The 131,551-nt window shown below is 39.2% G+C and overlaps 5 protein-coding genes and 3 pseudogenes across 5 annotated transcripts; 4 read left to right on the top strand and 4 right to left on the bottom strand.

Moving 5' to 3' along the window:
• Positions 1 to 12,190: 12,190 nt before the first annotated feature.
• LOC148351062 (microtubule nucleation factor SSNA1-like) lies at positions 12,191 to 19,295 on the top strand. The gene is made up of 3 exons (XM_088320049.1): positions 12,191 to 12,713; positions 15,251 to 15,450; positions 19,070 to 19,295. Exons 1-3 carry the CDS (start codon positions 12,515 to 12,517, stop codon positions 19,160 to 19,162), a joined length of 492 nt encoding a protein of 163 aa, XP_088176175.1. The 5' UTR covers positions 12,191 to 12,514; the 3' UTR covers positions 19,163 to 19,295.
• Positions 19,296 to 21,718: 2,423 nt separating this feature from the next.
• Positions 21,719 to 21,876, bottom strand: LOC148351061 (U2 spliceosomal RNA; annotated as a pseudogene).
• Positions 21,877 to 23,294: 1,418 nt separating this feature from the next.
• LOC148351060 (microtubule nucleation factor SSNA1-like) lies at positions 23,295 to 28,378 on the top strand. The gene is made up of 3 exons (XM_088319805.1): positions 23,295 to 23,514; positions 25,747 to 25,946; positions 28,242 to 28,378. The coding sequence occupies exons 1-3, from the start codon at positions 23,463 to 23,465 to the stop codon at positions 28,332 to 28,334; spliced, it is 345 nt and encodes a 114-aa protein (XP_088175931.1). The 5' UTR covers positions 23,295 to 23,462; the 3' UTR covers positions 28,335 to 28,378.
• A 3,738-nt stretch (positions 28,379 to 32,116) lies between these two features.
• On the top strand, positions 32,117 to 32,259 carry LOC148351059 (U2 spliceosomal RNA; annotated as a pseudogene).
• Positions 32,260 to 35,070: 2,811 nt separating this feature from the next.
• LOC148351058 (U2 spliceosomal RNA) lies at positions 35,071 to 35,160 on the bottom strand (annotated as a pseudogene).
• A 4,913-nt stretch (positions 35,161 to 40,073) lies between these two features.
• On the bottom strand, positions 40,074 to 95,190 carry tprn (taperin). The gene is made up of 4 exons (XM_088356174.1): positions 93,061 to 95,190; positions 56,920 to 57,121; positions 50,198 to 50,322; positions 40,074 to 48,801 (listed from the first exon to the last, which is right to left on the bottom strand). Exons 1-4 carry the CDS (start codon positions 95,008 to 95,010, stop codon positions 48,739 to 48,741), a joined length of 2,340 nt encoding a protein of 779 aa, XP_088212300.1. The 5' UTR covers positions 95,011 to 95,190; the 3' UTR covers positions 40,074 to 48,738.
• A 7,950-nt stretch (positions 95,191 to 103,140) lies between these two features.
• tmem203 (transmembrane protein 203) lies at positions 103,141 to 106,596 on the bottom strand. Its single transcript, XM_088355996.1, has 2 exons — positions 106,476 to 106,596; positions 103,141 to 105,326 (listed from the first exon to the last, which is right to left on the bottom strand). The coding sequence occupies exon 2, from the start codon at positions 105,177 to 105,179 to the stop codon at positions 104,763 to 104,765; it is 417 nt and encodes a 138-aa protein (XP_088212122.1). The 5' UTR covers positions 105,180 to 105,326; positions 106,476 to 106,596; the 3' UTR covers positions 103,141 to 104,762.
• Positions 106,597 to 108,301: 1,705 nt separating this feature from the next.
• On the top strand, positions 108,302 to 121,658 carry alad (aminolevulinate dehydratase). The gene is made up of 12 exons (XM_088319888.1): positions 108,302 to 108,420; positions 109,465 to 109,590; positions 110,372 to 110,422; positions 111,350 to 111,446; positions 113,541 to 113,676; positions 115,129 to 115,212; positions 115,420 to 115,508; positions 115,631 to 115,686; positions 115,758 to 115,845; positions 117,753 to 117,839; positions 119,565 to 119,694; positions 121,242 to 121,658. The coding sequence occupies exons 2-12, from the start codon at positions 109,472 to 109,474 to the stop codon at positions 121,298 to 121,300; spliced, it is 996 nt and encodes a 331-aa protein (XP_088176014.1). The 5' UTR covers positions 108,302 to 108,420; positions 109,465 to 109,471; the 3' UTR covers positions 121,301 to 121,658.
• Positions 121,659 to 131,551: the final 9,893 nt, after the last annotated feature.

Here is a 131,551-nt window from a genome sequence, read left to right as displayed (position 1 = left end):
TATTTTTCTTCAGTCTGAATTTTAACCAACATTATCCTTTTTATTATATATGAGAAAATAGAAATAAGAACAATAATGAGTATAAAAACGTAAACAATTTACCTGCAATTGAAAGGAGTCGCAACATTAGCTTCTCTGCTGGCTTTGATCTCTTTGATCTCTATAAGGGGAATTAACATTCTAGCACAACAGAAACAAAACGAAAATAAATCCAAACAGCTTGACAACATCCATCACATTACTGTGCATTTTAAGAGATTTGTCAGCTGGGGTTATAATGTTTAAAATTAACTTTTTTTGTGGACCACCAAAAGATGTGTCTTACCGTTAGCAGCTCTCTCTGTAGACTGCCAACAAACCCCGCTTCCCGGTCACATGTGAGAAGCCAAAACCAAACCTTACCCCATACCAGCAGGTGGCACTGTTGGACTCATCATTGCAGGGCACTTACCAAAAACTATACACATATTTCAGCAGGAATTTCAATAAAACAAAAGTTATTATTACACCCGTTACACACACACACATATATACTGGACTGTCTCAGAAAATTAGAATATTGTGATAAAGTTCTTTATTTTCAGTAATGCAATTAAAAAAACAAAAATGTCATACATTCTGGATTCATTACACATCAACTGAACTATTTCAAGCCTTTTATTATTTGAATATTGCTGATTTTGGCTTACAGCTGAAAAAAACTCAAAAATCCTATCTCAAAATATTAGAATACTTCCTCAGACCAAGTAAAAAATAATTTTATAACCGCAAAACTAAATCAAACATTTGAAAATGTCCATTGATGCACTCAGTACTTGGTTGGGAATCCTTTTGCACGGATTACTGCATCAATCCGGCGTGGCATGGAGGCAATCAGCCTGTGGCATTGCTGAGGTGTTATTGATGCCCAGGGTGCTTTGATAGCGGCCTTCAGCTCATTTGCATTTGTAGGTCTGGTGTCTTTCATCTTCTTCTTAACTATACCCCACAAATTCTTGATGGGGTTCAGGTCAGGGGAATTAGCAGGCCAATCAAGGACAGTGATGCCATGGTCAGTGCACCAGTTACTGGTGGTTTTGGCACTGTGGGCAGGTGCCAGATCATGCTGGAAAATGAAATCCTCATCTCCATAGAGCTTTTCAGCAGATGGAAGCATGTAGTGCTCTAATATCTCTTGGTACACAGTTGCATTTACTCTGGACTTGATGAAACACAGTGGACCAACACCATTGCTGACTGTGGGAACTTCACACTGGATTTCAAGCAACTTGGATTTTGCTCCTCTCCAGCCTTTCTCCAGACTCTGGCGCCTTGACTTCCAAATGAAATGCAAAACTTGCTTTCGTCTGAAAAGAGGACTTTGGACCACTCTGCAACTGTCCAGTGCTTCTTCTCCATAGCCCAAGTCAGACGCTTCTTCCGTTGTCTTGAGTTCAGTAGTGGCTTATGCTGACTATTTTTTTGCACTATGATGACTTTGCACCAAATGCAATATTGCACAACCCTTACGATACCAACGGTATCACGACAACACTGTATGTAACATCCCACATGCCGACATTTCTTGTGTAAATACCATGTAAATTATAACTATAGCCCTATCCCCCTTGTTTTATAACCTTATCTTCTCTGTTCCTTTATCTTCTTGGCTCATACCTCACTGTGAATGTATAAAACTGGAGTGTCATGCCCAATTTCGTTGTCACAATATGTTAACCCATTTTGTAACAATGACAATAAAGGTATATTCTATTCTTGACCATGGGAATACGGCTATTGTAGCCCATTTCCCGGACACGTCTGTGAACTGTGGCTTTTGATACCTGGACTCCAGCTTCAGCCCACTGTCTTTGAAGCTCCCCCAAATTCTGGAAGCGGCTCTTCTTCACAATTTTGTTAAGGCTGCGGTCATCTCTCTTGGTTGTGCAGCGTTTCCGGCCACATTTTTCCCTTCCAACAGACTTTTTGTGGATATGCTTTGAAACTGCACTCTGTGAACAGCCTGCTCTTTGAGAAATTTCTTTTTGTGTCTTACCCTCCTGATGGAGGGTATCAATGATGGTCCTCTGGACAGCAGTCAGATCAGTAGTCTTCCCCATACTTGTGATTTAGTTTACTGAACCAAGCTGAGTGTTTTTAAGGCTCAGGAAACCTTGCAAGGTGTTTCGAGTTAATTAGATGATTCAGGTGATTAGTTGAATAGCCTACTTGTATACTTTTTCATGATATTCTAATATTTTGAGATAGGATTTTTGAGTTTTCTTAAGCTGTAAGCCAAATTCAGCAATATTAAAATAATAAAAGGCTTGAAATAGTTGATGTGTAATGAATCCAGAATGTATGACATTTTTGTTTTTTTAATTGCATTACAGAAAATAAAGAACTTTATCACAATATTCTAATTTTCTGAGACAGTCCAGTATATATATATATATATATATATATATATATATATATATATATATATATATATATATATATATATATGTAACCGCGTTGTACGTGTCCCACCAAAGATCCACATTCACGCTGGACTGGATGATGAGGTTTTTATTATTACAGTTCTGCAAATGGATGAGTCACAACATTAGCTTTTTCTGCTGGGTCTGATCTCTTTGATCTCTTTGTAGTACTCTGGTAAAACTGACAAAACCCCGCCTCCTGGTCACATGTTAGAAGCCAAAACCAAACCCCACCCCATACCAGCAGATGGCACTGTTGGACTCAGCATTGCAGGACATTTACCAAAAACTATATACATATTTTTGCAGGAATTTCAATAAAATAAAAGTTATTATTACACCCGTTACATACACCCCCCTGAAATTCTGCTAAATATGGGAGTGCTACACTAAACAGAAAAAAAATCACATGCCAAAAAGGCAAATACTGATGAAAAAGAGGACACGAAAACTGGTACAGTATTACAAGGAACAAACTGAAGTGCATGTCAGTTCTAAAACTCTCCCAAAAAAGGAGTGTGAAAAGAAAGGAGGCGATCAAACTCCTAACTAAGCACAGACTCAAAGATGCCTGTTACATCTCTGAAATATCAAACATTGTTCTTGTAGTTGTAAGTGCTCACATAGGCACAATTCTTGTTTCTTACTCAAGCTTTGTTACTCAAACTGAAAGTGCATCTCTACTGAACTTAAACTAGGAACTTGCAGATATTGCGGACAGAGGATTGTCACCTACCACATGGTCATTCATCTGACAAATAAGACGACTAGGAGGCCTGATGGACTGGCGGACCCTAAGACCATAACGGTTAGGTTGAGCACAAATAACCTGAGCTTGAAGGTCTGGGGCAGTCAAGTCTAAACAGTCAGTATCAGGGGAGTCTGCGTCCAGATGGTCAGTGTTCAATGGGGTCTCGTCTGGGAAACCCATACCCAAAGGGATCATGTTTTCAGAGCACTGTGATGGGCTTTCCGTATTGTCACTTGAAGTATGGTCAACATCTTGTTCGGGGATGTGCTGACTTCCTCGACTGGATGTATCAACACTGCGAGAGTCGGACTGGGCATCAGATCTGCTGTCTAGTGAGTTATCCTCTACCTCTGGATGAACTTGCTCTTCACCTGCCTGTATCACCCAGTTTACTGTACGGACATCACTGTCTTCAACCGCGTCAGGTAAATCAGGGCATACATCACTTCCATGCATAGCAGCGTCAGACTCTGAGTGTTCAGATTCGCTGGCCAGATCATCCTCACAGGGCAAGAAGCTAACAGAGAGCAGCAAATTCCTGTGAACTACCTTCTCTTTGCCCGTCAGACAATCCTTGACTCTGTAGACATTGAGATCAGGCTTGACTGATATGACTTCATACGGGGTTGACTCCCACTTATCTGCAACTTTGCGTTTCCCCGGGACACCTCTGTTGGCGATCAACACCCGGTCTCCCACGACGAGAGGTGATCCTTTGGCCCTACGGTTGTACAGCTTGGCATGACGAGTCTGTTCTCTGAGAGTATTCCTCTGTACAATTTGAGCAGCTTCATGTAGATCTTTCTTCAGATGGCGTACAAAGTCAGAGTAGCTGACAACAGCATCATTGGTATTAGCATGTTGAAACATGACATCGACAGGGAGACGAGGGATCCTACCAAACACTAGGTAAAACGGTGCAAACCCTGTTGTCTCATGCTCTGTGCAGTTATAGCAGAATGTGAGCTGCTGCAGCATTTGTGGCCACTTTGCTTTGGGCTGAGGGGGAAGGGTTCTGATCATATCTCCCAATGTTCGGTTGAATCGTTCTGCGATACCATTTCCCATGGGGTGGTACGGAGTGGTATGGGATTTCTGCACCCCTGCCATCTCTAGAAGCTCTTTGATCAGTTTGCTCTCAAAATTAGCTCCCTGATCAGAGTGGATACGCCGTGGGAAACCATAGACAAGGAAGAAATCCTGCCACAGACGGCGAGCAACTTGTTTGGCGGTTTGATTTCTGCAAGGGAAGGCGTGCGCCATCTTGGAGAAATGATCAGTTACGACCAGGACATCTACAGACTTGTTCTCTTGCTCAGCAGTCCAAAAGTCTATACAGACCAACTCCATAGGCTCAGAGGTGACTATGTTCTTGAGTGGTGCACGGTTGTGTGGTTCCGGTGTTTTCCCTACTACACAGCGCTGACAGGATTTGACATAATTCACAACATCACGTTCCATGCCATTCCAGAAGAATCGTTGCCTCACCAGAGACAAAGTACGGTTCTGGCCTTGGTGACCTGCTGAGTCATGTAAACCTTGAAGGACTTTCTGTTTCAATGAATCAGGCACCACAAACTGGAAGATTTTCTTGGCCATGTGAGGATCTTTCCTTATTTTGTAGAGCATGCCATTCTGTATGGTGAGTCTGCTCCAATGCTTCAGTAGTTTCATCACACTAGGCGACTCGACAGCTCTCTCACGCCTGGTAGGTCTCTTGTGTCTATGCACAAAGTACATGGTTCTGCTTATTGTGTTGTCCTGTTCTTGTAAACCAACAAGCTGACTCTGTGGGAGTGCCGTTGACTGATCTCCCTTCTGCAGAAGATTGAAGTTGGCATCTGTTCCCATCACTTGACCCACGCCACCAGTGGACTGAGCACTGAAGACAGCAGCAACCTCTTCTGATGTCACAGAACCATTGGAGCCTGATGGAATTGCCCTTTTTACTGACTCGTCTGATGTCCCAGCACTCTCGTCTACAACAGCGTGACAATTGTTGGATACTCTGAACACCTCTTGCACAGTACTGTTGTTCACCCTGTTGACTTGGTCCAAGAGCGAAGTATAGGGCTCGGTAACAAGGCGATGACCCACACATGACCGTACAAATGGCTCACGGCTCAGAGCGTCGGCTACGATGTTCTTTGGTCCGGGAATGTACTTCAGGTCAAAATTGTATGCAGCTAGCTTCGCTACCCACCGCTGTTCACACGCATCAAGTCTTGGTTTGGTCAAAATGTATGTAAGTGGGTTATTGTCGGTCCACGTGGTAAAGTGTCTTCCTTTCAACCAATGGCTGAATTTATCACATACCGCCCATTTCAAGGCAAGAAATTCGAGCCTGTGTGCAGGGTAGTTGAGCTGGGAGCGAGAGAGCGTCTTACTTGCAAAGGCGACTGGTCTGGCTACTTTTCCACCAGGTGGCAGCTGTGACAGGACTGCTCCAATCCCATCAAAGGATGCGTCGACAGCCAGGATAAACGGCGCATCAAAATCTGGGTGGGCCAGAGTGACACCTGTCACGAGGTCGTGCTTCAGTGTTTCAAAGGCGTTCTGGCATGCATCGGACCAATCTGCAGGCGTCAGCTTCACTTGACCTTTCTTGCGGGCTCTCTTGCGCTTATGCTTGTCACCAGATTCAGATGTGAGCCTGAACAGAGGTTTTGCCTTCGCAGAACATGCTTCAATGAAGCTTTGGAAATACATCACCATGCCTAGAAAAGATCTGATTTTACTAGGGCATGGCGTCTTGCCATCCGACTCCATTAGATCAGCGACTTGTACGTCATTTATCGCTCTCACTTTCTCGGGGTCAGTCCGAATTCCATCCTCACTGATGACATGCCCAAGAAATTTCACAGTCCGTCTGAGGAAAAAACACTTTTTGGGTGCGAGCTTGAGGTTGTGTTCCTTAAGGCGAGTAAACACCATCTGCAGGCGTTGGAGTGCAACTTCCTCTGTGGGGGCAAACACCATCAGATCGTCGAGGTAACATAATAGGCTCATGAAATTCTGATCACCAAATATTGACATCATCATCCTCATAAATGTTGCTGGGCTGTTGCAAAGTCCCTGAGGGAGCCGGTTGTACTCGTGAAGGCCGAATGGTGAGGAGAATGCCGTGTACTTTTTGTCGTCAGGGTGCAAGGGGACATTGTAGTAGCCTGACGTCAGATCCATCGTGGAGAAAAAGGCATTTCCCCCAAGTGCGGCCAAAGCATCAGCTTGATGCGGTAGTGGGTAGGCATTCTTTATGGTTCTTGCATTAAGCCTTCTGAAATCAGTACATACCCTTAGTTCTCCATTCCGCTTCCATATGAGAACAAGCGCAGATGCATAGTCGCTAGTCGACTTCTGAATAATTCCTTTCTCTTCCATCTCGTTCAGAGTCGTCCTCAGTTTTTCATACTGACTTGGTGGTATACGTCTGTAGGGTAGACGGAACGGCTTATCATCAACAAGGTGGATACGATGTACAAACTCTTTGGCCTCTCCACAGTCCATCTTATGGCGAGAAAAGATTGACTCGAATTGTTCGATGATATGAAGGAGCTTGTCTTTACACTGCAGCGAAACCTCACATGACTTCAGGTCACTGTCTTGCAGTCCCAGAGCTTCCAATGCACGCATCATGTCCTCTTCTGACCTGGGTCGGACCTCTTTGCTCTGGACACTCTGCACGTTGCACTTGACCTCCTCTGCATTGGGCAGGTCTTCCGCTGCGATACAAGGAGACACATCTGCAATTTTCCTGTTTCTTCTCAGCACCACAACTCTGTCCGTGGGATTAAAGACTTTAACAGGCACCCATCCATCTCCCCAGAGTGGAGTAACAACTCGTCCGACAAGGACTTGTCTGGGCGCAGCCTTAGATTGGGTTGGCTCAACGACCACTGTGCTGCCCGCTGATGCCCCGGCCAACTCAGGTAACTTGCCCCAAATAACGTACTCGGTCCGTGGATTCAGCGTCACGCAACTCTTGATCTTTACTGTCCCTACCTTGTCTGGAATGCAATCACCTCTCCATCTCTCTGTGTTGGAAAGCATTGACAGGAATTGACTGTGGTTATCGGACAGACCGTTGTCAGGAGTGGAAACTAATCTCCAATAGCCATCAGTACTTTTCAATTGAGTCAAAATATATTTGATGGCATTGCTGCCAAGGATCATCTGTTCTGTCTGGCCTGGCACCACCATTACTGGTATTATCATTTGGCACCCGTAAACTGTGACGTGAATGTCGTACATATCTCTGGGAGAAACTTGGTGTCCACCGCAGCCTACAATGACATAATCATCGGCCGTGTAACTCATCATATCAGGGAATTGCTGCAGGAGGTACTTAGCTGTGTCCTCACTTACTGTACAAGCCATCGACCCGCTGTCCAACAGCGCTCTGAAAGTGGGGCCTTCTTGCACAAGTACAGGTGTGTAAAACAGTTCGTCAGTCTCCGCTATTCTCTGAAACCCCTGAAAGATCAGCTTCTTCGATGGAGGTATCTTGTTGCTATACAACTCATAAATTGATTTATTGTCTTGCATGTCAGGCTTCACATTAGTGGTGGGAGGTATACTCAGTTGATCTGCACTGTTCTCCCCTAAGCGCAGATCAGTTAGTTTCCCTGAGGCAGCGGGACAACTTTCGTCACTGGACAATCACGTCGAGAATGCCCTGGGGCATGGCAGTGAAAGCAAAGGTTTTTGTCTCGGCAATGAGAGAGAGCACTGTGTTCGACTTCTTTGCAAATGAAACATGGCTTGGCAGTGAAACCATTTATTCTGGCTCCAGGTCGCCTGGTTGGAGCTCCCCCTCTCTCTTGAAACTGGTTCGAGGTAACACGTATCAGAACTTTCTCCAACATACTAATAACGTCCGTTAGAGAGACATACTGTGGATTCGAAGTCTGAGGTGGCTCGTGCACGAGGGTTGGACCATGGTTCACCTCAGCTTTGTGTACGGCAATTTCCGCTCTATTCGCAGGTTGTTGTAGGGAATCTGCTTTGTAGCTCTTCTCAGCGTGGTATTCATTCAGCACCTCTAGTACCTCACATGCTGAACACTTTTCGATGGTTTTTGATCTGTAAGTGAGTGCCAGTTCCTTGCATGGGCAGTTCCTAATAAACATGCGAGTAACCTCTATTTCAGGGTTGTCAAATGTTTTGCCCTGCTCTCTCAAGCACTCAGAGGCAAGGTCAGCTGCTCTGTTTAGTCTCAGCCAGTAGTCATAGGGGTCTTCCTGGTCTTTGGGCAAAGTTGAATAAAAGTCAGCTAAAGGGACAGCAGAGTACTTGGTACAGCTAAAGTATTTCCTGAGAAGACTATAAATCATGTCAGGGCGGGTATAGACGTCTATATTACTGTTTCTAATGCTAAACCTAACTACATCTTTAGCTTTTCCTCTCAAATGTATAAGGATTTCCTCTGCTTGCTCTTCAAGTCTCACATCACTCCTTTTTATAAATGTCCTCATTAGATCTTCCCACTCATGTATTGTTATTGAGTCTGAGCCATCCCCAATAAATGACGGCGGTTCCTTAACCTTTCTCTGCGTAACCACCTGACTCAATCTGTTTGCTACATCTTGTGTGGCAGCAGCGTTAGGAGCTACTATATTATGTGACTGTATATTTGAGAATATGCTATCAGCCAATTTATGTCCTATCTCCTGAATAATATTTGTCATGTGATCAGCTAAACCCTCAGAAATTTCACTCGTGGAATTTGGCGTAGATGTGGGTCTGACCTGAGGTGAAGGTAGGCTAGCATGTTGGTCAGCTGCATTATGGGTGCTCACACTGGAACTTGCCTCTACTCTATGTGTAGCACCACCTGGGGTAGAATTATTATCAGAGGGGATGGGGGTAAACATGCCCCTGCCCCTGCCAAAGTGAATAGGTGTGTCAAATTGTGGAGCTAACACATTGCTCTGATTAAACATGTTTCAAAGATTAACAGAAAAAAATGTAAATAAGTCAAAATCACAAAATAAATCAGCAGCCTTCGTATCACTGTGACACTGCACTGTAATGAGCTAAACAATATCGCTCATGTAACTAAAATTTCAAATACTGTGAGCTCATGTGGCAGGTAGGACAGTCCTCGGTTCAGCGAGTTTGATAGAAGTCACGGGTCACGGCACCAATGTAACCGCGTTGTACGTGTTCCACCAAAGATCCACATTCACGCTGGACTGGATGATGAGGTTTTTATTATTACAGTTCTGCAAATGGATGAGTCACAACATTAGCTTTTTCTGCTGGGTCTGATCTCTTTGATCTCTTTGTAGTACTCTGGTAAAACTGACAAAACCCCGCCTCCTGGTCACATGTTAGAAGCCAAAACCAAACCCCACCCCATACCAGCAGATGGCACTGTTGGACTCAGCATTGCAGGACATTTACCAAAAACTACACACATATTTTAGCAGGAATTTCAATAAAATAAAAGTTATTATTACACCCGTTACATATATATATATATATATATATATATATATATATATATATATATATATATATATATATATATATATATATATATATATATATATATATATATAATTATAAGATAAGAAGATAATCCTTTATTTGTCCAACAATGGGGACATTTCTTTTGTTACAGCAGTAAGACAGTGAATAATGAATAACATCCAAGAGATAAGATCCAGAGATAGCAGGTTCGATTTCCGGCTCCTCCGTGTTACATGTCGAAGTGTCCTTGGGTAAGACACTGAACCCCTAAATACCCCCAATAAGCAGGTTTGCGCCTTACATGGCTGCACGGCCGCTATTGGGAAATGTGAAGCACACTGTAAAGCGCTTTGGGAAGTCTTGACTTGAAAAGCGCTATATAAATGCAGATCATTTCATTTTCATGATTTTCTTTTCAGTCGATCTTGTGATGTGATGTTTCTTGTAATATGATTGAAAAGAAAAACGAGAAAATACAAAAAAAAAATGCTTATCATCCAACAGGCCAAATATGGCCCACATGTGTGACATGAGTGATTTATTAAATACTCTATTCTACATTGAATCCAAAGAACAAGCCCAATGTACAGGCAATATGAACAGTACAAACAAGTATTTAGAAGTATTGAAAATAAAAGATAAAAACCAGAATATTTCCAATGGTAGGTGTGCAAAATAGTTAAAGTAAAGTGGCCAGTTATGTGTAAATATGCAAAGTCATGGAGGGTGTGCAGTCTATCGGGACCACTCGTTATATAGTCTCACGGCTGCAGGAAGGAAGGACCTGCGGAACCGCTCCTTCACACACTTGGGGTCAAGCAGCCTGTCACTAAAGGAGCTCTCCAGAGCAGATATGGTGTCCTGCAGGGGATGAGAGATGTTCCTAATCATGGATGACAGCTTTAGCCATCATCCTCCTCTCCTATACCACCTCCAGTGAGTCGAGGGTACATCCCAGGACAGAGCTGGCCTTCCTAATCAGACTGTCCAGTCTTTTCCTGTCAGCCGTCGAAATGCTGTTCCACCAGCAGGCCACTTTGTAGAAGATGGTTGATGCCACCACGGTTTCATAAAAGTTCTTCAGGAGTGCCCCCTGCACTCCAAAAGACCTCAGCCTCCCAAGCAGATAGTCTGCTATGCCTTTTTTTGTACAGAGCAGTTGTGTTATGAGTCCAGTCCAGTTTATCATTCACATAAACGCCCAGGTACTTGTAGACTGGGAGGTCGCTGGTTCGCGCCTCGGCCGAGTCATACCTAAGACTTATAACATTGGTAAAATGGCGGCGCCCTCTGTTGGCTGCGGCTGCATCGGCGCGCTACAACGGTTCAGGTGTATCGACATTTCGTTCTTACAAAGAATGACAATACAAAGGAAATTATTATTATTATTATTATTAGTATGTCACCCTCTCGATATCCGTTTGTTCACCATTATTGGGGGTGTAGTCTTTGTTTGCGGAAGTCCACCACCAGGTTTTCCCCCCGTTGATCTGGAGGCAGTTTCGCTGGCACCAGTCCACAAATTCCATCTGTAATGTATCAGACAATTGTCGAGTCGTCAGAGAACTTCTGCAGGCAACAGGTGGGTGTGTAATATGAAAAGTCGTCAGTGTAGAGGGTGAAGAGGAACAAGGCCAGCACCGTTTCCTGCGGGGCCCCCGTACTGCAGACCACTGTGTCAGACACACAGTCCCGGGTCCTCACATTCTGTGGACGGTTGGTAAGGTAGTCCTGAATCCAGTCTGCTGTGTTCTCCAACTTGTCCCCCAGAAATGCAGGCTGTATAGCGTTGAAAGCGCTGGAGAAATAAAAAAAACATGACCCTGACAGTATATCCAGGTTTCACCAGGTGAGAGAGAGCTCGGTGTTGGAGGAAGATAACGGCATCATCCACCCCAATGCCAGGCTGGTAAGCAAACTGGAGTGGATCCAGTGATGGTTCCACCAGGGGGCAGAGATGGTGTTTCTATTCTGAACTCCCTCTGTAAATTTGAACTCCCTTTGTAAACACTTTACAGCAAAGCTGAAAAGAAACTTTCAGTGGCATTTCATGTTAATGACAATAAATATAAAATCTTGAATCTTTAATTTGAAAAAGCGGTAGTTTTTATGAGTATAAAAAATGCAGGTGTATATGATAGTTCATATTTCTTGATTTTTTTTTTTTAACAAATATTGTTTAAAATAATTATTTTACCACAAGGAGACAGTAAATTATAAACCATGCCCCTTTAAAAACTAAAAGCATATCATTAGCAAAACAATTAACAAACACATGATATATATGTCACCTTTATTTATTTTTTGAATGTTTTTTTACTATGCCATTAAAAAAATGTAAACATAAAAACAATTAAAAAAAAATGTTTACAGTCCAAAATAAATTACATTGACGTTGTTTTCTGTCTTGCTCGGCATCACGTCGATATTGTAGTAACCATTCCAAGTCAATAGGTGACGAAAATGTATACATGTAGCGTTTAACCGGCATTACAGAAATAAAAGAAATAGAAACCCGAAAGTCAGGGAGGAAATTAAGAAAGGATTGGAGGAAGAAGGAATAATAGAAATGTCAATGGAATGATTGCTGGACTCGAACAGTAGCCCTCAACGGAGGATTATTTTACATTTTCTGAGTAGTGCAGGGCTGTTTGACAGGATTTTAGCAGGGGAATGGTGACCAGGATGAGGCGATAGGGAGCGGTAATGCACCACAGAGATAGATACCTACGGTCGTTTTTACCCAACAAGAAGAAGAAACCCGGAAGCGCCAGTTTAAAGAAAGGGGGAAAATTCTGTACGCTAAATGAAATAACTTCTGCAGTGCATGCCTTTTTTCTTTCTTTCTTTATTTTTTAATTTTATTCCGTATCTGTTTGAAGAAAATTCTAAGTGTTGGGAAAAACTCCGTTTTATGCTTAAATTCGTTTGTAAGTTCAACAGAAACTTAATATTGTTTGTCAAGCCGACCAACATGACCCAGCAAGCTGCTGCTCTGCAGACTTACAACAATGAACTCGTCAAGTGTAAGTTGTTGATTTATTAATTTGATAATAATAAATGTTTTGGAGCGTTCGGTGGTGCATGGCCGTTTACAGTATTTTATTTTTAGCCCGCCATTACTTCATAACATCAAGATGCGTTGGAACTGTCTGGAATAAATCAGAATGTGGTTCACATATGCGCGTGCTTTTGTAAATTAAATTATAAAAAGTTTTTTCCGTGTAACACCATATGGTTTTAAGACTTACTTTCAAGACCTGCTTACCGAAAGGCATCGAAGGATGCAAGAGCATCACTCGTTTTGACGTTTCCCAGCTCTATGTTTGATTCAAAAATTATTTTGTTTTCATGAAATCTCATTTTACACGTGCGTTTCTCTAAATGCCTTCAAAATTATGATAAAGCAATTTCATTTGATGGCCGCACATCATATTCCATCCATCCATATCTGCACCGCTTATCCTCAGTAGGGTCGCTGGGGTGCTGGAGCCCATCCCAGCTGTCTTCGAGTAGTGGGCAGGGGAGACCCTGACCTGGTTGCCAGCCAGTCGCAGGACAGAGGGAGACTGACTACTCACTCACTCATTCACACCTAGGGACACCTGTGGTCCAGCCAATTAACCTGACATGCATGTTTTTGGAAACTGGGGTGTCCGGAGGAAACCCACTCAAGCACGGGGAGAACATGCAAACTCCACACAGGAAGGTTCGATCTCATGACCTCAGAACTGTGCCGCACACACGCTAACCACTGTGCCGCTGTGCTGCCCTACATCATATTGTATTGTGATTTTTTTTTTTCTCAAAACACATAATACAAAAATAAACAAATGTCACATATTGCATTCTTTTCTCATTAAGAGTTAATTAGGTTCTATCTCAGGGTCCCCAAACTTTTTCCTGTAGGGGTCACTTCACTTTCCCCTTTCCCTTCTCCGATTAGGGTCGGTTTGTATTAAAAAAAAGTATGGCGATTGCAGGAGCGCCTCAATTTAAATATGTTCTGTTTTCCAGGAAGACACAATAATGAATAATGCTCTCTGGATTATTCTTAGAACAAAAGTCTAAAAAGTAATGTCACCAACTATGGTATAAAAGATAACCTAAAAACACTGGGTCTTTTTTGTCACAGAAAAAAAGTCCATGGAACATATTTTTTTCTGTCTTAACAGGTGAAAGATCAGCTTATTTGTCAGGGCACTAGAACATCAGTGGTATAGATGACTTGTGAAAAGGCAGTACATTTTATCTCACTACCACACTATTTTTAGTCATGGTACCAGAGACAATTATTAATTTAGTTGTGTGTTTCACATGTTTGAATGACAATACATTCTATTATATTCTTTTATTCTTTTTTAAGGATTGTAACATGTGAAACACACAACAAAATTAACATTTGTTTTTAGTTTCATGACTAGAGATAGGGCAGTACGGCAGCACAGTGGTTAGCGCGTCCGCGGCACAGTTCTGAGGTCATGAGATCGAACCTTCCTGTGTGGAGTTTGCATATTCTCCCCGTGCTTGTGTGGGTTTCCTCCGGACACCCCGGTTTCCTCCCACATTCCAAAAACATGCATTTTAGGTCATTTCGCTGGTCCAAATTGTCCCTAAGTGTGAATGAGCAATGAGTTGTCTGTCTCTGTGTGCCCTGCGACTGGCTGGCAACCAGTTCAGGGTGTCCCCTGCCCACTGCCCGAAGATGACTGGGATGGGCTCAAGCACCCCCTATGACCCTACTGAGGATAAGCGGTGCAGATAATTGATGGATGGATGGACTTGAGATAGTGTGATAACAAGAGATAAAACCCATCGCCTTTTCATATGTCATTTATATCACTTGTAGTCCAGTAGTAAGAGTTTGGTTCTCTCATTGGCGCAACTCGGGTTCAAAATCTAAGAAAACGTAACCAGACTAAATGCTACTTTTCGAGGGAAATAAAAAATAAAAAATTAAAATGCGCATCAAAATACTCTGGTATTGTTCAGGGGGCAGGACCAAATGTAGAGACGGGCATTAGTTTTGGGACCACTGATATAACCCTTTAAAACATGTTGACAAAAATGCACACTTGGTTCAAGGCTTTCTAGTTTGGAAGACGAAAAATTAAAAAAAAAAAAAAAAAAAAACCTTCAAATTTATTATCCAAAGAATTGATATAAAATATGAATTCTTCAATTTAATAAAAATAAATTTAGATTAGAAACATATAAAAAGGTATACATGTAAAAAGAAAAAATACAGAAACACATTTCCAAATTAAAAAGTGTACATAAAAACAGGTTAAAAAAAATTATAATAAAATCAATCAGTAAAATAACATGCGTTTTCATTGCATTTTATTATTGTTATTAGCGACACTTAGCAGGGATTAATAAACACTTAAGATGCCGCATTCTGTTGGAAAAATGCAGGCGGGTCAGGCAACCAATGTCAAAAATGGAATTAATAAGTGACTATTTTTAGTGTTGATTTTTGTTGAAACTGTGGACTTATCGTTGCAGCTTTGCCTTATAGTCCTGAAGGTACGATAGTCATATTTTCTTTCCTCTATCAAAGGTTTTGATGACCTGTGTTCCAAGAGGGACGAGTTGAGCTGCCAAATCAAGCTGGAGGAAGAAGAAAAGGCTCGACTGCAATATGAAATCCGCAACCTCTCGGACAAGCTCAGCAGAGTAAATGAGAGCCTGGCACAAAAACTCTCCGCACACGCCACCATCGACCGCACCATCACCGAGACTGAGGCTGCTTACACTAAGGTGTTTGTCCTGATTACGTTTTTTCTTCTTATTCTGCCGTTTTTTTTCTGTGTTATTTTTTTCCAAAGAGTATTGATTGGCTGACCTCAAGTGAAACAAGCCTTTGGTGATCTCAAGAAATGATCAGCTGGGCATTGCACTTTGAAGCCAATTGTAGACCAGCACTTTTTTCACTCAAGTATTCGGTAATCCCCCTTGATAGTCAAAAACCGTGAAGTGGAAAACAAAATTTTGTATAGTGAATTCAAACTGAGTTTGGCTCTGGGCTCTGATCCAGACTTTCTGTTCTGAGGCGTGTCGGATCAGTAGGAGAATGTCTACTCAAAATGTTTAGCTTTGTTTTTCAGTATTCTGTTTTAGCCTAAATTAGTAACGTGTCCTAAATATTAAAATGGATATTTTCTAAACACAACACATTTATTCACAAACAATAGGAAAACATATTTTCGTGCTTTGCATTGAATGTGTTAAATTGTTTATTTTAACAGTTAAGTGAATGCTGCTTTACACCTGAACCAACTCATCAGGGTCTACTAACTTAACACTGCCCTACAGCCACTAGAAGGTAGCACTTGGTTTGCATTTATTTAAAAGAATCATAACTTTTGTTAGAAGTGAGCTAAATACTCTTTTGACATACTCAGAAACTGAAGGCGGGCCAGATTAATTAAAAAAATGGGAAAAAACTCATAAGACCTAGTGTGAGACTTAAAAAAAAAATATATATATATTTCCATTGTGACTTAGTGATGAATACATCTAATTGATGTAAATGTATTATCAACAAATACGTTTAGAGAATAGTCTTAACATTTGATATCCATGTCGTAATTGACCTATTTTGTGCCTAACTGTTCCAAGGACCTATTCCAGTTTTGTCTTACAAGAAAGCTTCTTTATAAACACAATCGAAAGCTGCACAGAAGTATTTCAACAAAATTAAGGAGAAGTGTGAAGATGTTTTTTTATTATTGTTTGTGGTGGGATCTGGATGTGATACCAGGTGAGTGAGTGTGATGGGTCTGATGGATCTCTGTGCTGTGTGTCCTTAAACTGGCCTCCCAAGAAGACACACAGACGTCTGCAACTTGACCATGACTGCTGTTTTGAATACAATATGCCCATCTGAGTGACACTGACGTAGAAACGTGGACTCTGTTGAAACGGCAGGCACCACTAAGATCTAGCCTAAACGTCAAGATGCCATCTTGTTCGACAGCCCCGCTGAATATTTGACCACACTCAAGCACGCCTTGATCAAGCTGATATGGTCTGAGCTGCAGAAAAAGCTACGGAAGTGAAGGTTTGGGCACAGGCTCTCACTTGGTCTCGTCAGACCCTTGTCGCTCGTTCACGCTACACGTCCAATCCCATTTCAGGATAAATTATTTATGAGGGCGGCAGTGGCTCAGGAGGTAGCACGCTCGTCTTTGGATCCAGAGATAGCAGGTTCGATTTCCGGCTCCTCCGTGTTACATGTCGAAGTGTCCTTGGGTAAGACACTGAACCCCTAAATACCCCCAATAAGCAGGTTTGCGCCTTACATGGCTGCACGGCCGCTATTGGGAAATGTGAAGCACACTGTAAAGCGCTTTGGGAAGTCTTGACTTGAAAAGCGCTATATAAATGCAGATCATTTCATTTTCATGATTTTCTTTTCAGTCGATCTTGTGATGTGATGTTTCTTGTAATATGATTGAAAAGAAAAACGAGAAAATACAAAAAAAAAATGCTTATCATCCAACAGGCCAAATATGGCCCACATGTGTGACATGAGTGATTTATTAAATACTCTATTCTACATTGAATCCAAAGAACAAGCCCAATGTACAGGCTCAAGCATTTGTTAAACAAAGAAAATTACTGAACTTTATAAACGTTTTGTTTTTACAAATAACTTCGGGACTGTCAAATTATAATAAATAAATAATATTATAATAATAAAAAATAATCATGTTTCATTATTGCACTATAAATCCCCAAAAAGGGGTGTAAAGTTATTTCAGCACACTATCTAATTTTTTACTTGGGGTGATATTTTGTCACCATCATGTCAATGTTTTTAGAAAACAAAAAATGTGGTATAAAATACCTTTAGCAAACTCGAGCACCGTGGTTCTCAAATAGTGGGGCGCTGTCACCCCCACTCCCCCCCTCGCCCAGAGGCTCTTTCAAAAGTGTGACTTTGGGGCTTTCGAAGCTATTGGCCCCTATGAACTTTGACCTTTTTTGGGGATGGACTGTTGAGGGTGATGAACTGTGCTGCTTTTACGCCAAACATAACGTCTTGCATTGTCGCCAAAAAGTTCGATTTTGGTCTCATCTGACCAGAGCATCTTCTTCCACATGGTTGGTGTGTCTCCCAGGTGGCTTGTGGCAAACTTTAAACGACACTTTTTATGGATATCTTTAAGAAATGGCTTCCTTCTTGCCACTCTTCCGTAAAGGCCAGATTTGTGCGGTATACGACTGATTGTTGTCCTGTGGACAGATTCTCCCACCTCAGCTGTAGACCTCTGCAGTTCATCCAGAGTGATCATGGGCCTCTTGGCTGCATCCCTGATCAGTTCTCTCCTTGTATGAGCTGAAAGTTTAGGGGGACGGCCCGATCTTGGTAGATTTGCAGTGGTCTGATACTCCTTCCATTTCAATATTATTGCTTGCTCAGTGCTCCTTGGGATGTTTAACGCTTGGGATATCTTTTTGTCTACAAACCCAGCCTTAAACTTCTCCACGATCGTATCTCGGACCTGCTTGGTGTGTTCTTCATGATGCTCTCTGCACTTTAAACAGACCTCTGAGACTATCACAGTGCAGGTGCATTTATACAGGGACTTGATTACACACAGGTGGATTCCATTTATCATCGTTAGTCATTTAGATCAACATTGAATCATTCAGAGCTCCTCACTGAACTTCTGGACAGAGTTTGGTGCACTGAAGGTAAAGAGGCTGAATAATTTTGCGCACCCACTTTTTCGTTTATTTGTCAAAAAAGTTTAAAATATCCAAAAAGTGTGTTCTACATCATGATTGTGTCCCACTTATTGTTGATGCTTCACAAGAAATTACAGTTTTGTATTTTGATATTTAAAGTCTGAAATGTGGCAAAGGGTCACAAAGTTCAAGGGGGGCCAAATAGTTTTGCAAGCCACTGTATATATTTTTTTGTCCAAGAATGAAGTGCAGAGATAGAGGATTTCTTGTTTCTTTTGGGAGCATTACATACAATAACCGAGAAGCACTGCTTTATTATGGTAGGGAAGTCTAACTTTGACAGGGATCAAAAGCATCTTTCTCTGTGTTTTTGTGGGTCTAGAGCGTTTTGTTGTCATGGCTTTTAGAGACACTCAAATTGAAAACGATTTGCGCATACATAATGAACATTCGTCAAGCCCACAGGTATGACTTCGACCTGAACGTAATTTCAAGCACGGGCAGAAAATGGGTGGGGTGACTGTTTAGCCAATTGGAATGAGGAACATGCTGCACGCTGAAAATCCATGAAAAATAACTGATACAGCAAGGGATTACTGTAACAGGATAAAGGCTGACCTACATTGCTGATATGGATCTCTTTAAAAGGTTTCCTTATAATTTTCTTTGTCTCCTCCCACAGATCTTGGAGAGTTCACAGTCCTTATTAAGTGTCCTGAAGCAGCAAACGGGAAACTTCAATAAACTGTCAGAGCTTCAAAGAAAAGAGCATTGATTGGCAGTCGAAGGAGTTTGTCAAAGATTCAAAATGGACTGTTTTAGTTTTTGCACAATTGAATAATAAATATTGCCAGATAATGCCCATCTTTCATTACTTTTTGAAATAAACTGTTCTGTGAATATTTTAATCAAGCGTTTTTCATCATATTCAAAATATTTTCTTCGCTAATGCCATTTTCTGGCTGAAATCATTAATTCAACCCCATTTTGTTGTGGTGCAAAAACATGCTATTCTTACTTGCACTCAAATAAACTTCCTTTTCCGACTTTTTTTTTTGTAGGCATTTGGTCTGTACTGTATTTCAAACCGTCCTTGACAGACCTTCACCATTTTCATCATAGAATGAAAGAAAATCACTTCATCCCCCCGCCTCTTTTTCTCCACTATAATGCGCTCCAGGGCGGTAATACTGAGGGTAAAGGTAAGATAAAAACCTATAGGCGCTGTGGAGAAAATACATAAAAGCTCTTTGAACTCAGTTGAGCATTGTTAATACATACTTAACAGAGAAAATATTTAATTTTGAACGTTTTGAGGACATTGCAAAACTACGCACCCCACCTTCTAAGCCTACCCTGTCCTGAGTTTTTAAAATGCTATAATTTTTGGGGATGCTTGGGTTGAATTTGGGGGTGCTTGAAAGCCTTCAAAAACCGGGCTGGTTACATCAGCAGTGTGAACAAAACAGTAGATTGATAGATACTTTATTCATCCCCGCAGGGAAATTCACATTCACAATAAAGCAAAAGGAATACAATATACAAATACCCAATGTGACGTGCTAATAACCACTGTAGCGTGTTGTGTAGAGTATTTAAATAGTGCAACATAAAATACACACTGCAATAAAAGTACGGTAATATGCAATGTAGGGGGTGTGGTTTAATGTGGGCCTTTACTCCGCCAGGTGGAGTTAAAGAGCCTCATGGCACGAGGAAGAAAAGATCTCTTCAGTCTGTCCGTGGTACAAGACAGTGACAGCAGTCTGTCGCTGAAGCTGTTCTTCTGTCTGGATATAATGCTGTGTAGTGGATGTGATGAATAGCAGACACAAAACAAGTCGTTACCAGCTCAGGAGGTAGCGCAGGTTCAATTCCTGGCTCCTCGGTGTTATATGTCGAAGTGTCCTTGGGCAAGAAACTGAATCCCTAATGCCCCCAATAAGCAGGTCGGCGCCTTGCATTGCTGCACGGACGCTATGGGTGTGTGAGTGTGTGTGAATGGGTAAGTGTGAAGCACATTGTAAAGTGCTTTGGGAGGTAATTGACTTGAAAAGCGCTATATAAATGCAAACCATTTAGCTCCCAAGATGGACTGTAAGACCATGAGAACCAGGCACGCGTCGGGAGTCAGGGTTGACCCATATCAATTCCCCACTTTAGTCCTCACAAATGAAATAGGAAATTTCACTTCCAAAAGACTGCTTATAGAGCTGGATCTTTCGTGAACGCCAAGTCAATGAGTTAGACTGGAGCTGAAGGCCTTTGTGTAAAATGCACGGCCTGCCACTTGTTTAAATGCGCGTATTTGGTTGTGTGTCACCAAGAGTGAATGGTAGGCACTGCATGGGGAAGGGGTGTGTCCTCTAAAGGAACAACGGAATCAACTCGGCAAATGTGAGCACAGACATTACGGTAAAACTGTGCCCTTTTAATTTTTTTAAACTATTTTTTGCAATACATAATGCCTCGGCTGGAGGCTAAAATATGTCCTGGATATTATGAAGGAAGACATTTTTGAGTGGTTTGAAGACAAAAGACAAAATGCAGATGAAGTGTCTTTAGGTTAAGTGTATTTGCAGGCTTTCGCAATTGCATAAGTCAATAAATATAAACACTTCACTGCTTCCACAGGTCAGTGTACAAGTTTTCTTCTGTTTATTTTATAATTGTGCCAATTTTTTAGCATCTTGGGGGATCGGCCTAAATGGACTACATATATCCCGTAATTTGCAACTAGATGGTTACTTTCAGAGTAACATGCTACTTTATGGTGTAACGCAATTACATTTTAAATGAAGTAATTCCGTCTTTGTATTTGTTGTGATCGTAATCGAACGGTAATGCACACCGTATACAAATCACTTTTGAGCAGGTAACATGTTTAATTTGCCTTTTTCAATTCAAATCGCTCGCATTGAAACTGTTATTCACTCTACCATAAAGCTTGTTTCAGCATAATAAGCTTTACGGTAGAGTGCATAACAGTTCTTAAAAATGATTTATATATGGTGTGCTTTACCGTTCGATTACATTCACAACAAATACAAAGATGGAATGGTTTAAGTTGTATTACATTCCCAACAAATGCAAGACAAAGTGTTTTTTGTTATATGTTCGCCATTACATTCCCGAAAAGTGAGATAAAACGAGGTAAAAGTGGTTATAGTAGCGAGGGGATGCAAATCTCGGCATAACACCGGTGGGGGGTTTTGTAGAGGTTTATTGTTCTATATTCTTTATCAATTATACATTATCGGTCAAATCATAATACACTACAAAGCCAAGAGGCTGAGTCAAGGTCCTAGCCACAGGGCCAAGCAGCGATCAGTGCGAATGCATCGTTCCCGGTGGTACTGCAAAACCGGGCCGATGCGTGGAGTGGACAGAGCAAGCTCTTATTCCATCTCCCAATTGCAAAAAATCAACTGATTTTTGTTTGAACAATTGTATTGACACTTTTAACAGCAAATAAACAATGTGAGGTTTGAACATTTTTTCTCGACACTTTTAACAGCAATCAAGCATATTCACAATTATGTTATATCATTTTCGAACAATATGGCGTTTGAACAATTTTTGTCGACATTTTTAACAGCAATTAAACACATTCACAATTCCATTGTATCATATTACAACAATGAGGTTTTATCGACACTTTTAACAGCAATTAAATACATTCACAATTTCATTATAGCATATTCTAACAATATGAGGTTTGAACAATTTTTATTGACACTTTTAACAGCAGTTAACCAATGCGTAAAGGGCAATATTATCTCCCCTGCCAGGTAATAGAGGGCTCCGTGCTTTGTGCTAAAAATAGTAACACGGCTTCGTGCCGCCATCTTGGAAGTCTGTCGATTACAAGCGGTGATAGCGAGAGGAGCAAAAATTTACTCAGTTTGTCTATTTATTTACTCAACTAGCTTCGTTTGTGTAAGGATTTTGTCCATCAACACTATGGAAAACTACGTGGAGAGTTTAGACAAGCAAGCACGCGAGCGGTACGCTGCGAAGTTGCATTTTATTGGAAAATTGGATCCCTACAAAATTAAAAACAAGGACTGGAAGTCTGATCCCGATTTGTTGCCGTGTGTGACTTACATCGAACTTGTTAACTATCTTATTTTCCACCCAAGTCCCTTTTGTGAACTGAAAGATTTTCAAAATTACAAAAGTATGGAAGCCTACAACAGATTTGTGTCTGGTTGGGTTCGGGATGTGTCTGTGCACACAAGCGAAGGTGATGAAAACAAGATTGTGAGCTGATGAGCCTTGGTGAGGCGAAACATGTTCATAATACAACCATTGCAGTGAGTGTGTAAATCGGTTTAACGCCGCTTTCAAGATTATTTCATTTATTTACAGTGTGCTAGTTTATTGCAGGAGGAAAGTCCACACCACCAATGTGGTCTGTGATGTGGCGAAACATCACAACACCAACAGTATTTAAACAGCAACACCTACAGTATTTAACCTAGCCATACTTGAATGGTGTCGACAGATGTACATGAAGTACACATGTCCCATAACCTTTTTAAAATGTATTTCTACATCATAAATAATTCAATTTACCTGTCAGAAAGTGGTCAGAACAAACACGAACACAGTCAAGCTTTGGCAAATTCGACCGGTTGATAGCTGCCAGCCACATTCGTCTTCGCCGTTCACTTTTCTCCTGAGCTTCAATCCCCTGATCGTAAACACACTTCGGAAGTCTAAAGAAGCCCTTCCCACCCTTTTCCCCTCGGCTACAACAGCCAACAATAACGCACGTATTCGGCATTATAATGTAGAATCTAACTGGTTCGCTGAACAATAACAATGAAGTGAAAAGCTTTGTGGACTTCCAAAATGGGCGCCAGCAATGCATTGTGGGTAATCTTGGGACCTCGAAGCACTCTATAGGTCAGCTGATTTTTGCAACCAGTTGCCAATTGTAAAGGCAACCTCCATGCAAGCAACACCTTGACGTACTCTCTGATTTATGTCATCAAAGAGTTCAAATTTGGTGACGTCAGCGTCACCAACTGCACGTTTGACTGATTTTCCCTCAATTGTCGTAAGCGAAGATGAGCCAGCAAGCTGCCGCCTTGCAGAATTACAATAATGAACTCGTTAATTGTAAGTACTCACCGTTTTATTTGTTTACCTCTTCGGTGCTGTTTGATTTTGATCGATATGAATACCACAGAGCGCAAATTCTGGAAAAACTGCGTGCAAGACTGAATAAAAACATGAGGTACGGTAACAAATTATTATTGAATGGCATCTCATTGTAAAGTTGCAGAGAATTGGATGACATGTTGTTGCAAGTTTCTTGTTTACTTTTCCCGAAAAATGTATTTCTGAGTGTTTTTGAATGAATCGCAAAACTCCTGAATCTGCGTGGGGTTCACTAAAAATAAAAGCTCGTAATCATACCAAGATAACCAAGAAACGTCTAACATCATTTACACTAGTTAGACGCTACAAAATGAGGTGGAATGAGCTAATAATGACACATTTTGGAAGGGCTGAAAACGTCACAAAAAATGGTCGTTGAAAGGGAAGTCGTCAAATAATTATATACAGTGCCTTGCAAAACCATTGACAGCCCCTACCCCCGCCATTTTTTCAAATAGTTGCCATATTTCAGGCTTCAAACTTAATGATAAACGTATTGATCGAAGTGGCAAGTCATTTTGTGTGTGTCCCTATAAGTTTTTCATCTTTAAACGGGAATATTTGCCCATTCTTCCTTACAAAACAGCTCAAGTTACTCAAAGTTTGGTGGTGATCGTTTGCACACAGCATTTTTTCAGATCTTGCCATCAAACCACCTAATGCAATTCTAACATCTTTATATTTTTAGTTTCAAATCATTACATCATAGATGTTGCTTCTTGTTTAGGGTTGTTGTCCTGTTTTAAGGTGAACCTGCGCCCTGTTCTAAAGTCGTTGGCAGAATTCAAAAGATTTTCCTGCCATTTCAACCTGTATTTCGAAGTAAACCCGAGGCTTAACTTTTGCAACGAAGCAAACCCGAAGCTTCACTTCAGCGCCGAAATGCGCAGCTTCTGGTTTACTTCGGGCCGAGTCCCTCAAATCAAGTGCGCAATTTGGCCAAGAGCAGCAAAATTAAACTAAACGAAACCAAAAAGAAAATCAGATTCTGATTCAGATTACAAGCTGCAAATAATGAAATAGTGAGCCAAAAACCGATGGTTCGCGCGTGTTCAGGCACAGTTCTGATGTCATGAGTTTGAACCTCCTGTGTAGAGTTTGCATGTTCTCCCCATGTTTGCGTGGGTTTCCTCCGGGCAATCCGGTTTCCTCCCACATTCCAAGAACATGCATGTAAGGTTAATTGGCCGGTCCCAATTGTCCCAAGGTGTGAATGAGCGAGTGAGTTGTCTGTCTCTATGTGCCCTGCGACTGGTTGGCAACCAGTTCAGGGTGTCCCCTGCCCACTGCCCGAAGATAGCTGGAATGGACTCCAGTACCCTGGTGCGACCCTACTGAAGATAAGCGGTGCAGATAATTGATGGATGAGCCAAAAAGCAGTAAGAAAGTTTGTGAAGCTTGTAAGCTATTAACAGACGGAAATGGTGTCTGGCGTGAGGGACTTACAGGTGGAAAGAGGAAGCTGCTCATCTTTTACCCCAACACTGAAGATGAAAATGTCTTTGGAATTCGTGATTTGGAGTTAAACTGACAGGATGGTAAACAGAGTTATCTGAATAATATAACTTTGGCGCTGAAGTGCGCATTTCAAAGTAAAAGTATTGTTACTTCAGAAAATATTACTCTAGTAGAAGTAAAAAGCAGGCATCTAAATTATTACATGAGTAAAGTAAGTGCATGCAGAAGGAAAAATACTTTCACTAGGCTCTGTATGATTGAATTTAAATGAGAATGCAGTTAATTTGTCATTAAAAGAACTTTGTGTATTATTTGACCACTAGATGTTGCTTTATGGTAGAGTGCTACAGAACAAGAGGAAGAATACAAACTAAACAGACCGAAAGTTGCCAAATAGCACCATTTTAGTTCTTTTTTTTTTTTTTGCAAAGCTTTTTTGAGGCTTGTAGATACCTGTAGCAGCAAGATGGCAGACAATTATGGTGAGGCTCATGTTACGTCAAATAAATGCAAATACATATTTTTTTCAAAAGGCATGCCTATATGTCAATTTATTTTTGCTTATAATTTAGATCAATGTTGTTTTTCTTCTAGGGAAATACATTTTTTTTACCACTAGGAGTCTTCTTAATACACATTGTCTCTTTAAAATGAAGCATTAGTACTTGAAGTTGTTTTTTGTTTTGCGCTGCAGAATTATGCCGTTCAAAACGGTTTTGCATCCCCTTTCAGGTATCGAAGACCTGTGTGCCAAGCGGGAGGAACTCAACCGTCAAATCAAGCTGGAGGAAGAAGAGAAGGAACGACTGCAGCATGACATTCGTGTCTTCTCCGGAAAGCTTGGTAAAGTTAATGAAAGCCTGGCCCAACGAATGGCGGCGAGAGCCACTTTTGACCGCACCATCGCAGAGACCGAGGCTGCTTACACCAAGGTGTGTGTTAACACCAGTATTGGGCGCGTTCCTGAAAAACTGCTGTTGCGCTCACTAGTTAGTTAATTTTAGAAGTAATTCAGAGTTCCCCAGTTTACTAAAACAAAAAGTGACACGTTTTTCTGAAAGTAACTATCCAGTTACAAGTTACCATATATACTCGCTTAGAAGCTGACCCCCAGCTTCGTTACAGCTTTGAAATAGCTGAAATAGAGGAAAACAAGTACACCAACCTGTGGAAGTAGTGAAGCCTTCATATTTCTTCCCGTTTTCCTCAGGGGTTGCATTCTAAAAAGGTATTTTGATACTTAAAATCCATGAAGTAGAACCCTTTATTTCTGAAATATTATTACGCGTTGAAACCAAAGAAACGTACAGTACTTTATAAATGTTTTTTAAACAAATAACTTTTGTACTGTCAAATAACAATTTTGAAAATAATCTTGCTGAATGAAGATTCAGGGTTTGTTCACCTTTGTCGTGGCTAAATTCAAGAACTTTTAAAGACTTTGAAAGCCAATTTACCAATTTCTACCGCATAACTAAGAAAATAAAACCAGTGTGAATCATGTCAAGTTGTGTTTATTTGTATAGCCCTTAATCACAAGGAGTCTCAAAGGGCTGCACAGACCACAGATTATTGCAAACCACAGACTATTATTACACCATCCCCGGATCTAAAACCTACATGAGGGCAAGGAAAAACTCAAAAACGTCAACGTAAAGAAAATGAAAAAAACTTGAAGGGACCGCACATGAGGTAATCCCCCTTCCGGGATGACCAGGCTGCAATGGATGTTGCAATAACAAATAATAAAAAAGATATTGTCAACATAAAATAAAGGTTATTCATATGCTATAGAATAGAAATGTGTTTTAAGCTTAGATTTACAGTTCCACTGAGGTTGCACATCGAATCTCGAAGGGGAAAATGGTAAATGAAGAGCATCATATGTTTTGCAGAGCCACAAATATATCTGCGCTTGAGATTGGCAACCTTTAATCTTCCGTGTGCAAGACATAAGATTTTCAGATCTTGTTTGAATTGCGAATATATTGTGGATCTAAATGACACGCGTGTAAATCATTTTGAGACAAATTTATCCCCATACAAGTGTTGGGTAACATGATGGTTGGTTGTAGCATGCACCTGTCCTCTTGAGCGCCACCTTGTAGAGGGCAATGACGCTTTATGGGACAGTGACATACAAACTAATGCCAGCTGCTTTTAATCACAAGGAAAGAGAGGCAATGGCAAAGCCACCAAAGAGCAGCGTTGGCGTCATTTTTAAGCAGACAAGACACATTTGGCATTTACACGTACTTTGCCCAAAATTCAAGCCCGTTTCAATCCTTGAAAAAACACTAAAATGCAACAATTTTCAAGGATTTCAAGCATCGGTATGAAATTAATAATACAAATAAATTGTTGTGTTTAAACTAGTAGGGGCACAAAATGTAATGTAAGTAATGTAAGGGAAATTAGTGCGGAAAACTTAGAATGATTTAAGAAGCATGATTTTCAAATCCAAGACCGATTTGATTAACTCTTGTGAATGAATTGCAGTGATGTCACACGACAGATTTGTGTACCTCAAGTGCCTTCCCGGATTATTAGCACACAATAATACTTCAACTTTATTGTCAAATATCTTGTAGGCACAACATACAGGACAGATGAAATTTTATTTTTCCCGCGTGTAAACATGAAAATAAGACACAATACAAATAACAAATAGCAGCAAGCTAAAAAATGAAAAAAATGCATAAAAAATATGTAGGTGTAAGGTTTAGACTTAGAGCTCCACCAGCTCCATCTCTCTATCTCTCTCTATCACTATCACTATCACCAGCTTGGTGGCCTAGATGGTAGGGTGCCCGCTCTGAGACTGGGAGGTCGCTGGTTCATTGGTAAGACTTACAACATTGGTACTCATTGCCTCACTGCTTGGCGCTCAGCATTAAGGGTTGGAATTTGGGGGTTTGGTCACCTAATGACTAAAATGGCTGCACCCTGTTTGGCTGCGGCTGCATCAGTTTATCTGTACGGGTCAGGTGTATCGACATTTCGTTCTGTGTGCATTTTTACAAAGAATGACAATAAAAGTAAATTCTATTCTTCATTCGTCTTCTAGAGTAGACAAATAAAAGCCGGAATCTAAAAAGCAGGGTTAGGAGGGGGTCGGGAATGAAGAGGGTTAAGATTTTTGACAACTTGATGGAAGAAGCTGTCCTTGAGTTTTGGCTCTGAGTAGATTAGTGTGATTGTTGTCATTTTCTTTTCTTATTCCGCAGATTTTGGAGAGCTCCCAATCTCTGCTGAGTGCCCTAAAACACGAAGCTGGAAACCTCAGCAAAGCCTCTGAGCCTCGCAAGAAAGAACACTAGAGCGAAGGATGTGATTATTAAAGTATATTTTTTACGAAAAAATATGTTCATGGTTGTCATTTATTGTGATTTATACAAATGGTCAGAAATGTTTTTAACATATTAGTCACTGTCATCCAGTGTTGGGCGCGTTACTGAAAAAATAAAGGAAATAGTTATTTTATTTAAAAAGTAATTCAGATACCCACTGGTTATTGACTCCAAAAAGTAGCGTGTTGCTCTGGAAGTAACTTTAAAGTTAAGCTTCAATGCAAATATATACATTATATTCTATCTCCTAAAATTGCTTTAAAATAGCCACATCATAAAATAAATAGAAGAAAAGTGTGCACCAACCTGTGGAAGCAGTGAAGCTTTCATATTTCTTGACTTGTGCAATCTTAAGACCTTGCAAATGAACACTTAGCCGAGAGAATCCACATCTATTTTGTATCTGGGCTTAAAAGCACTTCAATATCTCCTCCATTCCCGGTTACTGTCCAAGACTGTTTTTCCCTCTAGGCATGGTAAAGTGCAACAATTATTTTACAAATAAAAATAACAAAATTCTGAACACTTTTACTGTAAATTCTGTATTCATGATTACCCCATTGATTACTTTAGTTTGTTGTTCCTTTAAGCCACAGGTGTCAAACAGGCGGCCCGTGGGCCAGTTTAGGCCCGCTAAAAGATTGATTCCGGCCCGCGAGACAACACTCAGAGAAGCACAAGAGAAAAACAAGCAGCGGGTTAAAATATGTCAACTTGATGTTGCCAAAAAAAGGTGCCTCGAACAAAGACACTGTACTTGTATTTCTCTCTCGCTCTTATTTATATATGTATATATATAAATAATATCTCCCTCTTTTTCACCCCTTTTCTCCCACTCTCTGTCTCTGTCACTCTCTGTGTCTCTCATTTTCTCTTCCTCTGTTGCTCTTTGTCTCGTTCTGTCTTTTTAACTTCTTTTGCACTAACTTCCTTTTTTCCTTTTCTCTTCTTTTCCTCTCTTCCTACTCTTCGTGCTTTCTTTTCTCTTTTCTCTCCTTCTGTCTTTCAGTTTCTCTTTGGATTACTTTCTTCCGCTCCCTTTCTTTCCCCCTCTCACGGCTTCTCTTTTTATCTTTTTTCTCATGCTCTCTCCCTTTCTTTGTTCCGCCTTCTCTCCTTTTCCCTCCTTCTTTCTCTTATTTCTTTATCTCTCTTTTTCTTTCTCTTCAATCTACTAGTACGGCCCCTAACAGAATGTTTGTTCTATCGTGTGGCCCCCGAGTTAAAATGAGTTTGACACCCCTGCTCTAAGCCAATGGTTCCCAAACTTTTGCAGGCTGGCGCCCCCTTGGCTCCCCAGTGTATTACTAATGAGCACGGTGGGTGTGGCATAGTGTGGTGCTTGCAAACTTTGAATCGCGTTTATTGGCTTGTGCAATTATTAATACTTGCCTCTGATTGGTCGACACTTTTGAAACTCGAACAGTAACAATTGTGGTTGGCCAAAAGTCCATCACTCACTACAAAACCTTGAAAAAAACTCAATGTTTAAAAGTCTGAATTGGACTCCAGACTGCCGCCCCTCCGCCACCTCATTATTCTTCCTCATACTAACTTTGAGATAACCCAACCATAATTGTATTTAGTTGTATTTCGTATGAAAATGTAAATACCCTTAAAAGATGATCTCTTATCGGATCAAAGGATGTATGTGACACAGATGTGGAAAGTAGAAGCAAGAAGAGAAAGGACCCATCTGAGCATCCCGGGCAGAGGACTGGAGGATGCTGCTTGGGATGGTAGGAAGAAATCCCACTAGAGAAGACAGAGTTATGCCCCTGCACAATAGTATTGTCCTTTACACATTGGTTAACTGCTGTTAAAAGTGTCGATAAAAATTGTTCAAACCTCATATTGTTAGAATATGATATAATGAAATTATGAATGTATTTAATTGCTGTTAAGTGTCGATAAAACATATTGTTGTAATATGATATAATGAAATTGTGAATGTGTTTAATTGCTGTTAAAAATGTCGACAAAAAATGTTCAAACGTCATTGTTAGAAAATGATATAATGAAATTGTGAATATGCTTAATTGCTGTTAAAAGTGTTGAGAAAAATTGTTCAAACCTCACATTGTTTATTTGCTTTTAAAAGTGTCAATAAAATTGTTCAAACCAAAAAAAAAAACCTAAATAAACACAGGACACTATTCTTGTTAATGTGCATTCAAAAAGTAGCTAAAGAATGAAATAAAGCACAAAGAAGTGATGACAGTATAAGTGTACAATTTCAATAATGAGAGATAGTCAAGTTAAAAAAACATAATGAATTGTCACCTAAACTCCGCTCCCAATTACTTAATTGTAAGCCCGCTTGAAAGGAAAAAGAAGGGTTGGTGTCTAAAACCATCAATGGCATCAAATTTAGAACAGCTTTTGACGCCTTTAGTTTTCATTGGACTCCCTAACAGGTTAACAGGGTTGGGTAGGGTTACTTTAACTTGATTACTTTCAATTACTTTTGGATTACTCCAATACCAAATATGCTAATAAAAGACAAAATAAACTAAATATGAATACAATTATGACTCACAACACGTGGTAAGCTTTCTCTTCTGGCTTTGATCTCCGGCAAAACTAACATAAAATGCGACAGAAACAAAATGAAAATAAATCCAAACAGCTTGCCAAAATCATTTTTGCTGTTCCATGTATTCTGTTACTCCCCAAGCCTGCACAAAATTTAGTAATTTTATTCATATTTAGTTTCTTTTGTCTTTTATTAGCATATTTGGTATTTGAGTATTCCAAAAGTAATTGAAAGTAATCAAGTTAAATAATAATAATAATAATAATTTCCTTGTATTGTCATTCTGTGTAACAATGTACACAGAACGAAATGTCGATTGCACCTGACCCGATGCAGCCGCAGCCAAGAGAGGGCGCCGCCGACCACTTTTTAAGTCTTAGGAATGACTCGGCCGGGGCGCGAACCCGAACATCCCAGTCTCAAAGCGGGCGCCTTACCATCTAGGCTACTGAGCTGGTAAAGTAACCCTACGCAACCCTGTCTGAGGTTAATGACAAAATATTGTGATGAACATATTAGATGGTGCCACTAAATCATTTATTCAACCTACTTAAATGGAAAAGTGACATTTAAAGCCTAAGCTAAAGTCAATGGTACTAAATTCCGGACAAATTTTTGACGCCTTTTTGTCGTTCATGGTAAAGAATGATCAAAAAAATTAATTCACTCCCAATAACGACTAGAGATGGCAAAAATCTGTCCTAAATCGAGTGCCATTGACAGATTTGGACATCAAGCCCTCTAGTTAAGCAAGCTGGCAATGATGTAACTGGTCTGGAAGTCAATGACTCTTACTCATTCGCTAGCAATGACGAATAAATACTTCAAAGATCCTTCCTAAATTTAGTGCCATTGACGGATTTAGACATCAAACGTCCATTCAAGTTGGCTGGCTATGAAGAAACTGGGCTGGAAGTCAATGATTTAAGTGAGGTTTAGTTTTCTTCTCTATTCATCCATTTTCTTTTATTTACTCAGTTACTACCAATGACGACTAAATACGTCAAAATGACGTTCTAAATTTAGTGCCATTGATGATTGATGATTTGGACATCAAACCTCCATTTAAGAAGGCTGGCTATGAGGCTATGAAGGAACTGAGCTGAAAGTCAATGACTTAAGCAAAGTTTAGTTTGGTTGACAATTCATTTGTCCTTTCTGCCAAAACACATAGCTTTGATGCTAGGTCCTTAGCTTGGCCGTATAGTTCATCATAATTGAGCCTTGGCCTTTTGCTTTGATGCTAGGTCCTTAGCTTGGCCTTTGATTTTTGCATTCCGGAGATGGAATGAGAGCTTGTTCTGTCCACTCCACGCATCGGCCCGGTATTGCAGTACCTCCGGGAACGGTGCATTCGCAATGATCGCAGCAAAGCTTTAGGCTAGGACCTTACCTTGGCCTTTTGGCTGAGAGTAAGTGTCCCGGCTCCTAGGCTTTGTAGCGTATTATGAACTGACCGATAACGGATAATGGATAATGAATAACGAAGATAGATCAATAACCCTTAAAAAACCCCAAAACCCCCCTCTTTCTTTAATTCACACATTTGCTACCAACGACGACTAAAGATGTCAAAAATCTGTCCTAAATTTTAGTGCCATTGACGGATTTAGACGTCAAACCTCCATTTAAGTAGGCTGATTATGAAAAAACTGGTCTGATGGTGTGACATCTTGACTGTAAACTAATTAAAACTGCGCCCTTTATATGCTGGACCGTACGGTCCACTCCAAAGTAGCTTCAGCTATGCATGCACGAACACCCAACATTGAATTTGCCAGGTTTGGGGCTTCATTAGTGCAACTAGAATTGGAGAGTTGCATTTCATTACGGTAAACACAAACTCAAGGATGTACCGTAAAAAACTGTAGCAGAGAATGATCCCCCCCTCCAAAAACTGGGTCACATGTTCCAGCCTGACATGACCCAAATACACTTATAAGATGACCAAGGCTTTTTTAAAGGGGCTAAGGATAAAGGGATAAACTGACCAAGCATGTCTTCAGATCTATATCCAATCGAACATCTTTGGGGCATCCTCAAGCGGAAAGTGGGGAAGCACAAGATCTTGAATATCCACCAGCTCAGTCACGTTGTAATAGAAGAGCATTCCAGTGGCAATTTGTGAGGCTCTGGGGAAATCCATGGGAAGGAGGATTAAAGTGGTTCTTCAAAATTATGGTGGCCACACTAAATATTGAACTTTAGGAACTTATACTTAAGGGTGTACTACAGGGCAAACCGCTCCACTGACGACGCCATAAACACAGCACTTCACACCGTGCTGAAACACCTGGATCACCGGGGGAGCTACGCCAGAATGCTCTTCCTGGACTTCAGCTCAGCCTTCAACACCATTATCCCGGGGATCCTGGTGGAGAAACTTGCACACCTAGGACTCTCTCCCTCCATCTGCCACTGGATAATGGACTTCCTCTCCAACCGCCCACAGTCGGTGAAACTTGGTACCCACGTCTCTCCCACCCTAACACTGAACACTGGCACCCCCCAAGGTTGTGCACTGAGCCCCCTGCTTTTCACCCTCTACAGCTCCGACTGCTCACCGACCCACCCCACAAACACTATCATTAAGTTCGCTGACGATACCACCTTGATCGGCCTCATCTCTGAAGGGGACGAGGCGGCATACAGGGATGAGGTTGAGTATCTTTCAACGTGGTGTTCGGAAAACCACCTCATATTGAACACCACAAAAACAAAAGAACTGATTCTGGATTTCAGAAGGAATGGCAGGAATCCAGCACCACTCATCATAAAGGGAGACTGTGTAGAGAGAGTCCACTCGTTCAAATTCCTGGGCGTGCACATCTCCGACGACCTCTCCTGGTCTGCAAACACCAGAGCGGTGGTAGGGAAGGCCCAGCAGCGACTGCACTTCCTGAGATTGCTCAGGAAAAATAACCTAAAACAGCAGCTGCAGGTGTCCTTCTACAAAGCCACAGTGGAGAGCATCCTAACATACTGCATCACGGTGTGGTATGCTGGGTGGACAGCAGCAGACAGGAAAAATCTCCAGAGGATCATCAAAACAGCCCAGAGAATCGTCGGCTGCTCTCTGCCCAGTCTGGAGGACATTGCCTGCTCTCGCTACCTTAGCAGAGCAGAAAACATCATCAAGGACTTTTCTCACCCCGGCCACCATCTCTTCGACCTGCTGCCTTCCGGCAAGCGCTACAGGTCACACAAAGCAAAAACGAACAGACTCAGAGACAGTTTCTTCCCCACAGCCATTACCACCCTAAACAGACACCGCACAAAAAACTGAAAACTGTTGCAAAAAACTACCTCACACGTATGTAAATGGTACTCACGTACATGCTGTCTGCACTATGCTTGTTCACTGCTCAAACAGACACCGCCCAAAAAAACTGAAAACTCGTGCCAACACTACCTCATACGAATATAATGTTACTCATGTCTTGTTCTTGCACATGCCGACTGCACTACGTTTAATGCTCAAATTGCACAATGTCTGACCATTTCCTGTTTCTGCACTATGATGTCTATGTTTGCACCAATGCATATGCTGACTATTTTTGCACTATGATGACTTTGCACCAAATGCAATATTGCACAACCGTTACGATACCAACGTTATCACGACAACCCTGTATGTAACATCCCACATGCCGACATTTCTTGTGTAAATACCATGTAAATTATAACTATAGCCTTATCCCCCTTGTCTTATAACATTATCTTCTCTGTTCCTTTATCTTCTTGCTCATACCTCACTGTGAATGTGTAAAACTGGAGTGTCATGCCCAATTTCGTTGTCACAATATGTTAGCCCATTTGTAGCAATGACAATAAAGGTATATTCTATTCTATTCTACTCGCTTTTGTTACCATGGGTTTAGCTACTAATGTATATATATATGTATGTGTATATTATTTTAGGGGAAAAATAAATTTACACTGCAATACAAGCTTTACACAGATTACCTTTCATTGTGTCAAAGCGATGTTTTTTTAGTGGGGTTTTGGGGTTTTTAAGGGTTATTGTTCTATCTTCGTTATTAATTATCCATTATCCGTTATCGGTCAATTCATAATACGCTACAAAGCCAAGGAGCCGGGACTCTTACTCTCAGCCAAAAGGCCAAGCTAAGGTCCTAGCGCTTAAGCCTTGCTGCGATCATTGCGAATGCACCGTTCCCGGAGGTACTGCAATACCGGGCCGATGCGTGGAGTGGACAGAGCAAGCTCTTATTCCATCTCCAGATTGCAAAAATCTGTGCTCACAAGTACAGTATGTTTTCCACGGCCAGAAAATTCTGACCGTGAAGCAGGCCAAGCTAAGGATCTAGCATCAAAGCCTTGCCAAGGCCAAGCCAAGGTACTAGCATTGAAGCCTTGCTCGACCCTGTGACCGATACATTTGGGTACCCAGTAAAAGGACTCAACAATGAGGAGCCTAATGCCACTCCAGCATAAAGCTTGCTGCGATGAGTGGTGACACGCCGCGCCGCAGAGGACCAGACCCAACCCTTACGCGCAAGCTGTACCGCCGTCACGCTCAGTATGCCCTACGCTTAGGCGGCCATTGCCCCGTTTCCCAGGTTTGATCAGGCCCCCATGAACCACGCCAGGGAGAGGCCCCCCTCGCCCTTACGCGCAAGCTGTACCGCTGTCACGCACAGGTTGCCCCTACGTTAGACGGCCATTACCTCGTTTCCCGGGTTTGGATAGACCCCCCTGAGCCGCACCACAGACGGTGAGCACGCCACCACCCCGGTCGCAAATTCACCGAGCGCATTTCGGCGAGAGTATCCTGCGGCCGTCGCAGTGCGAGTATATGGATGCAGTACCTATCTAACGGGGCCTTAGGGGTCCCTTTTATGTGTCTGTAATGTGCCAACATCCGGCCCGTGTGTGAACTGAGTGCAACCGGCCTTCCGTTTCCCATTCCGTTCCATTCCATTCCATTCACTTGTGATGTGACATTGAGCGCTGGATGAACACGCGGATCCCACCAAGTCGAGTCGGTCGCGGTGCGGCGAAGCCGCGCCGCAGAGGACCAGACCCAACCCTTACGCGCAAGCTGTACTACCCAAACCCGGGAAACGAGGTAATGGCCGTCTAACATAGGGGCAACCTGTGCGTGACAGCGGTACAGCTTGCGCGTAAGGGCGAGGGGGGCCTCTCCCTGGCGTGGTTCATGGGGGCCTGATCAAACCTGGGAAACGGGGCAATGGCCGCCTAAGCGTAGGGCATACTGAGCGTGACGGCGGTACAGCTTGCGCGTAAGGGTTGGGTCTGGTCCTCTGTGGCGCGGCTTTGCCGCACCGCGACCGCGGCTGCGCCGCGGAAGAGTGACAGGGGCCAGGGGTACGCCACCCCCTCCGGGAGCGCACCGATTCCGCCCTTAACTAGCGTTGTTCAATTAAACATTATGATGAAATCAGCAGAAATGTGAGGACTATACTCACTTTTGTGACATACTGTATGTACTCAATAATCACCATTGCTGTCAAGTCAAGTCATTTATTTGTATAGCCCTTAATCACAGTGTCTCAAAGGGCTGCACAGATCAAAGACTATTGCAAACTACGGACTAATATGACACCATCCCCTCATCTAAAATCTACATGAGGGCAAATAATACACATATTATCAACATAAAATATAAGTTATTCATATGCTATAGAATAGAAGTGTTTTAAGCTTAGATTTAAACATTTCCACTGAGGTTGCAGATCGAATCTCAAACTTTCTTGTCTTAGTTAAAAGCCTCAACTACTCTCATCAGTTTTATCGGTATTCAGAATGGAATTAAAGTCAACCAAATTCCTGAGAATATTATGTTGTTCGTGCTAATACACCTCTGAATATGACTTTTCTTTGTACACTATAGTCAAGAAGCAAAATCCACCAGTTATTTTTTCACGTCACTAAGGCCGCGAATTGAACAATTGTTGTGAAGATATGACACCGAAGTTGCCCCGGACACAGTGAACAACAAAACACACTTTTCACCTGCTTTCTAAAACAGGACATTATTGGTTATTCAATATCCCTCAACACCAACTCTCAAAATGTATTCAGTAAGGGCCAATAAAACATGACATTTTCCTTCAAGATTGACTTTTTACCTTTCAAAAGTTGTCAATTATTAGAATTAAAATTCAATACAAAGTTTTGGTTGTGAAACATTCAACACAATACTGATACAGTACTTCTCTTCAGTGCAGTGGGTGTGCGTGAGAGAGAGAGGGGAGCGTGCTGTGTTGCATAGATCTGCCCACCCCTCCCGCTTACCCAATCAATTTTTTGGTGTGCTTGGTTAGCTTTTTTTCGGAAATGACAGTTTAATGTGTGGGTTTTTATTCATAAAGGGTCTCAACAGGAGATGTACATTATGTAATGAGCTTCCATATAAAAGGTCTCTTTCGCCATGTAGAGCCAAAACTGTTGGTGTGACACCTTGACTATAAAACTGTGCCCTTTATATACTGGACTGAATAGTTTCCTTAATTGCTGTGCAGATGACACTCAACTGTATGTGCCACTGGAGAGACAACTGGTCAGTTAAGTTGTAGAAATCTGGAGGCTTGCCTTACTGAGATTCAGAGATGGATGTCACTTAATTTTTTGCGCCTTAACCCAGAAAAAACTGAAATGTTGATTATTGGTCCAGCTCACTGTCGTGAGTTGTTTTCAAACACTACCCTGAACCTAGACAAATGTAATATCACCCATAGTGACTCGGTCAAAAATCTAGGTGTTATATTTGATCCTAATCTGTCGTTTCAGTCACACGTGAAAAATATTACTGGAATAGCTTTCTACCACCTCTGTAATATTGCGAAGATTTGTTCGATGCTGTCCCAATCAGATGCAGAGGTTTTAATTCATGCGTTTATTACCAGTTCAGTAGCCTAGATGGTAGGGCGCCCGCTTTGAGACTGGGAGGTCGCTGGTTCGCGCCTCGGCCGAGTCATACCTAAGACTTATAACATTGGTAAAATGGCGGCGCCCTCTGTTGGCTGCGGCTGCATCGGCTCGCTACAACGGGTCAGGTGTATCGACATTTCGTTCTTACAAAAGAATGACAATACAAAGGAAATTATTATTATTATTACTTCTCGGCTTGATTACTGTAATGTATTGCTTTCTGGTCTCCCGATGTCTAGCATCAAAAGTTTGCAGCTGGTTCAGAATGCAGCAGCTAGACTTTTGACTAAGACCAAAAGGTTTGAGCATATTACTTCTGTATTGGCCAACTTGCACTGGCTCCCAGTCCACTTAAGATGTGACTTTAAGGTTCTCTTATTCAGATATAAATGTTTGCATGGACTTGCACCCTCTTATCTCTCTGATTTGATTTCCCCCTATGTTCCTGCACGGAGTCTGCGCTCGGACAATACCGGTCTACTTGTGACTCCGAGAGCCAAGAAGTCTGCAGGCTTGAGAGCGTTCTCCATCCAAGCCTCGGTGCTATAGAATGCCCTGCCTCCGGAGATAAGATCTGCAACCTCAATGGAAGTTTTTAAATCAAGGCTTAAGACACACTTCTATTCCAAAGCTTATGATTGATGCCCACCTCATATTCTGTATTGTACTGTCTTTTTCCGACTGCCTGCCTGGTGGTGATACGAAGGAAAAGGACGATTTGAGATGAGTCAGCGGACCAGCGTTTGACCTTAAGCATGTGAACGCCTGCATGGACCAGCTGGCAGAGATGGGAAGCTGCGTCGTGGCCGTCATAGACTTTCTGGACTAGTTTACAAGCTGGGGCGTCGCTGCTGTCATGCACTTTCCGGACAAATTTTCAACATGTTACCTAGTGTTTACGATGTTTGTGTACTGTAATGCTAAATGTAATTCACCCTGGTCATCCTAAAAGGGGGATACTACTTGTGAGGTCCCTTTTCAAGGTTTCTCTTTTTCCTCACGCTGAGGTTTTGAGTTGTTCCTTGCCCGCATATTGGTTTAAGATCACGTAATTGTGTCATAGTAATCCTGTGCAGTCCTTTGAGACATTTTTGTGATTAAGGGCTATATAAATAAATTTGACTTGACTTGACTTAAACGAGTAACTTTGGCTATGCACGCACCAGACCCCCGACATTGAGTTTGCCAGAACACTACGGAGGAATTTGCACAGAAAGCTTCTATTGCAGAGCCACATGAACTCATAAAAAGAGCCGTATATGGCTCACGAGCTATAGGTTCGTTGGAGGGATATTTAAAGGGACATCATGTAATATTTAGAGCAGGGGGTCACCAACCTTTTTGAAGCTAGGGGTTACTTTTTGTTACTGATAAGCTTGAAGGTTCTACCAGTTTGGTACGCATTCCTAAAATAACAACTTATGTAATTTTATTGTTATTTTGTAATTAGGTCAAGTCAAGTCATGTTTATTTGTATAGCCCTTAATCACAAGGAGTCTCAAAGGGCTGCACAGACCACAGATTATTGCAAACTACAGGCTATTATGACACCATCCCCTGATCTAAAACATACATGAGGGCTAGGAAAAACTCAAAAACCTCAACACGAGGAAAATGAAAAAACCTTAAGAAGGGGCCGCACTGTTACAGTTGCCATGACGCCCAATTGGCGCCAGCTGCGGCTCTTTGACAGTATGGCTTCCCTTCTATTTAAGCTCAGTACTCTCACTGAGCCTTTGTTATTCCGTCAAAGAACAATTGTACCCGCAAGACGTGGGTTTTGACTCAGTCCGGTATCCCGTTTGTGTAACCTGTCCGGTATCAATCCCGTCTGTTTTGTCCTGTTTTGATTTCGGTCTCTTTGTCTGGTATCGTGCCCATCATTCTCGTTCTGTCTGATATAGATCTCCAGTGTCTTATGTCTGTTATCAATCCTTTCAATCTTGTTCTGTGCGGTTTCGACATCATCTGTCCGGTATCGGCTCATGTAATTGGTATCGATCTCGTTGGTCTCTTGCTTTCTGTTGTTACATGCTCGACTTCTGTCTTTCTACTTTCGCCCAGCGATCGCCGAATCACTGGCGTTTTTTGTTTCCCGTAAAATAAAAGCTTGTGTGAGAAATGTCACGCATTTGGGTTCTCCTGTTCCAGTTCTTGACAAGCACATGAGGTAATCCCTATTCCAGGATGACCAGGCTGCAATGGAGACTCCCGCTTTAAAGTATAATACTTGACAAAAAAAATACATCACAGCATTAACATTTGTTCCGTTTGTATTTTTATTTAAGGTACATCTGTACAAGCATGACATCTTTTTTGATGTTGTCGCTCAAATCAACATTTTTTAATTTTAACACAGAGGAGGCAATGCATACTGAAAGAAAATATCAAATTTGAAAAAAATGGAATGTTAAACCGCTAACTGCTTACTTTGCACATAGGAATGATAAAGCCCGGAGAGAATAATCGCTTTTGTGTATAAAGTAGATTGTGGGTTTTGCTTAGGAAATCGAGATTGGGAAGTTTATTGCTGGTGACTTGAACATGTGTGTCAAAACAGCTGTGTAGGTGTACCTCTTTGATCCTTTCACAATATAATTTTGGCAACACTAGGAGGGTTTTTAAGACATTATTTCAGATGACATACCGTGAATTTCAGACTACAGAGAGCACCTGTTAGAAGCCGCAAGCTCTTTTTTAAGAACAAAACTTAATTTTGTCTTTGTACGACCTGCAAGCGTACAACAGCCATAATATGAACTCATTTTTGGCCATTTCTTACATTCTCCGCCCGGCACACAACTCTGAGTTGTATACATCACGTGTTTTCGGATCAGGTGACCTTTAAAGATGGCAATTATGAAAACAAGCACACATTAACTACTACGCCGAGGAAAAACAGGAATGAGGGCTTCGTCGCAACCACACTGCAGAAAACAGTGCCAGATTGCAACACGGACGTGCATTTTTGTGTTGTCATTTGTTCCAAAAAAGTCCCGCGATGGTCAAAACATATTTATTTATCTATTTATTCCTCAAGAATAAACCCAATTTACAGGTCAACTCAGTATTTGTTTAACAGTAAAAGTCATGTATATTATAAACATTGATATTTGCAAATAACTTCTGTACCGTCAAATTATAATTTCAAAAATAATCTTAATAATCGACCCTACTGAGGATAAGCGGTGCAGATAATGGATGGATGGAATCTTACCGTTTTGTTGCACAATTCTGTGGATTAAGCTCTCTACTTTACATAATAGTTTGCTGCTGTCATGTGGGAGTTATGGAAAACTGCATTTATATTCCGGTTCTGTCTACGAGAAACCATATATTTTCCCATTTTCAAACATTTTTTGAAAAGTGCCAGGGAGCCACCATGTTGAGCCGAAGATCCGCATGTGGCTCCTGAACAAGTTTAGAGGGTCGAGAAGTCTAACTTGTCGATGGTAAGCATCTTCTCTCTACCTCTTGCCACGTTTGTGGGTTCAAGGCCTCTTTGTTGACGTGGTGGCTTTTAGAGAAATTGGGAAAAAAAAAAGTACTCATACAGTAACGTCATTGGCAGGCAGAGAAGCAGGAAAGGGTCAGGGCAACTGTTAAACATTTAAGAATGCAGAACACAATGCAAAATAAAAATCGGTAGCAAAACCGTGATAAGCAAACAAAAATACAGCAAGCGATAACTGTACTGTCAAGCCTCCTGTTATGTTTTATAAGAATAATTTGACTGATTTCTCTAGAAGGGCATCATAAATGTTTCCAGATGTCACCTTACTGTTTTGCATCTTAGAGGGCATGAGTTGTGGAAAACAACCGGTCGCCGTTTTACTTGTGTCGCCATGAAAAAGAAAAATAATAAGCAGCATTTAAAACCACTTTGTTTAAATTGAAGCAAAAAAAAGTAGCGCTCGTAGTGCGGAATTTACGATAGTTGCTTTTGCAAAAGACAGTCCTGCGAAATAACCTCACAAGTCTGTTTACAGAGAATTAAGATTGAAAATACATTCAACTACTGCATGTGGAAAGAGTCACGTCTGTGGAAGTAATTTACAGTGGAGCCTAAAATATAAAATCCCACCAAAGTTCCACAAGAACTTTGTAAGTTGGTGTTGCTTTTATTGTATAATTATGAATTAGCAAAATTAAATTGTTGCCTTTAAAGAGGGAATCGACCCAAACATGTATTGTTTTATGTTCAATATAGCCAAAATAGTTTAAAACAGCTGAACAACAAGGTATTCTTTTTCATATAGTGAATAAAGAGGCAGAAATTTGCCTATTGTTACCCAGGTCAGTTGTCGGCCATTTTACCATAGAAAAATTACATCACAGTTTAGCAGGGCTTTGGAAAGGACTAAACAAGTAACTTAATACCAATGATGTAAGCTAGTGGTTAGGGCAGCAACTAGCAATTATTTTAATAATCGATGAATCGGTCGATTATTATTTCGATTATTCAATGTATTGGCTGATTATTTTTTCAATGAATCGGTTGAATATTTTTATCGATTATTCGATGAATCAGATTTTTAAAAATAATTCTTTCTTGTCTTTATTCAAACATTTACGTTTTGAACAGATAGAAAAATAATGCACAAAACAACTGAAAATTTCATAGTATTGAATTCTTTTTTAATTGATTACATTTACTATTATTATTTTTAATACTTTAATTATCTTAAATTTTATTTAAAATTATATTGTTTGTTAATACAACATTCATTGCAGCCTGGTCATCGTGGAAGAGGTATTACTTCATGGTTTTTTCTTTTCCTCATGCTGAGGTTTTTGAGTTTTCCCTTGCCCTCATGTAGGTTTTAGTTCAGGGGATGGTGTAATAATACTCTGTAGTCTGTGCAGCCCTCTGAGACTCTTTGTGATTAAGGGCTATACAAATACACATGACTTGATGTGCCATTAGCGAACGTAATGGCTCTATGAACCGATTGTTTGAAGTGAATGACGGACACCGACTCCCCACCAATCTGGAGCCGGCTCCCTTCAGGACACTTTTTTTTCTCAATAAACGTGGTGTGGTCTCTGTGTCTAGAGAAGAGAGTACAAAACGGAGGACAAAACAAAAGTAAGTGAGTCAAAGCAGTAAACAGAGCTAAATTTGAATCATTTTAATGATAATTACACAATTTCAATTTTTTTTTGCGGGTTTTCGAGGGGTTCTGTGTAGGCCAAATGTTTAAATTGGATAGATGTTCATTGTGGAGTGAACAAAGAATAAATATCATTATAATACCACACAATAAACCATGTTTTTAAATTAAATATAGATGCATTTTGTTCATAGTGTTAAATTATTAATAGGAATACACGCATTAAAGCAACAAAAACATCTAAAGACCAGGAATTCCAGTCGTTAAAAATATTTCCAACAAATTCGTTTATTATGATTAAAATCTTAATATAATACAAATTCCCAATGTAGAAATGATATATAATATATTTAAAGATCTCCCCCTTGAGGGACATATTTATTTCTTATTTTTCTAAGTACTTCTGCGGCATTCATTCTTCTCTTAGAAATGGCTAATTTTTTATTGCTGTTTGACTGTTTCGAGCCAATTCTGTTTGTAATGAGGCAATGTTTAATAAAATCGTAAAAAGAAAAAAAAAAATCACGCCAAAACTGATGCCAAACCGTGATTGGTTGTTACTTGAGCCGCATGTGTCCACATGATAAATCGACCGACCACTTGGAATAAAAACAAGCAAATTTTGAAAGCTTTGTATACATGCTACAAAAGCAATATTCATTAGAATACCTTGTTGGAGGAAGTCAGGGCATATTCAAAATATTGTTACTAAATTATAATAGCGTTTTAAGTTAACACCCATTGTACCGAATTGTACCGTAATTTCTGGACTATAAGGTGCACCTGAAGCCCCCAAATTGGCCAGAAATGTGAAATATAACCCGTGTGCCTTATATAACAATAAATACATTGGACAAGGTTGCAAATGAATACGGAATTTATATTTGGCATTACTACACGAGGTCTTACGGTATACAGTACTGCCATATTGTGCAATGATCAATCATCGAAAAACATCACTAAGTATGATTGCAAAACATTGTATGCAACGGGAATCAAACGTAGGGGTGGTTAGAACACCAAACTCTAAACAGTAGACCACTAGTCGTACAGCTGACATATGAAAAGGCATTATATCATATATTAAAACCACACTATTTTTACTCACAGTGCCAGAAACGAATGTTAGAGATATAAATATAAATATAAATAACGGCACAGTCCGATTCATCACCGGATACCCCAAAGAGTTGTTACCTTCATCATGCTCTTTTGCATTTATTTATATCTTTAAGGACAACTTTCTGTTTTCTCCATTTTCTAACATTTGTTTCTGGCAGCATCAGTAGAAATAGTGTGATAATTACATAAAATGAAATGTTTTTTTTTTTTACAATATCTGTATCACTAGTGGTTAGGTTTCAGCGCTCTCACCATTACAATCTGGGTCAGATTCCTGTTGCATTCAAAGTTCTGATTTTGGTCAGTGACATTTTTCAAATGATTAATCATTGCACTAATAATATATACCATGAGTGTATAAAATGTGCAACACCTATACACAAATAAATACAGTAGCTCTTACTGTAGTTTTAAATCCGTGCGCTTTATAGTCCAGTGCGCCTTACATATGAAAAAAATATATTACAAAAGACTATCTTTCGGGGGTGCGTCTTATAATCCAGTGTGCCTTATAGTGCGGAAAATACGGTAAATTTCATTCGAGGTCCCATTATACACAACATAATACATTTGAAGACTTAGACACTTGTGGCCAACAATCTTCAGATTTATGTATCGAGTCTGCGGCAAGCGTACAAAAGTAAACACCGGCGGTACATTTGTAAGACAGTTCCACAACACTTTTCGATATCAAAACACGGAATTTTTGCATACCAGTCTGGAAAACCATAAAACCGGCAACTCGTGCTAATAGTAAACTAATGTCTGTGACGTACAATCGGCCGATAAATAACCAGCTTGACAGAATAATTTGAAAAGCAGGACAGTGCAAACACGTTTCACATCCAAGACTGCATAACGGCATTGCACTACCACAGCAATAGAAAAGGACAGCGGATGATGAACAGGAAAATAGAAATGTTAATTATGATATCCTGATGTTAACGATAAGACTGTACAACAATACTGGCTGAGTTTAAGTGGAAAGAAGGACTCAGTCCTTTACAGCAACACTTTAATCACTTGGCATTATTAGATTAAAAAAACTAACATTTTCAACTTTCCACAGGTGATCAAAACATCAGTTTTGTTTACTTTTACAGTTCCTAGCAAAGGTATTGGCCCCCCAAGTACTTTTTGTTATACTGCCACATTTCAGGACTCAAACTTCATCTCATTAGGGCAGCACGGCAACGCTGAGTTTGATGTTCTCCCCGTGCTTGCGTGGGTTTCCTCCGGGCACTCCAGTTTCCTCCCACATTCCAAAAACATGCATTTCAGGTGAATTGGTCGGTCCAAATTGTCCCTAGGTGTAAATGAGCGAGTGAGTTGGACTCAAACTTAAACCTAAAAATTTAAAATATTTACTAAGAATCAATAGCATGTAAGACATAATTGTGAAGTGGAAACAAGGAAAAAACTAAAAAGTAGGTGTTGCAAAAATATTGGCCCCCAGTATCTCAGCTCAGCCAAATGACCCAGGATTGACTTCTGAATGATCCAAATGGCTCATAATGACAGAGTGCAACTATGTGTCATTAAATGTCAGTTTAAATGCACCTGCTATGTGAAATGCTCCGAGGTCTGTCAAAGGAGAAACTGGAGAACAGGCAGCATTATTAAGACCAAATAACGCTCCAGGAAGGTTGGGGATAAAGTTGTGGAAAAGTTCAAAGCCAAAATGGGATACAAGAAGATTTTCCAATATTTACAAAACTCCCAGAGCACTGTGCGAGCAATAATATAGAATTGGAGCTAGCATAAAACCACTGCAAACCTACCAAGACCTGGCCGTCCCTCAAAATTTTTAGCCCGAACAATGATAAAAAATAATCAGAGAAGAAACCAAGAAGTCCATGATCACATTGGACGACCTTCAGGCATACAAAGTTAAGGTGGGACAGTGCATTAGACATCTATTAGTTGTCCACTGCAAAAATCTGCCATTTATGGAAGAGTGGCAAAAAGAAAGCCCTTTCTGAAAGAAAATAATAAAAAGACCAATTTGGCGTTTTACAAGAAGCAACATTGGAGACACAAATCAAACGTGGAACAAGGTGCTCTGTTCAGATGAGACCAAAAGTTTTTGGGCTAGATGCAGTGTTAAGTTTGTCGTAAGAGAAACATTGCACATCACCCTTAAAACACCATCCCAGCTGTTAAGCTAGTAATATTCTTAGAACTAATAGGAAGATGAAAGGAGCTTAATACAGGGCAATTTGGGCAGAAAATCTGTTGGAGTCTGCAAGTGAGCAGAGAATGGGCAAAGGATCACCTTCCAACAGGACAACAACCCTAAACATAAAGAAAACTCTACAATATATTAAAACTAAAAATATAAGGGTGTTAGAATGGTTAAGCCAAAGTCCAGACTTCAATCCTATAGCAAATTTGTGGAAAGATCTGAAAAATGGTGTGTGCAAACTATCACCATCAAACCTTAAAGAACTTGAGACGTTTTGTAAGGAAGAATGGGCAAATATTTGTTTTACGATGTACAAAACATATAGAACCATACCCAGAAAGACTTGTGCCTGTGATTTCAGCAAAAGGAGGTTGTACAAAGTATTAACTCAAAGGGGGGAAAATTTTTGCAAGGCCTACTTTTTTAACACGGTCTAAAATGTTGAAAAAAAATGTTTTCTTTTCACGATTGTGTCTCACATGTTGTGGATTTTTAGAAAATTGCCTTTTATTCATCTATAAGTTTGAAGCCTGAAATATGGCAATATGTCAAAACGTTCTTGGGGGACAAACACTTTTGCAAGGCACTGTAAATGGTTATTGAGGGCAAAAACGTACAAAAATTGCACATAAGCAGGTCAAAGACATGCAAACGCCAACATCGAGAAGCAATAAATACACGAGAAGCTTGAGGATGCTGAAACATTCGGCCCGGTGATTTACTGCGCGTCGCTCACCAGCATTACAAACCTTTTTTTTGTTTTTGGCAAAGGTCACTTTTTCAAGCATTTATAAAAAAATGTAAGTTGCTACAGAATGGGCTCCTTCATTGTAATGTATGGTGGAAAGTTTGCCAGCTGTTTTCACCATCCGTCCAGCTGCTTACCATATTTATTTGTGTATAACACGCATCTTTTTACTGTATTTGTGCCATAACTGATCAGACACAAAACATTAAATTCAATGAGAAATGAAACAGGGTTGCGGCGGTCAGAGCACCGAATCCTAACCACCGGACTACCAGTGATATAGATGACATACGAAAATGCATACAATTTTATCTCATTATCTATTATTAAATTTAAATATTGCGTGTGCATTTATTAAGACATATGATTTTTAGATCTTGAGTAAATTGCAAATATATGTGTAGATCTAAACAATACGTGCGTAAATATATTTTAGAAAAAGCTCTCTCTCTTAGGTGTTTGGTAAATTGACAGTAATATGGAGCTTACATTTTCAGTTGCAGAAGGTTCTTCCCATTAAAATTTACCAGGGGTTAACACTATCTTATATTTATTTTTTGCATGGACCATAATTGATATGGAATCCTGGCACTAATTACACCTGTAGTACCCTGTTTAGGTGTAGGATGCACCTGTCCTCTTGGGCGCAACCCGTAGGGGGCGATGACACTTCATAGGACAATGCCATACAAACTAATGCCAGCTGCAGTTAATCACCAGGGGAGTAATGCAGTGGGAAAGCGAAAGCACCAGAAAGCAGTGTCCGAGTCATGTTTAAGCACACTTGCAGAGAGTATGGCATAAATGTCAAGCATTTGCAAGCACTTCGCACAAAATTCTAGCACTTTTTAATCCGTGAAAACACAATATTAAATTTCAAATATTTTCAAGGATTTCAAGCACCCTGAAAAATGCTGTGAAAGATAGAAATAAACGCAAAAAAAGCACGAGGGGAACAACTCTTTGGTATTTCTGATGACAATAACATTCATTACAAAAATGTTATGTTTATGTTTAGTTTATGTTGACAATAAATGATTTTACGCACGCATTAAACAATGTTTGTCACATGCTTAGTTTAGGCTTAGAGGACGTGAAAAAATTTTTATAACGATTTTTGATAACAAAATTAAGGGTGCATGTTATACACAAGTGCGCGTTATACACAAATAAATATGGAGCTTCACTAGATTATATGCGGCATCAGTCCGGCCCTCAACTTGTCGACAAATTTCTGATTCGGCCCTTCGTCCATTTGACTTTGACACCCCTGCTATAAGGAAGGAAAACAACCTCAGCCAAAACAAGCGCATACAAAAAAATGATGTGGCACCCTTTTTAGATTTTCTTTCGTAGGTTTGACTGCAAGCGAGGAAACGCGATACAAGTCTGAGTATTGTTTCTGGGGTCGTGTAACACTGTCGGTGTGGCGTCTTGTCCACATCGGCATTGGCAGCTTTTTGCTTTTGTTGTGTAAACCGGGACGAAGCAAAATCACGGGACCACTTGAAAAAGTGAGGCTGGCGGGTCGTTTTGACAGATCAACTGTCTGGGAAAAGACAGTCCGGCTGCTTTCTGGGTTTGGGGACCAAAACGGGTTTGTTCCGTTGGTGAGCGGCAACTGTACCGTGGCTTGTGTTCCCTGAAGGCGTTGGGGAACTTGTGCGGAGGCCCGGCAAAGTTTAGGGTCCGCGCTGGCATGGGTCCCGTTGGTCCCTTGGGTGCTACTGGCGTGCTGATTGGATCCGGTTTCAGAAGTAAAGGGCCGGCTCGCTGCTGTAATCCGACAGGGACGAACTGTCTGCCGGGGTAAGCTGGAAAATAAAATAAAATAAAATTATATATATATATATATATATATATATATATATATATATATATATATATATATATATATATATTATATGTATACTTTTTGAAGACTTAACTTTGATGGGACAGTGTGTGTTATTTGACCATTATATATTACTGTAAAGTGTTGTGCAACTTAAAATGAGTGCTAAGACAGTGGGGTCACTTGAAGATTCACCATCCTACCCTGATTACAAGACGAGAAAAACCCAAATCAAAATACAGTAATCCATTGCTACTTCGTGCTTCAGTTATAGCTGGTTCACAGCTTTGTGGATTTTGAATTGAATTGTCTTTATTGTCATTGAAGTGAACTTATCGTGCATTATGTTGTGATATGCACACAGCAAATGCTATCACAGAGGCATGTTGTATGTGTGTGCGCTGGGTGGGCGTGACTGCCTGTGTACGCGACTGTGATAGGCTAGTGTATCCTGTCAAACAGCGGGGTGGGATCTCAAGTCAATTTGGCCACGCTAGCTTTAAACGGCCCGTTCATTTCATAAGAAATTCATCAATTGAATCAGACTGAGGAAAGTCAGAATAGCACAAAGAAATGGTGATCACCAGCGGGTGCTCCAATGATTATTATTGGGTTTCAGGAAGCAACTGAGCCAGCGTCAGGAGAGAAGGCTATAGCTGTGCTGCAGGTTCGGCCTACTGCTATGGCTATGCTACGTAACAACTCACACAAGCTATCTCTGCCGAGTCTGTATCTCAACAACAGTGCCATACAGCGATTTAGAGAGCGTCTGGCAAGCTGCTGATTGCATTGGGTATCCTCAGCTTAAGCCAGGTCTCCATGATGAAAAACAACCGTCCTAAATTTAGCAGTGTCCCATGAGTTGGAGCTCCAGGGCATCTGTTTCATGGGTAACGGTTCTGGCATTGGTAACAATACAGGCTCGGCAGGGGTAGCATGTGAGAATTGTTATGTAGCGCGACTGTTGCCTCAGTCTGTTACTGGACCTAATAACAATCTACAGAGCACTTCTCAGAGTCCAATTTAATTGAGGAATTTCTTGTTAATGAAAAGAGACGGTTAAATACTAGCTGTATCTGTTGCCTTTCTTTGCAGTTGGTTTCTGGTAGACACATTGACCTGTGCGCCCGCACACCCTGGCTGTTTGACTGACAGCATACACAAGACGGTCAGCCCACCTAACACACAAAGTATTTGCTGTGTGCTGTCTGCTGCCGAAGACAATGAATGATACATTGATGTAAATGACAATAAAGAGAATTTAGTTCAATCCCAAATCCCCAAAGCGTGAAGTCGGTATTCAGTTATTACACCACTTGCGTCTGGACTTGAAACGGACAGTTGACAGAAAACAAATGAAGATGTGATCCTCTCACCATGACCTCGTCCGTCATCTGTGTCTGAAGGGAAGCTGCCTCTTCCTTGTTAACGCTGTCCTCTTGTTTGTATTCCTGCCAGGCGCTAAAGTCCATCGAGTGCTTAGGAATGTAGTTAGAAAGGTCTGCACACAGGGATATTGACACATTAGCAATAGAATAGAGACATGTAATTGTCGTTGATAACATTGTTGTGAACATTGTTCGCAATTAGATTAGACATGGCACTACAGAATAAACATATAATAAAGACCAAAAAGAGAAAAAATAGATAAAAATGTCAGGATAAATAGTCAAGGATATTAACAAAGTAGTGCTTGGAGATTGGCCCAAGTAGAAAGTACAATTTATTTTGTAATAACAGTGCAATCATATTTAGCAGCAAAGCCATTTTTCAATACAACTGGCAAGATACAGTGGCTTGCGAAACTATTTGGCCCCATTGTACTTTGGGATCTTTTGCCCCATTTTAGACTTCAAACATAAAAATATAAAACTGTAATTTCTTGTAAAGAATCAATTATAAGTGGGACACAATCATGAAGTGGAACACACTTTATTGGATATTTTAAACTTTTTGACAAATAAAAAACGAAAAATTGGGTGTGCAAAATTATTCAGCCCCATTGAGTTAATACTTTTTAGCGCCACCTTTTGCTGCGATTACAACTGCAAGTCGCTCGGGGTATGTCTCTGTCCGTTTTGCGCATCGAGAAACTGATATTTTTGCCCATTCCTCATTGCAACACAGCTCGAAATCACTGAGGTTGGATAGTAAGCGTTTGTGAACAGCAGTTTTCAGTTCTTTCCACAGATTCTCAATTGGATTGACGTCTGGACTTTGACTTGGCCATTCTAACACCTTGATATGTTTTTAGGTGAACCATTCCATTGTAGCTTTTGCTTTATGGTTTGGATCATTGTCTTGTTGGAAGACAAATCTCCGTCCCAGTCTCTGGTCTTTTGTAGACTCCATTAGTTTTTCTCCCAGAGTGATCCTGTATTTGGCTCCATCCATCTTCCCATCAATTTTAACCATCTTCCCTGTCCCTGCTGAAGAAAAGCAGGATCAAACTCTGATGCTGCCACCACCATGTTTGACTGTGGGGATGGTGTGTTGAGGGTGATGAGCTGTGCTGCTTTTACGCCAAAACATAACGTCTCACATTGTTGCCAAAAACCATGTAAATTATAACTATAGCCTTATCCCCCTTGTCTTATAACATTATCTTCTCTGTTCCTTTATCTTCTTGCTCATACCTCACTATGAATGTGTAAAACTGGAGTGTCATGCCCAATTTCGTTGTCACAATATGTTAGCCCATTTGTAACAATGACAATAAAGGTATATTCTATTCTATTCTTCTATTCTAAGCAGTTCAATTTTGGTCTCATCTGACCAGAGCACCTTCTTGGCTTGTGGCAAACTTTAAACGACACTTTTTATGGATATCTTTAAGAAATTGCTTCCTTCTTGCCACTCTTCCATAAAGGCCAGATTTGTGCAGTATACGACTGATTGTTGTCTTATGGACAGATTCTCCCACCTCAGCTGTAGACCCTCTGCAGTTCATCCAGAGTGATCATGGGCCTCTTGGCTGCATCCCTGATCAGTTTTCTCCTTGTATGAGCTGAAAGTTTAGGTGGATGGCCCGATATTGGTAGATATGCAGTGGTCCGATACACCTTCCATTTCAATATTATTGCTTGCACAGTGCTCCTTGGGATGTTTAAAGCTTGGGAAATCATTTTGTATCCAAATCCAGCTTTAAACTTATCCACAACAGTATCTTGGACCTGCCTGGTGAGTTCATCGTACTTCATGATGCTCTCTGCGCTTTAAACAGATCTCTGAGACTATCACAGTGCAGGTGCATTTATACAAAGACTTGATTACACACAGGTGGATTCCATTTATCATCGTTAGTCATTTAGATCAACATTGAATCATTCAGAGATCCTCACGGAATTTCTGGACAGAGTTTGGTGCACTAAAAGTAAATGGGGCTGAATAAGTTTGCACACCCACTTTTTTTTTTTTAATTCGTTAAAAAAGTTTAAAATATCCGATAAAGTGTTTTCCACTTCATGATTGTGTCCCACTTATTGTTGCTTCACAAGAAATTACAGTTTTATATCTTTATGTTTGAAGTCTGAAATGTGGCAAAAGGTCACAAAGTTCAAGCGGGGCAAATAGTTTCGCAAGCCACTGTATATATTTTTCATTGTTGCGTGATTGATTAGGGTGGTGATGGCCCTGGGGAAGAAACTGTCTCTGAGCCTGTTAGTCCTTGTGTTGAGGGACTAGTAAGGCCTACTAGAAGGCAATAGGTCAAAGAGGTGGTGGAGAGGGTAGAGGAGTCCTCTATTGTATTGTTAGCTCTTTTGCAGCATCATAAGCCGGCAATGTCCTCAGACAGCTACAAGGGCCACAATTTTTGTTTTAACTCCCGAAACAATACACATTACACAATTAAATACACACTGTTTCAGACGTGCCTATCCGTCATAACGTTCCTCGCATGGTCCTTCCACTTTATACTGTACTTTGTTTTTATTTATTTGTATCTATTGTCTGATTTTTTTGATATTACCGTTTTTATTCTGTGTACAGTGACCTTGGGTGTTCCGAAAGACACTTTGATATAAAATATATTATTACTATTATTATCATTAAAATAATATATTAATATTATCTGATTGATTGATAAAATGAAATAAAAACAAATAGCTCTTTACAAAGCCGTTAAAACATTTTATGTAATGTAAACCATAATTTTAAGGAGAATATATCAGTTTTAGTTAGCGTTGTAGAGTAGTAGCTTTGAACTCAACTATAACTAAAACATGCATGTCTTAAGTTTTTAAAGGGACAGTGTGTATTATTTAGCGCATCCTAGGGATATGTTGATTTTTTTCTCAAAAGACATCTCATATGACGAATCGCTCGTATGTAGAGGGGCTACTTTATAGTTTTTCAACTCTTGCAACAAGTGTATGTTTTATACAAATACTTCAGTAGTACATTTTTCTTTTAAGAGTGAAATCTAATTTATGCTGATATTTGGGTATCATCGGCAACATATGAAAGGAACTTTGCGAATCTAGAAATTCCTGTAACATTATCTCGTTTTTCACTACAATTTACAGTCAAGGTGTCACACGAAAAAAAAAAAAAAACTCTTTCTGGCTGTACATCGCTAAAGAATCCGTTATATAAAACCTCACTATATTATCTGTCTTCAGTGTTCAGATACCTTATGATGAATCCACAGAACACACTGTAAATACGCCAAAACACCGGAAGAGAATTTAAAGTTTTTTGATTGGGTGAGTGGGAGGGATGGGTGGAGCTATGCAAAAAGTGCAAGCACTCCCTCCCATCTCTCGCCCTACGCCATCTGCACCATAGATAAGCACATCAGGTTCCCTTTTTGCAGAATGTTGTGACGTTTTTACAAAATAACTGCTTACATCTGGTTTTGAAACCAATATGTATGAAAAAAAAGGGTCAAAGTGAGTTTAACCGATCTTGAGTAATTGCAAGAAAGACACAAGTTTAAATTGGTATGTTTGTTGATTTTGGGACACGGGCTCTGGCATTATTCTCTTTTCATAATTTTTATCAAATCATCAAAAATAAATGTGCTGAAGACTAAGTTTTTGTCTGGGGCGCGTGTTTAGCATTATAGTAAATTTGTCTCATAATATATGTCTCTTTCCCAAAATAAAATTAATATATTTTGCTTTTATGGCTCTTTGAGTCAAAAAGGTTCCCGACCCCTGGTTTAGGGCCTACTAATGGGTAAAAAAACGTTGTTGTTGATTTAAGTAGCAGGTAGAAATATATGAATTTTTGTACAAACATTCATTTTTTAAAATACTGTCCAGACGAGCAATTAGCTTTTACTTTACATAATATAAGCTTGAAGAGAGTTGACATAACCATTTTGCTGCTATGGGTACCCTAAAACCTCAAAAAGGCCGGACATAAAAATGTCAAGTAAAATTGTGCGTTTTGATCACTTCGAGTCTCCATTGTGTGTATTCCATCTTGTACTTTTTAACACTTGTTTTCAGTTGCACTACAAAATACAGCGACATATCTTGGTCAAATAATACACACTGTCTTTTAAAACTAACACATTTTGTTTTTTTACATGCTTTTTTTTTAAAATAAAAAGGTTTATACATTTTATGAATATATTTTCAGGGTAGATATTGAAGTGTAGCACATTAGGTATCAAAATCCTTATTCTTAGGCAAAGTTAAATTTTCTGACATTATTTTGGCATAATTGTTCTCCAAATGTGTTGCACAAATAAAACATGTCATTTACATTTCTTTTTACTTTCAGATATGTAGTTCTAAAAAAAGGCCGTTAGGGGTCTCTGTCTTCCAACTCATCCTTTCTACCAAATATTCTCGTGATTTCATTTTTCTTCCCTTTCACAGTTACTTTTTTCAGGCATGTTGAAACAAATAGCACACAACAAGATTAACAACGTGCCCTAAAAGAAAAGAAGGATGACAGGTTAAAACTTTAGGCCTATGGGAGACCTCAATTATATCTTGCGATGGAGGAATCTGCCACATTAACTGTGAAAATTTGGAGGCCTGCCTCACTGAGATAAAAGAATGGATGTCACTCAACTTCTTGCGCCTTAACTCTGAAAAGACCAAAATGTTAGTTATTGGTCCATCTAAATGCCGTGACTTGTTCTCAAAAACTGCTCTGAACATTGACAAATGTAATATCACCCAGAGTGACTCAGTCAAAAATTTAAGTATCATATTTGACCCAAATCTGTCCTGTTTCCATCTTCGCAACATTGCTAAAAATGGTTGCAGGGATTATAATTCATGCGTTTATTACCTCCCGTCTCGATTACTGTAATGCACTGCTCTCCGGTCTTCCGAAGTCCAAAATCAAGAGCCTTCAGCTGGTACAAAATGCTGCAGCGAGGCTTTTAACTAAGACAAGAAAGTTTGATTACATTACCTCGATTTTAGCAAACCTGCATTGGCTCCCTGTTAGCTTAAGATGTGATTTTAAGGTTCTGCTGGTCGTATACAAAATCTTGCTCCCTCATATCTTTCGGATATAATTTCCACCTATGTTCCGGTCCGGAGCCTTCGCTCTGTAAATGCTGGTCTACTAGTGATCCCAAGTGCCAAGAAGAGATCTGCAGGTTCAAGAGTGTTCTCCATTTGGGCACCTGTGCTGTGGAATGCTCTTCCCCCTTAAGATTCGATCTGCAACCTCAGTGGAAATGTTTATATCTAAGCTTAAAACACACTTCTATTCTATAGTATATGAATAACTTATGTTTTATGTTGACAATATCTGTGTATTATTTGCCCTCATGTAAGTTTTAGATGGGGGGATGGTGTCATAATAGTCTGTAATAATAGTTTGCAATGGTCTGCAATGATCTGTGCAGCTCTTTGAGACTCTTTGTGATTAAGGGCTATACAAATAAACATGACTTGACTTGATTTCAACTCATTATTATGCCTCATTGTAACAGACATTTGATTAGCCAATTTAGGAATGTGTACATGGTTGCTTTAATTTTAGATTGTTTATTTTGTTTGTAACCTATTATCCTCAAGTTCTAAGATATTTTTATTTTGTTTATTTTATAAAAATTACTTGCTGAGAAAAATAAAAGAAGTAATACTTAAATGGGCAAAGATAATCTGCCTATGGAACAAAAAGCTTTTTTACTATGTTTTTTGTAGTAGAATAATAATAAAAAAATATCAAAAATGATGTGCAAGATTTTTCGTGAATTGAATTTAATCTGATACTTTTTTGCAAAGTAATCATGAACAGTTTCAGCAAACAAAATAAGTTAATATATTTCCCTGTGCTAAGTATTGGTATTCAGCAGATAATTGGTGTTTTTTTTTTCAAGTTTTAACTGTATTTTGATCTTGTTTTTCTAGAAAAATAACGAAAACAACATTTGGAAAATGGATATTACAAAATGTTTTCTGGTAATTAATGCTTATCTGGTTTCATTATCCCGTCATTGTTCTTTTTTCTCTCTCTCTCACTCTTAAAGTGACACTGTAAATCTTTAAGGACATACTGCAGCTGTGGTCTATTGTCCAATTTTCAACCCTTTAAAAAGACGGATGGCTTTGAAATTTCCGTCGACTCTTGGAAAACTAAGTAAATGGTGGAAAATTGTCGGTTGATTTAATCTCTGCAGACACAGAAATATAAAAGCTGTAAATGCTTCTAAATATGTGTTTAACTTCGACCTTGTTGCAAAAGACAGGCTTCATCTTGTTATCATAAATCACCTCTCTTCCTCCAGAGTCCTCATAAATAAAATTTCCAATGTCGTTTTTGCTTCAGACTTTGGACTGCAAACCAAGGTAATTGGTCAGGTTCGGGCTGGGTTTAGGCTTTGATACCCATGGGCCTAGGTTGGATTTTTAGGCCCGATCATACCTCTGTTTTTTTTGCAGCTCAGCTAGCAATGACATGTCAAGCCAAGTCAAGTCAGGTTTATTTGTGTAGCTCTTAATCACAAAGAGTCTCAAAGGGCTGCACAGACCACAAATTATTGCAAACCACAGAATATTATGACACCATAACCGGATCTCTAAACCCTACACGAGGGCAAATAATACACAGAAACAAATAATACATCAGTTCTTTAAATTGCCATCGGAGTGAATCTTGTATTGATAAGACAAAATCTCACCATTGCTGTTGTCGGAGTGCGTGGGCGAACTGGTGAAACTGGGCCGAGGGATATGGATGCGTCCCACCATGCTTGGCAGCTCTTCGGAGACCTTGACCTCCCTCTTCTCCTCGTCAGCCTCTTCGCCGTTGTCCCAGGAGCTGCTTTCTGACGGATATTCATAGGTGCTGTGAAGGCTTGACTCGTTAAAGGAGATCTTCAGCTGGATGAGACACAGTTCAAGGAAAATTACCCACCTGTTTTATTTGTTTGTGAAACAGGCCTCCAAAAAATTCATTTTGTCAACTGGCAGACAATAATTCAAATAACTGGTTGATTACGTAAAGGAATACTGTGTGAGATTCGACCAGTAAGTGTTGCTGTATTTGGTAGTGCATCTGAAAAAGAGTGCTAAAAAGCACAAAGAATACAAACTACGGAGACTCAAAGTGACCAAACTACACAGTTTTCCGGTCATTTTTTTTGCCCAGCCTCTCGCAAGGTTTTTGTCGGTACCCATAGTAGGAAGATGGCATACAGCTTCCTCTAGATGAGCTTCATGTTCTGTAACAAAAAGTTTATATTATCTGATAATTTAAAAATTGTTTTAAATTATTTACGTGTTTTTTACCGGTAGGAGATGCTAAATATTACACAGAGTCCCAGGATTAGATATGTTACTCCAATATAAACACGTAATAAAGACTTACAAGAGAGAATTAAGAGAGAAATAAAGTCCAGATAAATAGAAAAAAATATTTATCATGTAATGATTGGAGACTGACCTAAGTTGTAGGTGTATCAGAACAATAGTGCAATGAAACAGGGGTAGTTTAATGACATTTAGCAACAATATAATTCCCAAATAGGTCAGGAAATAAGCAGTAAATACCCATTTTCTATACAGTGATGTTACAAATAATAGCAGTGCAATGTGACCAACCAACATGTTTCAGGTTTTAGTATATTTGTTATTGTTACATGCCAAATAAGTTACCAGTAGGTGCAGTAGACTCTCAGAAAACAAACAAGACCCAGCATTCATTACAGGCACGATCTGAAGGCTGTGAAATTAGGCAAATAGTTCAAAGGGGTGGGTAAAAATAGCAGTGTCTGCTGTTGACTGTAAACTAAAAAATATTTTGTATTTCCAAAAAAGGTAGGATTTATTAGTCCTTATATTTAGTTGCATGACCACAGTTTTTTATGACTGCTTCAGATCTGTGCGGCATATAGTCAAGCAACTTGTGGCCCCTATTAGTCGTTACTTCACTCCATGATAGCAAAACAACATTCAACAATTCATTCACATTTCTTGGTTTTGCTTCACAAACAGCATTTTCATGTCGCCCCCACAAGTTCTCGGTTAGATTGAGATCTGGGGATTGGGCTGGCCACTCCATAACATTATTTTTGGGGATTTGTAACCTAGACTTTGTTCGTCTACTGGTGTGTTTGGGGTCATTGTGTTGTTGAAACACCCATTTCAAGGGCATGTCCTCTTCAGCATAAGGCGATATAACCTTTTATCTTGCAATAAACAATGTGATCCATAATCCCTGGTACGCGATAAATGGGCCCAACACCAGAGTCAGAGAAACATGCCCATACCATAATACTTGCACCACCATGCTTCACTGTCTTCAATGTGTATTCAGAGTTTGGGGGTCGTCTCACACACAGTCTGTAGCCCCTGGATCCAAAAAGGTCAATTTTACTTTCATCAGTCCACAAAATGTTCCTCAATTCTTGACGTGTTGATGTTTTCTTTGGCGAATTGTAACCTCTTCTTCACAACCCTTTTTTTAAAAAAGGGACTTAGCGTGGGATTCTTGAAAATAAATTTGCTTCAACAGTTGTCTTCTAACTGTCACAGCACTTACAGGTAACTGCAGACTATTTGATTGTCCTGGAGCTGATCACTGGCTGAGCCTTTGCCATTCTGGTCATTCTCCGGTCCATTTTAATAGTGGTCTTGTGTTTTCTTTCACGTGTCTCTGGTTTTTCTACCTATTTTAAGGGATTAGAGATCAATTTAGCTGAACAGACAACTATTTTTTTGAACCTATTTATAGGTTTTTCCCTCTCCAATCAACTTTTTAATCAAAGAACGCCGTTCTTCGGAGCAGTGTCTAGAACTAACCATTTTCCTCAAATGCATGTTCAACCTGTGCTGGCTTCATCATTCTTAAATAAGCGCCAGGTGATTTACACCTGTTTTTGTCCTTTTTCTTTCCCAAAATTGATGAACTCAGAGATTGGATGACACACTGCTATTTTTTTGAACACACCCCTTTGAACTATTTGCCCAATTGCAGGGCCTTCGAAGCGTGCCTATAATGAATGCTGGGTCTTGTTTTCTGAGAATCAACTGGACCTACTGGTAACTTCTCTGGCATGTAACCATAAAAATATACTAAAAAACAGGGTTATTCTGGTTAGTCACATTGCACTGCTTTCATTTTGAACAGAATTATTTTTTTACAGTCTTGTTCGCTAGTTAAATGTGGTGATGGCCCTGTGGAAAAAACTCCCTGCCCTTGTTAGACCTTGTTTTAAGGGCCCTATAGTGCCTATTGGAGGGCAATGGGTCAAAAGAGTTGGAGGCTGAGTTGAGAGGAGTTTTTATAATGATGCTGGCTCTGCTGCAGAAGCAAATCACTGACGTCTATTTGCTGTTAGTGGCACCGTAGGTGTCTGTGTGTTTTAATACTCGTTATCAATACAGCAGCCTTAGTGCATGCTTTGTTGTTGCATAATCTATCAATCTGTCCATTTTGTAATGTGTATGTCCTCATTGTCATTGTTGTCATGGAGCATTTGCTAGCTGCTCTTGGGCAAAAGGCCAATTACAAGGCAAAGTTTGAAAGCCCACTTGCTGTCTAATACATATTGTCATTTGTGATAATCAGATTGAAACAATAATTTATGACCGGAACCAAAAACCCCAATTAGCCAAACATTTGAATGTACACATTAAAATCTGGTGCACATTATTTACTTTCTGGAAATGGGTTATCATATTTGTGCAATCATTGATCAGTCGTGCCCTGCGATTGGCTGGCAACCAGTTCAGGGTGTCCACTGCCCGAAGATAGCTGGGATGGGCTCCAGCACCCCCGTAACCCTACTGAGGATAAGCGGTGCAGCTAATGAGATGAGATTGATCAGTCGATACATTTTTACTGGTGACCGCAACGGGTATTGAACCGGATAGCAATGGTAAGAGCACACAATCTTACCCACCAGGCCTCTAAGGACATGGATGGTTGTTCACTATTGCATAACATTGTATGCAATGGGAATCAAACCCAAATTGCGGCGGGGACAGTGCCGAATCCTATCCATTTAACCACTAGGGATAAAGAAAACACGTGTAAAGGTATAAGGTCTTATCTCATTATGACATTATTTTAGTCACAATACCAGATAAGTTAAAGAAAAGAGAAAACAAAAGTTATTGGAAATCTGTAGAAAAACTTTTTTCACATGTTATCAGCTCAAACTAAGCATTGTAAGTGACAAACATGAGCGACCATGCGTTTTTGTATTTTGTGCATGACTGAATCACTTCCCACAACGCCTTTTTCTTCATTCAGTTCTGAATAACCAAATTTCTTCACACAATGCCTTCCTCTTCATTTCGTTCAGAAACTTGTGCAATTTGTAAAGACTTTCCAGATCGGTAATACAGTACTGTATTTCAATGGTCCCCAACATATTCTGTACCACGCACAGGTTTAATTAATGTCAGACAATATTCTCGTGAGGCGGCCTAATAATAACGTCAACATTTAGGTACGGAGACTAAAAATAGTGTAATGATGAGATAAAACCTAATGCCTTTTCATGTGTTGTCTGTATCATTTACTGGTCTAGTTGATAGGATTCAGTGCGCTCCCTGCCTGAATCCGGGTTCGATTTTTGCATCCAATTTTTGCAATTTTAATCAGTGATAAATGACTGATCAATCAATGCACGAATACAGTAAATTTGTATATTTCCGTGCAACCTTAGCCCTTACTGTAGTTTTAATTTAATGTGCTTTGTATGTATAATAAACATCACAAATGATTAATTCTTGGTGCGCCTTATAATCCGGTGTGCCTTACAGTGCGTAAATGACGGTACTTGATGGACAGATAGCTTTACAAACAAAACCTGAGCTGACTTCACCAAATCTGCTGCCATTATTTGACTCCAACCCTGACATTGTTTAATCTTCTCATGCTTTCATTATAGCGAACGAGAAAAACACTTTATTGCTTCCTTACAATGCCATAATTACACAACCTTATCACTCGCCCCAGCCCAGTCATTTGATCTCGCCCTTAACAGAGCCGTACTTTGTCCAGACACCCGTGTGTTCCGCCGTGATGGAATATATGCAGAAGGTGGGACAGGTGGTTTTTATATAGATGGTCTGCCCCGCGACGGTGCGTGCTATCAGACATTAGCAGCGTTTAAGTGGTCTGCAAACAAAGCTCTGCGTGGTGAAACTGGATTTTGCACATGAGTAAGCCAACTTGAACACGCTCAGAGATTAAGCTACATGAGCACTTTGAAACAAAAAAATACTATTGATAGATTCTCATTAGCATAGCTCTAAAACAGAATAAAACAATTAAACAAAAAACATGATCATTTAATAATGTATCAAGGGACACTGTAATATTTAACCACTAGAAGTTGCTGTATTTTGTAGTGCAGGGGTCGTTAAAGTTGAAAGTGATTTTTGTTACTAATTAGCGCAAAGGGCACCCAGTTGGATATGCCTTTCTGAGATTACTTATGTTATTACTATGTTGTTATGTTATTACTAGGTTAATCATTGAAACAGGGTTAAATAAAATTAGTTTACCACGAATATCATTTGACAAGAAAATCCCAAGAAGCCAGCACTGGTGAGCTATCTTTAGAACAGGTCTGCAGGCCCCTCAGCCGTGGGCATCATGTTGAAGACCCCTGGTGTAGTGCAACAGAGATAAATGGTGCTAAGCACAAGAAATAATGCGAACCTTTGAGACTCAAAGAGACCAAACTGCACCAATTTTCTCCTTTTTTTTGCCCAGCCTTTAACATTTTTTTGGCAGGGTGGCGGAGTGGGATGTTACGCTTAGCAGCAAGATGGCTGAAATCATATTAGCTCCCTCTAGTTGCCTCGTGTGATGTCAAATAATTACAATTTTTTTAGGTCTACAAATATTTTTAAAACTGCATGCTTGTATGATAGTTTATGTATTTTTTTAATTAATCAAATGTAAATGTATATGGTCTGCATTTAAATAAGGCTTTGCAAGGCACTGAAAGGATCCCAAAGCGCTTTACACTTCCCAATTCACACACACATTCAGACCTGCTTTTTGAAGTTAAGGGTTCGCAATCTTGCCCATGGAAACTTTAACATTTAACTCAGAATTGAACCTGCGACTTCTCAGTCCTAAGACCAACGCTTTACCTCTGATGCTATGAATGCTTTATTTTTTCACCACTGGGAAGCACTGAATAAAACACGAAAGCTTTATTTTGTGTTAATAAATTTCACTACGATCAAAATTCTATCAGTAAATGATTCATAAAACAACACTAAACTCCACTTTTTATGTGACAAACAGAACAGTTGATGTTAATCAATTACAGTCATTTTCCAATTTATAATCAAAAAATTATTATTAGTTTTTTTCTAAAATGATTGTTATTGGCATCCAAAGGAGTCAGCTGACTGCTCTTATAAGTCTGTACTTTGCAACAAAGACCTAAATCTGCTCTAATCTCCATCACAAGGCCGCAAGCCAACCGGATGCCTTCAAATTTGACACATTAAAATGAATAATAGCATATCATATGCATATGGTAAAAGGCACAGGTATTGCCCTCAATTAATTAACACATAATTCGGGTTGGAGAGGAGGGACTTTTCATTGGTTAAACCAGTGCTTTTCAACCTTTTTTTCAGCAAATGCGCCACTGTAAATTGTTTCCAAATCAAAGTACTGTGCCTCTGAAGTAGCACGAAGCATTTTAAGTTGAGAAACTTCCCAGTGCTGTGCAATCAATTTCTGATTTATAAAACTTTGGAATGTTACAATATTTAACGATTGCCCCTTATAATTTTAAAGGGACATTGTGTATTATTCAGCGCCTTATAGTGGTAAAAAAAAATTCTTAAAAAAAAACAATAAGTAGACATTTACGCATGCATTTAAAAAAAATGTAGGTGGAGAATTTTGCATTTATTTTACATATCATCGACCTCACCTAAAGGGAGCTGACATGATTGTCCACTATCTTGTCTGCAATCTACCCCAAAAAAAAAAAAAAACCTTGTGAAAAGTTGGGCAAAAAAAATTTGAAAAAAAATGTTGCGGTTTGGTCTCTTTGAGTCTCCGTAGTTTGTATTCTTTATTGTGCTTTGAAGCACTCCTTTTCGGTTGCACTGGACAATTCAGTGAAATCTAGTGGGTAAATATTACACAGTGTCCCTTTAAAGGTGGGGTGCGCAATTTGAAACTTTGCTACTCTCTGCCGCCATTTCCTGGCCTAAAGTCATGAATTCAGCCTTAGGAAGCTTATTCATGATCTACGTGCATGTACATGCAAAATTCGAACGGGGTGGGCCTAGAATGTCAGTTCGGTTTCAGGCCGGGTTTCTCTCTTGCTGATTTGTTTGTTTAACTTTCCTTCTTGTGGTAAGACTTAATGTAAGTATTGTCAACCACCACTAAATGCAGCCATCACTTTAAGAATGAGTGCCAATGCTCGTTTACGGCAGTGGAAAAATGTGGTTGAAATCCAGTTGTATGCAATGCCATGTTGGTTGATCTGTGAGTTCCAAAATAAACAAGTGTTCATCTTCCATTAAACGGTGAATTCATGACACACTTGCCATTTGTTCTGTTTCTTATACTTTGTGGACGATACGCACTAGGGATTTTGAGTTTCTTTTGCAGCGCAAGCGTGCGCGCTGGGCAGCGGCACTCTGGGGCGGAGTCGGCAAAATCACCCCTACTGATCCCAAATTCTCACTAATAAAATAGAAAAACAAATCGATCCCTCAAATTAGGTCGGTTTGTCCGTCTCGGGCTGGGCTGCGCTTTAATACCCATGGGCCAGGTTGGGTGGGATTTTTTAGGCCTGATCCTACCTTTAGCATTTGAACTTTACGAGAAGCACAAGGAAAATGACAAACTATATGCAGAATTTCAGAATCAGCTCCCATTGGGTGAGCATCTTGTTATGTGGAATAAATGCAAAATCCTCCACCCACCAGTATTTAAAAAACACATGTTTATATGATAGTTCATGTATTTTTGGTCATCATTCAAATTGATATTGTTTAGTTTTTAACGAGGGAATGTTTTTTTTTAACACTAGGAGACACTAAAATAATACACAATGTCCCTTTAATTACATTCCTTTAGGAAATGTGTCAAGCAGCTGCTAATATTTGACTGTTGGAACTAGTAGCAAATGTAAATATTTATTCTGAAATTGACAACTTGTATTCCAGAAAAACTGCTAAAATCCCTCACTTATAAAATGCTAGTCCTTTCTTATTTATGTGTGTGTGTGTGTGTAGATTTTTGTCAAGCCACTACTACAGTTGATCTTAACTTCAGGTGATATTGCATGATGATGAGACAGTGGTCAGCAGTCCACCGTGAGTACTAAACATGTTCAATGGCCCCCGTTTGGCAGACAAAGGACGAGAAGCTTACAGTTGAGAAAATGGAAGTCATAGTGTATAAAGAAAATTACAATATAAAAACAACTTACCCATGTGAATAGAGTACTGTACTGGTATACGTACTTTCACCAATGTATCAGTGGAAAAAAGTCTTGCTGAAAGACATGCTGAGTAACCCTTGTCTATTTTTTTAAATGTTTGTTGCTTGAGTGGACTGCATTAAATATGTATGTGTTAGAGTGACTACTTCTGTGCTGAATGCAGGATCTTTCCTCAGGAGGATGTTGAAAAAAAAACAACCCATAACGGTTTCAAACTAGAAAAAAATGTTGATTTTAACAACCAACAGAATAGGCATATGTTGAAAAAAAAAAAATGTAACGGTTACATACTAAAAATAGACATAAACAAAATGCAGCATGGGGGTTACTAAAGATGGAGAATAGATACTGCACAAAATTGGCTAAAAAAGATATTGTCTTAGTTTACTGTTTGGACGCAAGAAATGAAATAAAATTAAGGTAAACAGAGCCAAGAACAGAACTGCAGGTTCGAGAGCGTTCTCCATTCGGGCCCCGATGTTGTGGATCGCTCTACCTCCTGAGTTTCAATCTGCAACCTCAGTGGAAGTGTTTCAATCTAGGCTTAAAACACACTTCTATTTTATAGCCTATGAATGACCTACATTTCATGTTGACAATATCTGTTTATTATTTGTTATTGCAACATCCATTGCAGGCTGGTCATCCTGGAAGGGGGAATTCCTCATGTGCGGTCCCTTTTCAAGGTTTCTTCATTTTCCTCATGTTGAGGTTTTTGAGTCTTTCCTTGCCCTCATGTAGGTTTTAGATCAGGGGATGGTGTAATAATAGTCTGTGGTTTGTAATAATCTGTGGTCTGTGCAGCCCTTTGAGACTCCTTGTGATTATTGTGATTAAGGGCTATACAAATAAACATGACTTGATTAGGTGAAAGAGGAAGTAATGGGATTGGGTCAGAGGCCGAGAGAATCAGAGACAGACAGAGAGAGCAACAAAAACAGAGAGACTGACTGACAAAGAGAACATTTTTAAGTTTATTTAAATTTTCATGTACCTTTATATGAGTTGTTGCTAAGCCCAGTTTTATTTCCTGCACCGTTTTTGGTTTAAACGAAAGATTAGTCATATTAGATGTGTGGAAATTCCATTTTACATACTGTATGAATTGTAATTTGAATTCTAAATTAAGTATTGTAAATGTTCCAGAGAGTTATCAAAACTTTCATTTGAATTTATAACAAAATGTTCTTTGTTTCTTTTTGAATTATTACAAATCTCTTACGCCAATATTTTAGCTTTTACAGCAAGCGAATATTGGCTCCAAATATCATTTATCGGCCTACTCTTAATACTACTAATTGGTATCAGCCCTGAAAACCCCATATCAGTCCAACCCTCACAAAAACTTAAGACAAACCTACAAACTAAATACCAGTCTATGGATAAATTAAGCTCAGCATTGAGACCACTGCCTCTTTCAAATTTCCTTTTATATGGTCTTGCAGTTCTTCTCTTTTTCTCATTTGTTTACTGCACCTTAGAGACTACACTGAGGAAGTTAACAGTGATGTCATTTTGCGTTTGGTTGATAGATCCAGAAGTGAGTTTTTCTGTCCCCATGCTGTGTTTTAAGGCCCAACTGCGAAGGCAGAACAGTGTGCTCAGTCAATGGTCTGGGACATGGGTCAACTAACAAGACTTTCATTGTGCTGCTTTTGTTTCATATTTTTCAAAGAGCGGCTCGATCAGAGTGAGAGTGGAAGTGGAAACTAATGTGCCAGTTGAGGGTCTCCCCTTCCTGGAGCGAGTTCAAGAACAGCACAAAATCTCATTAGTTATTCCTCCTCTCACCAAAACAGCAACATGAAAGTAGATCCAGAAAGAGTTCCGATTGACCAGTGAATCAAATTATTGAAAGAATTTGTCATTTTAAAAGAGACCCTGTGTAATATTTAACCGAGAAATATCACGTTATTGTGTAGTGCATCCGAAAATTAATTAATATTAATAAGTACAGACACTCCAAGTTACAAACCACATTTTTGTAAGGTTTTGGGGGTAACCTGTAGCAGCAAGATGGGAGACTATTATGTCAGTTCTGTTTAGGTGAACTTCATGTTATGTAACATAAATACAATCATGGGTATTTTAAAGAAAAACATGATTATATGAGGGCAGCACGGCAGCGCAGTGGTTAGAGCTTGTGTGGCACAGTTCTGAGGTCATAAGATCAAACCCCTCTGTGTAGAGTTTGCATGTTCTCCCCGTTTTTGCGTGAGTTTCCTCCGGGCAGTTCGGTTTTCTCCCACATTCCGAAAACATGCATGTCAGGTTAATTGGCAGGTCCAAATTCTCCCTAGGTGTGAATGAGCGAGTGAGTTGTCTGCCTCTGTGTGCCCTGCGACTGGCAGGCAACCGATTCAGGGTGTCCCCTGCCCACTACCCGAAGATAGCTGGAGATGGGCTCCAGCACCCTCGCGACCCTAGTGACGATAAGCAGTGCAGATAATGGATGGATGTTTATATGATAGTTCATGTATTTTTGCTTGTTTTTCAGATCATAATATTTTTTAATGAATGACATTTTTTACCCCTGGGAGCCGCAAAATACACAATGTCCTTTTAAAAATTTGAAAATGATGCTAAATCTTCAAATTGAGTGTCGATTTTTAGAAGGCACATTTGAATAACCCAGAGCTTTTAATGATTAGTAGTCAATCGTAGATAACCGTTATTACTGATTTATAATAAATGGTTCTTGTCTGAAAAATTGGCATTCACTACAACTTTGTTAAAAAATGTATTACATTGTAAAGAATATCAGCTAAAGGAAAAGGCTTTTTAAACATCAATTGAAAAATACATTGACAACATAATCTACCTTCTAAACAGAAAATGTAGCTTAATTGTATTATATAAATGCTACAGCACCCTCGCCAACCTAGTGTTGGATAAGCGGTGAGGAAGATGGATAGATGCTATTTTATAAATGCACTGTTAGTTTTTTTCCCCTTGTTTTAAAGTAAGATAAGAAACATAATGAGCAGGATTATATAAAATATGGCTCAAAATAGGTTAAAAAAAATCCTTTTGTGAACCTAAGAAGGTCAAAAATTCAAACGAGGAGATCATAACAAATCAATTCTCTTAACAGTCTGCTTTGTCTTTGCAGGGGATTTCATTCCGGGATAACCAGTGTTGCACGTCTTTAATTGGAGAAAAGTGGTTACTAATGAAAACAAGAGTGCGTGTGTGTGCACACATACTATCACACACAGGCGCTGAATTCTTGATAATCTGGTTCAATTTAAGAGTTAAAATCTCTAACACTAAAGCAGCACTATTTGACAACTGGTTCATGTATTATGAATGTATAACTTTCATCTGACTTGGTGTGCACAGAATCAGTGGAATATTTCTTCATTGGGATTAGACAAATGGAAATGCATGAATGAAAAGAATACAACAAAATAGTTAACCAGTGCTGAATCAGTCAAAAATAAATGTCTTCTTATTGTGGGCACGAGAAGGTGTCTGTTTAAAGAAGATGTGCCCATCAATGTGATTAGAGCTAATCTCCTGTCGGCGAGATAATATTAGACCAGCAAAACATTTACATCAGCTGAGGATTTTAACTGCAGCAGCATTAGCGCTTGAGGTGAACAATAGTAAAGTGTGCATGTGCTCATACACGTGATGCAATATCATCTATGTAATTGTCCTTAGTAAGTATATGGCATCAATGATTTATTGTGCCGCTACAAACATGACATATTCAGGACATACAATATCAATCGAACCAATTACAATATTATTATATTTCTTCTGTATTTGAAGGGACAATGTGGGGAAAAACTTCAATCATTAAAAATAAACTAAATTTGATTCAGATAATAAGGAAAAATACATGAACTATCATATAAAGATTTTTGAAAAGTAATCGTAGGTTAACATTAATGTTACATAAAATGCATGTCACTTACAGGAAGCTTTAGTAGACACTCAAAATAAGGAGTGAAGACATGGATTATGAACTTGCATGGAGGACAGTGATAGAAGCCTTCAAAATGAGAAATTTGAACCTGTTCTAAAGGCCTGCACCTCAGCCCTTTCTTTTTATTACATCTCCTGGGTTACAACAGTAGATCTGCCCTGAAGGTGAGGGATTCAAAGAACAGAAAGATGATTGGCCGATAGTGACAATTATGTAATAGTCAAAACAACTAAGAATGGTCCGCAATACTGTAGTAGTAAAAATAACGAACTGGCATTCTATGAAAACTCCTTTGTAGGTGGTCCAATATTAAAAACAGACAAAATTTACAACGGACATCAATATCTGTCATCTTGCTGCTATGGGTACCAAAAAACCTCCAAAAGGCTAGGCACAAATTTTTTTAAAAGTAAAATGGTGTGTTTCTGTCACTTTAAAGCTCCATAGTTTGTATCTACCCTTATTTTGGGTGACAATACACCATACAGTGACATCTAGTGAACAAATAATCCACACGGTCCCTTCAATTCAGGCATACCTGGTACCATCCAAAATAGGGATAGGAACAATAGCAGGTATCTTTGTGTTGATACTGGCCTAATACTCGCAACAATTGCCTCCCTTTTGAAGACCATTTATAACCATGAACTAAGAATTAGAAAGTCTAGCAATAGAAAACTGCCGTTGTTTTCATGAAATATAAGGGAAAATAATATTTAGAGATATAAAAGACTTTAAAATAAATCACTCATTTGCGGGAAGGAAATGTAAGGTACTCATGGTATCGTCACTTGGTATCTAGTTTGGTCAATAACTGAGCATTTTACATACATTTTAATGATGTTTAAAATATTGAATACCTTCAACAAGTGTTCTGAAGATGTGCACGGTCTCCAAGGCCTTTAATTCTTTTCAAGAAGTCGTTAAATGAAGTAATTAAACATGGTAAAATCTGCAATTTAGAGCAGCCATGTTATTTAAAGGATGTTACTAATACCTGTTCTAAAACATGGTATTTTCTAGGATTTTATGAGCCCATAAAACATTCCAGTCCATTATTTTACAAAAGTATTGGTTTTGAGAGTGAGAACAATGCAAAAGCATCTTGAATACATAGTCCCTGCCATGGATTTTCTTTTCTGTCAACAACTGGAAGCTAACATTGATGCCAAGTTCATTCTATCTCATTTGAGGGTAGTAGGGCACTTTTTAATGTATTTTTTCAGTGAGTGGACATTAATCTGTTATGTGTCCTCTTTCTTACAGTACCTTAACTTCTTACAGTAAAGCCGCCGCTTTTCATACTCTTGTTATGAGAAAGTAGAGATACAAGATATCTTTCGAGCAAAAATTTACCTACAAAAGAAAATCCAAGTTACAAAAATTTCCACATGCTACTTAGATCAGTGATTTCCAACCACTGTGCCGCGGCACACTAGTGAAATTATACAATATCACTTTTTAAAATTTTAAATTTTATAAAACATTTATGAATCATTTTCTGCAAATATTTTGTCATTGTCAAGTGTCTATGCTGTAAAAACTGGGGGTATTATAGATTATATTGTAATTAAACATACTGTTCAGTGTCATTTTATAACATTTTTTGTTACTGGTGTGCCACAAAAATTTTCCAATGTAAAAAACATGCCCTGGCTCAAAAAAGGTTGAAAAACACTGACTTAGATGGTTAAGTGCTCGATACGGCTAACCGCCAGCCTGAGCCCCTTCCAGTTAGCACATCTGTTTCACCATTATACGTATAATCTTATTTATGTTATTATTATTGTATGTTCAATTACTATTTTAATGTGTTTTAGTAATCAAGAAAATGTGTTTTTAAACGGACTGAACAATTTCAAGGCAGTGGAATATTTCAAACGCTGCATTGATCAAGTTTTGTTGTTTTCCTTTTTTATTTAGACTTTTGTTCATTTAACCTAATCATTGTATCGATTAGATTTCAGTTGATTGTGCAGCCCTTGTCGCTATTTTGTTGCTTAGCACATACTTTGAGCTGTACTTATCTATAGTCATTTTTGTGTATATTTTTGCCAGATTGGTCTCAAAACAATCATTTTTGTGTATATTTTTGCAATTATTTGGTCTTTTTGTGGGTAAAATTTGTTCGAGATGCGAGAAAAATCTAGATATGAGCTCAATCCTGGAATGAATATATATAGAGGGTTCAATGTAGTTGCTTCTGTCTTTTGGTACACAACTATTGAAATGGTGCTCAAGTTTTACAAGAAGTAAGAAAATGCAGTTAGGTATCAGTTAAAAACGTATCCTTTTGTCCCTTAACTTATTCATCAGAAAACAATGTTTACTCAAACACACATTTCTTTAACCCATCCCATTTTTTGGCATCGCAATCTGCAGCACAGATTTTAGTGGATGCTCTCTCAGGCAGGTTTGCATAGCTCGCTTTTAGCGGAGAAAGTGAACATCTGTGTTTACGCGTTCAAGTCTCAAGGCAATGCGAATCGATGCTCTTGTGGTATTCTCTGTGGAGCATGTGTCTATGTTTATCTAGAATAGAATTACTGGTTATCGTAGTGACGAAATATAGGATTGGGTAATGAAAATGCTTCTGATGAGAACCTTAAACCCAAATGTTGGTTTAAATTATTAGCTTCTGTATTGACTTTTCATTAAGATTCTTATGGTGTAGCTTCATGAGAAATGAAGAGTCAAAATCAGGATATCAAAATCTCCTTGGCTCTGAGGATCCAGACTTTCTGTTCTTAGGCGGGCCCGTACAGTAAAAGAATGTCATCTCCAAATTTTTACCCAAAATTATTAACCTACCCAACATATTGTAATCATGGACGACAAGAAATCCTTTCTAAACACAACACATTTTTTCACAATTTGGGGGATAATCATGTTTGGCATTGAATGTGTTAACTGGTTTGTTTAAACAGATGAGGGAATTCAGTTTTACACCTGAACCAACTAACTAAGATATACAAACTCAACACTGCCCTATAGCGGCGGAAGAGAGCAATTGATTTGCATTCATTAAAAAAATAAATAAATAAAAAGAAATGACCAAAAGACTCACTTCTTTTTTTTACAAAAATTTAGCGCTTAATGATGGTCACATAGGTGGATTGGAACTTACAACTTTTAAGCTGGGAGAATACAACTATAGCAAATAGCAATGCTGTCCCATCTTAAGTTGGATCTAACTGTACAAAAAAAGCTGAACTGAATTGTGAAATCGAAGGTAGGATATTTAAGAGTTTAATTTTACAGTATGTATTCAAAGCTGGTTCTGATGACCAAAAAAATAAAATAATTACCAATAAGTTAATTGCATCATTTAGGCAAATTAGTGACAAGCTATGGGTAGTTCACCATCCATTAAAACTCATCTAAGATCCGTAATTCATGAATGAAAGTGATGTATTTTTTAATCAATATGAGTGTCTTTCAATAAATAATTGTCATTATTTCAAATCCCTTCCAAAAGGATTGACTGAAGTTAATATTTTGTTTTGGGGCATAACGCCTCCATCAGTCTCAAAAAATGTATTTTTCCCAAATTATTCATTTATTAATTTTAAACATGAAATAGAAACTCATTAGGTGTATTCATATTCCAACACGAGATTTGATGTAAAATGCAGGAATTTTTCCTCATACAGTGAATGCAGTTGACATATTCAGGCATGGTTGTGTGTTACAGCTTTTAAATCAAATATTTTTATCTTCTACCTGTGCTATAGTCAGCCGACCTCATTCAACATTGTTTGAATATTGAAATGTGTAACTGCATACAGTATATAGTCATAATTGCAAGAATTTTCCAGTACTTTCTGTTTGATCCGTTTAATATTAAGGTTGATTTGATCACTTGGAGGAGACACAAAGTTCCCTCCCCGTCCTCAACATTATTTCAAGTCCCTTCCAACAAAAATAAGGTTGCATACTTTCGAGCAATGTGAGACATCAAGACTTGGGAATAGTCCAACCTACAAAGTCTTAACACTTTGCACTCTAAAGTACAGTTCCCTAACACTATTTGAATTAAAAGGAAAGATGGCATAACTATATAACTGTAGACATACCCGTCTCAAAGACACATAAAACACTACCAAAAGATGTCACTGTCAGTTCTCCATGGCTTATGAAAGCTTATAAAATGTCAGTAATCCTGCATCAATTACAATGATCTTTTTTTTTTTAAATGTTATTGCGTCAAAAGTGCAACACTAACTCAACAGTCTCCCACTCAATTGTTGTACTGAATATAATTTTAGTCCTGGTCTGCATGAATTAAGCTTTTTGATCCCATAATTTAGATCATGCATGTTATAATTCCAAGCGCAGTAGACCACTTGAGCAAATTGAGGCACAAGCAATGCGCTCCTAGCCTCAGTGTCTTTGAGACTCAATCAACCATCACTAAAATAGGTAACGTATTTTCCGCACTATAAGGCGCACCGGGATATAGGGCGCACCCCGAAAAAATAGTTTTTGGTCCTATATTTGACATACATAAGGCGCACCGGATTATAAGGCGCTACAATGGGAACGTCGACAAAACAGTCAGATAGTTCAGTCAAACTTATTACCCCCTTAACATTCCGAAAGCTTCCAAAGAAGCAAATACGTGTCTCAGACATGTACGGAAAAAGTGTCTGTACAAAGTTCCAAATATCATTCGGAAGGTTAAAGTCTTGGGATTCAAGAAATGCCAACCATTCCTTAGTTTCTATTTTCTTTTTCGCTCGCAACTTTACTGTGCATATGACAATAAACACTTGGAATTGAGTTTAATTTAAAAATAGACACTCCATTGCATCCATTATCTGCACCGCTTATCACAGAAACATCGAGTTCAGTCTGAAACAAGATACAGGGAAAATATATAGCCTGAGTAGCTCACCGAAGTCGTTGTGTTCAATAATAATGCGCAGCCGTGGTCCTCTTATATCCGTGAGTGTAGAAAATCCAGGAGAATAAAATATTTACAAATACAGAATAGTAAAAAATGTTTTCTGTATGCCGTCAACCACGTGCTATACATATTCATTTTTTTCGGCCATTTGCAGGCTTTGTTTTGCCGTCCAAGCCTATGCCAGCCTGTAAATGATAAAAAGGATCCGCCCCTTGACCTCCAAATAACTTTAGCCAATAGTGATCGATTCAACTGATGATTGACACATCTTTTTCGGCCAATTGCTGGCTTTGTTTTGCCCCTTTAGCCTATGCGAGCCTGTAAATGATAAAAAGGATCTGCCCCCTTTACCTCCGAATAACTTTAGCCAATAGTGATCGATTCAAATGATGATTGACACATTGGTCAGCCAATGAAACGCCGGTATATAAATCCCAGCATACACCGCAGACTACTTCGCGTTCGGGGGAAAATCTAGTCGGCGGCTGCTTGCATTAGTTGCAAGACTTTGCGACTTAATATTGATCCATATATAAGGCGCACTGTATTATAAGGCGCATGGTCAGCTTTTGAAAAAAATATAGGCTTTTAGGTGCGCCTTATAGTGCGGAAAATACGGTACTTAATATTCTGTATTTTTATGTATATCAATGGAAAGAATGTGAGAAAAATTGTACCACTTTAAAAAAACAGTGGTTCTCTAATACAGATTTTCAAATATTTCCTAAACATCTCATAACGCATAGATCTTAATATACAGTAAACCCCTACTATAACGTGGTTCATCTTTAATGGTCTTGTTGTTTCGCAGATTTTGAGCCAACAACGTGTTCTGTATTTTGATTGTCTACAGATAAATAAATGTTTACAGGTAAAGTATATTGACCTTTTGCGACTACAAAAGCTTGTCACTTTTTGCAATACTTACTACGTACGTACTCATGATACTCCAACTATTTTTACCCACAAACCAATTCCTCAATTTACACATCCAAATTAAACAGCAGTGGAAGTTATGTATCAAAAACGCTACACTTCTTTTTGAATTTCATCGCCGTCAATGGCAAGTTGCTGACGTTTCCTTTAATGCTCGAGAAACAATAACAGGTGAATGCAATTTGGTTTGTCACTGTGGCAACCATGAATGACAACAACACAAAATGACACATTTTTAGAGCCATAGCAGATATTTTAAAAGAAAATTCAACAAAACTCTCAAATCTACTTTCAATAAAAAAGTAATTTTTTTTCACTGTTTGACGTTTGATGATTTCATAAAATACATTAAATAAAAAAATAAGAAGAAGAAGGCCTGAGCCCGTGTCCACAAATATCCTATGTAAAATTTGTCTCCAGCAGTTACTTAAGATCTTTGAAATTAAATTCTACCGTTGGCTTTGTTGTGAACATTGGTTTTAAAACAACGCGCAAGTAGAGTTTATTTGTAAAAATGTCATTAAATACTGCAACTGACAAGGATTCGTAAGTTTTTATCTTTAGCTATGGGGCGTCTTGGGAATCGCATGGTCATTATTAGTCTTCCATTCTGTTTCATAGGTGGGAATCCTCAATATCTTTGAAATCTACAAACATTTGTCTTGAAGGAACAAGGCAAAACCAGCGCCACTTCCAGGCTAGCCAATCAAAAAAACTTCAGTGAGCAGCCAGGCTAACCGGGAACCAACAACGAAAAGCAGAGATGACTGTGGCGATAAACATGAATACGCCTGGGAAAAAAACCAAGGAACATTGCAAAACCAGCGCTAATGCCAGGCTAGCTTGCTAAACAACAGCTCCTCTTTGGCGCCAACGAGCGCCAACCAGGAGCTAACAAGACGGGAAATCCCAACGTAAATGGGAAGCTTTCTGGGTCAAAGTTATACCAGCCGTGACGCATGTGGCGAAAAACACAGACGAAAAGCCACAATCGCCTACCCAAAAGGAGGCGAAGACAGCGTAAGCAAAGATCTAATTTATTCAAGCAGAAATGTGAGGTATGCAATCGCTGTTCACTACAATCACTGTCTGTTGTGTTAATGGGATTCGTTATCTTGAAAGTGTTGTGTTCCTTCAATGATGACACAGTTCTACAACAAATAAGCGAGATGAGTCAACATTGATACCAAATTTCTCCCAGCGCATGGAATTTTTTGCAACATATTTGCATAATTGTGAGGAGGAACACTACACGTTCTGTAGGTAATTGGGAAAAAAAATGGTCAGGAAATACCTTTAAGAGGACCGCATTTGTCGTTTGTATGAATCCTAATAATGTCAGATGGCCACAGCTTATTACGATGCCTTATTCTCTGGTCGCAGTGCTGATGTCACACAATGCTTGAGCCAGACAGAGAGAGCACAAATTTATCCGGGAAAGCTAGACAAGATAGAATGGCCGCAGCCTGTGTTGTCCTGGCGACGGGCACCATGGTTATTTGACAAGGGGGGCACAAAGGGAGAGTGCAGAAAGGCAGACCCTCAGGAGAAAGATAAAGAGCAGAATAGAAGCAATCATATTGTCAACAATGTTTTAACACCATCACCAACACTTTGCTTGAACAAGAGACCTGATTGATAAATGCGTTTCTATTAGAGGTAAAATGAGGATATTCAGACAGATTTCCCTCGACACAGACCTACGTTTTCATACAATTCATTGCCACTTTTGTTTTTTTGTTTTCGATTTTCTGTTATATGCACAAAAGGTCGGAAGACAATCTTAGTTTCCCTTTTTATATTGGAATTATGAATATTCAAAATAATTAATAACACGTAATTTAACTGTTACCATGCAATAATAGCGAATTAATTACGAACCTACATAGTAATAGTGGTAATGATAATGACCATACTGACTCACTGTAAAAACATTATTGCATACAATATCATTTTGGATTTCAGTATTTTCTCGTTAAAGTTTTCTGCAAATTCATAAAATATCACCAGTAATGCATTATTTTCATCAATGAAGGAGATATTTAATAAACACATCATGAAAGTGTTTTAAATAAGTATTCGCGATTATTTTTGACGAACTCATTATGTGGAATCAATACTGATTTACTGGTGATTTAAAAGATTGATTAAATGCAACTATTGCTTTCAGAATTTAATAGATTTTAGCCTTATTCTACGAAACCAATTATTGTCAGTAATGCCATTTTTGATAAATAGATAGATAGATAGATACTTTATTCATTCCCGTAGGGAAATTCACACTTACAGCAGTATCCTTGTGTTAAAAAATAAAATAAAAGATATAGAATACAAGGCAGTGGCGCAGTGGTTAGCGCGTGTGCGGGCACAGTTCTAAGGTCTTGGGAACCTCCTGCGTGGGTTCAAATCCAACTACCGGACTTCCTGTACGGAGTTTGTATGTTCTCCCTGTGCTTGCGTGAGTTTCCTCCGGGCACTCCGGTTTCCTCCCACATTCCAAAGACATGCATTTCAGGTGGATTGGCTGGTCCAAATTGTCCCGAGGTGTGAATGAGCGAGCGAGTTGTCTGTCCCTGTGTGCCCTGCGATTGGCTGGCAACCAGTTCAGGGTGTCCCCTGCCCACTGCCCGATGATTGCTGGGATGAGCTCCAGCACCCCTGCGACCCTACTGAGGATAAGCGGTGCAGCTAATGAGGAGATGAGAATACAAAAATACCCAATATAACGTGTTGATAAAGAGCATTTAAATAGTGTTACGGAAAATACACACTGTAATAAAAATAGGGTAATATGCAAATGTAGGGGTGGGGTTTAATGTGGGCTTTTACTCCCCCGGGTGGAGTTAAAGAGCCTCATGGCATGAGGAAGAAATGCTTTTAGCAAGAGGTTAACGCAATGATATCAGTTATGTGAGAGTTTTTTAGTGCAAAATGAAGATTAGTTGATCAACTTAAAGCAAAATGAGCAACAAATAAATCAGGTCCCTCCAGGTGAGGCTCACGTATGTTATTTTAATAAATGCATTAGAAAAAAACAGAACAAAATTATTGGAAGGCTTGACTTGGTGTTAGAAAATCGTGATAGTATTGGTATGCTATTTGAAACTGAGGTGTGCACCTAATCAGAATCCTTCGTCTCACTATCGCCCTCTGGCATGAAGCAAGCGAATTGCATGTCTAACTTTTGATATGCAGACGATCAGCACAGCAATACGTTACATACTAATTGTAATATATCCACAATTAAATGAGAAAATTCAGTGGTTTTAAAAAAATAAAGAAAATGTGAAGTTAAATGAGAAAGAACTTTAACACTGAATACATAGAAACATTTAATGTATTTTTCATTTTGTATTCCTATGATGACAGGTCTCAACGGATTGTACGTCACGGGGAAACACATGCAATAAAAAGAGTTGTGATTAAATGTTTCGTGAGTTTGATTCATTGGGGTGGATTTGCTCCTATCAGAGGTTTTTCACCCATATTTCCAGAGTATTTGTATGTGTTTTTTCATATAAAGGAAGAACACTCTTCAAGCAAGTGGTAAGTAATATCCTGCAAGTACTTGAAAAGTGTCCTTTATGGTTTGCATTTACATAGCGCTTTACAAGTCACTGAAGACTTCCTAAAGCGCTTTACGATGTGCTTCACACTGCATTTTGCCTTTGGCATTAGGTGTATGGGGGCACTCTTTGGAGTAAACTGGTGTGGCTCCATTGGCCTCATGTGTCAAACATGTTGATACAGGTTAATAATTAGATTTAGTGCTAGGTTAGCAATGTTTGAAGAAAAAAGCATGTTTTAAAAGTAAAAGAATGAAAAAGATGCAATTATTCTTGTAATATGTTTACTTGTAAAATAAACTAAAAACTATTTTAATTGTATTTTAAAATCAAGGCAAAGTAGTTTCAGTTCTGACAAGTTTCTATTTCACCAAACAACTGGGTTACACACAAAATGGCAAGTGCTACCTAAAATGGTTCCAGAAACGGGGTAGAAGGAAGTGAAATAAAGAAAAGTTTGGGCTGTGTTTCACCAATAACACATCAGCGACTTTTAAATGTCAACATTAAAGGTTTTTCCATTTCTTGTATGCTCCACCCAAGGCAAGCACAAAGAGCCTTTTTTTAGCTGAGACAGCGCCTATCAGCTTTTACCTTTTCTTTAATCACAAAGCTTTACAAAGGCTACAGTTAAGTAGATAAAGGTGGGCGATATGCCGATATTAAATCAGTCTAACCATGAACGAGATCGTGATCTTATAAAAACTGCAAAATTGAAAAGCCTAGCGCCAAACTGATGGGGAGTTTGGTAATGATGCCTTTGCCTGCAAATCGCCAACAGTGCACCTGATGCCATATTCAGCTGCACCGTTTTTCTGAGAGTTTTTACGTCAAGTTTTCTGATCATGTGACAGTTCAATAAGGCATTACAAAGACAATCACATTCTCCCTTAAGAAAACGCAAAAGAGGGCTGCGTCACGTAAAAAGTAAGCCCTATATTTCTAGACGACAGCGCCAGGGCAACCATACTGCTGAGAAAATTGCTATATTGCAACACAGACGTTAAACATCTTCTTTCTGGAATTTCCCACTAGCTGCGGTAAAGCCTGCCACACACTTGGCACCAAATTGCAGAACGCCAACGGCGCGCAGCCCCCGCACACCTTGATGCCGTTTTCAGCTGCGTTACTGTTCAGTTCTGCTCAAAGTTGTTTACATCATGTTTTCAGACCATGTGACCATCCAATATGGCGTTTACCAAGACAAGCACGTTTACTACATCGTCTGTGGAAAACGCGAATGAGGGCCGAATTGCGTAAAATATGGACCAAATATTCCTAGATGACAGCGGTAGAGCAACCATACTGGGTACAATAGTGCCAGATCGCAACACCGACATGTCTTTTTTGTGTTGCTGTCATTGGTGGTTGCCGTGGTAGTGGATCAAACTGCATTCTTGTGTCATTGTTCCTTAAGAATTAAAAGAAACTCCAGTGACCTGAATATTACTTCAATGATACAGAAAGAGAACTGTAGCGTTTTTGATGGATAACTAACACTGCTGTTTAATCTGGATTTATAAATTGAGAACTTAAATTGTGGGTGAAAAAGTAGAAATATCGTGAGTGTTTAGTAATCTAATCTACCTAATCTTAATCTAATCTACTGTATAAATCCCGATTTGTGTGTGTTTTATAAACTTCGAAATGGCTGAATCGATTTTGGTGAAAATGTACGCATTTGTACTTTAGGTCTCTGTAATTGTCTTTAGCTATGCTTCTCGTCAAAACACTCCCAATAAATGATAACAAAATCGATAAACATCTGCGTTTGCGTACAACCTTCAATTTGCTCATCTTATGGATAATATGAATGTTGGCAAAAACATTGACTAACTTCTCCTCTAAAAGGGCTTCATAAATATTTTCAGATGTCACCCCGATATTAGAGCACATGCGCTGTGGAAAAATGCAGCTCACAGTTTTTCTTTGTCCTCCGCACATTTAGGGAATTTTACGACCAAGCTCCGAAATTATCCAACATTTTTGGTACACAACACCAATGGTGCCATACCGACTTCCTCAGAAGAGTGCCCCCGAATACCTAACGCCAAAGGCAAAATGCCAATGGTGTCGCATGCGGTTTAAATAGTGTATTCTTGTTTTTTTTTTAAGCCCATTCTTTTTGGATTATTATCCATCCGTGAGTCATTCATTTATTTTCTTTTATTTGGTTTCTGCCTGGGGCTGCACGGCGGCGCAGTGGTCAGCGCGTGTGCGGCACAGTGCTGAGGTCGTGAGATCAAACCTCCTGTGTGGAGTTTGCACGTTCTCCGGGCACTGCGGTTTCCTCCCACATTCTAAAAACATACATGTCAGGTTTATTGGCCGGTCCAAATTGTCCCTAGGTGTGAATGAGCGAGCGAATTATCTGTCCCTGTGTGCCCTGCGACTGGCTGGCAACCAGTTCAGGATGTCCCACTGCCCAAAGATAGCTTGGATGGGCTCCAGCACCCCCGTGACCCTACTGAGGATAAGCGGTACAGATAATGTATGCATGGTTTCTCCCTTGCTTTTTTATTTAATTGTATTTAATTTTCACACAAAATTTTTGTGTGTGTTTTTTGCTTCCCCCCCTTTTATTTGTTTTGTTATTGTATGTGTTTGTCTTGCTGTCGGTCACCCCTCTTGAGGGATTTGACCAAGGTAGGTAGATAGATAGAATTTTATTTTATTTGTTATTGTATGTGTTTGTCTTGCTGTTGGTCACCCCTCTTGAGGGATATGACCTAGGCAGGTAGGTAGGTAGGTATGTAGGTAGGTATGTGTAGGTATGAACTGTGGCCATACACACCCATGCATTACGCTTTCACACTGACACCGTCATTTATGCAACAATTAGTCAAGAGAGAGGACACGAAAGCAGTATCACCTTTTCTCCCATTTTAGTGGAGCGACTGGTGTCCATTGTTAAGCCCCGTGCACACTTACCGCCATTAGCGTGAAGAATTTGGCATTGACGCCATTGGCTGTAAAATTGCCAACGGCGGCGTCCTAAGCACACTTTAAGCAGTTTTTAGCTGCGACGTTTTCAGTTCTACTCCAAGTTGTCTCGGTCACATGTTTTTAGATCATGTGACCATTCAAGTATATTTACTAAAGAAGCCAAAAGAAAACACAAACGATGGCTTCATCATGTGAAATGTGGTAAAAGCCCTATATTTCTAGACGGCAGTATCAGGGCTCATTTCAAATGTTGACATCAATGATAATAAATACAATTCAATTACATTTTTATCCTGGTGTCATTGGTGGTTGTCACAGTATCGAACCAAATTGCATTCCCTTGTCATCGTTCTTTGAGGATTAAAGGGAAATCCAGTGGCTGGAAAATGGAACTGTAGCGGGTATCTTTCCCTTTTGTTCAATTCGGATGTATTAATTGAGGACGGTGACATGCAGTCATCGAGGCATAGAAATATAAAATTAAACATATATAAAAGATAAATGTACTCTCTTAATTAATTTCAGTTTTTAGTTTTTGTTTTACAAAATCACTGATTTTTCACATGATAGAATATATACAGTGGAACCTCGGTTCTCGACCATAATACGTTCCAGAACCCTGTTCGAAAACCGATTTGGTCGATCACGGAAAATCGTTTTTCCCATTAAAAGTAATGTAAAATAGTTTGAATCCGTTCCAACACCCTTAATGTTTAGCAAGAACGTAAACATGAAGCTAACCCAGGCTAATCGTACGTTCGCGTTAGCGTAATCTTTCGTACGGAAGATTACGCTAACATGATCGTGTAAAAATTTTAAAAAAGGATTATGAATAGGATTTCTTACCTTTGTGGTGGACGGTGGAGAGAGAAAAATCATCAAAAGTTTTTCAACCTCTTCCAAAACTTGCGGCAGTTGGTTGCTTATAGCGCTAACTTCATTAGCCGCATCACTCGATTTCACAGCCTCCTTATTCTTTACTATCTTACTGATAGTAGATTTAGCCATGCTGTATTCACTAGCAAGATCGGAAATTCGTACAGCTCTTTCATATATAGCTATTATGTCTTTCTTAAAGGCTATAGTTGGACGAACAACTTGTTTTTTTTTCCACCTGTCCTGCGTGCACCGACCTTCTTCTGAGGCATAATTAGGGGCTAAAACACCCGTACGCCGCTCAGCATCGCACCCTAGCGTACCGGCGTTCGAACTCCGATTTTTTGACCGAACAGCGAAGCAAGAATTTCTCGAAATTTTTGGTCGAACACCAATTTGTCCGAACTGAGAGGCGTTCGAAAACCGAGGTTCCAGTGTACATTATAATTATTATTAATACAATTAGTATGTAACGAATTACTGAGCTGAGCGTCTGCAGATGCAGAGTGAAGCATGCACTTCTCTTGCCTGATGACAGAGGGCGATAGTGAGACTAGATTCAGATTTGGTGCACACCACAACCCCAAACAAAATAATTAGTGATAGTATGAGCAATGTCACAAGTCAAGTTATCCAGTATTATTGTTCATTGCATGTACTTTTTCTTAATGGAGGACTACCCATGTAATGATACTTTTATTCAAAAGGAGCAGTATGTAATATTACTGTGCCGAGCATTTGCCGATGCAAGGTGAGGCACACAATTCTCTTGCCTCCTTGCAGAGGGCACAGAGAGATAGAATTACGATTTGGCACACACCTCATTCGCCTGAAATTGAATTAGTGATGGTATTAGCGAGTCAAGCCGTCCAGTTATTTTTTCTTGTTGCATTTTAATTGTGATTTGATGTTTTTTTCAAATCATGACATGATTTTTTTTAAGCAATCTGCACACCCTTAGTTTAAAAATGCGTTGTCCTAACTCTTATGTTTAAATTTTTTTAGCATACAATTGGTGTCACTTTATATTAAACATTAGGGATTACAAATAGATGTACACGTAATTTACTTTTTGTTTTTTTTTTCTAATCCCCGAGAAGCAGTTTATTAGAAATAGGGTTGTGCTGCAGTGTTTCAAGAAGTATACAGGAGTAGACATAGGGATTGGCTGTTGAGCAGGTAAATTATTAAACACAATGGACTTTCACACCTGTAACCCTGGCGCACAATGCAAGTGCATCAGCGTGCCCTTTTGTTAGCCTTCCTGTGCTGCACTGGGTTTTAACAATTAAGCTTATTTCTATTTTTAACCTGGTGTAGACATGGCATTCAAGTTTAACTAAAATAACACATAGCCTACTCATAGACATAAATAATGGTTTCTAAAGCTCTAGATGCCGAACCAGCGGCAAACTAAATCAATGAGTCATACGTAAAGCGTTCCTTGAGGAGTTGGCAAACAACGCCCTTTTTTAGACCCACTGCTTTCTAATCAGTACTTCACGTTTTGGTTTGTGACTCAAGCACTAGGGCTGTGAGTTGCAACTAATGACTATTTTAATAGTCAACTAGGCACTGACTATTGAAACAATTAGTTTAATACATATATGTTCTTAAATTTAGCATGAAGTTTTTTTCATTATGTGGCAGCTGATAAACACAATAAAAATGGATACGTGGTCGACAGCAAAGGCAGTCTAGTGTAACACTCAAGCTCTCTTTCAAAGCTAAATATGCGCGTATGAAATGTACAATGGATGTCATCAAAACCGTATTGGCTTGAATGTTACTTCAATCTTACCGAGGCGAGTCAGACTACATTCCGTTCAACAGTCTGACGTGCTTTCTTTTTAAATGTTCGCAACGTCTGCTTCGCAAACTTTCTAAGTAGTCTTTTTATTCATCACTTCCAGGCTTAAATGCTCTCATACTTTGAAAGATTTGGTACGCGTACTAGATTTTTTTGCCAGCATTTCTGTATGGTACCTCTTGAGACAGAGAAGCTACTGCACATGAGCGACTATCAGCAGATATTATAATGATGCAAGATGCCTCACTCTGAAAAATGATTCTGGCGACCATAGTTGATAATGAATTCCATGGGCATCTATTTCTTTTATCGATTTGTATTCGTCAAAGTCGGCTATTTTCAGCAGCCCTATCAAGCACACAAGAGTTACAGTCATTCGAATCTTTTCATCTTTGACTGCCCTTTGGTGCAGGTATTGGAGTCGGGAAGCAACAGTGCAAGCAAAGTAAAGGCCAGGAATTTTGAGGTGTTTCCTTATGTTTTCAACCACAGTGCCATTGCACACAAGTGTGCCGTGAGACCTTGTCCAGTGTGTCACAGAAAATTGCCCAATTTTATCTTTGCAAAAAAATCATGCCATTATCTTTGATTCCTTTTAGTGATCAGCATACAAAGAGAAAAAAACACAGGACTAAAAATGAACATATTTTTTTCATAGAAAATGCTTGTTTCAATATTTGCTATACAAACGCTGCCCTACTTATGAACGAGATAGGTTCCGGAGGATCGTTCGTAAGTGGAATTTGTTCGAAAGTTGTTCGGTACTATATTTTGTGTGTTAAAGGTTTCTCGTTCGTAAGTCGGGCAGCGTCTGTATGTTAAAGGTTTGTATAAGTAACCTGTATTGTTTTGTACTAAAAAAATAAACATTTCATAAAATAATATGCTCTATAATGATAAATAAAGTTACATTTAACTTCATTTTGGAAGATGGGCTTCAAGAAGTCCTTCTCCATGGTGGAGAGTGGACAAAAATAAAAGCGATCCAACCATTTTTTCAACCGCATCAAGCTTTCTTATTCCACTGTCTTTAAAAAAAAAACGCTCGCCTCTTCTTTGCACCAACCATATTGAATTGGATGCATGAGATATTACACAATAAAAATGTCAAAGTTCTTAGTGCGCTGGAGATTGAGTACAGTATGTTTACACACGAACTAGGAAGAGGAAGCTGATTTCTTCTTCAGGGTGAATGCTTGGTGACCTCTCACAGCACCACCCCCGCCGGTAGCGGCGGAAAGAAGCACTACAGAAAAAGTTGCACACAATACAAAATCTAACTTACAGCAATGTCCGGATATTTTTCGACATCACGGAATTTTTTTTCGTATCAACCGTTTTTCGTAAGTCGAATGGTCGTAAGTAGGGGAGCGTCTGGAAACTGGCGTAGCAAACTATGGAAGATGTGTAGGATTTGCTAGCTCTGAAAACATGAGTACTTTGAAGCCATACAAATCCTAATATTATTTTCCCATGCATGTAATAAATTAAAACTTATATTTTTCCATTTCTAGCTCCAGACCATTAAGACAATTTATATTCCATTGCCAAAATTTTGATTGAAATTCAAGACTTTTATGTAAAAAAATGCCTCAAAATTAAAATCTAGTAGCTTAATCACTGTAAAACTAAATTGGAATTTCACAGGAAAAATTGGTTTTTCAATATAAATACTCCATAACTACAATAAAGTTGCTAAATGATATTGGATTTTTCTGAATGATGACAATGTCTTGTCAAACACAAACACCTCTTCAGGCTGTGATGAGAAGTTTACAAAAGCAAAAAATTAGAACCAAACTACTTTACCTGGTTGATTGTTTCCAGGTGGATATTCTTATCATTGAACCACAGAAGCAAAAAAGCCCTTGCCAATAAGTAATACACTGATGAAATGTCACTCATCCTTCCAGATGAATTTAACTAGAAGGCACACATTAAAATTATGCAAACGCAAGCATGTCACTGTTCAAGGAGCTGCATTTGACCTAGATAGCTTCTCTTTCTAATATAAAAAAAAGATCACAGGAAACGTGAACGCAGACGACCGGCCTTATTGACTGGTTTGTTGTTTGGATCCCTTAACCACTTCCTGTGGTGTCTCTTGGGCAAAAGTACAGCCTGGTGGGGCCCATCCTTCTCCAGGCCATCAAATGTTTCCACCCAGTTTAGAACCGGGGACCTTTGTCAGGCGAATGTGCCAACAACTGTACTACGAAAACAGTACTACTATCAAAACCAGAACAGAAGCAGCGTAGTTAATGAAGAGATCTTTTAAATGATTTAAAAAAAAAATCAAAAAGACATTGGAGACTGGGCCAGCAAAACAATATGTACAGTATATGAATATATTGTCTAGAAAAAAACTTTAGTAAAGCCATAACGTGTGGAACATTCCTTTTAAGCCTAAAAAAAGGTTGGTTTTACTGGAAAAACACGACCCAACCCAAGGTCCTCAGTTGAACGACATTTCAGTGGTTGCTTTAACACGGAGGCTGGGATCAACAAAAAATCCACACAAATTACTGTTCAAAAGGAACCCACATTTACATATTGCCCTATTTTTATTACAGTGTCTATTTTTTCGGAACACTATGTAAATGCTCTTCATTCCACCCTTTATATTGGGTATTTTAGTGTTCTATATCTCTTATTTTATTATTTAACACAAGGATACTGCTGGAAATGTGAATTTCCCTACGGGGATGAATAAAGTATCTATCTATCTATCTATCTTGATGCTTTTACTTGTACTGTTTCATGGCAAAAAAGAATCAGATACCCAAAAAGTAGGAGAATGTTACAATTAGGGCTGGGTGAAATTATACATCTCAATTTTATAAATCAGTCTGGACAATTCCAATTTTAATGATCAAACCTCACCCAACAAATTTATATTTAAAGTTGTATTGATTGTCATTTATTTTTATATAAAAGGGGCGCACTGGCTATACGCAGCATGAAATTAAAACTATGTTAAGGCCTACCGTATGTATGCATGTACAACTGTTGCACACTTACGGTTTATATTCATTAGTGCAATGATTGACCAAAATTGCAAAACATTGAATGCAACAGGAATCTAATCCAGGTAGCGGTCATGAGAGTACCGAAACCTCACCACGACACCAATGGTTCCCAAACTTTTGCAGGCTGGTGCCCCCTCGGCTCCCCAGTAAATTACTAACCCCTCCCAACGTACAGCGTGAAGGTCGCAAATGCTGCTTTGATGGAGGTTTGTTTACCTTATCCGTCCTGTAGTAGATGCACTTTCTTAGTCTTACTTGTAATCCTTTTTGACATATCGTGTATTGTAATTTGTGATAACTTTTAAGATGCTGGTACAAATTACTTGTGTTTCCTTTGGACCTAGCGATTGCGCAAAAGCAAATTCTGCTACGACGTTTTTCTTCTGTTCCACGTCCTCTTTGTCAAAACCAAAGGTCCAAACAAGTGACGTACCGCCCTTTTTCGATGTCAGCTTCGTTTCCTTCTCGTTTGTTGACTCAGGGACGATGTTTACGGAGTCCGCCGTGACACTCAATGAGCTCACACGGTGTGTGTAGCATAGTGTGGTGCTTGCAAACTTTGAATGGCCTTTATTGGCTAGTGCTATTATTAAACCTTGCCTCTGATTGGTCGGCGCTTTTAAAACTCAAACAGTAACAATTGTGGTTGGCTAAAACTCCCATTACTCACTACAAAACCTTGAAAAAAATGCAGTGCTTTGCAGTTTCACAACCTCACTACGTCAAATCGCGATGTCGATTCGATTTCTGTTAATCGTGCAGCTCTACTTACTGTCTTGTATACAAATCGTCAATCAAACGTTCAAACTTCTGACTTCAACTTCGGACTTCCGCGCCCTTCTTCATCACCGCCACCCCAGATCTTTCCGCGGCCCCAGGGGGCGGTACCACCCACTTTGGGAACCACTACACTAGAATAACAGTGATACAGATAACATACGAAAAGGCGTTCGGTTTTAGCCCATTATTACAGTATTGTTACGGTGCCAGAGACTAATGTTCGAGACTGGAGAAAACAGATAGTCGTTCTGAAAGATATAAATAAAATCTAAAAAGCATGAGGGGGTTGTTCTTTTGTGTATCTGATGATGATTCAGACTTTGCGTTTATATCTTTTAGTAGGACTTTCTGTTTTCTCCGTTCTCTAACATTTATCTATAGTAGAGTGAATAAAAATAGTGTTCTAATGAGATTGAAGCTAATGCCTTTTTCATGTACAGTATTATCCATCTTACTGGTAGTCTAGTGATTAGGATTCTGAGCTCTCCCTGCCGCAACCTGGGCTTGATTCCTGTTGTATGAAGTGTTATGTTATCATGGTCATCCATGTTTTGTGATTCATCTATCATTGCATAAGTACGGTAACGTACCGTCAGGTGAAACCTCATGTAAAATGAACACAAATAATTACTGTATGCGTTTCCAATTTTATCCACCAGTTTTTTTTAGTATACAAAGCGCACCAGCTTATAAGGTGCAATTTACAATTTTTGGCCAAATTGGGTTCTTTAGGTGTGCCTTATAGTCCGTAAAATACAGTAGATATATCAATTCATATCTTGCTTATTAGCAAGTCCAAAGATTGGAAAAAAACATCACTTTTGGATTTAAACACACACTTTCCATTTGATCCAATTAAAAGACACAAAAACAAGTCTATGGGCAGCATTGACTGTATTTCAAAGCTCGTAAGAGGCTGGCCTTGGAAAGCGCAGGATTAAAGCAGGCAGGGTCAAGGAAATGCTAAAGCGGGTCAGCGTCTGAGAGGACGAGACGCCTGCCTTGCTCTATTTGTAGACAAATGGAGTAGAAAAGTGATATAACAACAATGGATAGTCTGATGGGGATTTCTCAAAGGAGATAATACAAATTTTTGGCATGAAAAGCTCGATTATTTAATATATATTATATACTGTATATAAGAAGAGTAAGAATACTTCCAGCAGGTTTAATTCTATACTAACTCCCGATGACCATCATCCAACAAGACACGTAAAGGTAACAAAATCACAAACAGTACCTGCTAGTTGATATTATGCTAGAAAAGCTGTTTTATTTAGTCTCATAAAGAGTGTAGTATTTAATCAATCAATGCCAAGTGCAACCAAAAACGAATGCTACAAAGCACAAGGAAGATTACAAACTACGGAGACTCAAAGTGACCAAACCACACCATTTCTCCACTAAATGTTTTTTTCCTGGGTTGGGGTGGCATAGGAGAAAGATGGTAGCGCCAAGTTCCCTATCCGTTTGGCACTAAGTGTGCGTCTGGTTTAAAATATGAAAAATGGACATAATTTATTTCATTTTATGGTGATTTTGAACTTCCGATTTTCAAACGTCACACAGTGAAATCAAATGCTCTGAAGACTTAGCTTTTGTTGGGAGTTCAGGTTTGAGGGCTAGAATATATGGTGTAGCTCTCACTGAAAAAAAACCCCTCAATATTTTGTTTTCATGGCTCTTTGAGTTAAAGAGGTTCCTACCCCCTGACATAAAGGCTGAGGAAAGTGAGAAAAGCAATGGCTCCACTTCCTGAGGATGATCAGGAGGAACAAACTGGAACAGAAATTGCTGGTGCCCTTCTACAAAGCCACAGTGGAAAGCATTCTAGCATACAGCGTCAAAATGTGGGAGCACGACAGCGGACAGGAAAAACTTATCCGGAGTAATCAACACAGCCTAGAAGATCATCGGCTGCTCTCTGCCCAGTCTAGAGGACATTGCTGGCTTGTGATACCGTAGCAGAGCCATCAACATTATAAAACACACTTCCGACCCTGGCCACCACTTCTTGGACCTGTTGCCTTCTGGTCGGCGCTACAGGTCATCAGAGACAGCTTCTTCCCCAGGGCCATCACCACTCTAAACGAGCACACAAAACTGTGAAAACATATCTTGCGACCTATTTTGGGTTTTTTTCTTTATTGTTGCTGCCTAATGTTATCATATGAAAGTGTGAAGATATACACCTTGTGACATATTTGTTTTTTTTGTTGCTGCTAAATGTTATTGCACTTCTTTTCATTGAACTATTGTTACAATGCACTCAATATTGTATTTTCACGACCATAAGGCGCACCGTGTTAAGAGGCGGGAGGTGACAGGAAGGAAAGTTGGGCTCTGTGAGTCAGTCTTTTTGGAGCAAGAATGAGCATTAGGCTAACAGTAGCCCCTGTGGAATGTGTTTTACCGGATGTTATTTGTTTTTATTCAAATCGGCAATCAGACCTCATCAGTGACTGTGCATCTTTGACACCACGTATGGGTATTTTAGTGCTAACATTTTTTCAAACATCAATAGGCAGAGAGATAGCAAAAAAAAACAACAACATTGATTAAAAAATATTTTTAAAAGACCTGGTGCAAAAAGTTTGGTACTGACATTTTTTACTGCCAATCCTTATTACTACACTGCCAGCAACACTTGGTAAAACTGTAGTCCCCATCGGTCATTTATTGTTCCCCTACCGCTAACAACCTTACTTTGAACGGCCAGTTCACCCTTTAGCAGTTTCAAGGAATTCTCAATTACACCCGCCATACAACACAGAGAGGGCGCGCCGCACAATTTGATCGAAATTTAAGACTTTTATGTGGGCCCTATGGTCAAGAAAGTACGGTATTTGAACGTAGGGCGGTCTCTAAGCACTACAATGTATATATTGCCCTTTATGCTGATAGTCTGTTATCTTTTATTTGCCTCTTTAAAGCCTTTATTACATGTTAACCCTGCATTGCCATTTCCAATCCCCTTGCATACAATGTTTCCAGGGTTAATATCAATGACATTAAAGACAATTTAATTCAAAAGTGTCTGATAATCATAAACTCTTGTGTCAACACTACCAATTCAATGTCTTCTGAACATTAAATAAACTTCTTACCTAACCAGCTGTGCTACGATACCATCTAATCATGATATATTATGTGACATGAATACCTTAACTTTGATTGTAAAACAAAGTTCCAAAGCACAACAATGCTCACTAAAGGAACAACCAGGCTGTAATGAATTCTGCAGTCACCTTTTGCGTGGCCCAAAGCCAAAAAAGTGCGACAGTATGTGTGGCTGTTGAAGACACACCTTTCCACACTCTGCGGCAAAAGGCCAAGTCAAGCGTGGGAAATAAAGATTTCAAATTGTCGGCACAAGCATCAGTGATGGGAGGACGTCTTGAGCAGGGAGAAATTACATGCAACAAGATTCTTAAGCTTAAATTTGATGAATATAGGCCATTGTATAATTTTCCGTCACAACTGACATCAATGATTCTGTAAGCACGGGACATTTATGAGTGCAGTGGTCGGCAAGCACCCGACCACAGACCGGTACCAGGCTGAGGGTCGTTTGGTACTGGACTGTATTTATTAGAGCATACACGCATTTTTCTCTCGAAACAAACCTTCTAAGTTAGGATGTGCGTTACAATCTTATTTTACTGCAGCTAAGCAACGAATCATCAGTCATTAGATATCTCCAATCCTATTTACTCAGCATTGAATGCAATGGGAATCGAATCCTCATCGCGGCGGTGAGAGCACCAAATCCTAGCCTCTAGGGCACTAAGTTACAAAGAAAAGGAATTCTACTTTATCTCATCATTATATGACCTTTACTCATGAGGCCACGTTGTACGAGGTTGTAATGGAGAATTATGCAAAAGAATTCAGCCATAACAAGGTTGTAAAACGTGGTTCACGGGTCCCTTAACCGCTTCGTTCGTAGAGGAACGACTTCCTGTGTTGTGTGTCTTGGGCAAGTATAGCCTGGCGCGCCAATCTCACTTTAGGATGTTTTTTGGGTAACAATTTGCCTCCCTACATGAAATGAGATAATCCTGTAAAATCATCCATGGCTCTGTATTTAAAATCAATATTTGACTTTAATGAATAGTACTAGTTTCTATGGTTACCAGTAGCATGAGAATCCTACTGATTTTACTTTGATACAGCACCTGCATCATCTAGCCGCTGTTATTTTTCAGGGTAAAGTTTCAACTTGCTCTTCAGAAAGGAGCTGGATCTCAGGATTGAAGGGGAGCGGCATGCGATACCATGTGTAAAAATAGTGTAATGATGAGATAAAAACGAATGCGTTTAATTTATGGCTAGACCCCGGTTGGTCTACACAGTGGATTCTGGTTTATTATTATTGATAACATAATTACTAATGTTTTAATTGAGCCGGGTGCGAGAATGTTGGTCCTAAAAAAAGTTGCGAACCACTATAGGAAGTTTACAATGGATGAAAAATTATGAAATATAACAGAATGCAATGAGATTCTATTGAAAATACCAGAGAACGGATAAGGATGAGTTTTGGTTTGATACCAATGTAAAATTCCCCCCAAAAATGCTCCTTTGCAGGGGTCTTGAACGTGGTGCCCTTGGGCACAAGGTAACCCCCTAAGAGAACAGGAGTAGCCTAGGACTGGTTCTGAAAATAGCTCACCAGTGATGGGTTATTGTGATTTTCTAGGAAAATTTGACTTCTAACTGGCATGAGTATTAAATGGCATGATTAGCGTTTTTTAAAACAATGATTTAGTGGTTTACTGTGCGTATTTTGACCTTACTTCTAATAATTACAACCTTTTAAATAAACATTGTAACAACATAGCGGGACTTCCTGTACTTTTTAATATTCTCTACATACGAGTATTTAAATGCACATTTATTTCATAGATCATGTACTTTTAATAATTTTTTCAAACAAGATTTTTTTTTAATGTGTTTTTTTCTACCACTGTGAGGTGTTAAGTTACACACTCTCCCTTTAAATGAGCTGTATTTGAAACTTTGATATTGTCTGTTGCCATCTCCTGGCCTGAATCATCATTGCAGGCTTAGTCAGCTCGTTTATGATGCGTGTGCAACTACTGTATGTCTATTTCTTTGACACGCTTACATAAACTCTTTTTTTCATCTTGGGGTTTAGGTTGGCAGTTGGACTCTACTTGAAACAGGCGTTTTCTTACTTTCACTATTTCAATCCTCCATGGATAATAAAATTAAATAAAAAAAAACCTGCGGGGAGGAGCATAGCGTCACTCTCCAGCTATCTCCCACCTGCCTTTCTTCTTACCCAAGATGTTGCGCCCCAAACAGCTCTGCTAAAAGTAATACGAAAGAAAATAGCTACAGTGGAAAATAAGGCACAAGGGCCCTTTGAAACTAGTTGGGTATTATTAACGCATACCTAATAGAGAAGATATAAAATTTTTACTTTTAAGGACACCTCAAATAACACGCCCACCTCTAAACTTTCTATTAAGACTGTGGCATCAAACCCTCATCCCACATGCTGCAAATGGCCCACTGGGGCCACAAATTTGAAGCCTTATGTGATGTTTACATTTTCATACCTTCTTTCCCAGAGTGCCCGTCTTAGTGAGGCAGGACTTCCCGAGAGAAAGGTAACCGCCGATGACCTCAATCTCCTCCACGGCAGGGTAGCGTTTCTTAAGGAGGGTGCCCAGCTGAGCATACGGGGCCTGGGGCGGCGTGGACCCGGGTGACACGTCACTTGAGGGATCCTGGGGTGGGTCGGGCGAACCAGGCTTGGCCTCAGCCCGACGTTTAGGCACCACTGTGAAAGTGTTCCCCTTACCCCTTGACACTGAGGAGCTGTGCGCTGGGGTTCTTTGAGGGGTCCCCACGTCAATGTCATCTATGTTTGTTACAGGGAGATGTTCTGCTTCAGCAGGGGCTAAATCTTGGGACGGGAGAGAAGGGTCTGAAGAAAAACTGGAGGATGACAGGTTAGCTGGCGAAGAGGGAGGAGATGCCAGGGTAGGTGGAGAAAGGTTGGTAGGAGATGGGGACCTATTTTGTGAAGGAAAAAGGTGGGACTTGTATGGTGTTACCACTTCTTTCTCCTCTTGTTTTTTTGGATCTTTCAATTTTTGAAGCATCAACGCAGGGGTAGATGTTTGTGTAGAAGATACTGCTGACAGGGGTGGTTCTGGGGACGTCTTGCTGGAAGGCTCCATAATAGCACTTTCCGTATGATATCGCTTGGGAATTACCATAAACGAATTTTTGGATTGCAGTCGGAGATTGGCCAAGGCCCGTGCTTGGGTATCTTGGTCAGGTATCTGAGAGAGGTCCGGCTTTGGGGATGGACGGATCTCGTAGTCAGGGGACGAACGCAAAACCTTGGATGAGAGCATGTACTGATTCTGCATTGATGATGGCACTTTAGACTTGAGGTTGACCTCCTCCAGGGACAGGTCCAGTTCATCTCTGGGTGTGACAGTAATGCGGCAGGGGCTACTTTCTTCGAGACGCTGCCGAAAAGAAGACACCGGTTTGGAGGATTCGATTGTGCGCTGTGGACTGCCTGATTCAAGGACCGGAGGATGTGGTTTTGGTTTGGCAGAACTCTGAAAAGGGGACGATGACGTCTGCCTGCAACTCGAGTTTATGGCCCAGGGCTTTGGTGTCAGATCCAGCTGTGGTTTGGCCCAGGTTCTCTGCCTTCTGCTGACATTTCCGTCTAGTTCCAGAAGGTTTTCTGTGCTGTGGGACTTTTTCTGTAGCTTGCCGTAGTTGGAATCAAATTTCTGCAGGATTCGACTGACCATCCCTTGACCCTCACCCGCCTCATATGTTGGATCTTCGTGGTTCTGGCGACCCAGGGTACTCAAGTTCTCTTCACTTTTACTCAACGTGGTGTCATAAATGACCACCTCCTTGGCTCTTATCTCGGTGACAGCATTCCCTCTCCTGTCCAAAAGATCACTCACAGAACTGTAGCCGTTTTGGGGCCAAATCGGGCTTTTGACTTCTTCGCCTTCATGAACGTAGTCCGGATCCGACTCGATGATGAGAATATTCTCCGCTCTAATAGTCCGTATACCGGGAACGTTACCGTAAAGCTCCAAAATGTGCTGGATGGGGCGTGTAGAGTTTTCCCGGTCCTGCCGCCTCCGTCGTTCCTTCTCCAGCTTGATGAATGGGTTCTCCTCCAAAGGGCCCAGACTCTCCTGGAGAACCAAGCTCTCCTGGACGTCAGCATGACTTCTCTCCTGTTTTGCTTCTTTATTTTTGGCGAAATGGAGACTGGCTGACGTGATGGAGTAGTTCCGCCCGGAGAGCGCGTCTTCTCGGTTCGCTACGTTGCCGCTGCTCCCGTTTATTGTTTTCTCGTGTTTAGGACTCCCACCTGCGCCATTTTCCGAGGCATAGGCTCCCCCAGAACCTCCACTCTTTGCCTTCCTTCTCTCCAAGATCTCTCGCTTCCAGGCCGGCATCCTGGGGCCCTCTTGAACAGGCTCCTTGCGGGTGTACCTTGCCTCTCCTCCGCCAGACATAGCTGGGGCTGAGGTGGTGTCAAGGAGGGAGAGAGGCAGGCTTCGATGCGGTCTTGCCGCAGCCCGGTTCTGGCTACAAATCCTGCGTCCGACGTTACCTGCGGTATCGTTCACAGTGCAGTCCAAAACATATCTCCACCCTCTTTTTCCTCTTTTCTCTAATCTCACCGCTTCCGTAACTCCGCTCTATTGATGTATCATTTGCGAACGAAGCGGCTTGATGAACCGGTTCTTTAAAGTAAGCCTTCCCCTATCATCTTTGAGGAACGCCTTCTCTCTCTCTCTCTCTCTCTCTCTCTCTCTCTCTCTCTCTCTCTCTCTCTCTCTCTCTCATCGTTCTCCAGTTCTCCCGTTTTTACTCTCTCTCTCTTCCTTTCTATATCTCTAACATTCTTTTCTTTTTCTATCTTTCACTTTCTCTCTTTCTTTTTTTCGACTACACTCTCCCTCTTTTACTCTCTTTTGCTCTCTTTCTGTCATTCTTTCTCTTTTGCTCTAATTATCTCCTTTTTCAATGTCTCTCTTTCTGCCTCTCCCGATAATACTCTCATTATCTTTTTCTCTTCCCCTCTCTTTTTATGTCGTTCTCTTTCTTCTTTCTTTCTCTCTTTCTGTCTCTCACTCTTTTGCTCCGTTTCTCTCTCTCCCTCTTTCTCTCTTTCTCTCCCCTCTTTGATCTTTTCCTTTCTCTCTCCCTTTTGCTCTATCTTTATCTCTGTCTTTCTCTCTCTCTCTCAATCTCTCATACTTTCTAATTGTCTTTTCCTCTACCTTCTGTGTTCTATATTCCTCTCTTTTTCTTTCTCTTTCTTTTTACCTTATCTCTCTTTCTTCCATTCTCTCTCACCCTTTCTCCCCCTTACTCTTTCTCTCCCTCTCTTACTTTTACGCCTCTCTCTCTCTCTCTCTCTCTAGCTCTCTCTCTCTCTCTCTCTCTCTCTCTCTTTCTCTCTATTTTTCACTTTTACTCTTTCTTTCTTTCTTTCTCCCCCTTTCTCTCTCTCTCTCCCTCTCTGTTTCTTTCTCCCTCTCTTACACTTTATTTCTCTCTCTGTGTCTCTTGGAGACACTGGTGACTGATCAATATGAGTGGCGTCATCACTGTGTGTTGTTTACTTATATAGTATAGTATAATTAGTATAATTGGTATAATTTTAAATCTTAATTTGGGCAAAAGTTCGCTGCACATTAAACAATAAAAGCCATCATAATATAATAGCATAGTACATTTTCAAAATCAATTAATTTTGTGAATAATTTTTCATTAATATTGGCACTATTGAACAGTCTGAAGAGACGTTTGGGAGCGAAAGAACCTTTTTTTAAGTGAGCCGAGCCGAAAAAGCCTACTCTCTAAAGAGAACCGGAATTTCTTTCACTACCATAAAAGCCGCCCCGCCTCTCCGCAGCAACTAAAGCCACTTGGAGGTTCCTATTCGCTTCCTTATTGGCTACTTGCTCCTGCAAACTCGCCCATTTCGTCACAGTGGCGCAAACCACTCCTGCTTCCATTGTTGACTGAGCCGATACAACTTGTCAATCACACCATGGGGCGTTCACGTACACTTGATCTCACCCTTTGAAAACAATTAAACACTTAGTGTTTCCCAACCTTTTTTAATAGGAGTGAAACAATCTTTTAAGCCAAGTCCCATTTTAAAGGGGACTAAAAAACGCAATTTAAAGGAAAAAAAGGTTTTTGAACAATAAGTAAATTTCCATGATATGTCGTATGAAGGTTAATTTTCTAAAAAGTCAAGAATGTAAGAAGAAATTCGATTTTTTTTGTGCATAACACGAAGCTCACCTAAAGGGAGCTGACACGATTGTCTACCTTTTGATGCAAAATGTAAAACCTTACAAAATCCGGGGTATAAAAGAAGAAAAATGGGCAGTTTGGTCACTCTTAGTGTCGGGACCAGAACAGAAACAGGACCCAATTGCGTTACGTTTCTCACAAGTTTTATTGAAGGAAAGAGGAAGGGCTGCGCCCACGATCCGGTGTTCGCTGGACACGGGAAGCAAGTTGCTCTTGTACTCGGATTGTGATCCGAACACGGAAGTGGATCTTCCGTAGCGAGCGATCGCGGTGTCAGGGACGGAAAAATGGGTCCGTAGCCGGGACTGGGAGACCAAGGCGTGGTCGAGGTCGGAAATGGGTCATAAGCCAGAACGGGAGAGTAGACGTAGACGGGGACAAAAAGAGGTCGTAAGCCGGGACGGGAGAGCAGACGTGGTCAGGATTAAAATGGGTCGTAGCCGGAGACAGACTGGAGCAAAAACGGGACAGGTGGGAGTCAGGTTCGAAAAATGCTTGCCTAGTTTAACGAGGAGATTCGCAGACAGACTGAGAGAGGAAGAGGGACAGGACTGGGTTTAAATAGCAGGGAAGCCAATCTTTCAACGAGCCGCAGCTAGCGCCACACGAGCGGGGCCAATTGGGCGCCATGGCAACCGTGACATTGCGTCTCCGAAGTTTGTATTCTTTTTTTGTGCTTTGTAGCACCTGTTTTCGGTTGCACTACTTAATTCAGCGTCATCTAGTGGTCAAATAATACACCATTTCCCTTTAAGATTCACCGTGGATTTTCACACAAGATTGGTCAATAATGATTTTAAAACAGCAGCAGCTTGTGCAACAATCTGTATGAAAAGAATATGAAAAAAATATTTATTCAATTCATCAAACTGATATATGTGTATTTGTTTATTTGTACAATATTGCATCTATAACATCAAAGTATTTGTACGACGAAGATGAAAATTCATATTCCACTTCTTTTTAGCACTGACTTTGGTTTGGTTTGGTTATCCCTTAACCACTAGGGTTGTAGGGGCACCATTTACTGTGGTGTGTCTTGGGCAAGTACAGCATGGTGGTGGCGATCCCTCTCCAGGCTAACAAATGTTTCCACTTGGTCTCAAATTGGGGACCTTTCACGTGTTAGGTGAATGCCTGATCATGTCCATCCATCCACCCATCCATTATCTCCACAGCTTGCCCTCAGTACGGTCGCGGGGGTGCTGGAGCCCATCCTAGCTATCCTCGGCCAGTGGGCAGGGGAAACCCTGAACTGGTTGACCAACAGGCGCAGGCCACGTGGAGACAGACAACTAACTCGCTCATTCACACCTAGGGACAATTTGGACCGGCCAGTTAACCTAACATGCATGTTTTTGGATTGTAGGAGAAAACCGGAGTGCCCGGAGGAAACCCACGCAAGCACGGGGAGAACATGCTAACTCCACACAGGAAGGTTCAATCTCATGACCTCAGAACTGTGCCGTACACGCGCTAACCACTTAGCCGCCATGCTGCCCCTGATTATGTCATCAAATCAACTTCAAGTCAAGTTTATTTGTAAGGCACATTTCAGGAAATAAATTACCACTCACAGTGCTGCCCTCAGGGAGGAGATACCACTCAATACAGGCAAGAACATCACACTCAAGACATCAATCACACCCATCATTAAGCAATAACTGAACTATCTGCATTGAGTCAAGTCAAGTCATGTCCATTTGTGACACCCTTAATCACAAGGAGTTTCAGAGTCCGCATGGCGGCAGACGCTTCACCGATCCGTTTTTTGATTTCTTGTTCCATCGTACCCTCACTACCCCTCACAGTCGGACAAAATTTAACTTTAACATTGATTGATTTATTTATGCTGCTATTAAGTTGTTTTAGTACTATGCATATACTTTTAATGTTTACATTATGTTATTTATGGGTATTGGGTTTTATTGATATTTATTCTGTGATTTTTTTTTTTGTATTTTCTTTTAACTACAAATGAATGATTGGATGCTCCAAACAAAGTTTTTTTGTTGCTCTTTCACAATGGCAATAAAGATTCTGCAAAAAGGGTGGTATAAAAACATTCAGCGTACAATAAGACAATAAAATGTACTCCTTTATCCCCATCCAACAACCTTAAACCCCTAATACCCAGACACACAATGGTTGGGTCAAGTCAAGTCATGTTTATTTGTATAACCCTTAATCACAAGGAGTCTCAGAGGGCGGCACAGACCACAGACTATTGTAAACCACAGACTATTATTACACCATCCCCTGATCTAAAACCTTAACGAGGGCAAGGAAAAACTCAAAAACATCAGGTTGAGGAAAATGAAGAAACCTTGAGAAGGGACCTTCAGAATATATAGTAAAAGAAATCAAATATGATTATGGTTAAGTACAGACCAAACAAGTGAGGAAAGGGACCTGGGGGAGGCTTGTTCGCATTGATAGGGATGGTAGTAGATGGCCTCAGGATTTTCAGCCATTTAACCACACCCTACTAGTGTGGCCCTCCCCCACATAAGGAAATACAGTAATATTACAAATAAAAAATAAATAAAACAACTTCAGAACAAAACATAAAAAGTATGTTACAGTAAAAGAGTGGAAGTTAAACAAATCTAAACTAAATAAAACTGATCAATTAAAAGCTTCAAAAGCCTCTTCTTAAAAATATCAAAGGTCCCCAAGCGAGGAAGTCTTTAACCACAGTGGTGGATTTTTCCTGTAAAATACAAACTTTTAAAAACTACTAGCATCAAAGGTTATGATTCACAGAAAGGCTTTCACTTAGAGATCAAATAAAAAAAACGTGCGCTCTTCGCACCCTTTGTTCTTTTGTTGTTGCGCTCTTTATGCTACAACAGGCTGATAAAAGTTTGATGAGGTACAGTAATCTCTTATGCTCGGGATGCTGATTCATACAAGGCAATCCCCTTTTCAGGTCACGTGTTTTATTTATTCTTTAACCGGATTATCGTCAAGTGGTATCTGACAAACGTGAATTCAAGTTTACCTACACCCAGCTCTAGGTTCTGCTGAGAACATTTCCAACACATCAATCACCTTCACTGTTTTCTTCTTTAAAAGGACATAGTGTAATATTTGACCACTAGATGACACTGTATTGTGGAATAAAACTGAAATCAAGTGCTACAAAAGAGGCCAAAGAAAAAAAAATAAGTAGACTAAAAGTGACCAAGCTGCTATGTTTTTGCCAAGGCTTTCCCGAGTAATGTAAGATTATATCCATCCATCCATTATCTGCACCGCTTATCCTCAGTAGGGTCGCAGGAGTGCTGGAGCCCATCCAGCTATCCTCGGACAGTGGGCAGAGGACACCCTCAACTGGTTGCCAGCCAATCGCAAGGCACACAGGGACATACAGACAATTCGCTCGCTCATTCACACCTAGGGACAATTTGAGCTGGCCAATCAGCCTGACATGCATGTTTTTGGAATGTGGGAGGAAACCGGAGTGCCCGGAGGAAACCCACGCAAGCACGGAGGGAACATGCAAACTCCACACAGAAGATTTGATCTCACGACCTCAGAACTGTGTCGCACACGCGCTAACCACTGCGCCGCCGTGCTGTGTAAGATTATAAATGAAATCTCTACTTTATTTAAATCTGTATTGGGTTTTGTTCAAGGGACAGTGTATAATATTTAGTGCCTCCGATTGGTACAACAAACCCTTAAATTGAGTAAAAAAATGATTGGAATAATAGGCAAAAGTACATGAACTACCATACCAATATTATTTTTTATAAATATTCATAGGTCGAGAAATTTTTATTCCTTTTACATAGAATCCATGCATAGTAGTCGCCGCCATGTTAGTGTGGTATCTTACTATGCTGTGCTTGTTTGGCGCTGGTTGTCTTTCACCTTAAACCAGGGGCCGGCAACCTATGACACGCACGGCAAAATAATAATGATTATACTTTAAAAATGTGCATTTTTACCTGAAATTTAGACATTTTCAGTTGCGCGCCGTAATAATTAGAGGCTTTACGTTAGGCTTCACGTGGGTTTTGTGTCAGTGTGTGTTTGTGCAGCGCCTCGCAGAGGAGAGATCCATGTTTTAACCCAGCCAACGAGACCACGCGCGCGATAAATGAACGAATCATGACGGCTCCTCGAGCGAAAACATTGCATTCTTTCCACCCAGCGTGGACAGATGACTGGGGCTTTGTGCAAAAAATGACCGTGCTGTTTTGTGCATTATGCCCCGAGAGCGTTTTACCCCGCGCATCAAGTGTTAAACGTCATTACGAGACGAAACATGAACATGAATTCAAGGCGGAGAAATTAAAACGCGCTGTGTCCAGGTACGGCAGACAAACACAGACCCTGAAGCCTTTGTCACTGCTAAAAACACCACTACTGAAGCAAGCTATCACATTGCTCACTGCATAACAAAGCACAGAAAACCATTTACTGATGGCGAATATTTTAAAGAAGCGTGTGTGTGTGCGTGTGTGTGCGCGCGTGCGCGTTCCTCCTGCTTTGCCGGTGTTATTTCAAGTTTTGATATTTTCTGCAACAAGATATCATTGATGAATGGTATGGTATCTGTCCATAGCACTTGTTTTTGATTGGAGTTCATTGTTGGTGAAGAATGGTTGATTCTGGTTAGTTGAAGTAACGGATGGCTACAGGCCTTTCCACTTGTTATTCACATTCATTTTTGGGTTGATTGATGAACAAGAATAGTGGAAGTTGGTCAGTTATACCAGTATTTTTCAACCAGTGTGCCGGGGCACACGAGTGTGCCATGAGACCTTGTTTAATGTGCCGCTGGAATTTGCCCAATTTTATCTTTCCAAAAAAATCTGTATTTTTGCAATCTTCAGACGAGGAATTGTAAAAGTCATCCATAACGGTAGGTGGCAGTAGATTTTTATATACTTTTTATGAACTAATTATCTGCTCTTGAGGTAGCACAGTACATTTAATAACTTAATTTGTTTAACAAAGCGGTTTAAGATTGCACTGTAAAAAATAAAAACATAAAGCACATCATTCATTTCTTTCTTTCTTTTCTTTTAAATATTATTTTCTTCTTTTTATATACTAATTATCTGCTTATGCGATAGTACAGTGAAATATTTGACCTAACTTCATTTTTAAACATTTTCGACGGACGGTGTGCCACGGAACTTTTTTATAAATAAAAGTGGACCTTGGTTCAAAAAGGGTTGAAAAACACTGAGTTATACGATTAAAATGGCTATACATGTTGTGTATTTGGACTGGTGTAAAATTACAGCTGTTGGATTTTAAAAAAAATGTTATACGAGTCATTAATCTTGGTGTGGCACACTGATTTACAAGGAAATTTGAAACTGGCACTCCACACCAAAAAGGTTGCTGACCCCTGCCTTAGACGATACAGTGTCATTTACTGGTCAAATATTACTTACTCCCTGTACCTTTAAAGGAGTTGCTTTGTAACTCAGCCATCTCCTGGCTTAAAGTCATGATTGCAGCCATAGTCAGCTAGTTCTAGATGCACATGCATGTACGTGCATTTCTTAGATGCTCTGGAATAATCGCGTCCTTTTTTCACCTCTCTTGGGGTTTAGGTTGGCGTTTGGGCTGTACTTAAAACAGTCTTTATCTTACTTTTACATTCCTCAAACCACATGGGCTCAGTCCCGAACAGCTCCGACAAATGTAAGATAAAAGCAGAGAAGTGCAGTGGAAAGTAAAGCATATGGGCTCTTTTAACTCATTTGGGCATTATTAACACACTTAAAATATAAGTATTAACGTTTTAAAGATAAACGAGTTTGTGGCATTTTTAGGGACTTTCAATAATATATTTCTTCAAGATTTAGACAGATACATCAGGTTCTTGATAGCTACTCAAAGACAGTTGATACTGGTAGCAGCCAACATGTACCAATAAAAGGTTGGTATCTGTAACGGTACCTGGTATTGGTACGCCTCTATCCTTAGAAACACAATTTCTCACGTGTGAAACAAATCTAGTTATTCTTTGTTGTTTATTTCAAAATTCTGGGAGAACAAAAAACTTAAATCAAACTTCTCTGCAAATGGAGAAAAGTAATGGTGAAAATGCTTAGTGAGGAACTAGGCTTCTTAACGATGGGTGCATATAGATATAAGGTATCGATGTGTTTTCAAAATTGGGTTAATTTAGATTTAATGTTTTTCACCCATAGGGGGCGCTAAACAATCCACAGTGTCCAATTAACTTTTGTCTTGGATGAAAATCAGGCCTTTGACGCAAGCCTATAGCGCCTTCCTGTGGGCAAAATCAGACCTACGAAACTCTTCGCTCACAAAAGAAAATAGATTAAATGTTTTTATTTAAATCATATATTAAAACAAAGCTGCAACAACAAAAACAACAATTACATTGTCAATGTATTTCTCAAATCGATATATACATGGCTGATAAATTTATATACAAGGCAGATACATTTTAACGAATAAAATGCAAATAAGGATTTAAATACATACACAATATGCACAGCATTGGATACAAATAAAAACTATGTAAGGGAAAATGAGAACAAATGAAGAAGACACATTTAGATTGTTCTAATTTGTATGAGCTTTTATGAAAAAGTCAAACAAACCATAAATAGTTGACACGGTCTCCTGTATCATGTGCTTCAGTGCATTTTTTCAAAGCTTATCATTTTTTTTGCGATTGCACTACAATGAAGCCTGATTAAACAACCCTTACTCGAGAGAATTGACAATGGGTTAAGAGATTGTATAATTTTGCTCCATTCTTTTCAGTTTTAAGAGCAAAAACAAACACCTGGCATTGAAGTTTGTGAACATTCTTGAACTTAACAGGCACACTTTGTTTAGGATCCTTACGTGGTGTCAAATATATATATATATCCATTGTACATACAGTGGATGTTTTTTGATCAATTAGAAACAGACACACAAAAAAAAGTGAGATGCACGGAACAAGAATGGTGTTCCAAAAAAAGTGTATTCACATTTTAGCAGCTGGTAACACAATTTATTCTTTCTTTATGGACTGAGCCCATTTAACCTAGTGATGGCAGCAAGAATTGACTTTGAAGAAAGGTATCATATTTTTCGCACAAGGCGTACCGGATTATGAGATGCACCCGCCAAAAACTTTTGTCATATAGATAAGGCATACTGCACTATGAGGCGCATGGAACTACGAGTTCAGTATGAGCTACCGTATTTATTTGTGTAGAATTGTTGCACATTTTAGCAAAAATGTCGCTGATCAAAATCGCAAAACATCGTATACAACCGGAGTCACACCTGGGTCGCGACAGTGAGGTTGCCTAAATCTAACCACTAGAACCACCAGTGATACAGATTACATTTGGAAAGACAACCGATTTTATCTCATTATCACACTATTTTTACTTACACCACCAACATGAGTTACCATAAACACATTGCGAGATAAGTTTGAAGCTGATGCAATTGTTCAGGACGCCCATAAGAAGAATTCCGGGAGTCCACATACATAAACAAGACCCACAAAAGAAACATTTCAACGAAGTCATTGCTGCGAGGACACATTTAAATTAAATCGTTTGGTTAACAGATAGAATTTAACCTACAAGGGACCTGGTGATACGCATTATGATTGACCACTGTGTTAATTCACTTAGAATGAATTGCATTTCTTACTTCCAGTAAATGTTTAGAATACATTTTCTTTATTCAAAGTCAAGTCTGGTTGCCATCACTCGGTTTAATGGAATCAGTCTATAAAGAGAAAATAAATAATTGAGTTATCTGCTGCTTAAATGTGGACACATTGTTGGGACACCCTGTATATGGTCACAAAAACAGATGCCAAGAGCCAAAATGAAACAACCAACCTTCTTACGTTATAAATCTCCAAACGAAAAATTGTGGGAACGCTCTTCATATTGTTAAAGAACACCCCAAAACCTATTATTTAGTTGACTCGACAAGCTCGTATCATCAGCAACTGCAGGAGGATGAAGAGTGGTGAGACAATGAGACCGAACCAAAGGTCCCTGGCTTGTTCTTGCTCAGCAAGTTTTTGGCACAGGAGCACCTCGCACACCAGCTTCAGGCTGAGCACCGTCAGAACCCAAAACAGCCGCAGCACTGCCAAACGCTTCTCATTCTCTTGGTAAAGCCGGATGGAAACTATGGCTGTGAAGTAGGTGCTGAGACCGTCAGCGGCAAACAGGGGGATGAAAACCAGCCACCAGCTCAATACGGGGGCAAACATGTCGACTCGCAGGGCCACCAGTATGCTGAAGGCCAGCAAAGCCAGTAAGTGGAGAAAAAGTTCAAAGGTGGCGAAGCCGAGCCATTGGACCAGTTCACGCAAAGAGAACAGCATGGTGGAGGAATCTGTATGTTGGAGAACACCTGGAGCCCTGAAGAGACGTCACAGACAAGGACTTAAGTTGTGCCTGCCACTTCGCTTTAGGCTACATCTTTTAATCCAATCTGATGCAAGATGCGCTCGCAGTCTCACGACAAAAACCTAGAGAAGGAAAAAAAACCGTTAACGATTACCTGACGCCGTCAAAACCAGATGCTGAGATTATAATTCATGCGTTTGTTACGTTTTGCCTCAAATACTATTATGCATAGCTCTCCGGTCTTACTTGTTTATCATAAACAGTTTGCAGTGCGCCTTTTGACTAGGACAAGAGAGTTTGAACATATCATCCCAAATTTTGGCCAACTTGCACTGGCTCCCTTTCCAGTTGAGATGTGAGGAAAAGAGCTGTACGGACTGTTACTCTTTTCCTAGCTTCTAGTCAGGACCACAGCTTCAGTCAGCTCATTCACGAGTACGTGCATTTCTCCCCAAAACTTTTTTTTCCTCATCTTTTTCCAGGTTCGCCACTAGGAGGCATTTTCTACTCTTACTGAAACAGGACTTTTTGTAGGATTTCTGTAATTATTTAGAATTAATGTTTACGTTTTGTATTGACCTTTGATGCCCTTGCATAATCTATGGTTGTCTAGTAATCCTGGAAGGGAAATTACCTGATGATCGATCCGTTCTCGGGGTTTAGGTTTCAGATCAGGGGATGATGTAATAATAGTCTGTAGTTTGCAATAATCTGTGGTCTGTCCAGCCCTTTGAGATTACTTTTAAGGGCTAAATAAATAAACATGATAAATGGTCTGCATTTATATAGGGCTTTTCAAGTCAAGGAAGACGTCCCAAAGCGCTTTACAATGTGATTCACACACACACACACACACACACACACACACACACACACACACACACACACACACACACACACAATAGGGAATTTTAATTTTTCATTGCCCTCGTGCAGGTTTCAGATCAGAGGATGTTGTAATGGTGATCTGTGTACCCTTTTGATAATTTTTTGGTGATAAAGTGCTATAGAAACCAGTGTGACTTGACTTGACAATTACGGACGCCACGCATTTTTACCAGTCGTATTTGAGGAGTATGCCACCACTAATCAATTTTTGAATAATAGCAAGATTACCCTAAACGAGATACTGAAGCTTCGACTTTTACAGCATAGCAATGAAGATAGCTCTTACATTAACACTAGCTAACAAAACATGATCACAGATGACAGAACAAAACACACATTGATTATTACTCTTGACAGACTAACGTGTGTTACTATTATCATACCTCAACATAATTCCAGCATTTTCCGTTCCATTCAGACGAAAAGCGTCAATCCACAATGCTAGGACTATTAACATCGACGGTATAACTGCACTAGTGTGCTGAAATATCGCGAGAATACGGTTCATACTGTATGGTGGCCGTGAAGCTGACGTCACTTGTGGCGTAATATTAAGTTGCAAAAATGTGTGTATTCTAAAAAACAAACTAATGACAAAACTAAACAAGTTATTCCTTTATTATTGTGTGTAAATCAGATTTCAATTTCTATATGTAAAGGGAAAAACTACACAGACCCACATATTTGTGGGGATACTGTCATTATATCTGTATACTGTATATATCTTATACTGTATCTGTCATATCCAGTGATCACACGACCAACAAGGATCAAAATACACCCAGCGTCACTCATTTACAATATGTTCACTCATTCTATTAATACTCAAATGCAGTGTGGAATACTAATGAATGGGATCAAGAGACGCAGGTTCGATTCCCGGCTCCTCCGTGTTACTGTATATGTCGAAGTGTCCTTAGGCAAGACACTGAATCTCTAATGCCCCCAATAAGCAGGTCGGCGCCTTGCATTTCTGCTTGGCCGCTCTTGGTGTGTGAGTGTGTGTGTGAATGGGTAAGTGTGAAGCACATTGTGAAGTGCTTTGGGAGGTCATTGACTTGAAAAGCGCTATATAAATGCAGAACATTTACCATTTATCATCATTTACCAATATTTACCAGCTCAGTAGCCTAGATGGTAGTGTGCCCGCTTTGAGACTGGGAGGTCGCTGGTTCGCGCCTCGACCGAGACATACCTAATTGGTATAATGGCGGCGCCCTCTGGCTGCGGCTGCATCGACTCGCTACAACGGGTCAGGTGTATCGACATTTCGTTCTGTGTACATTGTTACAAAGAATGACAATACAAAGGAAATTATCATTATTATTATTTGTCTTGATTAAAAAAAGAAGTGTACTGAACAAACAAAAAACAAACTGAGCTGTCCATCATAGGTCAAAACATGCAATAAATGCCTTGAACCAGAATCTGGCAGAAATTATGTAACGATCAAAACAAGTTAATTGAGTATGCATACCTGTCAACCTCCACGGCTCCATGCCTGTACAAACTGTCGTATTTTCCCTTACAAAATACAAAATAATCTTACACCATTTTTTTCCCCGTAATGATGCATGATGGGAAATCCCCAGGCGGCAGATGCATGCACACAGTAGCATCAAACTCTCGCTTCGTTTGCAACGAAAAAAACGATACAGAGATAGAGATACCGCGGCAAACTCGTTAGACTTGATTGATTTGCCGTTTCGCAATAGTCAGTGTTTACCGGATGTTACCCATAATTGACAAACTTACAATTTTCCGTATAGATTTTCTTGTTCGTCGTACACGTCTTAAAATGCATAATAAACATACTTTGTATGGCAAAAACGTACAGGTTGACAGGTATGAGTATGTAACATTTGTAGACACTTTTAAACACCCATATGATCAATATTGCCGAGTAATATGACATACACACTGACAAATAAATACTGTTAAACCAAACTAAATATATATGCCATAAAAAAAACGGTTTGGATCAAAAATTTCATAGGAAGCAGACAATAAAATCTGAAGTTACATTATATTAAAAAAAAAATATATATATATATATATATATATATATATATATATATATATATATATATATATATATATATATATATATATATATATATATATATATATATATATATATATATATATATATATATACATATATATGTATATATTATTTTTTTTTCATTTAACACCTAGTCTCTAGATGGCGGTAGTGAAAATGGCTACAGATTAATTGGCTGCAAATGGAGTCTAAAGAAGATACTCAACCGTCACTAAACTGAAAGAGTGTCACTCGTTCACTCATTTGAGCTCTGTCCTTTCCAGGTAAGTGATGTTTATATTCATGATTAACTTTGGCAATTTAGAAAGTTAATTCTATTCTATTTTTCATCCCCGCAAGAGATAAGAGAAAAAAATCTAACCATATTTGGCCAAGGTGACAACTTAAGTTTCCGTGCTCGTTCTCAGGGGCCCCCGATAAGTATTTAAAATCAAATAAAAATCTATCGTCTACATATCAGTCATAGATACATATCATATACTTAAATGTTTTGATTATTTTTAAAAATATGAAAACGTGTTCCTTCTGAATGAAGCCGTGTATGTCTAACATGGTGCCTAAATAATACTCAAAAGTATCCCTAACTGTCACCCTCTGCCAAATGTTTTCCTTATCAATGCAATGTCCCGTATTAAGCGATAACAAACCTATTTACTCACAGCAAAACAAACTAGGGAGAATAAAATGAAAGATTATTTGTTTGAGCTAGTTTATGTACCAAGCAAACAAATTACACAATTGATAGAAAAAGTTCACACGAAAATGTTTTGTGGCTTATAGGGACCGCGTGTATTATTTAGCACCTTTATAGTGGTATTCAATCATTCATTAAAAAATAAACAATATTGATTTAAATAACCAGCCACAAATACCAGAAATATCATACAAATGTGTATTTTCCTAAATACTCAGTCAAGTCAATAACTTTGTATGTATTTTACATTACATGAGTCTCACGTAGAAGGAGCTAACACTATTATACGCCATTTTTCTGCTAAGGACGTGGCATAAAATAAGAAGAGAAATGGTGCGCTTAGGTCGCTTTGAGTCTCTGGAGTTTGTATTTTTTTCTTTAGCACTCGTTCTTGGTTGCATGACACAACATGGCGAAATCTAGAGGGAAAGTAATACACACTATCCCTTTGACTTGAACATTGTTTAGCATCACGCATGCTTGGCCAATTTATCACTGACTGAACTGGAAAAATAGACAATGTTGTTACAATGCATAAGTTGAAACTACTCGTGCAGACACTCCCAATGTTTCCTGCTCACTGTCCAGCTTTTTGTATGTTTATATGTTTGAGGGTCAAGATGCAGACACCAGCGCAGTCAATCATTCATAGTGGCTATTTCGACCCAACACTCCGATATTGGCAGACCTGTGCTACAGATCTAAGAGCAGACAATTTGATTTATCCTATTTTCATCACGTAAGTAGCTCCATTTTTCTTCCCAAATAAATAAAAGGTTCGTACGGGTACTTAAAATCCTTGAAATACTTCAATTTTAATTCTGTCAACAAGTCTCCTTAAAAATGACGCCGTCACTGCCTTCTGGTGGCTTCGTTTTGCTATTGCATTTTCTCTTCCCTCGAGATTCCCGGCAGCTGGCATTTGTTTGTATGGAATTGTCCTATGAAGTGTCATCCCTCCCCTATGGGTCGCGACGAAGAGAACAGTTGCATGCTACACCTAAACAAGGCACTACGAAATGTGTATTAGAGTAAGGGTTACATATCAATTATGAACATTTATTATGGTCCATGCAAACAATTTACGGTAGTTTTTCCCAGTGTTAAATTTTAATGGGAAGAACTTCCTGCAACTGAAAATGTAAGCTACATGTTACTTTCAGGAAGAGATCTGTTTCAAAAATATTTACACACGTATTGTTTAGATCCTCAAATATATTGGCAATTTACTTAAGAACTAAAAATCATTTCTTGATAAATACACATGCAAAATGTAAAGTTGCACATGTAAAAAGCAGATATATTGGTGTATAAGTAAAATACATTGTTCACACTGGATTTCTACTTTTAACGTTACACGGGGAATGGAAAAATTGACTTTGAAAGTTGTAAAAATTACTTGAATTTTGGCCATGTAAAACCTGTATGAACTCTGCAAATAGAGAGCAATGTTGAGCCATCAACTTTTAAATGTCTGTCTTACCTACATAAACGCTTCATGTTTCTCACCACTCATCTAGAGATAATGTGGATGCTGTGGAGCCTATTGGAAGCCTGCCTGGACAAGCTAGGTAAAGAAACAAAACAAAAAAACACAAAAATGATTCTATCGCATGTAGTATTCATTTGCGAATAACGCATCCAATCCATGATTATTAAAAGTAATTTTTTTGGGGGGCAAAATTTTCACTTGATATGAAGGGTGTTGTCCTGAGATGGGGAAAAAAACTTTGCTCAGGGTGGATCGAGCACAACAGTTTCTGGACACTGATAAGATGAACATGCAATTCATTCAAAATGGAGATATTGTTGTTGAGAAAGATAGTCATGATCACAGTCCAAAATAGTGAAACCTTTCGAGTTTTTTTGAATGTTAACATTATTGTAGCCTTAGTTTACCTGATCTATTGGTTTGGGCATATCGTAAATGACCACATATTGTTGTTAGAATTTGGTAATGTGTAATTAATTGCGGATTAAGCATAAGAGATAAAGTAACCGGATAAGGATACACCAGTGGTTATTTTTTTTTTTATATTTTAATTCTATCTGGCTCATTTCTTTTGACTATTACCCTTAACTCTTTTATTATAAACTGTGGCATTTTATTTTTTGTACATTTTTTTTCGTTCTTTTTTTGCACCGGTTGCCACTTTTAAATTTCTTTGTCCATTTGACCTGTTACAATGACAACTTATTCTATACTTAACCCTTTCTAGTGACGTATCCCCTGGAAAATCTATTTTTTCATCCAAGTACCCCTAAACCAGTTGAATATTTTTGGAGGGAATCTTTATAAGCAACAAAAACTTAAGTGATTTGAATAAGAATCCTAGTTTTTCACAAATATTCGCCTAAAAAAACTTGACAAAGTTCAATAATAATTTACATATTAAGGATAAGCAATTTGGTTTATTTAATAAATGCATACTTGAATGTAAAAAAACAATTTTCCTGAATTTGTTATGTATTTAGTTTTTATATTCTCTCTGACATAGATATGGGGTGAACAAACTGGAGGGAATGTTGAAGCCGCTTATAGAGAATGGCTTGAAATGTGTGCTGATCTTTGGTGTTCCCACAAATATAGTAAAGGTAGGTCCATTAACTTTCTAACCGCTTGTTCACTAAACTATGAACCTGATGTGTCACAAGCGGGCAGTCCCTCTCTTAAGTACAGAAAATGATCTAAAAAAGAAATAGAACACATGTTGGTGTCACTGGTTGGATTTAATTAGTACTAATACATGGGTTAGGTGAATGAACCAGAGCTGTATGTAGAATATTGTTTGCAATTCTAAACTTTGAGTAGGCTTAAGTCTTTGTATAAAATGGGTTGTGAACAGAACCTTAACCACAAGAGCGCTGTTTACAATCGCAAAACATTAAATGTAATGAGAATTGAACCTGGACCGATACAGGGAGATCATATCCCCTTGACCAGTGTTTTTCAAAATTTTTTTGAGCCAGGGCATGTTTTTTACATTGGGAAAATTTTGCAGCACACCACTAACCAAAAATGTTATAAAATGACACTAAACAGTATGTTTAATTGCAATATAATTTATAATCCCCTTAGTTTTTATATTTGATAATGACATAATATTTGTAGAAAATGATTCAAAAATGTTTTATTAAATTTTAAAAAGTGACATTGGATAATTTCTTCCGGCACACCTGACGATCTCTCACGGCACACTAGTGTGCCGCAGCACAGTGGTTCAAAATCACTGCCCTGAACCACCAATATACAGATGACACATTGAAAAGGCATTAGGTCTTATCACATTATCACACTATTTTTAGTCACGGACCCAGACATGTTTATTTATATTTATCAGGACGACTGGATTAGTCCACACAATTTCGGTCCCTTCATTCAGTTCAAAACGACCAAATTACCTCCCATAATGTCTTCCTCGTCATTCTGTTTCTAATCTCGTGCACTTTGTGAAAACTCCTATTGTGACATTATTTTTGCTAGCCTGCCCAATGATAACATCAACAATTTGGCACCGTGATTAAAAATGGTGTGATGGTGACATAAGACGTAATGCCTCTTTATTGGTAGTTAGTATCCCTAGTGTGGATATAATCTAGCGTACTCCACGGTGCGATCTGGATTTGATTCCCACTGTATCCAATATTATGCAATTGTATGAATTTGATATTTTACGACCGATCAATGAAAGCACAAATACAGCTCTTTTTTGTGTGTAACCCTAGCCTTTACAGTAGTTTTAATTCTATGCATTATGGTACGGTGCGCCTTAGATGAGACAAAAATATACTGTAAAATTCGGACTATGAAGTGCACTTGATTAAAATCCGCACCCAGTTAATTTCTATAGGAAAAAACATTTTGTGCATACACAAGCCACACCTGACTCTAAGCCGCACGTGCCCACATTGACACATAAGATATTTACAAAGAAAGACGGTACACAGATTGAATTTTAATAAAACACAGTAAGTTAACCCCTCAACTTTTGATTAACAAACACTTTGCCGTACGATGTCACCAGTCACTGAAATGCGTCATGACACATATCCTTGGAAAGCTTTAAACTTGGGATTCAAAATATACTAAATAAAACATCCCGATCAGTCTGAAACAAGATAACCATAAACTTTAAAACCGAGGTAACTCACCATTACGTCCCCTGTCCATTTTTAACCTCTTTGTCTGCGAAAATGGCTTAATTACATTAAGGACAATCCATAGAATCCGACCGTGCAAAATATTTACTCCAAAACACACGTGAATATCGACAGATAAATAAGAATACGTCTTAAACATTTCTGCTTCGTAGGGCGTTGCTTTTTGTAATCTGTTCGTTTCGCAACATTATTTCTGCTTACAAAAATAAACAGACTCGTAAAATTATTCCTAATATGGTAGTTAACTCTCCCCTTTTCATTGACACTTTTCCATGATAAGTGTCTGTTCATGCTATTTTTATTCATGCACAAAAGACAAAGTTACATCAAACTTGAGTCTTCCTCGACACATATATTCCACTGATCTCGTTCTTACCTTTACTGCTCGGCGCATAAGACGCAGGCTTGAAATCTTGGGAAAAAGTCACGTTTTATAGCCTGAATTTTACAGTACTCTGGGCCAGAGTCTGACACCTATGGTATAAAAAGTTGTGAATGATACAAACAAGGTGTTCCTTTGTGCCTTAGGATGAAAGAGGGTCAGGGGCAGACACGGACGACACTCCGGCTGTGATGGCTGTGAAAAAAATCAGATTCTTGTTCCCAAACCTGTTGGTGGCATGTGACGTCTGCTTGTGTCCCTACACATCACACGGTCACTGTGGTACGTTTGATGGACCTTCTTCTGCAATATTTAGTGAGACGAAAAAATTAGCAGCATAATATGTATGATAACTGTATTTTCCCCCTACTGATACGATAACTTATATTGTCCTGAATTTGTAGACCAGGGGTGGGCAAATCATGTGCCCCCTCAGACTTTTCAATCCTGTCCACCAAACCAAAATGGTCAAAATATAATGATCATATAAAAAATTGTAAATAGAGTACTACTAAAAAAAAAGAACAATGTTTTTTTTTGGTGCGCACCTTATCCTCATTGTCCCAATTTACAACAAAAATACAAAAAAATTACTCCGAAACTGAATTTCAAATTTAGTGCTTAAAAACAGGGACTTTTTGTTTTGTTTCTGAAAAGAAAAAAAAACTATAGAAATACTACAACAGTCATACTTTTATACAAAAAACGCTACCTTATAAATGTTAGACCAGAAATACTACAAAAGATAGAGCTATTAAATTAATATGACTAAAAATACTAAATAAATTCTAGAAAAATACCACTATGGAAATACTACAAAACTACTACAGCGAATACTACTCTGGAAATACAAAAAAATACTTTGACAGAAAAACTACAAAAATGCCACTACAGTACTACCATAATACAAAAATACTACTAAAGAATATTACACCGGAAATACTACAAAAGTACAACTACAGTAATTTTGCAGGAATTCAAAAAGAATATGGAAATACTACAAAATACTACAGAACTACTACAAAAATATTACTTTTGAAATACTTTACAGAAATACTACAGTAATGCTATAATACAAATATACAAATTGGGAAAAATATTCTTTGACCATCTCAAATTGTAGTTTAATTCTAAACAACAGAAAACGTGCAAGAACTGTTTTAGATACATTAGCATCAAAACATTTAATGACAACAAAACTAGCTTTTAAAAGTTTGCTTTTTTGATTAAATTAAATCTTTCAAAATATGACAAAATTATCATTGCTAGGCTCTTGAAAATCAAATAAAACTAAACTTGCCAAGTAAAGTTACATCCTGGGCAAACAAAAGTGATCTCAGATTTCATCCTAACACTTCCAGAAATCCGAGTCATGTGACCAAGCTAAACTAATCAACTATTAGCAACAGAAAATATGGAGGTTCCATTTAAAGGTACATTAGCATCAACCTTATCAAAACAACTAGTGTTTAAAAGTTCAAAGTGTGTGTTGAGGAAATTAAAATTTTTGAAAACAAAGTAAGAAAAAACAAACAAACAACCAACGTGTACAACAGCTAGACTCAAATTCATTCTAAAATGACATTCTTTATTGAGTATTTAATTCTATCCTCCCCTAAGTACTGTAGTTTATACGGTAAAACAATAAAGTCACATGGCCTTGTCTCTCAGAATAAAAATTACTATACTGTAGGTATACAGTATACATATGATCTCTATGTATTTCTCTTTCAGGTATCTTGAATGAAGATGGTTCACTGAACAATGACGCTAGTTGCTTGAGATTAGCAGAAGTTGCACTAGCCTACTCCAAAGCTGGTAAATCTATCATTTTGTTAATATTATTTCAATGTTATCAATTCACCTTCACATAAAACTGTTTTTTGCTCAGTTTTCCTAGATGTATAATATAATTATGGGGTGCTCCTTGTCAAATAAAATTGAGTAATGCATATCCTGAGGTCCCCGACTTGATTTATAGTGCATTTTTAAATCAACAAATTCATTCCTCGTGTTTTGTTGTAGGCTGCCACGTAATTGCTCCCTCTGATATGATGGATGGAAGAGTCGGGGCCATCAAAAAAGCACTGCTCGCTAATGGTTTAGGAAACAAGGTAAGTTGGACAAGTAAGGACTTTGTGCAGACTGGTAACTTGAGAACAACGGAAAACATCCCTTTAAAGCACATTTTGTTTGAACACCTTGTTTTAAAGCTGATTATGTTTTTTATTGACAGGTATCGGTACTAAGCTACAGCGCCAAGTTTGCCTCTTGTTATTACGGACCTTTCCGGTAGGTAAAGGTACAAGATCAATTAACACACACAAAAAAACAATATTAGAACTTAACTAATGTCTATTCAGAGATGCTGCACAGTCCAAGCCAGCTTTTGGGGACAGGCGCTGCTACCAACTCCCTCCTGGAGCGAGAGGACTTGCACTTCGAGCGGTGGTAAATAATAGTTACGACATCCATGCATTAACTATTGTCAACGGTTTAAAAGAAACACAAAAAACCATCCACATTTGTTTAATTGTTATACATTTTGTAATTTATCAATATGCCTTCCAATTGTTTTTTAAGCATTTTTTTCTCTAGAAGAAATGGCCCTTTAATTTGTTATCATTTTTAAATGAACACGTATATTTTTTTCTATTTTTGGGACACAAGATATACTTTACTCAAAACTCAGGGAAATTGTGCCAACTGAAAGTGATTTTTCTGCACCATTACACCCCTAAATATATTTAGGTACTGTAAATTTTGGATTATAAGGTGCACCCAGTATATTCTATAATGAAAATCTATTTTGTGCATATATAAGCCGTATTTGACTAACAGCTGCGTGTGGCCACAATTAAACATGATATATTTACAAAGAATGACGGTACGTAAAGAGTTTTAATAATTTATGGTACCTCAACCCCTTCACGTTCTAATGGCCAGCCGGTGGGCCACCAGATTTTTGGTAAACAAATACGTGTCTGTATGATGTCACCCGTCACTGAAATATGTCATGCCACATATCATTGGAAAGTTAGAATCTTCAGAATATAGTCATCAGAGAAACATCACAATCAGTCTTAAACAAGATAACTGAAAACTAAAAAATCGGGTCACGTATACATGTCACCCAAAAGTGATTTTGGCTTGGTATATCATGGTGACCAATTTTCAGAATTTTGTTAGTGTTTTCAAGTCCATTGATAAGTGTTATATTTTTATCTGATAACGAATGGCATCTGTAATACTTTATAATTGTGACAATTCAAAGAGAAAAAATGTATTTTTTATTTACAGTGTTGTTAGCTGTCAGCCACGGTCGTAAGGACACCACTTCCGTGACCCTGACCTTAGCTTATTACAACAGAAATAGACTAATAAAGACAAGAAGGTGCTCTAAAACACAAATAAATTCGACACACAGTATAAGTTCAAAAATTTTAAGAATTCACTTAAACTGAGGTGCATTCTTGGGTTCATCCTACCATTTACCTAAAAACTATGTATTTCTCGATCTTTATGGGGTTTTTCACATAACACTTGGCGGGCTTGGTAGTCAGGGACAGAACAGACTGGGATTGTAATTCAAATATTGGTCAAAAGGAAGTGTGTGGTTACTATACATTGATAGCCCGGTGCAAGGGCTAAAAAGGAAACCCTTGTTTATGTATACATTATCGAATCAAACTAAAATTATTTTTTTAAGCAATTTTCAGACAACAAATTTTAACTCAGAGTGCTGTATAAAAACAATTAACGTACAATAATAAAAATAAATCCCCACAACCCAAAAAGCCAAATGCAAAGACGCACACAATGGTTAAAAGATGAATACATGAAACAATTAATTGAATGGTTCATTGTTTAGTAGACACTGAAAATAAAAGAAAGAAAAATTGACTTTTTAACTTGCAAGGATAACAGAAGAATACTGTACAGAAACTCTGAGGATGCAAAATTCCTACCTGCTCAAAAGGTTCTCTCCCAAGCTGTTTATTTTTATGAAATTTCGTATGTTAAAAAAGCAGATCAGCCCGAAAGGGTGTGGAAAATCAAAGAACAGCAAAACGATTGGCTAATAGTGACAATGATGTAAACAGCGGATCATAATAAAAATAACCAAAAACCCTGACATCTAATGCAATCTCCTTTGCAGGTGTGGATTATTAAAAGCAGAACTACATTATTTTTTGTAAGCAGGCAGAATAAACTCATCATAATTAAATGAATAAAAGTATGACAAGGCACAGCCTAACCATGTGAGGAAAGGGACCTGAGTGAGGCCCATCCTAATTGATAGAGATGGCGGCAGGAAATTTACAAGTGGCATAATCTGACATTTTTTTTGTCCTCAGGAGCGAGATGTAAGAGAAGGAGCTGATATGCTAATGGTGAAACCCGGTCTGCCATATTTGGACATTGTCAGAGAAGTCAAGGACAAGGTGTGTTATAATAATTACCAGAATCACTGATTTGCATATTAGTCTTTCTGCTGTTTAAAGGGACAGTGTTTCCTATCATCCAATATGGATTTAAATGATATAAACATGCATTTTTTTAAACACTTGTAGGTCGAGAAATTGAAATGTGTTTTGAATAACGTGCGTCACCTAAAGGGAGCCAACACAATTGTCTGGTTTTGCTGCTACGGTTACCTAAAAACCTCAGAAAGGCTGGGCAAAAGAGTGAGAAGTCATACGGTCATTTTTGGTGACCTAGTCACTGTAGTTTGTATTCTCCCTTGTACTTTGTAGCTGTCACTTTTGTTTGCACTACAACATACGGCAACATCTATTTGTCAAATAACAGACAAAAGTGCTTTTATTAGAATTAAATAAACCATTTTAACCAACGTGGTGCATTGATTTAACTGTAAAATAGCTTTCTGAATACTTTAAATTGGCCCAGAAATTTTACATCGAAAATTAGTTGCTTGGTTGGATCCCTTAACCACTACGGTTGTAGGAGCACCATTTCCTGTGGTGTGTCTTGGACAAGTACAGCCTGGTGGCTGACATATGTTTCTACCGAGACCTTTTGCGTGTTAGGCGAATGTGCTAACCACTGAACTAGTATTTTGAAAAATAAAATAAAATTGGCCATCAGGGCAAAGCTTTCCCTCTACGTAAACGAAAAAAAAACACTTTAAAAGGACATTGTTTATCATTTATCACTCCCTAATTGTAATTAATTTAGAAAATGTTATTGAAAAGAAAATTGATTTGTAAAATAAGCAAAATACAGGAACTAACATATAAACATACATTTTTTACAATGCTCATGGGTCCATAAATTTACATTTATTTTACTAAACATGAGCCTCACCTAGAGGGAGCTGACATCTTGTGGCTACATTTACCCAAAAACCTTGCTAAAAGCTGGGCAATTAAAGGAGAAGAAAAATTGTGCTTTTTGGTCACCTTGAGTCCCTGCAGTTTGTATTTTTCTCGTGCTTTGTAGCACTAATTTTCGGTTGCACCACACAGAGGTGTTAAACATGTAGCTGGCGGGCCAGGTCAGGCCCGCCCAAGGCTTTAATCCGGCCCACTAGGTAACGTGAGAGAAAAAAAAAGCTGCAGTTTTAAATATGTCCGCTTGATGTCGCCAAGGCCAGGCGCCCCACGCAAAGCAAAGAGAGCTGTATTTCTCTTTCTCCATTTCTTTGTCTCTATCTCTCACGTTTTAAATTTTCATCTGTTTTTCTTTCTCTTTCTCAATCTCTTTTTTTTCTCTCCTTTTTTTGTATTTCTTTCTCACCCTCTCTCACTTTCTCATTTTCTCTCTCTTCTCTCTTTTTCACACTCTCTTCTTCTCCTCAATTTTTATATTTCTTTCTCTTTTTCATGCCGATTTTTCCATATTTCTTTCTCTTCGTCTCTCCTCCCCCCTTTCTCTCTATTGTGCTCTATCTATTTCTCTTTCTTACCCTTTTCTCTCTTTTTCCCCTCTTTTTCTTCCTCCCTCTTTATTTGTATCCTTCTCTTAAATCTACTAGGGTGGCAAGCATATGGCCCCCAGCTGAAACAAGTTTGACACCCCTGCACTACATTACATTACAGCGACATCTAAAGGTCATATAATGCACACCGTCCCTTTAAAAAATCAAAGAAAGTAAGATGGGGGATATTTTCCTTTCTTTCTGAATCCTCTTTTTTGTCTGTACTTAGTTTCCAACTTATCCGCTTGCTGTTTATAATGTCTCGGGGGAGTTTGCCATGATGTGGCATGGAGCGCAAGCCGGGGCCTTTGACTTGCGAGTTGCTGTGATGGAGGCCATGACTGCTTTCCGCAGGGCAGGTGAGTGAGAGCTTTGGGACGTTAGCAGGTTTCATTTCATCAAACACTTCTAGAAGTTCTTGGCCTAAGATAAAAGGTTAAAAGTTCAAGAACAGTAATCCCTCGCTATACTGCCATTTACTCGTCGTTGTTTTGCGGATTTTTGGCAGGACTGGGAATTGTGGTATCATTCCAAAACAAGTAAAAACTGCGTAGTATCGATGGATCTGATATCGATACCTTTTGCTTTGAAATGTCATGATAATTAAACCCTTCCCCTCCTTGAGTTAGTTTATAATTATGAGACCGGAGCACAAATATTTTAGGCACTAAATGTTTTATTTTTATCAAAATCTTGATGCAAACTAATAATATAATTATATAATAATTTCCTTTGTATTGTCATTCTTTGTAACAATGTACACAGAACAAAATGTCGATACACCTGACCCGTTGTAGCGAGCCGATGCAGCCGCAGCCAACAGAGGGCGCCGCCATTTTACCAATGTTATAAGTCTTAGGTATGACTCGGCCGAGGCGCGAACCAGCGACCTCCCAGTCTCAAAGCGGGCGCCCTACCATCTAGGCTACTGAGCTGGTACTATAATAATAAACTATAATAATATCAAAAATATATGTGTTTTTAATAATACAACTGTTTCAGAACAAAAGTCCAATGAAGACAATATTTTGAAAATAAAGTCAGTAATGCAAATACATTGTCAATTGTCTCTTAATTCCCAGTCTTTGGCCTATCTGCTCCACCTAAAAAGCCTTTTTATCTCTGTTCCCATAATGACAACAGATTTACAGGTTTTTGTCCAGGAACGGTAACATTTTTGGTCGTAGCTTATGGCTCTTTGCAGAGAGCTTTTTTTCTTGTGTTTGTGTGAATTTTTAGTGTTGCGGGCCACTTTAAATGACAGAAAGTAAGTGAGAAGCACTTTGCTAAAGGAAGGAAAAAGCATTTTACACCCACATTTTCTTTAAGGGCCACATGATTGTGACGAAATATCACCTGAAGGAATAAAGCCCCATTTATCATACTTTTTTGGAACAAATATTGCAATATAGCAGCAAGATTATTTTAAAAATTACATTTTGACAGTACAGAAGTTATTGGTAAAAAAAATGTTTCTAAAGTACAGTATATACATTATACACACAGACATCTATCTCTAGGCAGCTACCTAGCTATCGATCGATCAAATTGTTATCATAACTTTGGCCAGTTTTCTAAGCACTACGTTGTAATTTGTTTTTGCCTATTTATCCTGATAGTATTTTATCTCTTTCCCTGCAAAGTCTTTATTACATGTTTTGCCCTGGAAGTTAAAGGAATAGTGCCATGTCTAATCGCGTTGCATTCAATTTTTCACAACGTTGATATTAGTGACAATAAAGACAATACAATAAAAGGGTCTTCATTAAATAAAGGTTCCTCTATGTGAATTTTGACTATTGTTGCTCCTTTTTGGAACGCAACACCTATAAACGAAACGAATGATTACTCTAGTCTAATACGATATTTGGCTTGCAACTAATGAGTTTTATCCCTGTTGTTCAAGGTGCCGATATTATCATCACTTACTACACTCCTCAGTTGCTGAGCTGGTTGAAAGAGTGAAGAAAGAAGATCCTTTTTGAGAGCTATTGACCAAAAACTTGTAAATCACATGGAAACATGCATATAGTCTGTTTTGGGGAAATTTCTGGTATGTGTTTGATGAAAACTATTCCAAGCTATTCTAATATGCCAGATTCATTAGTCTACTTACTAATATTTAAATGTACAAAATGCATATTACCGGTACTCTCTACAGCTTTTTTTTTGTTGGTGGGGGGGGGGGGGGTGCTTTTTAAAATGATGCTAAAATACTAAAACGAAGTTTTGTTTTTTTCATTCTGAAGTCCCCTTCCAAAAGTTAATATTACTACTGTTTATTATTCGTGTGTTTTCATAGTAAAAGTTTTTCATCATTTTTGTTACTGCTTGTTTTTTCTAGCACACCAAGTGGATGGAACAGAAATTCAAACGAAAATATTCCTTTGGAACTCTTGCTCTTAGTGCACAGGTGTCAAACTGTAAGCTAGCAAACAAGATTTAACAGGCTATATCATGTTATGGGCCCATTGAAGTTTTTCGGCAATTTTACTGTAATTTTTTGTACAATTGGGCATGATAAGTATGATCATGAAACAAATGTAATACGAGTTCAAATGTGTCCCCCTTGAAATAAATGAGTAGGGCTAAGTATTGATACTATAAGGCACACTGGATTACAGGCCACGCCCTCAATAAAAGTTCCATGTGAATCATTTTTCATATGCAGTACAAGGCACACAAGACTATCAGGCACACAAAATTAAAGCTCATCCAAAATACGTCAGAAACATTCAATATCACTCATGTCAAACCTGTGGCCCACAGGCAAAACATGGCCTGCCACATGATTTTATGTGGACCGCGAGATCTTAAAATGTCTGAGCGACTAAAAAAAAAATGAATCAAAAGAGCTATTTGACCAAAAACTACATTTCCCACAATGCCTGTCGACTCCACTATTTGCAAAGTGACTGCTCAACACCACTACATGTAACTATTTCCATATAGATGCCAATGAGTGGAGTTGAGATATAAATGATCCTAAGAATGTTCAAGAAGATATAGTGCTCGTATCTAACATTTCTCAGATCTCAGACGAATTGTCCCCTTAAGAATTAACTGAAAACCAATCAATTTGTTTCTTGCATCCCAAAATCATCCAATTTAACCCTAAACATCGATTAAATACATCTTCCTGATTCAAATAACAATTAAACATACTTTAAAGCCCCAGTAGTGGTAAAGTCGGGAAATTCTCATTACTTGGATTTTCTCTCTTAAATGTTTGCTTGAAAAAAGTCTTATCTTGTATTTCTCCCAGCTCCTATGTCGAGGCATTACTTAATTTAAGTTATAAAGATTTTTTATATTAAGTGACATTTTTTCAATGCAGTGCTCATGTTTGTGAGGTGACATTAAAAAAATCACTTACTTTAAATAAAGGAATAGCCCAGGGGTGGCGAACTAGTTTGACACAAAGAGCCGAAATTTTTACCTGTGAGAGTCAAAGAGCCACACTACGCACTGAAAGGCATTAGACGTAACCTACGCAGATGAGTGGCAGTCAAATATGTGTCCGGAGCAGCGTGAAGACAACAAATCTGCCAAATTAATAGCAAAATATTATTCATTATTTGTTATTAACGCTGATAGATTCAAGTGTGTTTTCGTCGGGGAAAAAAACTAAACATGAAACGAGGCAAGAAGCCACAGTATATAGAAAATATGATGAGGCCAAGAGCCGCGTGTTCGCCACCCCTGGAATAGCCTACATACCAATTAGATTTAGTTACATTTAAGTATATAAGTTGCATACAGCCCGCTGATGTGGCCCTCCATACAGCAACATCTAATGGTCAGATGTTACACAATGTCCCTTTAAGAAGATTGAAAAGAATCACTGCTCAAATACATACTTTACGTACCTTGCAAATTTTAATTAGTGACCAGCGGGGGGCGACTCAGGACCTTTTTGAGAGGTGTATACAGTATACTGAACAGTATACGCTGGGAAATAAAGATTACTAATTCTGTTTTATTCCAGTTCGTTTTTATCGTTTTATTCTTCTTATTCGTGCATTTTAGGGGCTCTTCGTGTGTCAATTGTGTGGACTTTATATCATAAGAGGAATCTTGTGGACTTCGTTTGAAACGTAAATTAAGTCTAATGTAACGTGGGCGTATAGTAATCTGATATTTGAGTTACGAATAGCCATCCATTATTTGCACCGCTTATCTTGATTAGGGTCGCGAGTGTGCCGGAGCCCATCCCGGCTATCTTCGGGCAGTGGGCAGGGGACAACCTGAATAGAGAGAATCAAATGTGGAGATCAGACAAGCCGCCGCTTTACTTTTTACAGTGAACACCAATTGTTTCCCCTATTAATGATTGCAATACCCCTTATTGACTGATAATAGACCCTTCAAACACCACGCAGCACCCATTTACTCACAGCAAGACAGACTATGTAGAATAAAAACAAAGATAATTTGTGGAAATACGTGTATTTTATTCTCCAAAACAAACGACACAAACAATTGTTTGTTCTTAGTTCCTTTCCACTTGCTGAACAATTAATGTTGCTTTTTACGGTAACCGAGTAAAGATTGGAGCCGAAATGGGCAAGATGAGATCAGTCTGACGAAAAAATAAATCAGAAAACAAACAAAAAAAAACATTTTTTTCCCCTTACAAAAATGTTATACCGCGTACACAGTTCGAAACGATCCAAACAACGTATTCTGCTTTTTCTTTTTCCCCATATGATGTTAAACTGCTCTTTTACCTGTCTGTTTTGAGTTTGAGGTGGGTTTTTTTTTCTATTATTAAAACAAAAACAAAAAACAACCTGTGAATTAAAAAGAAATACAGGAAAAACGTATGAATTGACAGCTATGGATTCCATGTGTCATGCAGTGTTTAGACTGAGCAATGTGTTACAAAAGAACACGTTCCTGGAACGCTATTACTTTTTTTGTAACGAGTAACGTAAAGCGTTATTAATACTGATTTATTACTCAACCGTCCACAAATAACTATGTCTCCTATTGCTTTGCGGTTCCTCCTTTGCTCACGAGTTAACATACTATCCATAATCAGCCAGTAACACAATTCTGAATACACCATCTGCTTAAGGCGGGCAGGATTATAACCTACAAAATACAACTGAATACAGCTATGGTTGTGCCGTCTCAAGCACTAAGGGTCGCGTAATTTCTTCTGATACTCTCCCTACCGTATATTCTCACGTTTAAACTATAAAATAAATGACTGAAATCTGAGTCAGTTTAATTCTCTGGGTATTTTGACCATGTCCACGCCTTTGCGGTGTTATAACTTTGTCATTCCTGATTTTGTCTTTTTTGTTTTCTTACTTCCGACCACTCAAAATGTTCAAGAGGACCTTAGCTTCTCATGACCTATATAGTCTTTTTTATGCTTATTTTTCGTTGATAACTCATCAAAACCATCAAAAAGGCAAAAAATGTAAAAACTACTGTACGTCCTAAAGGTTAAATGCACAAATTTGGTTGTGTTTTACCAGTAGTGAATGATACACAATTTGGGGGAAGGGGAGCATGGCTTATACAGTAACAATAAACCAAAGGGCAATTTAATGTGTGTGTTACTCTGCTACTTTTTAAAAGCAGATGAAGAATTATAATGTCTTTTACTGATTGACTGTAACTTAATTGCCTTTAAAGTCTCATACAATCCTCAATCTGCGTTAAACACAACGCAGAATATAACTAAAGGGAAGGGTGTGCATGTTTATAGCTCTCTACAAATTACAACTGTATACACTTACGGTAGCGTCTCATCCAAGGAGTACATGGGTGTGTAATTTCTCCCCACTGTTATTCTCCCTACCGTATAGAATCATATCCAAGCCTTATTCACAACTATAAAATAAAATACTGAAGTCAGAGTGTCAGTTTATATGCACATATTCTGTCACGTGTCACTGCGCATGGGGCGGGAGGCAGAGCTTATACAGGAACAACAAACCCGTGAGCACAGAATTTACAGTAAGAGTGCTGAATTTTGGTCTTTTTTTTCTACAATGATTTTTGCAATGCACTGGCCTGGAAAGAAAAGGAAAATGTCTTGGACAGTACTGAGAAATGGAGATGGAAATATTTAAGCGGACAAAAGACAAAATTGATATGGAGTGTCTCGTCTAAGTGTTCGTTTGCAGGCTTTCGAGATTGCAGAAGCCAAGAAATATGAAGGCTTTAGTGCTTCCCCGAGTAGGTACACGTGTTTTCTTCTAGTTCTTTAATTATGTGGCTTTTTTAAGCAGTTTTCTGGGTTCGGCTTCAATGTGAGTACATACGGTTAAACTAGGTACTTTCCAAGTAACGCGCTACTTTTGGGTTTCTGTAATCAGGGGGTAATGTAAATGTAAATGTAATGCAATCACTTTTTCACTTTGGTGCCATAACGTAAAAAAAAACATTTCCGAAAGCTTTGTCTCTAAGAAACAAAGTGTAAAATATGTTATGTTTGTTTTCTTTGAAAAAAAAAAAAGATTATAATGGGTTTTGGGCAGCTCATCAGTAAGTATCAAGCCTCTGAGAATGGTTTCAGTATGAAAAATCAATAAATGGCAGGAATGGATTTGGTCATTTTTTCTCCACACGTCGAGGAAGCCCCCACTTCCTAGTTTTGCTTCCTGTATCCAGCAATTGGGAGTGTGTAGGCACCCCCGAGTAGGTGTAATGAAGCAGTGTGGTGAGAAATGCGAATATATGAATAAGGAAAGACAGGTGCTTCTACAGAGCTTTTTGCTTCTGTTAGATTATTAAAATGTGTCACTTAGTATGCTGTCATTATCACATGAGTATTCCAGCTATGTTAGTTTTATTGTTAAATTATCACCTCATTAATTTTATAATCCCGTTATTAATTTAGTTGTTATAAATGCACATTATGTATTTACTTCTAGTGTCTTCATTTTATGTTTAATAGTATCCTTTCATTCAGTACTTTCCCAGTGGTGATTTATTGATAAGTCTGCCCTTGATTCTGCCATACTCTTATCATTCAACTTAGAAAATACAGCTGGGTCCTGTCTTAAGGGCCCGTTTGTGAAGATGTGACATTTTGACTTTACCTGGGAAATACCATCCTAGTTAAGTTTTATTTTCAAATGGTCAAATCCACGCCCCTTTTCTCATAAGAGAGTGGCTAGCCATTTTTCATTGGCTGTTGAAGGATGACTTTATCCTATTCAAAGGGCAGGGTATACGCAATTTTTATTTTGTAACATCGTAATAAAAGTCCCCAAATGAACTGCTCTCCTCACTTCTTTTTGTCTTTGTCCAAAAACTTGTACCGAATCCCAGAATTCAAACATTTTTTGGGTTTGAACAATTTTATTGACACTATTAACAGCAAATAAACAATGTGAGGTTTGAACAATTTTTCTCGATAATTTTAGCAGCAATTAAGCATGTTCACAATTTCGTTATATCTGACAATATGACATTTTAACAATTTTTTCAACATTTTTAACAGCAATTTTTTTTTTTGGTTTGAACAAATTTATTGACACTAAAAACAGAAAACAATCATGACAATCTCAACAGCAATTAAGTACATTCACAATATTATATTCCAATATTATGTTTTTAACAGCAAACACAAAGTGAGGTTTGAATAATAATAATAATAATTTCCTTTGTATTGTCATTCTTTGTAACAATGTACACAGAACGAAATGTCAATACACCTGACCCATTGTAGCGAGTCGATGCAGCCGCAGCCAACAGAGGGCGCCGCCATTATACCAATTAGGTATGTCTCGGCCGAGGCGCGAACCAGCGACCTCCCAGTCTCAAAGCGGGCACACTACCATCTAGGCTACTGAACAAACCCTCTCGAAAATCTTATTAGCAATCAAACATATTCACAATTTCATTATATAACATCTTTGTTAGTGTCAATAGATCCGTCCAGGCCAAAGTCGATTATCCTCGGTCTGAACAAATCCACCGACACCAACAGCAGCAAAACACAGTCATCAAGCATATTCACAATTTTTTTATATCTGACAATATGACGTGACGATATGACATTTTAACATTTTTTCCTGACATTTTCAACATCAATTAAACAATTTCAGAGTTATTTTCTTTTAACAGTAGTTAACCAGCGTGTAAAAGGCAATACTATTGTGCATGGGCATAGCTCTGCCATCCCACCCTCCCAAGCAGCATTCTTCCAGTCCTCTGTGTGGGTCCTCTCCCTTCTGCGTGGGTCCTCTCCCTTCTGGGTTCCACAACCCAGGCCGTTGCTGCCGGGACTCCCACAGTGTAGCTCCGGCTCCCCCCTCCGGGTGGGTGCAGACGAGTCTTCTTTATGGCTGCGTCCTAGGCCCGCCGCTCGCAGATTGTATGGTATCTGCAGCCATTTGGAGCACAGCCACGGGGGGGATCTGCCTGCACCTCCATACCAGCAGGTTTCTGGAGGTCCAGATGGCGTCCTTGATGGCTGCGAGAGTGAGCCAGTCCCTGGCAAAGTCGTTCCGAGGCCTCCTCGACCGACTCACCCTGTAAAGCACGTACTGTGCATCAGGGACCTCTCCTGCTGGCAAGTCCGGGAACTTTCCTAGTTGTTCGGCCATTGTCCACAAGACCTGGGCAGCGCTGCACTCACAAAAAAGGTGCCTCACCGACTCCTGGGCGCCACAGCCAGGTCGAGGGCACGTCAAAGTCGCTGACATTCCTCGGTGGTGCATTACGGCTCTGACTGGGAGAACTTGATGAGCCACCATCCATGACAAGTCTCGTAGTCTGTTTGGGAGGGCAGGATGATTGACGTTGCTCCAAACCGTTGTGGATTCGCCAAACGCAAGCCCCCGCACAGGGCTTACTGTAGCTCGCTCTTGCACAATAGCAATAAGGGCCCTGTGGTTTTGTAAAGTGTGACATTCTTGTGTTTCCAAATCAAACTTCTTCAAAAAATCCCGAATAAAGAGATGTGCTGGTGGCAAGTTAAATGAAACTGGAATCAAACGATTGTTTGGTACAAGCTTTAGCTTCCGCAAATATGAGCCCATCCAAAACCGGGTCATTGCTTGACTTTTCGGGTTGTTGGGTGGGCCCACAGCGTTTTGGAAGTGGAGAGAGACATATTTGCTTCCCAGGAAAAGCTGGAGGTCAGGCACTCCTTTCCCCCCTTTTTCCTTTTTCTTTTTCATTGTATCTCTTTTTATCCTTTCCCACTTTGAGCCCCAGACAAAGCGAAAGATGGCTCGGTCCAGTTGTAACAGCACGTTTCTTTTAGGCATAAAAATTAAACTGATTGACAAAAGCATTGGGAGGATGATCGCTTTGATGATTAGGACCTTCCCCTCTATTGTCAGTTTTCTTAGTGACCAAAAAACAAGTTTTTGCTTAACTTTCCTTGTCACGTCATCCCAGTTGGTCTCGCCTCCTCCATCCGCATTGAATTTTATCCCTAGGATTTTCTGGTCTGTCTTTAACACCGTCAGCGGGAGTCCTGCCTTTTCTGTCTCTTTCCACATTCCATAAAACTTCACTTGTGATTTTTCTCTATTTAGCCTTGACCCAGACGCCCTCCCAAACAGGTCAGTCAAGTCAAGGGCTCTTCCAACAGATGCGCGGTCAGTACATAAAATATTAAAATCATCCATGTACAAAACACACTTGGTAATTTGTCCCCCACTTCCTGGGATATTGATGCCTTCGACAAATCTATCTTTTCTTAACATTTGTGCCAAAAGTTCAATGCAAAGAACATAGAGAAGGGGAGACATAGGGCAACCTTGACGTACACCGCAGTTGATCTCGATTTCTTCCGATAAATTCCCGTTAATCATGAATTTGCTGTAGATGTCTCGGTATAGCAGTCCTACCCACTTGATGTATTTTTGGGGAAAACCACATTTTTGCAATACCCTGAAGAGGTATTGGTGCGAGACTCGATCAAAGGCTTTTTCAAAGTCTAGGTTTAGGACCGCTAGTCGCATGTTTCTGTCTCTTGCATAACAAATGGTGTCACGGATCAGCATGAGACTGTCGCTGATCTTCCTTCCCACAATGGCACAGGTTTGGTCTGGATCAACCAAGTCTCCCAAGACAACAGACATTCGTGTTGCTAGAAGCTTGCTGAAAATTTTACAGTCCACGTTTAAAAGCGTTATGGGTCGCCAGTTTTTTAAGTCAATTTTGTCTCCTTTTTTGTGCAATAGAGTAACTATCCCTATTCTGAAACTGTCTGGCATATGGTCTCGACTGGAAAATTCGTTAAAAACAGTTAACAGATCTGGTGCTAAAATATCCCAAAAAGTCCGGTAAAATTCGAGGTTGAGTCCGTCCTCCCCGGGTGATTTGCCTTTTTTCATAGTCTTTATGCAATCATTCAGTTGGTCTTGGGTAAAGTCCGATGTTAAAAAGGGGTCTTGACGCACTGATCTTGAAATATGATCTAATACATGCCCCATTTCATTCTCATATGTTTCTTTCTTTTCAAATAATTTTTTGTAGTAGTCTTCGACCAATCTGGTTATTTCACTACTTTCCTTTGTTATTTGCCCGTTTTCGTTTTGAAGTTTAAAAAGCCCCTCATTTTTGCCCATAATTTTTTAAAAAAAATAGCGTGTACATTTTTCCCCTTCTTCTATTTCTCTTTCTCTGCTTCTTATTATGATGCCTTTGCTCTTTATTTCCGCCAAAGCGTTTAGTTCTTGTTTGGTCTCTTTGATTTCATCATTAAAGTCCATCCCCTTTTCTGTTAGGATGAAATAGCGTTGGAGTCTTCTTTGTAGTCCCGACATGCGTTTCATCTCTTTAAGTTTCTTGTTTTTCCCTGCATTTTTAAAAAAGGTCTGTGTTCGTTTCTTTGTCATTTCCCACCATTGTGCTCGTGAATCATACGAGTCTTGAAGGGTCTGCCATGCGACAAGACACGGATTCTCCGGAGTCCCTTTGTCATAGTCAGGGCAGAGAGGAATGGCGTTTTGTGCACGTCCGCGGGAACGCGATCGTCATGGTGACCAAAATCGTGTGATAACGTCACCGGAAACATAGGGCAATGAAAAGTTTTTGCTAAGTTTATGCAACATTATGCAAAAGTTCAGTGTTCTTGCGATAAAATGTTGTTTTGCCAACAAAGTTGTCTTGTGTTTATGGAAAGCATTGCTCTTTGCTTTTTAAATTTATCACAATGGGGGAAAAAAAGCACCGAAGGGAAATTGCGTGTGGTGACTCAACAGTGGTAAAAGCTAGAAACACTTGTTTACTAATGAAAAATGAGGATTGAAGCTTTCTTTTTGTAGGTCCTATGCCTTCATAGATACAGAACAAAAATTTCGGTAGGCTTTCGAAAATGAGTCAAAATGAAACAAAAATTGAATTTCCCATCTAAGAGAAACGTCTGGCATCGAATTAGTTAAATAAAGTAACTAGTAACCAGGGGCGTTACCAGAGGGGGACAGTGCCCACTCACAGATACCCTCTGCCTAACCGAAGAAAAGTGGATGTAGGAAAAATGAAACAAAAGAAGAAAAAAGTCAGAAAAACTCAGAAAACATAAGTTTAAAGCAGTGAAAAATCGAAACCGAAGAAGAATCCCCCCTGAAAAAGTAATAAAAAACGGGTACAAAAATAATTAAAAAGCTTGGACAAATAGACACAAAAGAGAAGAAAAACTAAGAAAAAAGAAGAAAATGCAGGATAAACAGAATAACAAAAAAAAAAACATAATTTTGGGGGTCCTTTGATCAATATGTTTACAATCTCAATGTTATATTAAGCACAAAATGCACCAATAATTCTTTTAATAAAAAAAATATTCGACTAAATTATAATTGCATTTTTTTCACACCCCAGTATTTTTTTTTAATCTTATTTGAACTTTAAAGTCAAGCGTGAAACAACAAACTGTAAATCTAAAATACGTATTACCTTTTAGTGAAACAACAAATAAACTAGAAAAGACAAGAAAAAACTCAACTATTTAAAAAATAGCAAATCCAACGCCCTGAAAAACACTGGGAACATAAAATATTTACAAATCAAATAATAATAATCTCATCTCATTATCTCCTCTCATTAGCTGCACCGCTTATCCTCAGTAGGGTCGCGGGGGTGCTGGAGCCCATCCCAGCAATCATAGGGCAGTGGGCAGGGAACACCCTGAACTGGTTGCCAGCCAATCGCAGGGCACACAGGGACGGACAACTCACTCGCTCATTCACACCTAGGGACAATTTGGACCGGCCAATCTACCTGAAATGCATGTCT

Source organism: Urocampus carinirostris, chromosome 16, assembly GCF_059441175.1.
Source record: "Urocampus carinirostris isolate Australia breed hairy pipefish chromosome 16, RoL_Ucar_1.0, whole genome shotgun sequence".
NCBI classification, from domain to species: domain Eukaryota; kingdom Metazoa; phylum Chordata; class Actinopteri; order Syngnathiformes; family Syngnathidae; genus Urocampus; species Urocampus carinirostris.
This window is presented reverse-complemented; position numbering and strand designations above follow the sequence as displayed.

Excerpts from the sequence above, each read along its gene's own strand:
- LOC148351062 (XM_088320049.1), top strand. The coding sequence starts at position 12,515 with ATGCCTTTTTTCTTTCTTTCTTTATTTTTTAATTTTATTCCGTATCTG. Across the intron at positions 12,714-15,250 it reads CAACAATGAACTCGTCAAGT|GTTTTGATGACCTGTGTTCC; the intron begins GTAAGTTGTTGA and ends CCTCTATCAAAG. Across the intron at positions 15,451-19,069 it reads CTGAGGCTGCTTACACTAAG|ATCTTGGAGAGTTCACAGTC; the intron begins GTGTTTGTCCTG and ends CTCCTCCCACAG.
- LOC148351060 (XM_088319805.1), top strand. The coding sequence starts at position 23,463 with ATGAGCCAGCAAGCTGCCGCCTTGCAGAATTACAATAATGAACTCGTT. Across the intron at positions 23,515-25,746 it reads CAATAATGAACTCGTTAATT|GTATCGAAGACCTGTGTGCC; the intron begins GTAAGTACTCAC and ends ATCCCCTTTCAG. Across the intron at positions 25,947-28,241 it reads CCGAGGCTGCTTACACCAAG|ATTTTGGAGAGCTCCCAATC; the intron begins GTGTGTGTTAAC and ends CTTATTCCGCAG.
- tprn (XM_088356174.1), bottom strand. The coding sequence starts at position 95,010 with ATGTCTGGCGGAGGAGAGGCAAGGTACACCCGCAAGGAGCCTGTTCAA. Across the intron at positions 57,122-93,060 it reads CGGGCACTCTGGGAAAGAAG|CTGAAGATCTCCTTTAACGA; the intron begins GTATGAAAATGT and ends TGTCTCATCCAG. Across the intron at positions 48,802-50,197 it reads AGATGACGGACGAGGTCATG|CTTACCCCGGCAGACAGTTC; the intron begins GTGAGAGGATCA and ends TTTATTTTCCAG.
- tmem203 (XM_088355996.1), bottom strand. The coding sequence starts at position 105,179 with ATGCTGTTCTCTTTGCGTGAACTGGTCCAATGGCTCGGCTTCGCCACC.
- alad (XM_088319888.1), top strand. The coding sequence starts at position 109,472 with ATGCAGACACCAGCGCAGTCAATCATTCATAGTGGCTATTTCGACCCA. Across the intron at positions 115,509-115,630 it reads CTAATGGTTTAGGAAACAAG|GTATCGGTACTAAGCTACAG; the intron begins GTAAGTTGGACA and ends TTTTATTGACAG. Across the intron at positions 119,695-121,241 it reads GACTGCTTTCCGCAGGGCAG|GTGCCGATATTATCATCACT; the intron begins GTGAGTGAGAGC and ends CTGTTGTTCAAG.